General features: G+C 32.4%; 8 protein-coding genes and 1 long non-coding RNA gene across 12 annotated transcripts in view; 7 read left to right on the top strand and 2 right to left on the bottom strand.

The window, feature by feature from the left end:
- Positions 1 to 20,356, top strand: part of LOC144837032 (uncharacterized) — a 21,786-nt gene extending 1,430 nt beyond the window's left edge. Inside the window, exon 2 of the mRNA XM_078692013.1 lies at positions 18,716 to 20,356. Coding sequence (XP_078548139.1) covers positions 18,716 to 19,232 — 517 coding nt within the window. The 3' untranslated portion in view covers positions 19,233 to 20,356. The remainder of the gene's footprint in view (positions 1 to 18,715) is intronic.
- An 8,932-nt stretch (positions 20,357 to 29,288) lies between these two features.
- Positions 29,289 to 46,901, top strand: LOC144837037 (uncharacterized). Of its 2 annotated transcripts, none has more exons than XR_013611429.1 (3): positions 29,289 to 29,382; positions 33,475 to 33,794; positions 46,061 to 46,901. It is a non-coding gene; the product is annotated as an uncharacterized LOC144837037 (long non-coding RNA). The 2 variants fall into 2 exon arrangements; XR_013611430.1 differs by having other exon boundaries at positions 29,338 to 29,382; positions 33,478 to 33,794.
- Positions 46,902 to 55,494: 8,593 nt separating this feature from the next.
- LOC144837016 (A disintegrin and metalloproteinase with thrombospondin motifs 16-like) lies at positions 55,495 to 67,680 on the top strand. Of its 2 annotated transcripts, XM_078691988.1 has the most exons (27): positions 55,495 to 55,565; positions 56,066 to 56,129; positions 56,465 to 56,748; positions 57,016 to 57,208; positions 57,458 to 57,666; positions 57,903 to 57,986; positions 58,169 to 58,323; positions 58,507 to 58,650; positions 58,777 to 58,908; positions 59,301 to 59,466; positions 59,589 to 59,687; positions 59,955 to 60,106; positions 60,325 to 60,503; positions 60,798 to 60,940; positions 61,052 to 61,178; positions 61,309 to 61,386; positions 61,765 to 62,067; positions 62,362 to 62,544; positions 62,815 to 63,000; positions 63,208 to 63,378; positions 63,895 to 64,033; positions 64,372 to 64,585; positions 64,927 to 65,092; positions 65,562 to 65,711; positions 65,915 to 66,091; positions 66,430 to 66,611; positions 66,959 to 67,680. In XM_078691988.1, the coding sequence occupies exons 2-27, from the start codon at positions 56,075 to 56,077 to the stop codon at positions 67,109 to 67,111; spliced, it is 4,224 nt and encodes a 1,407-aa protein (XP_078548114.1). In that variant the 5' UTR covers positions 55,495 to 55,565; positions 56,066 to 56,074; the 3' UTR covers positions 67,112 to 67,680. The 2 variants fall into 2 exon arrangements, with proteins under 2 accessions (XP_078548114.1, XP_078548115.1); XM_078691989.1 differs by lacking the exons at positions 62,362 to 62,544; positions 62,815 to 63,000.
- LOC144837026 (uncharacterized) lies at positions 65,261 to 79,682 on the bottom strand. The gene is made up of 2 exons (XM_078692005.1): positions 77,372 to 79,682; positions 65,261 to 65,271 (listed from the first exon to the last, which is right to left on the bottom strand). Exon 1 carries the CDS (start codon positions 79,560 to 79,562, stop codon positions 78,168 to 78,170), a length of 1,395 nt encoding a protein of 464 aa, XP_078548131.1. The 5' UTR covers positions 79,563 to 79,682; the 3' UTR covers positions 65,261 to 65,271; positions 77,372 to 78,167.
- Positions 68,150 to 77,628, top strand: LOC144837020 (fibroblast growth factor receptor-like). 2 transcript variants are annotated; one of them, XM_078691993.1, is made up of 13 exons: positions 68,150 to 68,329; positions 69,927 to 70,065; positions 70,948 to 71,226; positions 71,448 to 71,667; positions 72,106 to 72,230; positions 72,602 to 72,742; positions 73,217 to 73,432; positions 73,681 to 73,862; positions 74,616 to 74,708; positions 75,114 to 75,325; positions 75,649 to 75,789; positions 76,372 to 76,531; positions 76,834 to 77,628. In XM_078691993.1, the coding sequence occupies exons 2-13, from the start codon at positions 69,939 to 69,941 to the stop codon at positions 76,948 to 76,950; spliced, it is 2,013 nt and encodes a 670-aa protein (XP_078548119.1). In that variant the 5' UTR covers positions 68,150 to 68,329; positions 69,927 to 69,938; the 3' UTR covers positions 76,951 to 77,628. The 2 variants fall into 2 exon arrangements, with proteins under 2 accessions (XP_078548119.1, XP_078548120.1); XM_078691994.1 differs by having other exon boundaries at positions 68,150 to 68,520.
- A 75-nt stretch (positions 79,683 to 79,757) lies between the features above and the next one.
- LOC144837034 (tRNA-splicing endonuclease subunit Sen15-like) lies at positions 79,758 to 82,475 on the top strand. Its single transcript, XM_078692016.1, has 4 exons — positions 79,758 to 79,890; positions 80,460 to 80,541; positions 81,146 to 81,281; positions 81,505 to 82,475. Exons 1-4 carry the CDS (start codon positions 79,816 to 79,818, stop codon positions 81,722 to 81,724), a joined length of 513 nt encoding a protein of 170 aa, XP_078548142.1. The 5' UTR covers positions 79,758 to 79,815; the 3' UTR covers positions 81,725 to 82,475.
- A 149-nt stretch (positions 82,476 to 82,624) lies between these two features.
- LOC144837035 (uncharacterized) lies at positions 82,625 to 95,966 on the top strand. Its single transcript, XM_078692017.1, has 6 exons — positions 82,625 to 82,825; positions 89,284 to 89,393; positions 92,075 to 92,177; positions 92,777 to 92,839; positions 93,663 to 93,884; positions 94,427 to 95,966. The coding sequence occupies exons 1-5, from the start codon at positions 82,789 to 82,791 to the stop codon at positions 93,857 to 93,859; spliced, it is 510 nt and encodes a 169-aa protein (XP_078548143.1). The 5' UTR covers positions 82,625 to 82,788; the 3' UTR covers positions 93,860 to 93,884; positions 94,427 to 95,966.
- A 3,813-nt stretch (positions 95,967 to 99,779) lies between these two features.
- LOC144837031 (allatostatin-A receptor-like) lies at positions 99,780 to 128,532 on the top strand. The gene is made up of 3 exons (XM_078692012.1): positions 99,780 to 100,083; positions 105,239 to 105,951; positions 124,517 to 128,532. The coding sequence occupies exons 2-3, from the start codon at positions 105,542 to 105,544 to the stop codon at positions 125,235 to 125,237; spliced, it is 1,131 nt and encodes a 376-aa protein (XP_078548138.1). The 5' UTR covers positions 99,780 to 100,083; positions 105,239 to 105,541; the 3' UTR covers positions 125,238 to 128,532.
- A 10,161-nt stretch (positions 128,533 to 138,693) lies between these two features.
- Positions 138,694 to 142,838, bottom strand: LOC144837841 (G-protein coupled receptor 54-like). The gene is made up of 2 exons (XM_078693119.1): positions 142,408 to 142,838; positions 138,694 to 139,676 (listed from the first exon to the last, which is right to left on the bottom strand). Exons 1-2 carry the CDS (start codon positions 142,812 to 142,814, stop codon positions 138,950 to 138,952), a joined length of 1,134 nt encoding a protein of 377 aa, XP_078549245.1. The 5' UTR covers positions 142,815 to 142,838; the 3' UTR covers positions 138,694 to 138,949.
- Between the last annotated feature and the right edge of the window lie 1,341 nt (positions 142,839 to 144,179).

Below are 144,179 nucleotides of genomic sequence, written 5' to 3'. Positions count from 1 at the left end.
GATATCATTAATCCCATATCTCAATCACTGTCTTGTTTTTCCTTCATAACATCCGTATAACTATTTATCACTAGTTTTATTTACTGGTCTGAGAAGAGATGCGTGGGTTATGCGTGAATATAGGCCTATGAAAAATGGATAGATGGATGATGAATTGAGGAAAATGGATTGTTGAATGGATAGATTCATGTATCTATAGCAGTGATGTATCGATGGTTTTAGTTGGATGGGTTTATAAGTGGTATAAATTGGGGAATGGAGTGGTGAATAGATTCATTAATTACATTGTGATCATTGATTGGTTGCACCAAGTGATGATTGAATGATGGCAGATATGGTTCGATGAGAAGTAAAGATTGATTGTGGATCCATGCATGCATTCACGTTGGGTGAATGAAAGGGTAAAAAGCATGTGACCGTGTTTTTTCAGAGGCCTGGTGGTATAGTAACACATTATGTAGCATAAACATATGGATTTATGAAGATAAACTGACATATAATAGATTAACATATACTTTTATGAAATCTAAACTTGTTATACTTATACCTGTACTTATACACTTTTTATTGTTTTATAGATTAAGTAAAACATTATTGGGAATCAAATTTGTAAACGGTACCATAATCCATCAATCAAAAAGTATATTATGTAAGTGGAAAAAACACAATTATGAATAAAGTGTATTACCCCTTCTTTGGGATACTCATATTAAGGGGACTCTTTATTGTGCTGAAGGTGTCCACTTTATATGGGTTATAGTGTATGATTGATTAATTTTAAATTAATTACCATATTTCATAGTTTCGTCATATGTATTGTTGTTGAACAAACAACAATAAAAAAAGATTACAGTAACATAACACATTGTATCAATGCATATACAAAATTACGCTATTAATCAGTATTCATGTACACATATCGATTATCCATAACAACGATACAAAAATAACACTAATATATCCACTTATTAGCAATAACATATCGTTTTTATACATATATGTATTTATACATGCATGTGTGATTTCCATATAGCCAGCTTGTCCAGGAGTCCAATTAATGCATTGATGAAGCTAAGCTGTGTTTATGAGTTTTTAGTGGTATAGGTTGTAGATTACGTCAGATGAGGTACTTGAAGTTTAATTAAACGATCCAGTGTAGAATACTGTGTTCACCCTGCTATCGGTTTAGCAGCTGTAACATTATTAAAGCCACACTAATGCGTATTAATCCCTGATAGATTAGATTCTACATTGTTATTGTTCGTATTTTATCATGGCAAATGGATATTATGTATTAAATTCGCACAAACATTATATATATCATGATAATCATGAATGTTCATTAGATAATGTGCTCTTTTAGTTAAGCATCTACATTGGGTCTGTATCATAGGCAAATTCCGTGATACAGCTTACCATGTGTTTAACCTGTATCATAATACCTAACCATCCATACACGCACCACATGTGATACACATGAAATGCTGTATCATGGAATTAAAGTAAAAATAGGTAATATAACTTGAATTTTACGTTTCTAGTATTTTTATTCAACTTCGTAGTTTTATTTTCATGCTATAGCAAAAATTATCCACCGTATATCCACCATCTTTTTTCACCTTCTAGGGAGTCACCAGACATGTTATTACATTAGGTTAAATTACCTAACTACTGAAAAAAAGTCTTCCTGATTTTTATAGCAGAATTTTGCCAAATTTTGTATTTTACCATTTTAATGGAAATTCATGTTTTTTTCGTCTTGATTTCTATTACAAATATTTGATTTATGTACAATTAACCAGATATTATATTTAAAATTCATGTACCTTAGCTTTAAGGTCTATAGGCTACCTTCCAGACATTATGTAAATCGCCACAATAACGGAAGTACACTGTAGTGGTAATATTGAATGTACGCACGAAATAAAATATCCAATATCACTTCTATTAATAATTTAAGATTTATGGGTAATTTATGGTACGCATATGGTACCGTGTGGTATTTTAGATTGATGTGGTTTGGTATGTATTATGTGTTGACATATGAAAATGTATGCCAGAATCTACGATTTAGTAACTAATCAAGGAATGCGAATACGAAGACACGCATTGATGGTAATGCTATATACGTCTCTCTGTCCCAGCGCAGAAACTTGATACTCTTATAATAATAGGCCTCTTAAGCCTTTTTTTTGTAAAAGAAGGGGCTCATTACATGACGCTTGTTTTGCTTCACAGTCATCTATATAAGTGGGGTTATTATCAATGTCGTTGCAAAGATTTCTATCAAATAACAAACATAGACACACGTAGCTACCCTTTTTATTCCAGGAATTTATTTTTATTTCAATAATGTCCTTTCTCTAACATAAAATATTGTTTTCTTTTAATTGTTGTAGTAATGATTGATTTATCAAAATATTTTTACTGTATTGTGTGTTTATCGTGTCAATTCGCATTGTGTAAAAATATGTCTAACCGATGCTTCGCTATAATTGCGAAAAATAAACAGAAATGTAATTTATAACTTTCATCACAATGTTAGCATTAGTTATGACTCACTAAAACATGATAAAGGGAGTTGTATTTTATTACACTTATTACTGACATCGTATGAAAATGACTAGAATGTAGTGATTTATATTGTTATAGTTTGTCTGTTATCAACATTTATAATCAATTGATGATCGATATCCAGAAAATGCAGTCGCGTGCTCAAGTTAGTGTTTACCGACCAACCGACCGACTAGCCGACTGAGCTGTAGAGTCGCGTTGCACGCGACTAAAAACAACATCTTAATGTAGGTTATGAAAGTATAAACTTTAAAAATAATCCACACTAAAATACAGATGATTGTCCACTGTGTGTATAATAAAGGTTTTAATATTAATGATTGTTACAGAATACTCAGACATAACAATTGTTTTGAAACTTTCTTGAGCTAATACATCACTGTTAGGCATATGGCATTTTGTTTAAGGTACTTTCATTACAATTAAACTGTAAATCATTGTGTGAAGTTTAATGTAATACCCACTGTCACGGTAGACTGATAATAATCTAGTTTTATCCTTTGTTCTCTATTTGAAATCAAAAACACATTAATTGGGATTATGTTTGAAGTCGATACCTTGATGGAACTAATATCTACATCAACTTATAAGTTATCAATATTTTCTGTGGTTATTCTGCAGTAAACTCTATCTCATTGTAATTGCTATTTAGACGCGGTTATGATTGTACTATCAGAACGTGAATATCAGGTATATATAACTAAATTGAACAATCGGTGGGTAATTGCCCGGTCAGATGGTTGGTCGGTCAGCCAGTCGTTTACGAAGCCATTAGTATGATTAGGCCTATAATTTAGAAATAATGTAAAAGAGAGAGAGAGAGAGTAGTAGTTACAGCAACAAGCTGTGTTTTATGTTTTGTTTTTTTTCTTGAATATTGATGCAGTATAATAGTATAATTCATTTAATTTGTTCATCTTGCTTCCAAACATAACTATACTAAGTTGTTGTACTAAGTTACAATATACTAAGAACACAGTTATACACAATTTGTTATAATACTATTAACCCATCAACGCATAGTCATAAATTTCCTTAACAAAGCATATTATAGCATGTAATTATTAAGTTATTGTTACTCTATGATTATAATTAATCATTCCTAAGGAAAAATATTTTGTAAACATTTTTTTTCCAAACATTAACTTACTTGCAATTTCATTAGTGCTGGATGTAAACTATTTTTATCATGTTAGAACGATACAATTTTAGAATAATGAAAGTGTTGCTGAATGAAAAACAACAACATTAAAACTGTCATTTAAAAATATGTATTACATCCGTAAACTAACCAAAGCAACTTGTTTGAATGCATAGCACGTAGTATTACTGACACGGCGGTTTAGTGCATGCCTTTCAGTTATAGTCCCATGGGTTCAATTCGTCTAAATGTCACAATTATTTCCAATTTTTTATAGATATGAATTCGTTTTTTCAGCCTTGAAATAAATTAAAGGATAAGAACCTGATATTTAAAATCTGGTTTATTAATAGCAATTATAATTTACTACTCAACAAGCTGCTGGAAGATGATACAATAATTCAATAACAAGCAGACGACATGTCTTTCAGTTTAAATACAATTGGAAATTAGGAAAACCACCTTTGTCATCGCTATTCTGTTCAGTATTCTTTACTGTTTTCCTTTTTTTCTTCTGTTCTCCCTTTCTGTTCTCCTCATTGATCTTGTCTTCATTATGTTGTCCTTCTAATTCATCTCATCTTTATCATTATTGTCTTTTCCTAATTCTTCGTTCTCTCTTCAGCATCATCTGTTGTCATTTTCATTCTTCTTTTTTGCTTCTTCATCATCTTTTGTCATTCTCTTCATTTATGATATTGTCATTTCCTTCATTCTTCTTTGCTTCCTCATCATATTATTTGATATTCTCCTCATTCATTCTAATTGTCATTTTCTTCATTCTTCTTTGCTTCCTCATCTCTCTTTCACCTCCATCATCTCGTTATTTCCTCATTTATTTATTTAAGTTCTTAAATATATCTATTGTACTTCAAAATTCTCTATCTGTATCTTGGTCATCATTATCATGATCACTGTCATTATCATTGTCACTATCAACATGTTTACACTTCTTTTCTAAAACTTTCACTATCCTCGCCATAATTGTTTCCATTTTCAAGATATTCTTTAATACCACCATTTTCTTCTTCCTCATTAGTCTCTTTTGCAGGTAAATCAATTCATTACCATTCTTGCTGTATTTATCACCATCTTTCCTATCAAAACCAAGGATCATTGTTTTCGTCATCCTCCATTACCTGATAATCATATCTCCTTACATGCATTCTCACTTAACTTACTTACTCTTGGTTCCCACTAGAGACTTAACACAAGAACGTAATATAACGTGATTTGGACCAATCACAAGCGATGGATTATTCTTTCATTATATATATTATTTATATATTTAGTCAACTCGCTGCGTTGCGTCTACGTCGTTCGTTGCGTTGCGTCTCTAGTGGGAACTAAGTACACAATACTATGATTATTGTCATTTTAGATAGTTGAACAACATTGTCGTTATTTTTATCTGAATTTTAAACAAACAAACATAACAATCATGAAAGACTTTGATATATAAATATGAGCGTTTGCATATGGGAAAAAGTTATTTAACCTTTTGGAAAATAGACCACTGTTCTCTTGATAATTACAAATGCTAATTACTTCAATAGTAATGCAATTACATTTAGCATAAATCCAATACTTATATATGTTTATATTTGTACGGAGTCAGTCATATTCAGTCAGTTCATGTTTTAAAATGTGTTATTTAATCGTTGAAGTTGTTATTATTATTATTCTATCTATATGTACCAATGCTATAACTATTGTTATTAATGAATGTCCATTAATTACCGGTATATCATTATTGCATTTATATTCAGTTTTATTCAATTTGTGTTAACATTATTAATATTTCTGTTGGAAAGGATATGTGAACAAGAATAATTATTCTTATCGCTTAAACTTGGATGAAACCCAACTAAAACAGTCAATTAAAGCTTATAACTATTACTGTATTTGACTATAAAACTAATTTAATGAGTATGTAAGTAAGATTATCACCGGCATTCGTCTGACCGTTTTCCGTTGCCATTGGTGATTGTTTAACGTTTGGATTTCGGAAAATGGAAAGAACCTGTAACAATTTTAAAAGTATAATATATACTGTTAAAGATGTATTGTCTCCCTAAAAGAATGTTTTTCAATTTTTTGGAATATGCCATTTTAATGTCACATAATATTTATTCACTTTATTCACAAAAACTGGATCGAAATAAAAAAAAAAAAAGCAAAAAATACTTAAATTGTCTGTCAGACAATGTCTTTTGGTTAAAATTAAACGTTTCTTTTGTCGTTTTTTAGTGAAATCCATAATTTTTTTTTTTAATAAGTGAATAATTCTATTAAAACTGCAAAATTTCCTATATAAAGTCTGATTTTATTAATCTTCATTTTTCATGTTTCTGGGGGAAATACTTCTTTAAATTAAACAAGACTAGTTAAGTTGATGGAGTACAAATTCAATGGAATCCATTGATAACCTGGCGATTTAGAAGAATTGCTTTACCCGAACTAGCCTATTCTTATAAACAATTGGCAGGCGAAGCTCTTTTCCTCGCAACCAAACCGCCAAATAATTGAGTTATAATTTAATATAAATTGATTGATAAATTGTGCCAATTTGTTTTGTTGTAAGTTGTAAGAAATTACACGTCAAATTGTAAATATTTATATATATTAGACCAACCCAATACAAAGTTATAATCAAGGCCAAATAAATTAATCTAAATTTGCGATGATCAGCAATTATGATTAAACTAAAGATGTTCCCACATTCAGTGTAAAAACACATTTATGAATGACCTTAAATCAAACCAGCCATGGTGGAAACATTCATTATCCATATTTCCTAGTTTGGCTATGGTAGTAAAGTTGACTACACTTTCGCCGGATTTTGACTAAGTTGTAGAAAGTAGAAACATTTGTACAGTAGCAATACAATTTTATTTTAATTTGTCAAACGAGTAAAGGCCTACTTTATTCCTGCGGTTGAACCGTCAGTTACTGTTTAAGCTGAAGTAAGTAAGTAGCTAGTTCACATAAATGTTTATTTTTCCAAAATTGGTCGTGCAAACTTTTAATAAAAACTATACGTTTGCATTTTTAGGAATTCAGAAATTACGTATGTTACCAACATTCCAGAAGCTAAACGTTCAAAGGTCAATGTGAAGTGAACAAGCTGAAATTCTCAGTTTATTGCTTCTGGGTGAAGATTTTATTAGATTATATAAAATTAAACTAAATTAGCCTGTCAATGTACAAACGAGCAAAACAAAAAATACAAATAGTTGGTATTAAGTCAACTATTCAAAACAAATCATATTTAATTATTTGCATAATAATCCACATGATACAGGTATTGGACGTCACATTGGGTTCAGCGTTAAGGCAACTTTAATCTACTTAAAGTTTCTGTAAGGTAATTAAATGATAAAGTGTAGCATTTAGTATCTAGAAACATGCACTGACATCCAGTGGGTTTACCAAGACCTTAAAATGTGGGGTTAACTAACATGATTTAGTTTTAGGCCGGTTGCCAATGTAATCTCACTATCTCATCCGCTCGAAATTAATTCAGATACACGTTTGTATTATGTTATGAATGCCATAAGCTTGTAAAAACAAATTATTTTTGACAAATTATTGCTTTTTAAAATGGTACAGGCCTATATCAAGAGTCCCAAAGTAATGGCCACTATATTGTTGGAAACAAAATACTTTAACTATTCTCGTCCAATAATTTCCTGGAAATGTCTTTTCTTTTCTCTTCTTTATATATATTTGTACAGTCTGTTTTTGTATTAAAATTAGTACTTTACTCTTTACGTTAAGATTGTAGGAAATATTGTATTGAATAAAGAATGATGGAACGTCTTCAGTTGTCTAACCCTGATTCCTGAAAACCTAATTCCTGAAAATCCGAATTCCACCACACGAGTGTTAGTTGGAATCTCTATATGAAAGTTCGCATGTTCTCTGCTTGAGCAAAATATGTGAGGTCTCGCTCCATACTGTTTTAAATTACATTATTATAAAATAATAATTTAATAAAAGACGTATTGATAATATATTAATCACATAATAAATTGAAACTGAGAAAAAGAAACATTGTAGGGGAAAATTATAATCGATCTATTAGGTAAAAACTAATAAATTCAACTTAAAAAGATATTTAATTGACTATAAAGATACAAATTGAAATTCAGTATTTTAAAGAACTTAAAAATATATTGTAATTCTGAATTCAATACAGTAGTTTGATTTGATAATAATTTAAAAATGTAGTATAGGCCTACATATTTTCGAATTAATGATGGCCTACATATGAATTTAATAACAACTTTACTAACCCTCTGAATTTGTTTCTACCTAGAAAGTGCAGTGATGATATCTGTGACGGCCAATATGTATGTGTCTAACTAGAAATAAAAGCAACACCAAATTCATGTCCAAGAGTTTCTTTTTAATTCAAAATTGTATGTCAGTCAATTGACATACACGTTTTTTTCAATTTAAAAAAAATTATGCTGTATGTTTTAGTAACGTGAATTTACAAAAGTGTAATGTTTATGTAAATGGTGATCAGGCTTGTATGTATTAGGTATATAATAATAAGAGAGATGTGTGTACAATCAATACAAACTCACTTTAATGACGTCATCAGAATCATTATTCTCTCAATTATTAGTGAATTCACACTGAGATGCAACAACTTGTAAAATGTTACTGCGCATGTCGATACGATTATTTTAGATTTATAATCTCTTGTTAATTGGCCATGTTTTTATAATATTACCATTTAGCTTTCAAAGCATGAGTTTGTGGTAAACGTTACTTTATTGTATTATACTAATGCATGTTTTCAATAACTGAAAATAACATGATTTGTTGTTCAATGATCATGTATAAAAAATTCAAATCGACTCTATTAATCTCCTCAAGGGACTTAACTCTACTAAGTATCTCCATTTTCATCTTGTAATTAGGGAGGAACTTCCCAATTAATGTGAAGGAATTATTATACAAATACGACAAAATATAAACAAATCAATATATTATTTTTATTTAATATAGTGATTAGTAGGCCTATGTAACTTAACTCCATAAAACCAACACATAATATCAAGTTGAATAGTTTTGATTCGAATCTTGGTTCGGAAAACTTTTGCAGACATAGCGTTTGCGCATCATAAAGAACATTAAAGGAGAACTCTCATTTGATACCCGTTATTAAAGGGACACTCTATTGTGGTTACGCCCGTTGTACGTTTTAATTATATAGGTGATAAGTATTCTTTTTGATGAATAAATTAAATAAGAATAATGCGAAAATAAGAGTGACGTAGGAATCAATCATAACATAAATAGGAACCTCAAAGCATGTTGTTATTATTTGATTTGTGAATTTATATATCTGTTGTCGGAAGAAAATCGATGAAATAAGATTTGAAATGATCATTTCACAGAGGATATCTAATCCCACTGGGACACGTCAAAACGCACATAATCATTAAGAAACATCATTACATTAAACACAACTCAAACGGAACATCACCGCTTCCTTAATACACTTTGTGATGAGCGTTCCACTACAAAACATACAAATAGGCTTACATTAAGAACATTCTTAAAATGATTTAATAAAACTGTTATATATAATAATATTATGACAATTTGCCTTTAGCTTTTATAATAAACAATCTATCTATAACAGTCAGCGATGATCTTTCTCCCTTCGTCAATCTACAGTCGGTTAATAACAAAGTTTCTCATGTGTTTTAAATACATCAATTTGCTAATAAAGCCTAATGTTCCTAATGATTAGATCCAATGATATTATATATTACTGTTACATTAATATTTAATGTTATTCAATCCGATTAAATGTTGTAATTGTTTAATCTTGAATAATAGTAGACATATTGATTTGATTTAACATCATTTAATTTATAAGAAAAATATGTCAAATATGTAGAAACATATTTCATGTTTGTGATTTATTAAAGTATTCTCCAGGTTATGATTCAAACATTTTTTAAACAAAATATGCGGAATGAGAATACCATTTACAGGTGTTTAACTTCAAGTGTTGTTCGTATGAAATAGAAAAACCACGGTTTAGCGTTGACGGGTCACATCCTCTGGATATGCGCACATCAGGTGGTTTTTAACATTAAATTTTGTGAAAGGATTTATTTCCCAAAATATTCCGATTAAGGTTTATTGCACCTGTTACGTTTACCTATAAAAACTATTCCATTTTGGCCATTGAACTTTCACATTGTACTTATGCTTGTGGTTATTAAGTAAGTTTTGTTTTATTAGCTGAAACATAGATTGGAAAGTGTTTGTACTAACATAAATGACGATCAAAAAGTCATCACATTTAAATTAGCAAGCTATTCAATACACTATGTAAGTACTCCTATAGGCTTCTATCGATCAATGTCAACAGGGCGCTGTATGCTGCTGGCGACAAGATAACTTTAAAGTAGCTTGCCAATGTTCACTCCTTTACATCTCGTATTAAAGCACGTGTAAACAGTATCACGTACATAGCATAAAATTATATCATCGGTAGATCATGTAGGTTCGACGTCTGAGAATTGCGTGGTGTGATAAAATCAGGTCATTAATTCATAGCACAGTCGCTTTAAGGTGATGATAAGTAATAAAGAGGCAGGCGATACAAGTGTTTCAATATCGTCGTCAATTCAAGAAGTTTAAAACTGCATTAAGACAAAACATAATGTGATAGTAACTAATCTATCGGTAATAGCCAATTGACTCGCAATAGACAATTTACCGTTCAGTGTGTTTCGTGTATCTAAGGCCTATGTATGATAGCTTACTTACTTTATATACCAAAGTATTAGACAAGTTACAGACGCGTTTGTGCCGAACGCATCCGTTCCTTCCTATGACGCAATCACATACCGGTAACACTTTTCACTGAATGATTATTTTAAACAGTAGACCTAAGCAAAAATAATAATTACAAAATAGCTAATGCTTAAGTTTTTTTAGAAACAGTTATCAAAGTTATATAATTATAAATATAGGTTTGATGGAAGTACTACCCCTGGGAAATCATTAGGAAGTCATTTTGGGAGTCATTTCCACATTTTTATACCAGCAAACATGTGAAATGTGATTTTAATGGATAAATTCTTATTACGTTCGCTTAATGGTAATCAGAGACTGAGGTTTATCCAAATATAAATTGAATATGAATTAGTAGAGAAAAATTCATTGTCGATTGTCGTTATTTTAATATAGAGGACAGATGAATAAATAATTTATTTTTTATATGTTTTTAAGTCTGGTAGATATCCATCCATAATCATAGTTATAATAAGGTCAAGATAAATATTGTTTGATGCTCTAGATAATAAAAAGAACGTAATACTTAAGCTTGGTTCCCACTTGGAGGCAAACGCAAATACGTAAGCGCGCCGCAAGTAATTTGACTGATCGCGATGTATCATCCAAACCAGGGAAGTGTGAAATGATGTGAAAGTAAAGATTTTAAATTTCACTTTTCCCTGATTCAAACTGCAGTCATTTGTGATTAGTCAACTTGCGTTGTGCCTACGTCGTTGCGTTGCGTCCACGTAGTTATCAAGTGTTAAGGAAACCCTGTGGTCATCAATAAAGAAATATCTTATCTCAGTTAAAACATAAATAACATTTAATTCATCCTTTATAAATAGTAAGACTTATTTGCAAATATGTCACTTCCCTCATCAAATTTAATTTAATAAAAATATTATCTTATATGATGGACCAAACCTAAAGCCTTATAGTACTTTCTCAAACAACGTTTCTAAACGTTACTAAATATCTTGTATGTTGTATTATCTTTGTCATGTTGTGTTGACGAAAATAAACTTGAACTTGAACTTGAATGTTGAAAAAGTATTGTAATCAAATTAAAATATCGAGGGGACACGCTTCCTAAATAAAGCGCAAGGTGCGGAAGTGCACATTATGACAAACAAAAAGACTGCAGGATATAAGACGAAAAGAAATTAAAGTTAAAAACAGAAAACAAGATTAAAGGGAGCTTCGGGTTTGATATGTATATATTTTATTATATTAACTTTTACAACTACATTAATAATAACTCAAGCAGTGAGCGTTGACAAATAATACGCCTCTTTAAAAAGTGGTGCTACTTTTTCCTAATGTTACTGATTTTCAATACATTTTAATCATTAACTATTTTGAGTAAAAATTTTATTTTCCACTATAAAATAATTGAATGTTCTTTCGATTTATATACTTTTTCCTCAAGGCCTCAACTTTCCGATACACGTTAGTGAATTTCCTATTTTTTAAACACACACAAAAAGTCCTGTACCCACCAGCAATGGGACTTTTACCACTCTCGTTTTGCTTCAACGCTGCAGGAAATAGTAGGTATAATACATGTTTTAGTAAAAGTTTATTTACAATAAACACTCTTTAGAAACGATATACCCAAAGCTATACCTTTTTAAAAAATGCCTCAAAATTACATTAATGAGATTCAATTATGGTGGATTTCCTACAATTTAACACCAGAAAACATACATAATAGCACCACTTTTTTTTAAGGGACGTACGGTATTTCACCGCTGTCGTAAAATAAGTTTGGATATAATAAAATGGTGTTGTACGTTTTATATTTTATAGTATACACTAGTAATTTAAACTAGGAGCTACCCTTTAAGAAAGAGATAATGTAAAAACGTAAGAAATAGTTTATCATTCTAATTACGTTAACAAAACTGATATTTATGCCGATATTAATATTGTAAAACCATAAAACATATAGGTTGATTACAATAGATGTAGATATTTAAGATGAATAAGTGCTATTATAAAATTTCATAATAATGTTTTTAGGATCTTAAAACCGATTAATATCTCAATTGTGTTCAAAACAATTAGGTATAGCGATTAAAAAAGATGTTATGACATATAGAAACAGGGTTGGTAATCAGGAATATTACAACACTAGCTAAATTCGATTTTAATATAAGTTTAAATTAGGTATTGCTTTTATATTTTTTAATCAATTGAAAATGATATATAATTGTCCATTAAAATAATATGAGTAATCATCATCATCTGACTGTGTATGTACTGTATGTATACCATGCATGGTAGTGCATATTTTGCGCGCACAGCACGTAATAACGCATATCATTTAGTTCTTTTGTTCTTCATAATTTAGTATGTATGGGCTACAGTAGATTTTTAAGGTGACGCATTCTGCCCCTTTAAGCACCTAAGGCCAATTTACACAGACGAGCGGTAATAATAGGGCCCTGAATAGTATGTCATGAATATGGGAGGGTTATTATACTGTACGGTATTAGTATTATAGAAAGCTAAAATATGTTTCACAGAATGATCGATTTAATCGAGAAGTGTGCTTCAAATATGGACAGATTTCATAAATGTCTAAGAAAACTCCACTAGTTAATTACAGCGAGTCAGATTGTTATGTTTACACTATTCTACTTGCTGCATTAATTAAATTAACACTACTGTGTAACGAACACTTTAATTTGCAACTCTAATCGTTGTACAAAATATTTATGCTAATATTGAATTATAATTGAAGAAAATGTTCTGAACTCTTTACTTGTAAATTCAAAGCGAGTACAATTACATTTTGATAACATTACGAATTATTATCTTCTTTTTTATCAATGATTCGCAACAACAAAAAACTTTATTCTTTAAAATTGTATTTATTCATGCCATATGAGCAGTCGTGAATTCAATTCATATTTATTTGTTAGTGGTTTAAAGTAATAAGGTTGTAACTTATTGTGGGTTTTATAGGCACTGTGAAGGTTAAATGGAAGTTGTCAATTTTTGACCACAAATTTAAGGTGTAAATTTTGTGATCATAGATTCTCGTATGATGAAAGTTGCGTTATTTGTCCAAGAAATTATTGTTTTTTTGTTTAGATTTTGTAAAAATTGAATGGTCTTCCCTCACCTTGGAACAATCATTTTCTAAATTGTCATTATTTTTTGTTTGTTTTTCAAATGACAATGCTGTGGGTATCAGTATTTATATAAACTTAAATTCAATGCATATAAAAAAAACATGGAGTATCAAAAATGTTTTTGTTATGCCGAAATAGAATATATCAAATCAAATCAATATTATCGTCTTTGATTTAGAACAGACTGTATAACCAAACAGTACATTTGAAGATACCTTTATGATAACTAAATAAATCACTACTACGATTTAAACTGAAACATGTTAATCAAGATACATATAGCTAATAAATCAAGTTACTCGGTAATCTAATGGTAGTAGTATCCAAATGAAATCCAATAGCATAAAATGCTCGAACACCGAATGGTCAACTGAGGTTAATACAATTTAAACCCGAACTCGTTTTAATTTAGAAACAATTATATTCAACAAGGCCATATACATGGCTGCAATCGCGTGCTCAAGTTAGTGTTTACCGACCAACTGACCGACCAACCGACCGACATAGTGAGCTGTAGAGTTGTTACATCTATAGGTATACTAAGTGCAATGGACTTTTTAAATTTTGTTTTCTTATAACAACCTCATAAGTTAGCATAAACATTATTTAATGCATTGTTTGTTTACTTTCTTTCATTCAGCTTATTTTCTTAGTTTGCATAACCGTTAAGTAAATGAAAGAACTATAGTGTATGAGACAAGCTTTATCAATGATGTTAACAAAAATAACAGTTCTCTTCTATAAATATTTTATTTTCACTTGTGAATGATATATCCAGCTGAGTTAATTACGACGTATTCACATTCATTACTTACAACCATAAAAAAACGTCACAATTTCCGCTGATACAGTGAAACCCATGTACAAATAATGTATACATATAAAAGGCTCTATTTGTTCAATTTTAAAATATTTTTTTGTTCCTCTTTGGTGGATGCGTCCCACACTTATTCTTTCCATTTATATATAAACTACATATAATATCTATAATAAATATATATAACATTCTCATTAATATATTTTTATCTATTTTTCTATACAAATAATAATTATAATTTTCTTATGTTATATGTCCATAACTATAATGTTTTAGTTATATATATATACATATTTTCTTTTGAAATTTCTTCTTATATAGACATTTTTATACACATTATATTTTGTAAACTGTAAACTTATCTAATAGTTTGTGGAAATATCCATCAACCTTAACTTGTTTTAAGTGGGAAGCAGGTTTTATGATTTAATGTTACAAATAATACAAATTATGATTTCACACGAAGAAATTGGATCGCAAAGTAAGAAACACGATATTCCTCCTAAAATGCCTCCAACGCAAACTACACAATAAGTCAATGTTAGAAATAGCTTGAAACAAAATAACAAACATAACGTGCAGAATCGATTTTCAAAATTAGTTCTTATCGATTACCTTTAATTGAATCCTGAATTTCAATCAAAACTCTAATGGCCAACCAATTAGAAATTATATAAATGTTCACCTCAATTGATGATGACAAAATGTAAATTGTAATTGATTAATGTTTTTAAATTTGCAATGTCATTTACATAATTATCAATTATTGCAAATTAATTAACTTAATTGAAACAATAATTATATTGTGTTTAAAAACCTAAAAATCTACATGTTGTAAAGTCAAATTAATAATGGCAAATGAGTATTAACATTATCTTTATAGCATATAAATCAGTAACTAATTAAGAAATTATAAATTGTGTTTGTAATTGTATAAGAAATATATATTTTTAAATTGATTTATTAATATCTAATTTCCTTTTTTGATCAAAAATAATATGACAGACATACATGCAAATAAATAATAACTATTTCAATCCAATTGAACTTACCACACAGTGTTAAAGCACTAGTTGTCTGAGAATTATCGGTGCTCCTACTTTGTCCAGTATCATAGGAAAATTCTGTAATACAGTGTCATATATGTATCACATGTGACGTCTGTAGCATAGGCCATAAGCCTAACATAAACATAACCTTAAAAAATGTCATGATACATGCAGTACATATATTGGACACAATACGGCGCCATTATTCTCGCATATGTTATCATATTCAATGTCCTTAATATGTATTGTATAGAGTTTTTTTATACAGCCGCCTGTTTTTATCAATTACAAAATCAAGATTAAATGTATAAATATACAATAGAAGGCATATATGCACATACTAATAGAGTCAGGAAATAGTGAATACTATGTGTAATGGTTATGAAAACCAGTAAAATGTCAAAATGATTGTCACCAAATGACCATTTTGTATCGTCATCCTATGTTTAATTCAGGGGAACATGACATCGACCCTAAGGGGAAATCCCTACACCTCTATTAAAGGGACAATTTCTATTAGGGAGCACTTCTTAGTGACTAACAAGATGCATAATATATATAACGGCAAATCCCTATTCAGAGGATACCTCTAATAAGGGGACATGATTTTGACCCCGAAGGTGTCCCCTTACTGGGGCTTCTACTGTGTATATATAGAAAGTATTATTACCATCTAATTAATCATATTTAAAATCATCGTTATTGTCATTTTCGTGACATTATCAATGATGTCATCATCGTATTGTTTTTTGTTTTATCATTGTCTTTATCTTAATCATTGTAACTTGTCATCATTCGGCGTCTTTTGTCGTCGTCGTCATCATCATCATAAAAATGTAATCATTGTCATTATTCTAATGTGTCATTACGTCATGTGTATCGTCATAATTGTCATCACTAAATTCATTCACCATCATCCTCTTCTTCAATCACGTCATCATCAGTTTCATCATCGTCATTGTCACCGTATTGTCACAGGTAGAATACATTATTTAGTATCGGATTTTTTGTTACGGTATTTTTTTCTTTGGAATAATACGGTGTTTTATAATTAACATTATTAGAATTGATAGTAATTATTCTGTCAATTATTAAATGAATTTCTAATTGTATCCTTCGGTCTTTTACATAATCAGATAAACATTAAATATACATTTGAACAGTACCGTAATTTCATTAAAACTATAAACGGAAGTAGTGAACAAACCATTCTTCTGAGTACGAGACCAGCGACACGGCGTTAATGAGGGATTAGATTAAAATCATGCATTTTAGATTGCAAAACAAAATGCTATTATTTCATTAATTAACGTCAGTACAAGTTGTAATGACGTATACGCCACTGTAGCCCTCTACGTCACATGATCAATTGTGGGTCTTTATAAAACTAAATAACAAGGAGGCAGATGTTTCGAGTTTCATGGAAACATCAATCCATTTTATGTCCATGTCTATATTTAGTGTATATCTAGGAAAAGACTATGATGCATGAATGTCACATTCGAATACTCATCATTAGAGGAACACTGTAATATGTGACTATAACCTGACTATAGTATACAATTATTTATAGATACTGACCAATCACAAACGGCAGGCGGATGATCCATCGCGTCTTGATTGGTAAAAATAATTGCGTTTCGTACTAGTGGGAACCAACCTTTATGACAACACAAACTCCTCTCCTAAACTCCATAAAGAAATTTCAGTTTAGTCACATGGTGGTGGAACTAAACTAAAATTTCCAAATCCTTTAAATAAGCAGATTTTAGACATTGAGTATTTGTATTTATTTGATTATTTACATTTTTGTTTTAAATTATCATAATTTGTATGCTGATACTAGTATCGGTAATATAATCAATCGAAAGCACTCGACAACAATTTAATAATACTGCTAGGTATCATTTGTTTAGGTAAAACGCGTTGTTTCATAGATAATTTAATCAGTTCAGTTATTTAGCAAGCGCCCTAGATGAATTCAACGATTTATCATCTCCATGTAGTTAAACCATGAATCGACGCTAGGTCTTCAAAGAATAACCGCGCTTAAAGTCCACCGCTCAAAATCTCATCACTTTATCAGGCCTGTAACAAGCCATCATGCCGCGAACAGACGTTATTATGAACGACTTCTGACTTATACTGATTTTAAATAATATATATTGATTGAGTCGCGTTGTGAAATTTAATGCTTAAATGTGTCAAATATAGATCACTGCGGAGTCTTTCTACCTAATAACCCCTGCGTCATTACAAGTGTTCTTCCGCCAGAAACATCAAACGTTGATGCAGAATGATCAATTAGTGGACTGTTAACTAACACACAATTTAAGCTTCACTTTTATAGATACTTACTACATATAAACTGAATATTCTGTAAACAAACCAAATTTAATGAAGGCAATAAAATCATGTTGTATAATTTGTATTTTAAATCGATATTCGTAATGATGTTTTTTTTCTCAATTACAAGTAGGCATAATCAATTTAATGGTAGTATTTTACGTACTATACAAAATACTTCATACGTCAAAACCAGTAGGAAAGTATCTCAAAATTCTATTTAGGATAAGTAGAAATGTCGATTCATATAAGTAGAATTGTCGTAGTATGCTTGTCGATATAGAGTAAATACATTCATTCATCTGTTACAGCAGTGATTACATTTTGGTTTTTATTTCTTCTCACTCACGCATTATGATATCATACCCACGAGTTGGTTCATCTTGACCCTGCCAGGTACAACTATTGCCAAATCTCTTTTTGTATTTCGGTTTAAAATTTTGAATCTTATTAGTTGAATGTTAATCTAATGGTAGGCCTACACTGTTGTCAAGCCCGTAATCAGGAAGGTTCTTTTTCCTAAAGAGAATTGGTAGCGTAAGAAGCAGTATTGGATAATATGGAGACCAAACCTACTGAAGGAAAGGTTGTTTAGACCTAATCTGTAAGAAGAGCAAATTTGGCTTTAGCTAGTTAGAACTGCCAAATTATTTACTCCACTTTCGCCGATGGTCTCTAGTTAGAAAAAAACGGCACTTCTTCAGTGACCAATGATGATGGGTATGAAGTACATGTATAAGCTTATAACATCAACCCACTGTTATACTAGTACTTTATCTGATTTAACAAGATATACATTTTTCTAAATTGTCCATTTTCTTTTTTATTTCAGATTACTTTCAATTAAACCTAGCATGGTAGAAGTGCATACAATGAATGTTATAGCAATAATACTTATATTATTTGGGCTAGTTATATCAGTTTCACGTTCAGAAGGTACATATGAACTACTCGATGATGAAAACAATGAAATGCAGGCAATGAATGGAAGAGAGTTTGTACCTTTAACTGATAGATTGAGTTCTATGGAACTTTTGCTCCAAGGCTTAGAAGAGGCACGCCAGATTAGAGGATGGAGGCAGGCGGGCGGGCGAGATATGTCTGGGGGTAGATGTAGAGGAAGTCAATGTCTATCCGGTTGGAAGAGGTCATCGCCAACTAATATCGAACAAGACAAGCGAGCATGGGGAGGGAAGGGATGTCGAGGCGGAATGTCGTGCAGTGCTGGATGGAAAAGGGGCTACGGATCATGGAAACAAAAGAACAACAAATGTAAAGGTCGATCATGTAGTGGTGGCTGGAAAAGATCAGTTTCGTCAAATGATATTCCTACGAACGACTACCCCTGAAAGTATAATCATTAATTTATTTCAAACTAAAATACACCAGAACGCTTTTGGTTGATTTCAACGACATCATTTTAATTGAATACCTAATCATTCCGTCAAAAGAGCTCAATTCGATGTAAATATACATACATAAATACATTTTACAAGTATTTAATTTATTTTGTTAACATTTTCCGAAGTTGAATGTAGATTTGCTATTTAAAAAAAACAAACTGCTTTAGATAGAGTACGCATGAAAGATATGGTTATCTTGGTGTTACATCAAGATACTTTTATCAAGACTTCTTTCAAGACAAATTTCAGTATAAATAATCGTTGAAAGTCTCAATAGTGCGTTATCCTAATCCATGTATCATTCAAAATGAGCATGGCTATTTTAAAGGGGAACGGAATTTAAAACCACTAATGGATATACTACTGTAAAAATTTTGTAACAGTTATTTTTATCAGTGAAATAAAAAAGCTCTATACGTGTGTAGCTTATAATTGTGAGTATGAATTTGATGTACATTTACAATCAGAATTTAAAATGTTGTGTTTAAATTTAATGCAGAAGAAATCCGTCGATACTTAGTGTAAATCAATAAACATTGGATTCATCAAACTTTATAAAGTGATGAAAAAATTCTGACCAGCTTAGGACTATTTCTTACAAGCGATACGTATGGTATAATTTAACGATAACACCTGGCAATGTTAGGATATGGTTGTGTATAATCATTTCTAACAGGCCTACCAACCGATTAGTAATTGTTACCGTAATTGTGACGTAATATTTAGACCAAAGATAACAGGAACTGTAAGTTCAACTTACAACTAGGCCTTGCATTGAAAATAATGATAAATTAATGATAATAAATACAAATATTGAATCTTTTTCGTGATTATTAAAGATTATTTATTTCTTTTTACGTTGTCTTTAAGTATTTAATTTACCGAAGTTAATTTTACTTTGAAGATATTAAACACTTTACTATCAATTTCTTTATACTGAGGAGTATTAATGGAAACCGACGAAGTAAGTATTTCAAGGTGGATACTTAAACAACCCTCGATTAATCTTTAGAAGTAGGCCTCTTTCTGAATAACAGTGGTACATCTTTAGGGTTGTTTCACGTGAAGCTGTCTCTACAGGTGTCCCCGAAACGGGATCAAAAGAGAGGTTTTACGATAGTTCGATAAAGTTAGATGTGATCCAGACTTGTCCATGATTGTTAGCAATCATATTTCATACTTGTTATGATTTTCAAGGTCACGTGTTGAAAAACGAAGATGTACGGCACATTATGCATTATTTATTGATAAACATAATTAATGAAATGTTCTTCTTAAAATAATATGACATCAGATCAAAAGTAATGTGTCGTACAGTTTATCAATTATGTAGCCAAACGTTAGATCTGCATTTATTAATATAGAGACGTCATTAAGTGTGTGTAATTTTCAATAACGATGCATCAATTAAATGTCGGCAATCTAACAACGAAATATTCATGAAGTTTTATTAATGATTCTCAAAAGTGATACATGTGCACACATAAGGATGCCTTAGATCATTCTATGTGTTATTGTTCAAAGCTGTTTAACAGGTTAACTGTTAGGTTGCCACAACTTAATTAAGATTTATCTACTGTGTTGTCTCGCAAAGTAGCAAAGTTATTGAGATGTTATTAATATCAAAGACCTACTGCCACGGATAAATACTGATAGATAAAACAAAATAAAAATGTGATAAAGAAGATTAAGACAATAGGTCTAACTTTAAAATAAATACCAGAAATAAAAAAAGATCTGTTTGCTTACATTCAGAAATGGTAGATGGTATAACATCCACATTATCTCAGTCATAGCTCAGATAACTTAACGTGTGAAGATTAAGACAATAGGTCTTACTTCAGAATAAATACCAGAAAAGAAAAAGATCTGCTTTTTTTATATTCAGAAATGGTAGATGGTGTAACATCCACACTACCTCAGTCATAGCTCAGATAACTTAACGTGTGAACAGGGTTTTAGATTCTACCAACCGACATGTGTTCAGTACAACATAAAACAAACATGAGATCCTTAATAAGTACGATTATTATAGTAGGTCATATCAAGTTAGCAAAAAAGGTCTTACTTCAAAATAAATACCAGAAATGAAAAAGATCTTTTTTTTAACATTTAGAAATGGTAGATGGTGTAACATCCACGTTACCTCAGTCGTAGCTCAGATAACTTAACGTGTGAACAGGGTTTTAGATTCTACCAACCTGAACTGTGTTCAGTACAACATAAGACAAACATGAGATCCTTAATAAGTACGATTATTATAGTAGGTCATATCAAGTTAGCAAAAAAGGTCTAACTTTAAAATAAATACCAGAAATAAAAAAAGATCTGTTTGCTTACATTCAGAAATGGTAGATGGTATAACATCCACATTACCTCAGTCATAGCTCAGATAAATTAACGTGTGAAGATTAAGACAATAGGTCTTACTTCAAAATAAATACCAGAAATGAAAAAGATCTGTTTTTTTTAAATTCAGAAATGGTAGATGGTGTAACATCCACATTATCTCAGTCATAGCTCAGATAACTTAACGTGTGAAGATTAAGACAATAGGTCTTACTTCAGAATAAATACCAGAAAAGAAAAAGATCTGCTTTTTTTATATTCAGAAATGGTAGATGGTGTAACATCCACACTACCTCAGTCATAGCTCAGATAACTTAACGTGTGAACAGGGTTTTAGATTCTACCAACCGACATGTGTTCAGTACAACATAAAACAAACATGAGATCCTTAATAAGTACGATTATTATAGTAGGTCATATCAAGTTAGCAAAAAAGGTCTTACTTCAAAATAAATACCAGAAATGAAAAAGATCTTTTTTTTTACATTTAGAAATGGTAGATGGTGTAACATCCACGTTACCTCAGTCGTAGCTCAGATAACTTAACGTGTGAACAGGGTTTTAGATTCTACCAACCTGAACTGTGTTCAGTACAACATAAGACAAACATGAGATCCTTAATAAGTACGATTATTATAGTAGGTCATATCAAGTCAGCAAAAAAGTAAATATCATTCAATAATTTTACAACAATAACTTTAAAGCAACCTTTAAATAAGTATATTATTTATGTTCATTAATTTTAGTTGAAAAAAGTAAGACAATATACAAGAGGATATACTTAAGTCCATTCTTTAGTAAAACGTTATATCAATATACGCCAGAACTTTATTGACTTTATAATGTTATTACTTGATATTTAAATGTATTTCCTCCGTGACAATTGGGAATCCGATAATTACCCATGTAAGGAGTTTGACCAATATCATCAAATAAAATGAACATTTTTCATTACAAACATACAGCTATCGCAGGGGTTTCTAGGCAACCGTTACGACATACCTAAATTAAACTCTAATAAAAACGGGTACCACTCAGTGCTATTATTTTGAAAATATCGATCCTGGTGGTTAAAAAAAATAATTATTCGATGAGTCGACAACAATCTTGTTCAACATAATGTAAAAGGTAATTGCAGGTGAGTTAACACAAATTAGACTAAAAGTTTGAGACATGCTTATATATTCTTTCAGTCATTTCTTGGAAAAACTTTAACAAAGCACTTTTACGAAAACGTCCAAAATTTTCCTGATTTATTTAGACCATGCCTATTAATTTCAGGAAATCGGTATATTGGTAAAGTCATTAAAATCTCGAGTTATCTTTATTACCAATATGAAATATGAAATAGCCCGCCCTCAGTTGTTTCCTCTCTGTATTTTGCTCAGTTTGTGAGCGCTTAATTTATTACTCGTCCTTTAGATGAGACGAAAATTGATGCCGGATCACATATTATTGTTATATTTATTTACATTACGGTCGTTGGCTGGACCTAAGCACTAAATCTGTGTCGAAAGGGAGTAAAGCACAATAGTCCCTGCATGTGCACTTGAATTAACGTGATTGGCCTAACTTGTTCCTAGTTCGTTGCAAAATGCTCTATACTAATAATTAGTATTACTATTTAGTGCGTGAGTTTTGCTTAAGATGTTTCAAATGTAAACAGTAATAGATATATAAGTATATGTTGGAATCCACTACGGTGGGCTAAATATTGTGTATAACTGCATAAGGATACACAAGTATGAACTTGAAGTAGCCGTCCGTCGTGATGGAAAGCATTATGATTACTACAGACTATAATGATCATATATGCTAAATATATCCAGACAAATACAGTACTAGAACAAGTTCAATCAGTGTCAATCAGTGATGGACACGAAGCGGATAGCTATAAAGCGGTACATTATTCTGTTCAAAGCAAGTGATTTAGGTAATAACAACACATTCTAACTGGCCAACAATCTAAATGTCAAATTAATGAATTATTAAAAAGGTTAATGTATATTTTTTAACGACATGCCAAGATTTTGCCTAAAACTATGAAGGAAGCATTCATGATAAAACTATGGAGGAAGCAATTATGTTAAAACTATGGAGGAAGTATCCATGTAAAAACTATGGAGGAAGCATTTATGTTAAAACTATGGAGGAAGCCTCCATGTTAAAACTATGGAGGAATCCTTCATGTTAAAACTATGGAGGAAGTATCCATGTAAAAACTATGGAGGAAGTCTCCATGTCAAAACTATGGAGGAAGCATTTATGTTAAAACTATGGTGGAAGCCTTCATGTTAAAACTATGGAGGAAGCCTCCATGTTAAAACTATGGAGGAAGCCTCCATGTTAAAACTATGGAGGAAGCATTTATGTTAAAACTATGGAGGAAGCATTCATGATAAAACTATGGACGAAGCCTTCATGTTAAAACTATGGTGGAAGCCTTCATGTAAAAAACTATGGAGGAAGCCTCCGTGTTAAAACTATGGTCGAAGCCTTCATGTAAAAACTATGGAGGAAGTCTCCATGTTAAGACTATGGAGGAAGCCTTCATGTTAAAACTATGGAGGAAGCATCCATGTTAAAGCTATAGAGGAAGCCTCCATGTTGAAACTATGGTGGAAGCCTTCATGTTAAAACTATGGAGGAAGCCTTCATGTAAAAAACTATGGAGGAAGCCTTCATGTTATAGCTATGGAGGAAGCCTTCATGTTAAAACTATAGAGGAAGCCTCCATGTTAAAACTATGGTGGAAGCATTCATGTTAAAACTATGGAGGAAGCCTTCATGTTAAAACTATGGAGAAAGCCTTCATGTAAAAAACTATGGAGGAATCCTTCATGTTAAAACTATGGAAGAAGCATCCACGTTAAAACTATGGAGGAAGCCTCCATGTTAAAACTATGGAGGCAGCCAAATAAAAAAAAATATTTTAGACTCATAATCATCGACAGAAGCCGTTGGCCTCTTTTGCCACTCCTTAGCACAATCAAGCTTTTTGTTATCATAGTATTTGTATTCGTGCCGAAATAAATAAAATAATTAAGTTCAAATTAAGCGTAGGAATCTACAACCTACGTCAAATTGTTCGTAGAATTGTTTTGCCAAATAATACAAGATTTCAACAGTACACAGATAGTAAATGATAGCAGCAGATAGTTCAAGTACAGGACTGGATAAGTGATCGATAAAGATTCTTACGAAATCCTATTACGACAGGAAGAAATAGGTAGCATAAGATGAAAACAACAACGGTATATTGGATGCAAAGACATAATTGAAACAAATAAAATCAGACAGGTGATATAATTAATTGCTATGAGACCATTTTCTGGAGGGTCATAATTGAGTTATATTATTATATTTTTTCAATTAGTTGGAGTGATTTCGATAATTTAGATTCACTATTACGTATTTTTAACTCATTTACAATCTTATTTTTAAACACAAACACATTGGTACAAAATATCACACAGCAACTAATGTTTAGATTCAATATTGGAAAAGGTTAGTAAATTTAACTAATTTTTAGCAATTATGAATGATTCCAAGCTAGTGATCTGTGGAGGTCGTGGGTTCGAGACCACTCGAGAATTGATGTCATCAATGTGTTTAGTATAAAGCATAAAATTACGTCAGAGATATGGCAAATATCTGACCAATTACGATCCCTTTTTATTCAAATATCTTTTTATAGTCCAGGAGTATTAGACAAAAAAAGGGCCAAAGGTAGAAATAAATATGCTAAAGCTGAATTTTTCAGGATAGGTCCCCAATGTTATCTGGAACAACATACTAAAAGTCCCCGGGTTTCCCCGTTGTGCTTCAACCCGATTGGGCCATTTTTCAAAATGGCGGCCGTCTTAACATTATTTACCATATTTTGACAACCAGTAGGTGTAAGTAAACAATTTTGGTGTCAAAATACTCAGAAGACCAATATTTATATTCACTGTAATAGAGAAGTTTTTAAAAAAATGACCGGAAATGCCTGTTTTGACCTTTTACCATAAATTTAGATTATCTCAATATCTCATCAACGACTGGCCGTAGAGAGTTCAAAATTGTCCCAAATTATTCAGAATGCCCAACTTTCTATTCACTCTAATGAAAAAAAAATACTAAATTAATTTAGAAACCTTCTATTTTGACCTTTGAACTATTGACCTAAGCATATTTTAATTTTATAGACATCTTGGTGATCGATAGGAGTACATAAGCGAAATTGGTGTCAAAATACTCAGAAGACCCATATTTATATTCACTATAATGGAAAAGTTTTTAAAAAAATGACCGGAACTGCATGTTTTGAACTTTGACCCTAAATTTGGATTATCTCAATATCTCATCAACGACTGGCCGTAGAGACTTTAAAGTTGTCCCAAATTATTCAGAATGCCCAACTTTCTATTTACTTTAATGAAAGAAAAATACCAAAAACCTTTAGAAACCTTCTATTTTAACCTTTGAACTATTGACCTAGGCATATTTATTTTTATAGACATCTTGGTGATCGATAGGATACGAAATTGGTTTCAAAATTTATAACTTTTGACCCTAAATTTGGGATATATCAATACCGCATCATCTTCTGGCCGTAGAGACTTCAAAATTGTACTAAATTAAGCAGTGTGCCCAACTCTCTATTCAATGTAGTTAAAGAAAAATACTAAAGCCTTTAGAACCCACCTATTTTGCCATTTGAACTATTGATCTGGCCAATACAGTATTTTATATCATAATTATATAGAAATCTTGGTGATCGATAGGAATACATAAGCGAAAATATTCCAAAACACCCATGTTTTTTTACCTTTGACTTTAATCACTACATTATAATTTAATAATTTAAGTCCCAAATAGCATGATGAACATATCATACCATTCATCATGCCATGAGATGTCAAATTTATTCGAAACAGCCCAGAAAAAATGTCCGATGGACGAATAATAATATTCATCAATATAGATATGAGGCCATAATTTCAGGTATCAAAGGGTCACAATGTGTCATTTGACAAATCACCTAAATAATAAAATACAATATGAAACTCTTACAAATCTATCAAGATGGATTATAAAGAAATTGTCACTGTAAAGTTGTTATGGTCTTCAACAGATTTTCATGCCCTTATTTTATTAACCATCATATAGTCCTGAAGTATTTTCGATTTTTGGAGAATTTTGATTAGAAAAAAAACAGAGAAAAATGTTCACATCTTAAAGACAAATGCAATAATTCTTTTAAATTGCATCATATCAGATAAGAATCGGAGGTATGACTAGAGCCTAAAATGAGACTTAGACTGAGACCTTGATAAATGGTTGGGTGGGTGACTATGTACAGTGTGCAGTTTTAGACAATTTAAAAAATGTTATAAGATGAATTATGTACTCCAGACCTATTACACAAAGAATGTAATAGTGCAGCTCAATTGAAAAAAAAAACAATTTTACCAATAAGTGTGTGTCAAATCAACCAGTAGTGGTCTCTGCTATATATTAAATGGCACTGCCGAAGAGGAAACATTTCAGAATTGGTGTAGCTGCAAAGTTTAAACATGGACATTAGCCATATAGAGAAGGCGTGGCATTTTTTTGGAGGACTAATTTCTAACCTTAATATTTAAAGAATAAATAAATAATAAAATTTGTTTGGTTACTAATGAAAAAAAGAAGTGAAAACAGGCTAAAGCCCAAACAGACAGTAAAATGTATCATATATATATATAGTTTAAAATTGGGGCTTGGTTTGTCTGTTTAGCATCTGAGCAATTTGGAATGAATTTTACCTCTCATGGCAATGGCCATACTGATGAATTGTTAGATTCTGTTTATCTTTATGTCAACTTAAATTTAACTTTTCGCATCTAAGCCCTCCCTCTGGAGAGCACGGGCTATTGTCGGTTTATACAGGTAAGCTAGGCACGAATTAGACTAATTCTCATTAAAATGTAATGATTAAGGTCAATGGTCAAAACACTTTCAATCGCATTTAGTACATTATTTCTATAAGAGTAAACAGAAACATTGGTGTTTTGGAGTATTTTGACACCAAATTCCCTTATGTTTTCCTATCGATCACCAAGATTTCTATACAATTTTGGTATAAAATATGACCAGATCAAGGGTTCAAAGGTCAAAATAGAAGGTTTCTAAAGGAATTTGGTATTTTTCTTTCATTAAAGTGAATAGAAAGTTGGGCATTCTGAATAATTTGGGACAACTTTGAAGTCTCTATGTCCAGTCGTTGATGAGATATTGAGATAATCCAAATTTATGGTCAAAGGTCAAAACAGGCATTTCCGACCATTTTTTGTTAAACTTTTTCATTACAGTGAATATAAATGTGGGTCTTCTGAGTATTTTGACACCAATTTCGCTTGTGTGCTCCTATTGATCACCAAGATGTCTATAACATTAAAATATGTCTAGGTCAATAGTTCAAAGGTCAAAATAGAAGGTTTCTAAAGGAATTTGGTATTTTTCTTTCATTAAAGTGAATAGAAAGTTGGGCATTCTGAATAATTTGGGACATCTTTGAAGTCTCTACGGCCAGTCGTTGATGAGATATTGAGATAATCCAAATTTAGGGTCAAAGGTCAAAACAGGCATTTCCGACCATTTTTTGTTAAACTTTTCCATTACAGTGAATATAAATATGGGTCTTCTGAGTATTTTGACACCAAGATTGTTTACTTACACCTACTGGTTGTCAACATATGGTAAATAATTTTAAGATGGCCGCCATTTTGAAAAATGGCCCAATCGAGTTGAAGCACAACGGGGAAACCCGGGGACTTTTAGTATGTTGTTTTAGACAACATTAGGGACCTATCCTGAAAAATTCAGCTTTAGCATATTTATTTCTACCTCAAAGTCTAATACTCCTGGACTATTAGTTGGCTTAAAGTTATATAGTTTCTAAATTCTAGACCTGGGGTTTTCGCTGACGTTATCGTTATATCATGGAGGAAATATACCCCATATATATCCTCCATTTATTTATTTATTCAATTTCCAGGTATACAAACAGAAAGAAACCAACATTAACAAACTAAGTGTGGATGGAGTACCCTGAGGATTACCAACAGTGCAAGCACTATCAAAGTGGCTCTCCAATACTCCAAACCACATACATAAATCACATATAAATTGAAAACACACATTAACTTTAAAATATATAAAATACAGATCAAAAGATTATAAATAAGAAAACTACAGTATAACATAAATAGAAAAAATTCAAAATAAAAAAGGCACATATAAATTGAGCTATCAACAATTATAAGAAATAATTGTAATTACACAAAGATAATGTACAATTTAAAGTTCAGTTATTAGTTGAATGAAGAGAATTTTTAAATTGGCTGAAGCTAAATAATAAAATAGCATCTTTCATTCAATAATGAGTAATAACATAATAAAGGCCGATAACTGTGATATTATGATTAAACAATTTACCAGTTTCAATTATATGAATCAATATGAAAGGTTTAGGCCAAAAATCTCGAACAACAACTAAATTATGAACTAAATAAATATAGTTATATCATTCATCATTAGACTTTTTTGTTTGTTTTACTGAAATACCTTTTTTGCATACCTGTCTGTCACGATGAATAATGAATATTGATGAACACACGGAAAAATGCTCAGTGGAACGTGAAAGAACAGCTCCCATGGATGAACGAAGTAAACAACACTGGACAACAGGACGGACCTGTGCGACGAGTAAGAGAGTATGGTAAGTAGTTTTTATATCGATATTTTGCATTATAATCTGTTTTCAAAAACTATAAACATGATTAGGTCTATGCTGTGAAATGTTACCCTTCGACTGTTACGTTGACCTGGAGTGTAAAATGTTTATTTGGGGCTAGAGGCAGGCGATGAATACCGCATAGCCGGAACGGAACTTAAGATAGTTCGGATGATCCATAGCGTCGTGATTAATCAAATTACTTGCGTCGCGCTCACATAGTTGCGTTGCGTCCAAGTGGGAACCAAACCTTAAGATCTTCTTACCCTAAATTAGGCTTAGTTTTCGGGCAAATTTTGCTTAAATTGCTGTAGTTTTAGACTGAAGAGAAGCCCATCCCTCTTTTACGGTAGGTGGCAGCAAACATATTTCTGTGTGTTGATGTAAACGCAACGCTACCGTTACCACCCTGCTAATAACATACCTCAAAACCACGATGAAGTTTTATGCGCAACAAGTTACATCGGTAACGGTAGTGAGCCCTCTATAGTAATAAATAACTTTTCTTACTCGACGCGTAGAGAAATAGGTATATAGCGTCAAATAATTGATTTGTTAAGTAGATTCAAGGTAACAACATGCAAAGATGAAGTGTGGTATGATGAAGTTATTAAATCAGATAATAATAACAAGACAACTTCTGGAATTCATAGTATAAAAGCGAAAACTTGAAATATACTATAGAGGGCGTTGTTAATAAAAATGGTGAAATCAGATCACGATCTCCATCGGCATTAAACCCGCGGACGTGTGTGCATACGTTTAAAGGACTCTAATGATTTTGTTTGAGCAAGCGAAGTGATCAAAATTGGCTTAATTATTTTCTTAAACAGAAATAAAATAGGCCTACGGTAAAAATGTGCCCACGGTGTGCATTCGTACCGTCTGCACTTTTCTTGACAGTGTCCACTGAAAATAATTATGTATATTGGAAATTAATGTATTATATTAGTCTTTTAGTTCCAGCACGTGACTAGACCTTAGGTGGTCCCTGGTCTTGAGATCTGCTTTGGCGCTCATCATCACATTGGAAAAGCTGGCGCCAAAATGTCATCTTCATTAGTTAATTTTGCACTGATTTGCGCACTATTTTCACGTATAACATTGTATAGACGAAATTATAGTTATTAGCTTAACAGGTCGGTAATTATTCGTCTGACCCCATACCGTTTAAATTGCTACAGTAACGTACAATTATTATAGATAAAAAGATAATTAATTGGTATAACTCAACAATTACTGTCTATTTATCTACATTGTTGTTATACAATTAAATAATGATAATAATGGTTTATGGACCATACGGTATACAATCATGTACAATCCATTCAATGTGTATATTGATATTACTAAATCAAAAGAAATCTTATTATATTTGGTTTTTTTTTAATGTATTTTAAATGCAGGCTATGTACAGTATTACTCTGTTTTTATATTATATTTTAAATTTACTTTGATTGTGAAATACATTTTGAATTGAATTGAATGCTTCAGTTCTATCATAATAACCGAAAAAAAGAAATTTTTTTCACAATCTTTTACAATTTATGAAAAATTAGTGTGGGAAGTATAAGATGTAAACAACGAGATTGCCACAATGGCAAGTCATAAACGTGTTGTATTGTATTTACCTCAGGTGTGGTAGAACGTCCTCTTCAACTCGACTCATTGCGGGATGATAATAAAAATAATAATGATCAATTTATTTATAGATCATTCTGGTGCAAAATATTAAATTCCTATTTCTTCGTTGATTTCGGTCAGAGAATAGTGATTTAATGTTTTTGCCATTAATTGTATGTGTTATTTTAGTATCCTCTTTAATTCTATACTTGTGGGATATTACAATTTTAATTACATACAGTAGAATGATAATTTCGTCAAATATTCATTCTTTAGCAAAATATTTATTATATATATAATAGGCCTATGTATACATATAATATGTCATTGTTTCATCATTGGTTAATTAATAATAATAATAATAATAATATACTATAATGTTCTGTATTCAATTTCAATTATTGAAATTTATATTAATATCCTTACAAATGGTCATTATTATTTATAAACATTTTTAAATGCCGCTTCTACAAAACGGTTTCCGTTCTCGCTTATATTTATATATGGCATGTTGTCATCGGCATACTATACACGTTTTGTCGTCATTTATGTGTCAAAAGAAAGATATAAGACCATTGCAAATAATCACTTGCATAATAATAGAATCTGCGTCGTAAACTTCCTAAATTGTTATGTTGGTTCCCGGTGGTAGTTATAACCTTAAATCACATGTCAATCAACAGAACATTAAAATTCCAATTAAAGCATTGACTAATTACTCTAAGTAGAGCGCTAACGTTGTAATGTGTTGTAACCATTGTCAAAAGGTTTCTAGATGTCGCCTAATAAAAGCATGGAGGAAATATACATTCCTCCATGATAAAAGTGATCGTCATTTTGTGAAATGTATGTATAAACAATTTAGACGATTAAGGATACCTATGTTTTTGTTTTTGTCAAATTTCTGTGATACAGCATCATATTTGTATCACATGTGACTCCTGTATTAGTCCATAATTCTAACCTAAACACATTCTTTATGCAGGACCATTGCCATCAATTATATTTGAAACTGTAATTATAAACGATGACTAAATAATTGATTCAATCCTGTTATGGGCGACTTTGGTCGCTGTTGGAAGAAGATGAAATAAAAATAAAATAAAAAAATAGAAAAAAAATAAACATGAATTGAATTGACTTGAAACAATTAATACAGGCGCCGCATGTGAAACATATGTGACGCTGTATTGCATATTATACCTATGATACTGGTCGTATACAATATATAGAGATCCGGTATAAAGAGAATCGGGGGAATAATGAATGTCTCATAACATAGCGCTGATGATTAGGGTTTGTTGTACTGAATGCCTAAAATCAAGACGGAAATATGTGAGGATAATAAAAATAATGCTTAATTGATTTGAGCACATTTGATAGGACATTGAACGTTTCTTTGTTAAAGTGAATGTCCTTAAAGAAAATTGAAACTGAATGTTGATAAACCAGAAGCCGCTAATTATATCCTATAATGAAAATAAAACAGGAAATAATGTCCTTAAGATGACGTCACGATATTTTGTTCACATGCTCTAGAGTTAATCGTTCGGAGTTAAGCTTAAACCGAACCATTATCCGAGTTACAACCGACGTAACTGATCGTGTGATAATAATTTCCTTAAGATGACGTCACGATATTTGGTTCACATGCTCTAGAGTTAATCGTTCGGAGTTAAGCTGAAACCGAACCATTATTCGAGTTACAACCGACGTAACTGATCGTGTGATCAGTTAACTCGCTATACCTCCGTGTCGATAATTATCGAACATTATTTCTCCGATGTACCTCCGATACCTCCGATAGGTTTCAGAACAACATCTTATGACAAATTAACTCTGATAGGTAACATGATGTAACAAGAGTGTTAGACAAGCGAAATGCTTTCTCACTGGGTTACAAGATGACCGAATAAATAAATAATAATAATAATAAACCGCAATGTATAACTCCGATAGATCCAAATTTAATATAGAAAACGTGGTGTAGAGGAGAGTAAATAAAACATTTATTTATATTTATACGGTAAGCCTCAAACTTCACTGTGCTACAAGGCAATAAACGCCCTTCCGTAGTGTTTCTTCATAGGCCTACACTTCATACTGTAAATTCTAACCAAATCAAACCGATGTTCAATTACAACGTGTTCAATATTAATGACAATTGATTGTATCGTTTCATTCGAATTTTCAATTACATCGTTTCTTACCGTACGTTTTTAACTACGCTTACAACGAAAAAGTTGTTTTATATAACAACCCAAAGGAGTTTAGATCAAAGAAATCTTTGAAATTTAAATGTTAAATACTTCGTTAATATTTTTCCGTTTCCGTTTTCAATTGATATGCTGTATATTTATTGCATATTATTCAGTGAATGATTGAATTAGCTTGTGTGGAACCTGATTAGCGTACAGATTCAATTTTCTCCTAATAAGATATAATTTCTTGAAGTAGGCTGAAGAGTTTTTCATCATCAACGGCAAGAGTTCCTCAGATTTTAGAGAAGCTAGTCTGTTTCTCTACCATGAACTCGTAAATATGATGCAAAAATTAGTAATTCGTCAAATCAGCATAAGAGTGCTCCTCGGGAAACGTCAGTAATGAGTATTACCGGCAAAACAACCGACATGCGGAGGACGAGATCTAATCATATAAGGTTCGCTCGCCATCGCAGTTGGTTACAAATACTCGCAACACAATCAGTGGCAACAGACAGTTTGAACACTGACGAGGCGAAGACACAGATCCATCACTTCTAAATATCTACTGCAGTGAGTATTAACAATTGCTTTTATATTGTTGATTTTATTTGGAAAAGTTAATTAGTAACAATACATAACATAAATCCGATTTCTTATTATTTCTTTTATTCTCACAATATTTTATAGTGTTTTGTTTTGCTACAGGCCTAGTCGTTGTTTTATTTATTACACCTGATATTTGAATCACATTTATTTGAGGCATGTTTCCGTCGATGTGTATGTATCTTAAGTTATTGCTTTTTTTGTCTTGTGTGAGTTGATCTCACGTTTATTTAAATTCTCAGTGATAAATATATTGCATACATATAAGTACATTTGTGACAATTAAAGTAAGTGTTCAACGTAGTTAAAATACAGGAATATTTACATAATAAGATACTTGAATCTTAAGTTATTGTTTACACAATGTAAGCCAACTTTTACCTGTAAAATAGTTTAACACTAGAATAGTCATTTTCGAATGACGAATGACACGCCATATAGTTTAAGCCATGTCTAAATACTGTATTAAATTTAATTTATTATCCAATACGTTGACCACCACCCGAGGTATACAAATATAATATAAATAATATAAACCGTTATGGCAAGCCATATATCTGTCTGTAATAATATATTTTATAACATTACCGTACTGTATCACTATAAAATATGTTTTTAAAGACATTTACCATTTAATTATTGCTTTCCAATTAAGTTTTTGTTTCGATTTTATTTGAAAACGTTTTTTTTTTTGTAAACATTGACTTTTAGTCAGTTGTTACCTGAAACGTTTTGCAGGAATGAACTATTTTTTATTTTAATTTAACGATAACTATTATAATTGATCTTATCACAGATCAACGTTTATAGTTGGTAACTTTCTAGGAATGTTAACGACGTAAGCTCGTATAATATTGTTTGTGTGTTTATAATATTACAAACTAATCATATTTATCAATTCTATAAAATAGAAGAGGATTTAAATGAAATTTTAACTTAGCGATAACTATCAAATTGAGCTTTTCTTAGATCAATGTTAGTAACTTTATACGAAATCAGATACGTGAACTCTTGTAATATTTATATATCTATAATAATTATTACAAAGATAATCATTTATAATAAGTTCAAGAGCATTTCAATGAAATTGAAATTAAATGCACCTCTCGTGTCTTTAAAAGCAACATTACATACGGCTTAGATTTTTAATAGAATTCATAATATTAATAAATGTTAATCCAATAGTCTAGAACTTAAGAGGCATGCTGTGCTTCATAATATGCCGGTAGTAATCATAATAATAGTTTACTTCGAGTACTCACTTATTTATTTATTAAATTACTTACCGAACATCCATCAAGGAGCCATATTCGGGACCCAACAGGTGTCCCCTTAAGAGTGTTCCCATAATATATGGAAGGAGTTTTTCAAAGGAGAGGTTCTTCTGTATTATTTACACCAACTCATCCCCAACGTATTCATCGACGTCATCGACACAACACAACCATAAAAGTCTATTATAATAACATGTATTCATTCATGTTTTCATTGCGCGTGTCTTAACCAATAACCAAATAATCAGTACCATAGTCATTGTTATTACGAAAATCAACTCCAGCCTATTATCTTCAGCAATCATCACTTCTCCTCATGAGGGTTCGGCACGACATATCTCCGCCACAAACGTATGCTATGTAAACCATTATTATGTTTTACATACTAATAATAATACAGTAATCGTCCTCAACACTATTAACATCATCACCAAGACCACCGTTCATTATCATCATTTATCATTTTATTCATCGCCATAACATTTTCATCATCACGTCATCGACTCTATGCAACGAGTAAGGGCACTTGATTGACTTACAGAAGGACTCGGACACGACTCCCAGTCCACAGTGAGTACCTGTTTTTCCAAAGAGGAAAGAGTGGCATGGAAAACCACTGGCCACAAATAATGCCTACAACATACATAAAACTCATAACAGCCCATTCTCCTCGTTTAGAAAGAATACGGAACTCGCCTTTCCTTTTTTATACATAAAATAGTCTGTTTAGACTGATAACGCCGGGGAGAATCTTTATCATGACAACAATCTTAACTATCATCATCTGTATCATAATTGCCATCTTCCGTAGATTTTCAAGAGAGCGTTTTTGTAAGAAGACTTTTCGAAAATTCCGTTATATTTATAAAAGTTGTATAAATGCCATTTAAAGCCTACTACAGAATGTTAGGCTTAACGTAAAGTTCCCGTAGCCTACTTAACGAACGCACTCGAGATGCGCACAGGTAGTTATTGTTAGTCAGTTATACGCATGCTTGATCTTTTTGGCGATTATAGACGCAGTTCTTTATATTATTATGACTTTATAAACTGTATTATGCGTTATTAGAGCCTAATGTTTGTTATGCATTTTATGGATATGAGTTTTCACTCTGTAAAAATCATCTTAGTGGATATAGGAGTTAAATAGGCTTAACGCAGTGATAACTGCATTGTAGGTCGGCTTGTTTAGATGTTTACAAGATTTAAAGATGAAAGAAATCTGTGGTAATAGCAATAAAACGTATCCTAGAACGAACAATTTTAATCAATACTAGAAAATAAGTGAGAACTTTAACGATTCTGGGCTTAAATTATGTGATAGGTAGGTGGCAAAGCAAGTAGGAAAAACAATGAAATGCTGGTAAATCTCACCTACACAACTCTATAAAATGTGCACCTAATTCTTGTTTATCTGCATAAGTTCATCATGGTATTATTCTCATGAGTAAATAAAACACTATGGCAATAATTGCTAAAGTAAATGGTAGAAACACGTGTTTATTATTAACAAATAACAATAGAAACATTCCACAAATTAGGATTAGCTATTGCAGTTTCTGCAAGGAGGTGTTAAAATGCAATTTAGCAGTGACAAAAATGTGAAAAGTTAGTTATGTGTTTGAGGTAATCGAATATTTGGAGAGAAATGTTCGTTATTCTTAAGTTACGTTGTGAGTTATGACGCCACTCTAAAGGCCCATTTTATGCTATAAAGTTGTAGAATGAAAAGTTTTTATATTTCTTTTGTTTTATGTATGAAAAATGCACATTTGTCTGTTTATCGTCGATCGTTATCATCCTAGTGTAAATGGGCCTTAAAGGCACTGTAGATGTGGGCGGGGAGGGGAAGGGGGTGTGCTTATTTCATTACGCTCATTCTGCTTCACCACTGTCGGAAAATAAATTGGTTTATTACCAATGCTGTTGCAAAGGTTTATAATGTCAACCCCGGCTTTAATTAATATTTTGTTTAAATTGAGTCTTTTAAATCAAATCTTCCACACGTTACGTCATCGCTTACATACTTTCCGGAATCATGTCCTATAAATTATGGCTTCACTTGGATCTATATACATCGGCATGATTTGTATTCCTACTCAATTAATCATTGTGTCTAATAATTAATCTGTAATGGTGTTACGGATTGTTTTTGGCCTAATGAATTTGACATTAGCGTGCTCTTATGTTACCTCGTAAATGTGCGTATAATTGTCACTGTAGTTTGGCGGTTCCTCAGAGCGACGCAACGTAACACAATCTACGCAACGTAAGAAAATGCTCTTCTAATAATTGTGTTTTCCCTGCTTGCGTTGCGTAGATTGTGTTACGTTGCGTCGCTAGTGGGAACCACGCTTTATGATTACGCAATACAGCACTTTGCGGCAATAGGTCGATGCGTTGCGTTCTAGTGGGAACCACGTTTTTACTCACGAGTCCTACGTCTCGTGAATTTCCTCATACGCATTCTCAGTCCTGTAACCCAACATATGACAATGCTTGCCCAGTACCATAGGCAGGTTACGAAAAACAGCTTATAGTGTGTACCACATGTACTTCCTGTATCATGAAAGGTTACGTTAAGATTAAGAGGTAAGGTTTATGAAACAGAGGCTTCACATGCGACACACATGGTACTGTATCGTGTTATTTGTCTATGATACCGGACATATTTAGTACGCTACGCACAACATAATCCTCGTTAAAAACATTGTTTTCTTTAGAGCGGTAACACCGTAATTCTTATAATTTACAATTACATTTACTGTTAATGTTAGGGTGTTGAAATGAAAGTCTGTCTAATGAGTTTATAATAACGTTATAGTGTATAATTATAAAAATATAATACCTCATTACATTCAAAGGTGGTGGGTAGTCATGTGATGTGCAGGCGACACACACGGAGTCACGTGTTACGCGTTTTCATTTTCCCTACATGCGTTTTTTCAAGATGTTGTGTTTTAGTCTGAAATACAGAAGACAACCTTGGAACCAAAACCGCATAATAATGTACAGTTTTATTGCTAACAACATAAATTAATAACTCTTCATTAATTTTTCAGAGCAATCTAACGTGTATTCTCAATGGGACAACATTTTGTTTCAACCATAAACTGTAAATGTGGGGGAATACCTTTTGACTCGCAGATTTACCGGACTGAATTGCGCACAACGACGACTTTATTCTTCCCTAAAACGTGGTTCCCACTAAAGACGCAACGCAAAGATTTAGACGCAACGCAAGTGAGGTTATCAATTAAGCTTGGTTCCCACTAACATGCACGCAAGGACGTAACGCAATGCAAATTGATTTGACCAATCTCAAGCGATGGATTATTCGAACAATCGCGTGTGATTGGTCAACTTGCTTGCAATGCGTCTGCTTCCTTGTGTTGCCTCCTAGTGGGAACCAAGCTGAATGCTTGGTTCCCACTAGCGACGCAACGTAACGCAATCTACGCAACGTAAGCAAATGCCCTTCCAATAATTGTGTTTGCCCCCACCTGCGTGAAATCAAACCTGTTCAAATCAAATGTTTGCAGCACTATTGCGTCGTCGATTCCCACTTGTGATTACGCAATACAGCACTTTGCGTCAATACGTCGCTGCGTTGCGTTCTAGTGGGAACCACGCTTTACTCATCACATACGTTGCGCTTACGTCCTTGCGTTTCGTCTCTAGTGGGAACTAAAACAGTAGTGTCCTTTTGTTTCGTACAGCTGACATAGCAAACGTAACCCCATTGTCCGAACGATGTACATTAAAGCGTGGTTCCCACTAGACCGCAACGCGTAATCACAAGTGGGAACCGACGACGCAATAGTGCTGCAAACATCGTAGGTTTGATTTCACGCAGGCGGGGGCAAACACAATGAGTGGAAGGGTATTTTCTTACGTTGCGTAGATTGCGTTACGTTGCGTTCTTGTGAAAACCACGCTTAAAGTACAGGCAGTTGTGCAAACACTGGAAACGCGTTACCAAGTCAATTGACCCCTATTTTATAATTATGATTATCAGCTACAGTAGTCTAGATCAAATTCTATTTTCAATTATTTATTTACGTAACATAAACCAAGATATTTCTAACTCGTAAACACTTATTTTGAAAAGTCAATGAAATTAGGTTTCGCACGTAGGCAGACGCGGTCCGGTCAGGTAGGACTTTTGATCTTTATGAAGATGCGCCTTGTGAACGCATTCTTTATATGGCAAGCAAACACAACTACCTCTTTCATCAGAGTTGAAAATCCGTCCCCGAAAACTTACCATAAACACATTATGTAATATTTAATAAATGTATCTATAACACATTTTGTTCTTTAAAAACAGACTAATTTAGAGTCCCATACACTTTCGGGGGACGCAGTTGGCAACAACTATACGGTAACCAACCACATCATAACAGAAGTTGCGTAAATTTTCTAACGTACCCAAATTAATTACAGGGACAACCATAGCTATAATTTCAATTTATAACATCTTTTATTTGTTAGATAATTGCTATTAAAATATTTATTTTAGATCGACGGGTATTAAATATATTAAATTATGCTTTTACAATTTTTAATTTGTATTAGTAGAAACAACACATATTGCGCAAAATCTTGTTAATGTTAATTTACTGGCTTTTAAACCTAATAAGTAATAATGTCAATAGCAGTGAGCCCGTCGTATACATATGATTTATTTACTCAAATATATCGTATTAGTGTTGTAACGGCCCTTCAAACACCTACTTAACGAAGCTAGCAACATTGTCTATTTTAGTAATAATTTCGCTAATAATTAACGCATTCTAATTAACGCGTTTGTAATGTTTACGGCTTAATTGAACTGCTTTTGATGATCTCCGACTGTGAAACACGTCATAAATTGTGTTACGTTCGCATGACGCGTTTAGGTCGATAGTCTTTTTTTTTTTTCATCGTCACATTTTCTGTAGAAGACATCATTATTGTTGGTATAGTATGTCTTATCTGTGTATTACAATAGCTTAGTTGAATAGTCGTATAATGATATTAGTATTTCAATCAGATTTAGTTTGTATCCACTCAATATAAGCAACTTATCATGGGCTTGTTTAAAAAGTAGGTCTATCAACATTTACTTTAAAGTTTATACGCGTGTATTTTGTTGGAAAATATTTATTTGCGCTAATAATAATTATTACGGAAAAACGAATAAGGCAAATGGGTTACCATTATCGTTTAGGACCAAGTTTAAATAGGCCCTAAAATTAGCATAGGTGGTCAAATATGCTATTCTATTGGCACACTCGCTTAGCACCTAAAAAGAACGTTCGAGTTCAAGGGGTGCTAAGAAATCAAAATACAAAAGATAGGTCAGTATGTTAGGTTCAACATTTATCTATAGTAGTATTCTAACCCTTAACCAAACCTTATATGATACAGGCACCACATGTGATATAAATGAAATGCTGTATTACCAAATATTCATATGATACTTCGGAGATAGATAGTAGGCCTATGTGGAGATACAGCACTGGGAATCGGATTATTTTGTATGCCCTCGCCTCTACCATTCTCTACTTCAAAATCCTGCATGATCCGCCACTGATTCAAACCGTAGAATACACTCCCAAATGACCAGTAGGGCTACCGCTTAGTGCCATCTTTTCAGATAAGGTATACGATACCCTCTAAGTATATGCACCATCATTTAAGGTCCTACATGCTACACTCCTATTAAATGGCCACTTTCGTTTAATGGCTTTAAAATGTAGCCTGACCTTATCTTGAGAATTCTACACTGTTTTGTCTGTCATAAAATATAAAATGGAAAGAAAAAATATATAAAATTTAGTGAAAACCACAAAAGAAAGATTTAGATGAATTAAGATAACCTAATAGTATTATAATAAGATGAATCAAAACGATGATGATGATGATACAACTGTACGAAGCATAATTTCTGACAATCAAGAATGACATATTTAAGGACATTAATGAACAAGATCGATTACTTTTAGATTATCTTAACCACGGTGTACTTTTAATGCATAAATTAAATTAATATGTAATAAATAATATCTTGAAACAATGGGTACAGTGTTAACAGTTACTGTCGTTATAGATAAATAAAATATTTCCCACTGCCGTGTTTCGCAATTCTGTTATGAAAATGTATACATTACACATAGATATAATACACATTAACGATAATGATTTCAGGGTGTTAATCGGAAAAGTATTAGATAATCTTAGTATGAATCCAATAATTATTTATGAAACTCAAATACCGTCTACTAGGAGTGGAGTTGAGTTACCTGGGGTGACAGGACGCTACAACCACAATGCTCTCCTCGGCCAAACAGTAGTTTTTTTCACGCTGCTGCTCTAGCCCGCTACGTCACAATGGATAAATCATTCAGATATAAAGCAAGCAGCAGTTATAGTACTAGTCACTGACATTTTTGCGAAAAAGGATTCTCGACTATAATGTATAGGTACCAGCTGGACCCAAAAAACGTATGGGAAAAGAGTCGACAGTTGAACGACAAATCCCAAAGCATTTCTGGTATTTATGAGTCCCATGATATTACTGTAATTCGCTGTCAGATAATCATTGAATTATTATCAAAACAGTCCATTGAAGTTTTTGTTTGTAATAGAATACTTCACACTTGAAGTATCTAGGGAAGTTGTAGGTAGCCTACTGCCCATTATTAGAACATTATTTATTTTTTAACAGAAAAACCTTCACCAGAAAAGTGAAGGCGCTATAAAACTAGTAATTTATTATTGTAATGATAAGAGGTAATATTCAATTAGAATTTATGAAAATAATTGATAACACAAGGTACTATTATTATCAATCATAGGCATGTGTAACTAGACTAATAGATTCTAAAGTTAATTAATGTTTCTTTTTTCAATAAATGATTTTTTTTTGTATGTGATATGTAATCCACTGCATACGAATCTTAGTGAAGAGCTTTGATCTTCTTCCAATAGCGCTCTATATTATAAGTAATTCATTATGTGATAAGAAATAATTTTCAAATTACGATCAATCATGTATAGGAATAATGCAATGTTTCTTATGTAGCACTAACGTTAATTAATGTTCATTGTTTCTATGAATTAGGGTTAGGTTCCAGTGGACAACATTGTTTAGACTCTGTTGATAAATTAATAATGACGGCTCATTTTCCTTAACTGATCGTAATAAAGTACAGTTAACCATAAGTTAAGCATCTCATTTCGAAGGAGAACTTGGTGATGGGTAACTTTGAAATGTTGAAGAACACTAATCATGATTTGTGTACGAACGGCTTCACTACAATTATGTACAAGCAACAAATGCAATCCATTTGCAATTAACATCAATAGTGAAGTTATTTAAATGTTACATTTATGTGCGCTTAAACAGAGAAAGAAGAAGGGACACATACTAATACTGAAGTACCATTTCATCTCCGCATTGTCAGATTAGGGAGCTTTCGATTTGCGACGACCGAGGACCGACGACCAACCAGGTCAATCGGTGTTTGTCGACCGTCGCATGGAAATAAAAAAAACATCAAACCTGTGTCGAGGTGAAGACACACGTCTCAATATTCCCCAATGCGCACAATTAACTAAAATGACGTAGTCGTCATAAATCGAAAGCTCGTCGTCTTTTACTTGATGTCGACAATTTATAGACATATTGCGTTTTAAATTTGATAATTATCAAAAGTAGAGCCCTCGTTGAATTCAAGTGTGCTGTAAGTTATCTACTTTTAATCTAAAATTAAATTCAAACAGTAAATCAGTCTCGATATACTATATTTTAACAAAATTTTGATTAATTCGCTAGTAAGAATTGTTATTTTCAATATTATAAGTTATTAGTTATAATAGCAGGGATGCTAATTGAACACAGGATCATAGGTGAAATTAAGTGAAATCTGTGAAAATATAGATAAGAGGTTACATTTTTATTTTCAATATTTTAAAGTTAATTTATCTGAATACAGACAATTTATTAATTTATTATAAAATAACAAGCGCATTGGCCATTTGTAACAAAATATTGAATGAGAAATTAAGACGTAAATACGGTTTTAAAAGGATTATTGATTATAAAATCGTGAACCTTAGTGAAAATACAAATTAGATATGGATCCGAATGGGATTTATAAAAAGAGGTGTACATAGAGTGACCGGATTGAATATAGCCTACCATATGTTTCTCTAAATATAAACTTGTCGATATAGTAGAAAACATTTTCTGCAGAATTTGTTGGAGTTTTTCCCCTATTTAATATGCTTATACGGTGTGGTGTAAGATCTGTTTTGATCTTGTTCTTATATAACTTCTTGGAATGACATAGTCCCTGGCACTATTTGGTTGGTGATGTATGATTCCATCAAATCAATTCAGTTGTCCTATCTTTAGATACGTCTGCCAGCTTGCGACATGACGATTCCTAATTCTAAACCATTTTCCTTTGTCATGGACAGGATGGTTGTGTATTTTTTCAATCTCCTTTTTAACTGTCATGCTCTATGTAGACCTTGGTCTTCCTCATGATTCTTAATTTTCTGTTAAATTCATCTAGAGAAAAATTTTTATTTTAAATGACGTTAAGATAATGTTTAATTTGTTTATATTATTGAAAAAACATTGAACTTTTGCAACCGTTTTTGTTATTACTGTAATGATTATAAATAATATTCAGCCAATTATCACTTTATTTACGACGTCAATGGAAACATTTAAAATGAACTTTTCTCATTTTTAAATTTTTTTTCTGTTCTATTTTCAGCCCATATTTCCGTTACGGTAAAAGTGCAAACTATTAGAGTATTATCATATATTACCGATTTTAAACAAACACGTGCGTATTATAGTCACGTGTTCTATTTTAACCAATTACAACTGAAATCTACAACACAATAAAATAAGATAGAGGATTAATGTATATGAAACATTAGCGCAAACGGAATAATGGATTTCCATTAAAGACTTGTGATGTTGGCTAAATGTGTAGACAACCCGTGTTAGAATTGATTTAGGCTCATATGGGTTCTTGGCAATCACTTTTACATCCTAAAAAATTCATACGTTTGACTGTGATTAGAACTTAGTACAGGTATTGGCGGCATGTCTGTGGGATATTCAATCTCTTTACTAAACCCGGTAATACCTGCTGGTAATCGGTCATACGTTACAATGGCACGTTCGTGGTGTGACGGTGATGATGTAGAGGAAATTACAAACTAATTACATTCATCAATCATAATTCTTTTTAAAAAAATTGATTGTGTAAGTTGCTTGTAGAAAGATTGTGGTTCACACCTCAGTAGGTGTTAGTAAAGAGAAGAAAAAATATCGTGTTAATAGTACTATATTTTGAGTTAATAATTAACATGTTGGGGTATGAAATACTTTCTAGAACAAAAACAAATATTTCAGGAGATTTTTCAAGTAATTATGTTTATGTCTATTTATATAAATCAAAGTTTGATATACTGGTTTTGAGTAATAATTGATGTAGTGAATACTGCTTACCATTAATTTATAATGTTATTTTCCATGTGATCATGATTTACTATAATTAGTGTGGATTTGATTTGATAGTGTGCTCATAATACCAAAGCAGAAGGAAGTAAAGGACATTTTGAGCTAAAATAACACTTTTTTTTATTATTATACCTAGAATAGTCTCATAATTACCTATAAAAAAGTCACATAAGCCCATATAAACACATTTCACCAGAACGGCTAGTACAAGAACACGTTTTGCTTGATTACTCAAAACTGGTTTTGGTGGGGCAATATTGGCCTACACTGCAGAGAGTAGGTTGCAATCTTATGCCGGCATATCATGAATTGGCTTTTAAAAAATGTCTAGATAATCATGAGTCATGATGATATGGATATGATGATGTCATATTACTACCATATTTGGGTATATCACTACCATATTTGGGTATATCACTACCATATTTGGGCACACACATGTTTTCGTAAAACTAGTTGATGATAGTGTAGTTATGCACTTCTCGGTATTAGCCTAAGCCTAACAATTCATCTACCTTAAAGTATTTTAACACTTTGTGAGGTATGTTATTATTATTTATTTTAGGTGTTTTATATGTAAATTGATATTGCTTTTATTCGTGTCATTTAACGACATCAGTTTACGAATAAATCTCTAAAATTTGATTTTAATATTTCTTTAAACCGATACTATTAACGTGTTCTGTGGTTCTTCAATCACTTAAATCGAACCTTGGCGCTTTAATTGATTTATAGGGTAGGTCTACATTTCAGAGGCATACTTCATTCCATATTTCCAATTGTCGATCCTAAATAAAGATTATTAAACGTTAATTGTGGGTTAAAATATCACATTTGTTTAAGTCGCTACTGAAAAGAAGTTCTGACAATTTAATCTTCATCCAGACATGTAATACTTTTTATGTATAATTAATATTTTCTGCGTTGTAACCTTTTACGGGTTGTTATCGTGAATAATTACCAAAAAAGTGATACTTATACCTAAAAGAGCAGCTCCCTCTCTAGTTGTTTTTTTAAGTGCGCCACCAGTAGCCGTGTTGATGTCTAATTCAAGTATAGTTATGACACGTCATGTGTGCCAAAATGTTTTTCCTTTTGCGAAAATTAAGTCGAATCACCGTCTAGAACCTATCTCTATGCTAAGAGACACCGGAGTCATATATTTGAATTCTTGGACACAAAATGACTTCTAATCCATTCAATGTCGTAACTCTTCAAATACAGTATTATGGCTGTGAGACATGTTATGGGACGCCCTCTCCAAATGGTTTCAGAAAAAACAGCCGGTTATAAATCTTAGATAATTGTATGTCTCTTCATGTTGTTTTGTGTTTTTAGATCCACATAGATTATATTAGTATCTATTACATTTAAGCCTAATTATATGTTTTGAATATATTACTATCGTTTTTTTTCTTTTTGTTCAGATGACGACTAATAGGAATGTAATCTTACTGATGGTATCATTAGGCGCCTTACTCCCTGTAATATGCGTTCATGCAATGCTGGACGAACGAGAATTTGATTTACATGAGCTTAAAGATAGTTCCTGGTATAACGCTTTACGGACAGAGCTTACGGAGCGGGCACTCGACTTGATATTTGAATCGGAACTCGCCGCTGAAGCCGCCGAAACGGACGGAGAAATCGCCAAACAACTTAGCCAGAAGAGATCCGGATCACGGGCTCACCGAAGAAACATTCCCCCGTATGGTAGTGTGAGATCACGACCACCAAGAACATTCAACCTGGACATTTAAGTTTAATTCGGCCATTTTGTTTGGTTAACTAGATGAAGGGTTGGACTTGTACCTAGTCAGTGGTTTATGATAGTTTAAGATAATTGATATTTTTGCCGTAGTTGATCATCATCACTTTTCTAATACAGTTTTATTTGAATCCAATTTAACAAATATTCATAATAATAATAATTATACAAAGATATTACATAATAATATACAAAAGAGGCTGAACTGTAATAACTTATATGGCGTTATGGTTCTATTGCAGTAGAATTGATGTGAGATTGTTATCAATTACATTTTAAATGTCATACAAAACATTCAATCCATTATATCAAAAGTATTATTATATTTACAACTAAGTATAAAAGCTTTTAGAATATATCGAACAGATTGAACTACAATTAACAGTAGTAAACCTTATCATTGTATACAGTTGATAATAGTCTGGTAAATATATGAAATAACCTATCCTATAAAGTACCTTGAATTCGCCTTAATAAAGTGGCATACATTTTATGAACAATATTATTAATTTGTAAATTTATATTTCGCTTGTGTTTTACGTACCAATCGAACATTTATTGTGTTTTGTCGTTTTGGGTATGGTGGTTAGCAAAGACCTTGCAATGTGACAGGATCAAACAAGAGACTTAGCATGGATCAGGCATAGACCTAAACAAACTGCAATCCCTACGATTACGGTTGTCGTATTCTAGAAGTACAGTGTTGTTTCGTAGATTTGAAATGTAAATAAATAGTAATGTTACATAAAGATTTAATTGATGTTGCTTTTTAAATGATGTAATAAATCTTCATCATTCTTAAATATTGTTGTAAATTTGAATTTTTACATTCGTTGATTATGTTATCACTAGGTACATATTTATTATCAATACCATAAAGACATATAAGCCATTTAATGCAATCATGTAAGAAAATGATCAAACAATGTACAAATAAATTAAGCTCGCAAACAAATTTTTCCTGCATAAACTTAAAGAAATGCAAAGAGCAATAATTCGACAAAAGATAACTTTTGCTACTAACTTTTTACTAAAGCTTTTGTGACGTCACCAAAATATTGGGTTTATATGGTCGGTTATAAAAAAAAAGTAAGGACGATAAGTTTAAAATCAGGTTAGATGGGACAATAGGTCGCAAAAGGCAAAACGACTAATAACTATAGGAAAGAATTGCTGATTACCGTTGACAGGTTTAATTAATGCTATAGTTTGATTATTGTATTTTCTACTATCATTAATTAATTACTATGAACTACATAGTATTCGTGTATTTGATGAATTTCCGTTTATTTCTTTGGAAACATTACGAAATAAAAAGCATAAATAGGAATAATCTAAGCTGATTCATGCTATCGATTTACCTCACCACATAATTTATTAAAAAGAACAGAAATTTTGTTTTTAACTCTATCGGGTTTGAACTACACATAAAATCTGCGAACGTCATCAACAGTTTTGGAGAAAATACGTCTGTTGTCATAAAAATCAAAATTCCAGATTTCTTCATTATCTTCCATCTGAATGGCATAGTTCATCAATTCTATCTATATATAAATTATACATAATTTAATTTAAAAGTTAATCCTGGGGCTAAGAATCTCCTTATAAATAATTCTTTATTAATTTCTTTCATCGGAAAATCTTTTGAATAATATTGTGTTTATTGTTTTAAGACATTTACATTACAGGTTTTATTTCCGCATTGACTCATCACTTTATTAAAAACAGTACAATAAACTTTACAAAAACCGATATATTCTTAAAATAATTATAAGACAATACTCCTGTCATGCTCAATGTTATGTAAGATAGATAAAGTAGGCTAAGCTATACTTCAATTTCAATACGAGGTTGCCTTACATTTAATTTTATATTCAAAACAGAAATTATCTAACTGCTTGTACTGTAGTAATATTTTCTGTATATTAAGATGTTTTCTATTTTTAATAGGCCTACATATAGATGTGTTGCTTTTGTTAATTTGTATGAACTTTTACAGATTGAGAATGCCAGAGTCATTGGTCATCCAGGCACTAAAACCCACAAGTCCAAGTACGGCTTAACTCTTATTTTTAGAACACTGCTGTTGTTTGTTTTATATTTCAGCCTAATCCTTAAACCACCTTAAAAAATAATGTACTTCTAAAATCACAAGGTTGTTTTAGTAAACACAATGAACAACGGATTTCTTATAAATTCGTTAAAACCTAATATATATCTGCGGTATATCATAACCTTTTACTTAATCTATTACTTAAGTCATATTTCTGTATATTAAACTTTCCTTTGGAAAGTAAAACCCACAGTAAGGTTATGATAACCTTTGATTCGTTTATTACTAGGATTTATGGGTTGTTTTTAAAGATCGAAATCCGGGCACGTAGGCCTAGATACGTACATTGTTATTAATGTTGTTTAAACATCAAAACTTAACCACAAGCACTTGTCAGTTGTATATCCTACTTTTCCATTCATTAAACGAATTGGCTACAACAGCGTATTATTAGGCAGTATAGTATTTATAAAACGTATACTTCTTTGTAAACGAATTGAAATCAACACTCAAAATGACTTTCATAAATGAGAATTATAAAAAACACTCTGATATGTTAATTTATTAATAACGTTTAATAATGAATAGAAAAGTTGAAAAATTTGTCTAGAAAGATTTTGAACTCAAGTATCATACGTATGATATGTCTGTTTGTCAAAATATATATCTCTTTTTACTGATATCAGGTCAAACACAGTTTGAACCTAAATCAGTGACAGAGGCAATGGCAAACACACACATACACGTCATTTAGGTAAGACGGAGTCAATTTTATTTGGTACAAAAACCATGTGTAGAAAGCAGTCAGAAATGAAAATTACCTGTAATAATAAAAACATAACTGCTAAATCTTCAATCACATACCTTGGAATTGATCTTGACCAGAATCTGACTGGTACAGCTACAGGTATGAAAGTAATCAATAAAATGCATTGTATACTTAAATTTCTTAATAGAAATAAAAAATATACTACTAAATATGCTCTTAAATTAATTGCATCTTCTCTGACACAATGTCATTATGACTATGGGTGCTGTGTATGGTACTCATGTGCAAATAAATATATTAAAAATAGGCTACAGACGTCTCAAAACAAAATTATTAGGTGCATTTCGAACCTAGGACCACGATCTCATATAGGTATACATGAGTTTGTAAACTTAAATTGGTTGCCAGTTGACCTAAGAGTACAAGAGAGGAAACTATGTATTATGTATAAAATAATTAATAAAAGTGCTCCAACTTACCTGGATACAATTACCCTGACGAGACAACGTCACAATCATAATACAAGATTTGCTAGAGACAGCATTTCGATTCAAATTCCAGTCATAGGAACTCACAACAGGTCAACTTTCTTAATAACAAGTATTCAGTTATGGAATTCACTCCCCTATTTTGTTCAAAGCTCCTCTTCATTACAATTATTTAAACAGAGATCAAAAGGTTATTTTTGTGAAATTCTTAGATTAAGAGAAATTTAATTTGCTATATGTTTGTGTATTATGTTAAAGTTATTGTGGTTTCCTTGTTTATTCTGTTATATTTGTTTAGGACCACAATGGAAATAAGTTTGCCGTCTCGGTACTTTTTTGTGTTTTTATCCTATTGATTTTATATCAGAATAAAGAAATAAAAAAAATATACCTTAAATAAAGTGAAACAGATGAAACACAAACTCCATTATATACTATACTTGTGGATTAGGATTAAAATCTTCTTGATATCTGTTCAACCTGCGGTACTAACTTGACAGTCGTAGACAAAAAGTCTCCAGATAAATAAAATATTCTGAAAAATCCAAATTTGCTAGGCCTATTTATGCTTATCACTTAACATTTGAATTCTAATTATCATCCAGGCCATTTTAATGGCATAGTTCATCAATTTATATCGTGCATAAAATCGAAATAAGTTAATCCCGAGGAAAAACAAATTCTTTAATCCTTACAATTAATATTTATCGGTCTTTTCAAATTAAAACCTTTACCGTTGTTGACAGTAATATGGTAACCTAAAGCCTAGTTTCCTGTCGTCATCAGAAGTAGTTATTTTGCCTTAAAAAGTGCGTTTTGACAGGAACTTTGATTGTTCGTGAAGTCGCCGTTCGTCGTTTTTGTTACATGGAAATTATGATTATTTTAGAAATGGAGATTTGAAATATTCCTGTACTTATTATTAACAATAACATATTTTGGAAAATGTCATTTCTACACACATTAAGTAGCAAGCATTCTTCATTTATAGAATAGAAAACAACCTATGGAACAGAGGATTTTGAGATTTGAGGGATTTGTGACTAAGGACCACAAAATGAAATGATGCGCTTAGCTTATCGTTTGCATTGTATTTTGTTAAACAAGGTAAATGGCACCCTACGAGTTGTGATTTAACTTTTTCAAAAGGGAAAGGTTACTAAAAGTACGATGTGTTACAAAAATCCTACTTGTGTAGGGCCAAAAGATACTAGGAAAAAATTCTGTTTCGACACTATCGTGGTCACAGGTGCATAAAGGGACATGTTTTCTAAGACCCGGAATGTTTTCAGAATATCTTACTGGTCGTGACCGTTTATTTGAATCATTATTTCCACGAAAAAAAGAGGGTTCCGTCTAGTAAAGCATTTTGTTAACCTGTCAGAGGTGTTTATTTACCGGTATTGTTATTCACTTTGTCATTAATCCCTTCGTCACGCATTATCGAATCCGTTAGTCACACTTTTGAATACAACGTATAGAGGGAAATCCATAGAACCAAGGATGTATAATACACAACTCACGCCCCTACAGAACCGTCGTAACAATATATAATAAAGTGAGTCATATTCAGATGTAACTGTTGACTGGCCATGGTGACTTTTGTTTGTGGTTGTTTGTATTCGACCACGGTGTATAGGTTTTACCTTATATGGAATTGTGAATCCCAGATATCCTATATCACCCACTTACACTCATCACTTGTTGTGTATCAATTGTTTATCTGTTTCAAAGGTGAACTAATTGATCTAGATAGAATTAGGTAACTATATTGTATAATATACAGATCGACTGTATACGCACTATTTAGGCCCAACAAGCGTTGTTTTATAGATTAATTTTAATCAATATACATGTTGTTATCCTACCTAATATAATTCAACAAATTTATTTTATACATCAGCAGTTATGTATAATATATTTATACTCAAGTCACTTTGATAAACGTATGTATATTCTAGTAATATAAGTCACTTTTAGGCTACATAAGCAATTAATATATTCTGTTGAATTAATCCTTTTAAAAGTAGTACATTTATGGAGTGAATATTATTTAAAAATTTGGCAGTGAAAGTGGGTCACCGTATTGCAATTGCCATAATTTATATTAAAAATTAGTATTTATTGCGAATACACTATCTGAAATAAGAAGATTAAAAAGGTTTAACCTGTAAAATATTTCAATAATTAGTAATTTAAAAATTATTATTGATCTGTCTACATCGTGGGGATTTGGTGCTATACTATTGTTATTATAATAATTATGAATAGTTCAGTTATGCCTATACTTGTTTTACAATATTTCTGATAATGGCCTGATCTTGGACCTTTTTTTAAGGCTAAAGCTCTATATACACTATCAAATTATATGTTTAAAAAAAGTGATTTGCCAATGGACATGATGATGTCATATCACTACCATATTTGGGCAAAACGGTTAGTAGCCTTTATGATTTTGTTAATTTGTGAGTTTAAAAAATTAAAACTTTACATTCATAAAAACTTTAAACTTCACAAACAAGGTAGGTCTATCGAATTTGAAATGAGAGCATACATTTGCACTGCTAATCTCAGCCGTGTTTTTTAAGACACTCCTCCCACAACAAACCCCCATATTTGACAAATCCAAGACATGGCTAACTGACCAGTAACACGCCTACACAACATGTCTTCATAATTTTACTTTCAGTTTTAACTATAATTTAATCTAATTTTTCAATTTGACCACACACTTAAGCTATACACTGTCCAGACTGTCTATTTTAAGAATAACTCCATTTATAATAAAGATACGGTAGGCATACCTTTCAAAGTGCATGTTATATTACAGTACAATTTTATCTTTGTCTTTTTCAAGGCTGTTTTTTACACGCGACACGCGGTTTTAGATTTCGAAATAACCATCACACTGTTTATTTAATTCTTTAACAATAATTAAGGATTTCCATAAAACTGTAGGTGTAGGTGCTGCATTACTACTGTAGTCTTGTCCAAAGGTCTCGTTTGGATAGTTGAGTAGGCCAACAAATGATTATGTTTTCTAGACTTAATAAATAATAAATGAGGCTTATAGCCGCATTATGCAAAATAAAAAGCAAAAAATTAAGAGTAAAAAGAGGTAAAAGGCGAGTTTTCAAAGCAGTTTTAAAATAAGCGATCGAAGTAGTCTGACAGATAGAGATTGGTAAACCGTTCCAAAGGGCGACAGAGGCCCAAGAAAAGGAACGAAAATCTAGCTTCCAGTGAATATATATTTTAACTATTCATATTTCTTATTGCATTATGTAGAGATATGACACCACCTCCTGTCTTCTCCAAATCATAGAGGAATGTTCCTTTCACTTAGCTATTCCTGCTGCCAACTTCTTTTAAACCGTTTCAATTATATGTTTTATCCATGCTAAATATGGAAGCTCTTGATGTAATCAATAAAACTTTGTTGAATAAATGACCTCACTAGTCAAATACTTACATAACTTTTTTTTAAGAGGTAACGATTCCCAGGTAACAATACAAATGCAAAATACTCGTCCATGAGTTCGTCATCGTTATTGTCATTTAAACAATACGCTTAAAATAGAACATGATTTGTAATGAGTTGTGAGACAGAACATCTTCTTTCTCGGCAACTAGGCCTACAAACACAGAAACTTAAAGTTTTATTTGCAGCAAACAAAATATGCATTGCATGTAATATCGGATTTTTTTAGCATTAAATAATAGATCCGAATCATAAGCTTAACAATTATATTTTCATACTGTAAATAAAGATGGTACCATATAAATATGTATTTTGTAACATACAGTTGGCAATGCACGATGCAGATACAATATGCATTTTGTTTATAACGAACAAAATAACAATCTAGTTATACCAAATAAGGTAATTCAATGTACCTGATTCGTGGATTACCTCATTCATCAGCAGTAAAACACAGTCCCATCTCAGGTTTAAAATATTCAAAGACTAAATAATGGTTCCTAGATCGCATGTCGTCAATGATGTAATTTCAAAAACTTTAAAATAGAATGCTTAATCATTGTGGCTATATTAATCTGCTAGTCATTTATTCAAATTTACTCAGCCAATTTAAATATACTTTGCCCCATTGCCTATGCTCAATTGTTTCAGAAAAGCAAACCCAGTGATCTTTGTTCTAGTGCAGCGATAAATAATTCAGGGTAGCGGTAAAGGACGGTAGCATTTGTTTGAGGTGACATCATCATGACACATGTTGCTGTTGGGTCTTGGTGCTAGACGGTACAGTGAGTTAATAGGCCTATCCAAAACAAGAGGAACGGCGGTTATGCCAGCAGGTGGAACCTGACGTTATGTGGATATTTTTTTGATAACATATTTAGGAAAAATGTCTATTCATTCATTCATTCACTTCTTGGCAGTCATGTTTTTATTTATTTATTGCGGTATATTGTAATACATTAACATTTCCAAAGCCATAACTCTAACCTTACATAAACTTGTTTAATAATCTAAAAAGTTACAATCACATGTTCACTGAACAAAAAAGCTGCTCTACAAAGTCTTAAACACATATTTTGGATTGGAAACATGACCGACCATTAACCATGAATGAATTACCGTTGAATTCCTCTATGCTTTAACTTATAGGCGCGCCTACCTTGTTTTATAGATAGAAATAAAGAAATAAAGGTTCAACAACATCTAGTTTTACCACCGTATTGTGCATGATGTATTAACTAACCATGTGCAAAACAGTTAGTAATATATGCCTATAAAATAAATAATGTGCTTTCTTGGTAAATATATTAATATTTTTAACAATTAAAAACAAATATCTCGCCGAATTTCAGTGGAAGGAATACAGGTAGTACGTGGTTGAATAAATAAAATTAAAATACAACCGGATTTCGTTTACTATTTTAAAACCACACGGTCGTGTTTATTGCCCTTTTAGCTTCAATAGCATTATTATTATTAATATTTGTTTTTGCCCTACATCCTTATATAGAGATCCACATGTAGGCCTATATAATGACACCTGTAATAATGGGATTTGTGACTAATAAGTTTGTAGTTGAATGACATTATATAAAAGTTGTTTTACCTACCGTGTCATCAGTTTTACGACATCGTATAGAAAATAGATTCTCAGAAAGTAGTTTTACAAATTATGAATCATTATTTTCGTTATATTGAAAAGTATTAAATCTTTCCAAAAATGGTGCTGTTTTAACAACTTTTTCTGTTGCAAGGGTTATTAAAAGTTTAAAACTATTCTCAAAAGTAATATTAAAAGCATAAAAGCGAATAGAAATATTATTTCTAAATGATTGGATTACATTTGCCCCAGTTAAAGCTACAAACAATTAAGTAAATATTTCGAATATATAGGCCTAGTTATTGTAAAGTGAAATATTGGTGGGTAGAAAATCGTAGGAAGAATTTGGGTGTTTTCTTTGTTTTTAATGTAATTGTTATCAATATAATAGGCCTCCTACGTAACAATATAGAAATATCTTTAATTCAATATCGATACAGTCAGATAATTTCAGACAGGTAAGCTAATCAGCCGGAACCCTGTCAACTCACCTGTCGGCACCGCCTCAATGAACAACTTCAATTGATTTTTGTTTCTTTTGTTATTATCACTATGAAACGTCAGTGCCTTTGAAACCTAACAGTATATAAACTCTGTCATACCCTTACTCTGGCATTTAAATCGAAGAGAACACGTGAAGAACAAAAAATTGTGATCTTATAATTGTGCAAATAGTCTATTTTACAAATTAAACTACCAATATGGTTGGTTTAATAAGAGGTTCAGTCTTCACTCTACTTGTAGCGTATTTTACTTTAGCAAACTCAAAAGCAGTAAGTACCAGCAACTCTCTTTACGTTCTCATTTTTTTTCTTTTCGTTATTCTTTGTTTAACTTGTTTATATTTATGAGGTTTAAATAGTATATATTTGTGTTAATGCAATACTTTTAACTCATTTTCCAAATAAAATAAAATCAAATCATATAGATTATTTAAATTCAAATTGTTACGGGATCTTTTAATTAATATGTAATACTTATTTTAATTTTGCCTCTAAAATAAGCGTTACACTGTTTCTGTAATAAATCGATATTGGATTTTCAATACAGTCAGCATGGCATTGAACTTCGAAACAACTATTTGTTTTTGAGTCAACTTTAGTTATTGTACGTCATCAGACATGCCTTGTAGACATTATAAATCTATATTAGGTTACAGTAAAAATCAATGGTTAATAGAGAATAACAATTATTGAATTTTTATGACGGCCAAATATTTATCAACTATTAATAACCAAATAAATTTGTATTTTTTTTTCTTTTTTTACCAAAGATAAATGATATGTTGACGGAAGATAGTATGAAAAGATATTTTAGTGTTTCTTCACTTGACGAAGGTAAGTTATTGGGTATTTGACATAACCTGGCAATAATACTATATTTATTTTGCATTAAGGACGTTTCAACTGGTCATTTTTATTTCCGCATGATCTTAGATTAATATAGATCCCATGCATGGTTACATGGGCTACCCACATTACTAGAAATTTAATACATTAGAAAATGGTTCGATGAAAGTGTAATTTTTGTGAATTTCATTATTTTTATGTACATTTGGACTGTATTTGATTTCAATTGTCATTTCGATTTAAATTATTTTCGAATAATTTTGAATAAATTGAATTGAATTGAAATATATTAATATCAATATTATTACAACGTTTTATTTTAGTACCAGAATATGAAATTATCGGAACATCGCATGGACGCCGCAGACGATCAATAGATGGCAGTGAATACCCTGACCAACACGAGGTCAAGTTTACAGCTTTTGGCGAGGATTACCATATTAAACTGTGGAAGAATAAAGCCCTTATTCCACCTGGTACCTTTGCCGAGTATGCGTACGCAAACGGCACAGTTGTAAAAAAGCCCTTGGTAAATCATTGTCACTACCTCGGAGAGGTGCATTCACACGATGGTTCAAGAGCAGCAATTAGCACATGTAAAGGATTGGTAGGTAGCATTTATAATTAATATAGTTGATCCATTGCTCGTTATATACATTAAAGCTTGATTAAGAACCTATGTATTTTCTTTATAATTGGCTACCTCCAATCAAACCTCAAGCTCATTTTCTTTTGGCAATAATCAAACATAGGCCTACGCTAAAATAAAAACAGTAGGCCTTTGTATGTACTTCCCTTGCATGTTATTAGTAGACTAAAAGTCATAAAGTACGAAACAGCAAAATAATTAAACACTTCGTTTTGTTTTAATCAGTCTGGAATGTTCAGCCATGGAGATTCCGATGTGTATATACAACCTTTACAAGAAGATCATGCAGAAAAACTTCGACAGAGGAGAGACATTGAAAACCCTCATGTAATCTACAGAAGATCAGCAGGAGATATACCAAACGGCGAAACAGAAGAAACTAGAGAAATGAAAAAGCATGTTTGTGGCAACGATAAAAGTAAGAATATTTTTTAAGGAGAATTGAATGAAAAAACATTAAAATTAAGTATATTTAAACCTTTAAATACTGGAAATTGTCATCTGCTTTCTTCCACAAAAAAAGTTGAAGATTGAGAATATAGGCAAGTTAAGATGTCAATACATTCTCAACCATACTTTATTTTCTTTTGTAAACAAATGGTGTACCGCTGACCTAAATTTACTAGTGTTGCATATTATTATAATAACAATGTTTCATCAATATTAGAATACTACCACGACGAGAATAATCAGAATGAGATGGCAGAATCAGCGAGAGAGTTTGATGGCAGTGACGGCGAAAAGAAAGCAACGCGAACAAAAAGACAGACATCAGCCTCCGGCCGTCATTTAGAACTGCTCGTAGTTACAGATTGGCAAATGAGGTTATATCATGGTGCCGAATTAGAAGACTACACATTGACACTTATGAATATCGTGAGTACATGTAGCTGGCTTGTTTAAAATTAAAACCACATGAAACAGCTAAATCGCTATTAAATTCTGAAAAACCTTGAAAGTTATGTCCAAGCCAAAACGTATAGAGCCGATAGAACAGCCGATGTTCAGTTTGTCTGACAGTTTGGCTGTTGCAGACATAAATAAATATCATTACCGTGTAATGAGTAAGTACTCAATATTCATATAATAAATAAATAATTATGTTTTTGCAGGTTGCCGGTCGATATGCAGATCCGTCAGTTGGAACAAGAGTCAATATTTACATTACACGTTTTATTTTATTTGATGCACCTACAGTAAGTACGATTTGTTTTCCCAGAATGTTCAATAATAAATGTGTCTTTATTTATTATAAATTATTACATTGGCATATAATATATTATAAAGAATTTAACAATCTGGGACAATAATGTAATAATGGCTAACCAACAAGATAATTTCTAAACACTAACATTACAACAACAAAATTATATTTTAGATTCAGGTGGAAACCCCAAATGGCGGAACGGCGTTTCTAGACGTTACACAACAAGCAGAATATACCTTGCCGAAATTCTGCGATTTCCAAAGGCTAATTAACCCAGCGTCGGATAGTGACCCAACTCATTGGGATAACGCTCTGCTTATCAGCAGGTAAATGCTCTATACATTGTTTTTACCAGTATCTTTATCTTATATCTTCATGGTGTCGTCTTCACTAAGATCGCCTTCATCTTTTTTTTGATAAATGAAATGTAATAATTTTTACAGAATGTAGGCCTAATTGAAACTGTTACTTTTTCTTTTTTATGATTATACGTTTTGCGCTATTTATAGATTTAACCTGGATCTGTATGGTAACAACAACCTTCTTGGAATAGCAAGATTATGGGGGGCCTGTACAGAATACAATCAATGTTCTCTGAATGAAGAATCTGGAATGGCCTCCGGACTGACGATCACCCACGAAATAGGACATAAGTAAGTAGTTGGATGGTTCTTGCAAAATTCGTCTTGATTCCCAGGCCTACACGGCGTTGTCTTCTAAAAGAATAGGTCTACAGATATTTCTTATATAACTGGGTTTAAATTTATTTTTCTCTACAGTCTTGGGGTAAATCATGATGATGGAAACCAATGTCAAGATAATGTTAACATCATGGGATCTTCTAGAACCGCTGGACCTGGTTCATATATCTGGTCAACTTGCAGCAAAGATCAGCTAAATAATTTTTTCGGGTAGGTTTTTTTCAATAATTCCTTAATATACCAATATTTTATGTGCTTTTCTTTGTTGGTCATCCAGAGGTTATGTGATGTGTATTTGTTATTATTAATTTATTAATTATCAAAACATTAACATTTATACATGGTTCAACAATCATTACAATTCCGTGATGCAGTAATTTGCCTCATTACAGAGGAGAAGAGATAAGGAGTTCCATATTTGTTAAACAGGTTCTCTGACTTTCTGCAGTAAAGAAAAACCTATTTACACTGCCTGTCTACATTGATCTTCCTTAAACATACTTTGTAACAAGTATACAATATTGATATGTAAAAACGTTTGTACATTTTTAATGCAGCTGCAAAATATATTATCCTGAATGTCATGGTTTTTATTTTTAAAGTTCCTCAAATGGTGCTTGCACAAGAGATGTACCGAGTAGCAATTTGAATGTAGCTCAACCAATCACCAATGATCTACCAGGACTACGATACCCTGCGGACAGGCAGTGTGAACTGGTATTTGGTTCCGCATATAAGGAATGTGAAAGCAACCCCTATCCACAAAATGTAAGTATGTCTACAATTGTGTATCTGTAAATGTGTATGGCGTTTTTTAAGCAACATTCACACTTGTCACTGAATGGAAGAGGAAAAATATTTATTATTATGTTCTATCTTCTCAATTTTAGGATGAATGTGCATATCTGTGGTGTACTTTACCAGGTTCATTTAACTGTTTTAGTAGTGGATCTGCCAAAATGGACGGAACATCTTGCGGCTACGAACAAGTAAGTATTATAGCCATTATAGCCACATCGAATCAAAATAAGATGCATCTTTGTTGAATGTTAACGTATGTCGGTTTTTTGCCGATGTAACTGCGCTTATTGGCGCCCTGGTATATCATTCTAGCGCTGTCGCTGTAGGCCTATTTAATAAAAGCAAGTCTTACAATAGATACCACAATTTCAAATAACATTTGAAATTATTTTAAGCATTTTTTCTTTGTCGAAGTTATTCATCCCTATAATTAAAATGAATGTGTTTATTCTCAGATTTGTAAGCAAGGAAGCTGTGAGTATGGTGCGGATGTTGCACCAACTCCAGTCGACGGAGGTTGGAGTCCATTTCAACCCACTTACGGAGATTGCAGTCGTCCGTGTGGAGGCGGTGTTCAATACAAATATAGATTCTGTAATAATCCAGCGTAAGTCACATTTTAAATGTTAATATAATTTTGTTTTCCATTCTTTATTATACATAATTGATAATGTTAACATAAAAAAAAACAAGAAACAAATATATATGTTTATAATTACAAGAATTGGGCTAAATCGCTCATTTTTCTATATTTTTATTGTGTAGACCTATTGATTTTTATTTCTATCACCATTTTAATTATTCATAACGATATTTCTAACATAGAGCTGCCTATGGAGGTGAAGAATGCCAAGGCGATAGTTACATGTCAAGAATATGCAATTCAGAACCATGCGAAACCGCCACTCAAGAGGACTTCAGAAATGAACAGTGCGCTTCGACAAACAATGTGTTATACAATAACCAATTTCTAGAGTGGACAGGATTCACAATTGGCACAACAGGTACGGTTTATTTTATTATTATTATTATGTCATGCAAAGTCTGAGATACTAGTAGGTCGAAGCCACGGTATCATGTTTTTATGACGATACACATTCTGCTGTGCCGCTGTGGCTGCTGACGGGAAGAGGCACATATCGTAGCATCATCATCGTATCATCATAAAAAATCATCAACGTCATCGTCGCCCTCGTCATCGTCGCCGTCGTCATCGTTTTCATCATCATCATTATCGTCACATTCAATGAGAGCATTAAATTAGTAAATCGATAACAATACACTATTTATTTTGACAGGTGACGATTTATGCAACTTTCTATGTTCTTCCACCTCGGGTCCCAACGTAGTACTAAGTCGTGGTGACTATTTTATTGACGGTACCAGGTGTGATGTCGATCAGCCTAATAGTAACAAATATTGTGTCATGGGCAAATGTGTTGTAAGTAGGCTTACAATCGTTTTGTGTAAATTTACTTGGTACAAAATTAAAGAATATAATATGGATGATTTTGTTTTGAATATTTTATTAGAGTTTGTTTTTACTCATTAGGAATTTGGCTGTGATGGCGAACCATATTCAAATGCTATATACGATAAGTGCGGTGTCTGTCGAGGAACAGGAGTAATCTGTAGCGGACATTCAGGCACATTCACAAGGACATCTCCGCCTATTTCAAGTAAGAGTTTTCTCGTATCTTTACTGTTGAAATTTAAACAAAATGTTGAATTCCTCCTTATTTCCAAAGCAATATTACGGATCTTTTAAACTAACAAATTATTAAAATTATTTTTGTTCTTCTTCTGCAGCATACTTCAAGATATTAACTATTGCGGTCGGGGCCACGTCTGTAAAGATCACCAATCTCAAAAACAACGGTCATATTGGTAAGTTATGAAATGATTAGTATCATTTTATACATTTATTGTCCTAATTCCGGGGCGCCATATTCAAGCTGTCACGTTACATACAACTTTACGCAATAAATAAAAAGTATTCACATTTTTGGAAATAATCACAACGTTTTTTTTTTGTTGTAAGTAATACCATAATAGGTCTACTGTATTCTTGTTTACCGGTATTTTGTTTAGATACAGTAGTAACAAGTATTCAAAGTTTTGAAATAAATCAGAATAACAACGTTATTTTTGTTATAAGTAATAACATATATGTCTACTGTTTTCTTGTTTACCAGTACTTTTTTAGTACAGCAGTAAAAAGTATTCATCACTTTATGTTAAATATGTAATATATTCTTATTTCAGCTCTTAAAATAAACAACCAATACATCATTGGCGGTGATGGCGCTCTTCCGGCACAAAAGGAGTACAAACACGATTCCCAATCCTTCTATTACGATAGAAGCAATGGAGAATCTATCACTATTCCCGGACCGACAACCAGTATTGTTGAGATCGATGTGTACATGTTTAGTTACTCTGATACCCAGGTGAACTGGGAGTATTACCTACCAAATGGTGTAAGCCCAATAGATCCAGAGCCAGAAGGTCCAACGTATCAATGGACCGCGAATGAGTATACAGAATGTTCTGCAACATGTGGACAAGGTATGGAACTAGTTTATGGCATCAGTTGTGAATTGTTTGCAATAACACGCAAATGTCCCTCTTAATCTTGACCCATATCGATTTGTTCTTTCTGACTATCTTTAAGTCATGTGCCCTCTGATCGCTTTACTCAAGTGCCATCTACAGATCAACTGTGCAATCATTGTGTAGATATATCAGTGGATCTCATAATTAATTAAACTAAAAAAAAAAAAAATTCAAAATAGCGTATTGCTCTAATACTGACATATATGTGTCATGATTTGACATGTTATGTCTTTTCTTTATGTGTAGGTCAAAGAACAAGAATTGTAGCCTGTACTCAAAACAATGGTGTGAAAGTTGACGATTCATTTTGTAATGGGCAATCACGACCAAGTGAACTCATAGTAAACTGTTACATCGCTGCCTGTGTACCAACGTATCAATGGTTTACCAGTAACCAATTTACAGAATGCTCAGTAACCTGTGGAGTGGGTATGTAACTTTTCATTAGTAGTAGTAATTTTCAGATACTGCGGTACGACTGTAATTTTCCAGGTATCATGGGCTAATTCCGTAATACAATGTACATCACATTATCACAAGTGTGTCACTGTATTATATAATTCGCATGATACTGGACAATACCAGATGTAGAGATACAGACAGGTATTATTAAACACAATTGTTGTAGCTGTTTGGATATCTTTAACGGAACGATTCTCTTTCCTATACCTTATCATAAATACATTTTTAATCGTGTAGGCCAAAGAACAAAACAAATAGTATGTGTTCGAAACGATTACGAGCCGGTTCAAGATTCCTATTGCAATGGCCAATCACCTCCAATTCCAGTCACCGAAAGTTGCAACCTTGGTGATTGTGTCCAGCCAACTTACTTTTGGGTTACCAAAAACAAATTTACAGAATGCTCAGCAACATGTGGACAAGGTATGCACTTTTAATAAACTAGTAAACATGTTTTTCAGTAACATGAATTAAATACATTTGTGTGGTAGATCATTTTCAGATAACCACACCATTTGAGTACAAGTGTGGTCATCTTTGCCTCCCAATGTGTCCAGAAGGTGTTTGGAAGTAACGACACTCTCTTTTAAATTACTCACTAACAACATGTTTAATATGTTTTATTTCTAGGAACAAGAACAAGAGTAGTAGTATGTACACGCCATGACGGTTCAGAAGTTGACGATTCTTTCTGCAATGGACAATCACGTCCAACAGTCACTGAAAACTGTAACATCGCTGACTGCCCACAATGGTTTACCAAAAACCAGTTCACAGAATGCTCAGTAACTTGTGGACAAGGTAGGTTAAATTGCATCCTTCAGCTCTGTCTACACTATCAAACTAGTTTGACGAAAAAGTGTGATGTGCCCAAATATGGTAGTGATACACCCAAATATAGTAGTGATATGACATCATCATCATTTCCATATATAGGCAAATCACATTTTTGTGTCACATAAAGTTTTATAGTATAGACAGAGCTTTATTGAAGGATTGAAGGAATAACGTCATTCGGTAGACGGATATTGGCAAGTTACAACGACCGGGGCGGTTTAATCCAACTAATAGCCCGTGTGGTCAAAGACAATTACAAGAGAAAATAGAAAGAGCAGCTTTCTATTCATATACACACATACTACTAGCCCTATAGCAAATGTATAGAGGTTACATTTCGAGACGTTTACCTCTTTTAAATATAGATATTATTATTGTGTACAGTTCACAATGCATAATTGTTCTACATAGTAATAGTATAACTGAAAATATTTGTCAAATTCGGGAAATATGATACATTTACAATTACTTTATTTGCAGGTACAAGATCCAAAATAATCGTGTGTTTGGGAAGCGGCAACGTTGAAGTTCATGAAACAAATTGTAATTCTCAACCACGTCCTACAGAAATTACCGAAGTCTGCAATGAAGCCGATTGTTCAAATAATTATCCTGGAACGTAAGTAATATAATTATGTTTTGTGCCGAATAATTTCCTTTTAGATTAACACTCTGACGTTTGAACACACGGAACAAAGAGACACAACTCCCACATGGACGCAGCGCGACAACGTTGATGTTACACGTGTCGTGACTGATCAAGTTACTTGCGATGCGCTTATGTACATTACGTGGAAGTTGTGTCTTTTTAAAAGCACACTGTGTTTATAAGGTGCAGAAGTAACAATTAAATATTGTATTTGTCAGAACGCACAGTGGGTGAGAATTCAAATCGATCGATACCGTTCCCTCTGGTACAATAACCATTCCATAAACCAACATTCTATACTTTTATAGATTTTACGCTGGAAACTATGGCAGTTGTAGCAAAACGTGTGGTGGTGGAGTCCAAACTAGAGGATTATTTTGCGTGCAACAAATTGGTTTTACCTACAGTTTGGTGGATGAAAGTAACTGTGATCCGAATACCAAACCCATGCAACAGAGAAATTGTAATGAAGACCCGTGTACTAGTGACCAAGGCGTGTGGGTGATTGGTGAATGGTCCACGGTAAGTCTTATTTATAGCTTGCAGTACATCTACCAGTAGCTTTGTGAAGACGTAGTCTTATATAAGAGTTTGTGCTGAGAACTATTCCAAAAGTCTCAGTCACAGAACAGAATATTATTATATACATTGCATTGGTTAAGATTGTTTTCCACTTGGACGCAACGCAAGGACCTAGACAAACGCAAGCGAGTTGACCGACAGCAAGCGACAGATGGAATACTCCATCGCTTGCGATTGTTGCGCTACGTCGCGCTACGTCGTTGTGTTGCGTCTCTAGTGGGAACCACGGATTACAACGTATGATTCGTGGTGTATAAAACGTATTTTCATTTATTTTATAGTGTTCAAAGTCTTGTGGAGGAGGAGTTCGTTCTCGCACCGTTGATTGCAAACAATCCATTACCAGCAACATATATTTTATAGAATCCGAATGTCCATCGGGTAAACCTTCCACTCAAGAGCAATGTAATATCGAGTCCTGTCCTACTCTCGCACCGTCTAACCCAGGTAAGGAAACTGTTTTATGCATGTGAATATGTAATATAGTAGTCCCTAAGCACTACTGGTCGGTAGATAAAAAATGTCACAGACAAAATACATATGTACAATAGCCTTTACCGTACGGTAATATTTTTCTGAAAGTTAACGTTATACGGTGCCTTCTTGATTTAAAAAAGCACAGAAAACTTAGGCATACTTAGTGCAAATAAGACCGATTGTTTATACACATCTGTTTGCAACAGATATAGGTCTTGTTTACGACTTGAATAATATATAATGTTCTAGAGTACAACGGCTTCCTTGACGTACACATCGTACACAAAAATACAGAAAGGCAAATTCCAATCAGGTTCAATATTTTGAACAATGTTGCGCTTACAAACGAACAGATTTGTTTGATGAAAGCTTGCTTATTTAATGTTCTCAATAGACATTGTTATTTACATATTTTTTTCATTTTTTATTTGTGATTAAGGTGGAATGTGTAACGTAGTATTGACCAATCAAAATGCTAGAATAGTGGTGGGTAACACGAATGGTGAATACTGTAACACGACGATTGTTGCACCAGTTGATCAGCGAATTGTTCTCACATTTGTAAAAGTTGATGTTGATTGTGCAAACGGTAGGTTTTGATTTATTTCATAGTAAACAGTTTTGTTTGTTTTTCAGTTTCTGAAATGTTCTCTTTAACATGATTACTTTTTAGGTAATTATGCATGTAAACTACATTATTATTTAGTATATCATTATCGTGTATAAATCCATAACCGTAGACACTTCTACATACAAACCAACTGATAACTAAATATGTGGTATATTCTATAGGTGGTGATTTCATTGTTAAAGACGGTAGAAGCGGTTACAGAGTGTGTTCGGTACAAACGAACAGTGACTGGCCTCGTTCGAATACCAACGTCATGGAAATATCTGCCAAAACTCTGACAAACGCACACGGGTATGAGATATCATTCAGATTCGAAACTGTGAACTATCAAAATGATGGTAAGTTTAATATGTTTCATTTTATAAGATCTCCTGTTTAGGGACTACGATTGTAATAAAAGTCACTACCGTATTCATATGAATTTAGTAATATCTTTTCAATCGTTTTGATTGTCTTTAATAATAATACAGGAATATATATATATATATATTATTTTAGATCTGATAACTATTCAGAAACCAAATTTTAGGCATACCTTAATACTTAGTATTAGTGTTGTAGGCCTACATTCGCGGGCCCAACAAACCCAATGAGTCAAGACAAACAACAAGACATCTGATAAAAGGTTTCAAATTTAATATTAATTAAACTAATTATTTTATCTTATTTATCAAAGGTTGCGATACTGTTTATACCTCAGACGTTGGATCGTTATCCAGTCCAAACTATCCATCTAACTACCCAGCAAATACGGACTGCTTTAACTACATTGTAGCGCCCCCTGGAAAACGCATTAGTATTTCATTTACGGCATTTGATATAGAATATCACCCAAGATGCGGATACGATAGTGTCAGGGTAAGCACATTTTAACTGGTTACTTCGATAAATAAATCCTTACAAATTTGGGAAATTTGGATTAGGCCCTATATGGACCCACATCAGCCACACTATTGCCTACAATTGGCCACAGGAGCTGCATGCATCTTTACCAGCGGGTGGTGGTATCCCCTACTCCTGCATGCACTGGGATATTTTAAGTGCACAAGAGCCAGTGCACTGGACCTCCAGTATTAGTCAATCTGAGATGACGTTTTACCACCAGAACTATGATTGAGTAGTGCTTGAACCTGTGCCGATTTTATGGCGTCCTTGCCTTAACCGTTAGATTAAAAAATAATTATTGTTTATGAATTTTATTACAGATCAATGATTTTGAAGCTTACTACACCGTTTATTACTGCAGTGACCGTAATCCGTTCACGTGGGTGTCTACAACCAATAAGGTGCAAGTTCAATTTCATAGTGACCCAGCTTTAGAAAAATCTGGATTCTTAGCCACCTATACATTTGTATAGGTCATGCAAAGAGAGATTTACAGTATTTAAAAATATTTGCATATTCAGAATTTGACATTAGTATGAAAACATGTTTGATGATAGTAAATCAAAACAAAGCTATACTATATTAATGTAGAACATTTGAAGTTATAGAACTGAACGTAAGTTTTTACTGGACATTCACAGTCCCCATACATTTAACGTTTTTTAAACGTTTGCAACTGTAATTTTGGCGGCGATCGCCTTCCATACAATCTGGAATTTAATGCGCTAATAGCCTATACAATACAATACAACTATATCTATAGACTTTAAGCATCTACCTCAACTTTTTTTACAGTGAAGAGTAAGATTCACAATGACAGATTAATTAATGCACCTTAATATTAAGCAATATTAACGTACCGTCTAATTATTTAATATTTTAATATTCTTTGTATTTATTTGAAAATGTTGACTCGTATGCCCGAGCATATTTGTGTTTTTGTATAAATATATATGTAAATTATTTAAGTTAATTTTTATAACAATTCTATTGAAAGGCTGGTCCTCGATTAGAATAAACTTCTTTAACATATTTTAGCCTACCTTGTGTTGTGTTAGTACTATGATTATTGATGAAGATTACGACGACGGTGACGACGACGATGATGATGATGATGACGATGATGATGACGATGATGATGACGATGATGATGATGACGAATAATGTGATATAATTAAGATGACTAATAGTCGTTATGCATTGATATGACGATGATAATTTAATGATTATGATAATAATCATGATGATAAAGATTTATGGTACAGTAGTAAACCCATAAACTACACTTTCTCTGCGACAGGATCGTGTACACGTGGCATTTGAATCCTGTAATATATACTGAATATTACTTGTGCAAGGCAATCAAGAGATCAAAAGGTTTATCTGGCTGCGACATCGTCATGTCCACACCCAACATGACACCACGCGCCGCGGAGGAATATGTACATAGCATTTGGTATTTGTCCCAGCCAGAAATAAGATCAAAGGACTATTCCAAGTTTCTATCTGGACATGTCGAGATAAGTGTCCTCTTTTTAGATTGCCTTCCTTAGTGGCAGCCCATTGTATCTAGATTACACAAGGAGTGACATGGTACTCCAAGCTAATTAAATGCGGTATGCTTTTATTTACAAATGTCTTGAGAGGGCGGAAAAACATCTTAATACAGCCGGTTTAATCGAATAACGGTGGTAAGCATTCTATCTGTCACCCTCATTGTGTCAACTCGTGATATTATTTCTCATCAATCCACATAAGTTTAATAATAATCGGTTCGAACGTTATTCAAGTAAAGGACTAGATCAAACAATCAATGCAGTTTTAGTAAAGTAAGAATTGATTGAACGTTAGCTTTCCAGACCTGACTGTCCTATACGATAAGGTGAGGTATCAAATCCTATAAAATAATATTATGCCTAGACCTAGGTCACATATTTTCTTAAAAATTATAGAGAATAATGGTTTTTTAGCATTTTAGGGAAGCCATGTCGTGAATACTTTCATTGGTTTGGTTCAGGTGGACAATGTGAAGCCAGTTTATTAGTCGGGAAAAACGACCGGTGCCTGATTTTTTCGCCCGCCAGTTAGGGGCCTATTTTGACCGACTGTTTAACTTATTATGGTACACCATCGTCTTTATTGAGTATTTAGGCCGCTATTAGTGTTATTCACTGTCTTAATTACCATAGTATTCATAAATACTACTGTATTCATGAATACTACTGTAAAGTTTACGCCGCCCTAAATATTCACGATTTTACTATTCCAACTATTTCTTGATCTTTTATTTTTGCGATTTTCTTGTTCTATAATTTGTCGACAAAATGATTGAACTCTTGGCCAATGGTTATAAATGTTTGTTCAATTTTGTTAGGGTTTATTTTGTATCCCATTCCATTATCATTTTGTATTTCTATATGTTTTTATTTTGACTTATAAACAAAATAATGTTGGTATTTTGCAAATCATAGAGATTAGGATGAAGGCTAATTTATATGCATACTAACCAAATGAGATGCGGATTGAATGAAATGTAAATGTCCTAAACTAATATGATAAATGTTTAATGAAAATCAAAGTGGCCACGTAGGTAGTTTTTAATTATGTATATTTAAAGTCATAGGGCTATATTTAGAGATCATGTCTAAATTATTGTACTGCAGTTATTGTAGTAATATTGTACATGGTTTTTTAGTAAGTTTGTTTCAGTGTATTTTTAAGATTTTCTATAGACAATGCAGTGAGTGACATTAATAATAATAATGCCGTCCCTTTTTTTTGAAGACTACTGTATTTAAGAAAATCAGACTTTCCATTGTTATAGAAAAATCTGCTAGAGTGTATAATGGTATGATCATTTAAATTATCTAGTCTTCATTACAAAATGATGGAGATCTTGAGGTGATCTGATGCCGGTGTCTTTATTTATATACTTATATCTTTATACTTGTTGTTATAGTGTAGCTTGTATTGAACGCGAATCCGAAATACAGGCACAATTGAATTGAATTGAATTAGGTTTATGCGAAATTCACTTTAACATGATTAGCCAAAAAACTTTTATTTCATAAACAGAGTAAACAAAGTTACTGCAGCAACTGCAGTACAATAATCTTGACATGGTCCCTTATAACTTGATTTAATCCGAATTCTTATACTCATCAACTATATACTACATCTTTATGGTGTAGTTTGTGAACGTGATGAAGAAAATGGCCGACACGTACGATTTTGTGAGTAAATTGTACCACAATGACGTATTTATTAAGATAATTTGTTTAATTTCAGGAACTAAATGTAATGGAAAACACTCTACGAAGATTCTTGTTTATGATAGTTATCTCGTCGGTTTCTTGTACATTAACAACGACGACGACTCGCTATAAGGATGTACAACCTGTCTGCAATTATTCAGATCCAATTAACGGTAAATCAAAATTGTTGCGTTATAAATGCCAAATACGCGGCATATTTAACCGGTGTAAAATGAGACTCATATTACAATGTTACTGTATAAATACATATATATAATTATATATAATATATAATACTATAACGCTTGGTTATCATAAATCGTGTGCCCAAAAGGCTCTCAAATAGCTTTTTAAATAGATTTACATTAGATTCTCTGGGTTCATGTGTCCCATGGTTTCCGCTCATTTTCCACTATAAATCCGAAAAAATCCACTTTTTAAAATATAATACTTTTCAGAGTTTCATAATTTACTATCATTATTTCTTTCATTGTTTCATATTTATGTACTTGATGAAGTCGATTCTTAGATTTGTTAATGTAGAATAGTCAATAGCAAAAACTAATGACTTCAAAGAACATTTGATGATTTCACTACTTAAGTGTGATTAGTAATGTACCGTTTACATTTAATCTTCGTAGAATTTTCATTAAATAGTTGTAAGAATGAGAACATTCTACATTTATGTTGTGGATACTATCGATACTTATTGTAATTTATGTAATGATAACCTGTAGCAACTCACGTCTTCTACAATTAGCAATAATATAACTATGTTACGACTGTTTTCACGGATGTACAGAATAATGCGTTAAGGTAATTTGCATAGAATTTCAACAACAATGTAATAAAACGCTTACACTTATGTTCATATGGTATATATACACTAGCTTTGCCATTAAATTGAATGGATTATTATTTAATTATTTAATTTATTATATGTAGAACTTTAAATGTTCATATTGAAAACCTGCAGCACCTAACTAAATTTCTTTCTTAAATCTTCTTTCTAATTTTTTTTCTCATTTTCGTTCTCATTTCTTTCTAACGTATAGAAACGTCCATTGCCTTTATTGGGCAACCATTTTCGAACTTGCATGTGGTGGACGTCGGCACTGAAGACCAGTTTTTATCGTGTTGCGCTGTAAATTTTGACCGAATCGAATGGTACTACAACACTAAATTAATCAATGGAGCTCCTTTCACTCTATGGGAAAACAGTCAGGTCCTCTCCATTCAATCTATCGCCGAATTAAGTGGAAATTACACATGCGTTGTAATTAGTGAGGCCGAAAAACTGGAGCATGTTGTGAAGTTACTTGTAGAACCGAAATGTAAGTAATTTATTGATATGAACCTAATGTCCTATCTTTTCCACAGTAAATTTCGAAATTGAGTAGTCTTTGGTTCCGCCTATAGTTTGGCTGTGAAATTAGGTTTAGAGATTGACGGTATTCTGTAGATAATACTAATACTCTTTACTATTTTCATCATCCTTTATTGGTTATTATTGACAGTTTCAATAAAGCTAATTGATATGCTATTTTTCGTACAGCTTATGGAAAGCCTGTGCGCTTGCATAATGAACTTTGTACCAAGCAAAAGGCTAACACTGGCGATAATGTGACGTTCCACTGCGTCTTTTTGGTGTCGGACGACAATCTATGCACAGAATTTATATGGACCAAAAATGGTTCATATCTGCAAATATTCAATTCTTCTTCGGCCATCGGTTATTCAACTTATGTCGTGGATCATGATGCCTGTACAGAAGGGTTCGTTATTGTTTATATTATTATGATAATACGCTAGCAAATGCAACATTTCACGTATATGGACTAAATAGCAAGCGTTTGATTCTCTTTCGTGTGCGTCAACCCACATTATATATTTACCTTACACACCTGTTACACGAGTGGTACCGGTATCATGTCTAACGCAATAAACGTCACAAAAGAAAAACCTGCATCCCATGTTGGATACTGTATACCCTCTACTGACACTTTAAAGTATAATCATTTAGAGGTTTAATATTTAAGAGTTTGATGTTTACTGTCGCCAGACCTAATACAATACCGTCGATACTCGACTGTCATTTTGTTAAATGCTATACTTTGTCTTTAATTTTTTCATTAGAATCCAGAATATCTTGTTCATTCTAAACATTTACTTTAACTTTATTTCATTGCTTAATATTTATATGTATTCTACAGGAAGAACCACACGCGTGGCACTTACCTCTATATATACAATGTATCGGAAGAATCATTTGGAGAATACATCTTATTCGTAAGTCGTGAGGAAGTCCAGAGTTTTACACTTTATTTGTCTCAGCCAAGTACGTATCACCTTTGTATACGGTTAATTACAGTTAATTAATTATTTCTTGAAAGGTTTTTCAGATATTTTTGATAATTTACTACTGCGCTTGGTAGGTTATAAAAATGGTAGATGGGTGGGATGTTTTTGCTACTCTGGCGCAATTGTTCATCAGGGAAGAATTTCACTCTTCCCTGTTCATCATACCACTTGGCCTCGGAGCTGATTGCTAGGGTTAAATTCGGGTCCACTGAAACACCAGGTACTGATGACCAACTAACCATTAGTGAGGAAGCTGGCGCAATACATAACAGTATTGTTATAATATTTTCTACACACATACTTTCTAATATAACTACTTTACGTAAATTATAATTTTTATTATTTCAGAAAAAAATAGATTGGAGAATACTATTATTGCTAAATCATCAGATATTTACATATTTGTTGTAATTTGTTTCGGATTAACAGCGGTCATTTTAGCTTCACTTCTGACTTTCTTCTGTCTGAAAAAGATTTCAAGACAAAGCGGTAAGCCTAGCAATATTGTTAACAATAATTCATTTAACAGTCGACGTAGTGTATAATGGCGGTGTAGTAATAACAAAACTTCACTGAATAAATATTCTTAATCACTGGTTATTTGAGTGTGGGTCTTTTCTCTGTAAGCATACTATTTGAGTATGGTTTTCTTTGACCCAGTACCAGTTGATTGCGGGTCTTTCCTCTGTAAGCAAACTATTTGAGTATGGTTTTCTTTGACCCAGTACCAGTTGATTGCGGGTCTTTCCTCTGTAAGCATACTATTTGAGTATGGTTTTCTTTGATCCAGTACCAGTTGATTGCGGGTCTTTTCTCTGTAAGCATACTATTTGATGAGTAATGGTTTTCTTTGGCTCAGTACCAGTTTAGTGCGGGCCATTTCTCTGTAAGTATACCATTTTTGTTGCAATACCATGTATCACAAAATGATATCTTTCTCTTACTCTACTCTTTTATCAATAGCTTTTTTAGAGTCCATACAAACAAAAAGGTTGGAACCAGAATGCTTGAAATTAGATCCAATATTCGAGGATCTTGAAATCTTGTTTGAAGAACAAGTGGCCTGGAGTCAAAGAAAGGCAATTGGAAAAGGTCGATTCGGGAATGTGTTTGAATGCCCGGTCTTTGGCGTCATTAGGAAGAACGAATACGTGAACGTTGCCATCAAAGTTCCTAAAGGTAGTAGGTTATATTATATAATGCCTTACCCATTTAGGCCTACAATTATATTGATTATTGTCAGTAAACTATAGTATACCGTACGAGAGTGAAAATGTAATTGTTTTTGTTTTTTAGAGCAAACATAATATATATGCAAATGACAATAAATGGAAGATATTTTCACTAATGAATAAATGAAATCTGAAATAAATTAAATTTCAATTATACGTTGATTTCTTATTATTCATTTGTTTTATGCATACTAGATCATGCGTCATCGGCTGAGAAGGACGACTTGAAGAACGAAATTGAAATCTTAATGCAACTTAGAAATCACTTCAATATTGTAAACATTGTTGCATGTCACACTAAAAAAGACCCTATCATGTTGATCACTGAGCTTCTACCATACGGCTGTCTACTGCAGTTTTTAAGAACCAGTTTGCAAGTATGTTATGTCTTCTGATAACATTCAGGTTTTATATAGTTTTGATCAATGATTAATGGAACCATGCCTGCCTGATTTTTAAGATAAAATTAAGATTAGACTAAAATTAGTCGCTATTACAAACAAAATGGAAACATTCAAGTAGTAAAGGCCCATGTACACTAGGACGATAACGATCGACGATAAATAAACAAATATGCATTGTTCATACAAAAAACAAAAGAAATATGAACAGTTTTTATTCTAGAACTCTTTAGGAACCATCTATGCTTCCTATCATGAAAATGATATTTTCACGCGTCCAATCAAATGACGTCATGATTAGTAACAGCAATAATATCGTGACAATACAACGTTTTTTTTGTTTTATTGATCATGACGTCATTTGATTTGATTTAAAAAAATATTATTTTCATCAAAGACAGCATAATGAGTATTCTATAATTCTAGAACGAAAACCTTTCTAAATTCTTTTGTTTTATGTAAGAAAAATGCATGCTTATCTATTTATCGTCGATCGTTGTCGTCCTAGTGTAAATGGGCGTATTCAGAGACTTATCGCACCGTGTTGGTGCGGCACATCTCGCTTATTATACTCCTTAGTGGACAATTATGATTCCTCATTCACTCGTTTCAATTTATTCACCTTTCTGCTAATCTTTTTTAGATTGAGCGATATAATTATTTTTGCCTACATCCTCATTAGTTTCTCCTTATTCAATTTCTTTGGATTTATCTTATTTACTGTTACAGATGCAGGAAAAGGGAGAGTTCTCCGACCCGATTTATAATATTGATAAACCTAGAATTCTTTACGATGTTAGTAGACAGATTGCAAATGGAATGGTAAGTACCGGCCATACTACAAGGAGGTTAAAAATAATTTTTCTTGGCAACTGATTATGTATTTATTTATTCTTTTTATTTAAGGAACATTGTTTTTTATTTATTGTATTGTCATTATTACATAACAGTATCTTTTTGTATCAATTATTTCAATTTAGTTATGCTTCACAAAAAAGTTAACCATTATGAAATGTGAATATACGTAATAAAATATAAAATGAAGAAAATTCTGTGATAACAGACTACAAATGGTATGGTACTACAAGCATGTTAAAATACAATTTTTAGTCCGAAGGAATTATGCATTTTCCAATTGCTGTGAAGTTGTAGCTTGGTACTAAATGTGCTTGCTGTCCAATGTGAAATTCATGATTCAATTTATGCTATTTGTATATATATGTTTAGACTTACGTAGCAGACAATAAAGTAGTCCATGGAGATCTTGCAGCCAGAAACATCCTAGTTGGTGAGGATATGAATGTCAAAATCGCAGATTTCGGTTTGGCAAAAGATGTTTACGAAACTGGTTACATGCGTTTAGACGATGGAGAAATACCTGTGAAATGGTATAGCATTGAGACTATTTTGAAGAACATTGTTTCAACGAAAAGCGATATGTAAGTAATTGAACTTCCTCTTCCTATTACAACCAACACCCAACACATCCTTATTATTATTCTTAACATTCTCAGATATAACATTTTCTGGCAATTGTTATCGTAAATTTTATAGCAAACATTAATTGGGGCCATGTCTAACCGAATTCCCGATTAACATTTCATCTAAATAGATTGAAATTATATGTCGCAAACTAACAGTATATTTGTGTTTCAATATGCAATAGACCTATTTAACCTACAGCAAATAAAATAAATGATTTATAATACAAATATTTCTTTTAATCTGAACTTTTTAAACTGTTTTTTGTTGGTTTTTTCAGTTGGTCTTATGGAGTACTTCTATATGAAATTTTCTCCAGTGGTAGTTCGCCATATCCCGGTGTCATTGCACATACTTTACCAGAGATGTTAAAGAATGGGTATCGAATGGCTAGGCCGTCTTGCGAGTGTCCAGAAGCAGCGTAAGTAATATAAAAAACAAAAGTTTGATTATCGTCTACCGTACGTTACTAAACAAAACCTGATTTAAGAAATGGACACAAAGTAGTAAGTCTAAACTATTATTTTCTCCTGTGGAGTATTTTTTTATGTATTTAAAAATCACTAAAACATACTCAGTTTTTTCTAGATTGTCTTCTGTAGGTTTCCATACGTGTTTGATCCAAAAAAAATGGGGTAATAATGTTCAGCGCTTAGAGGTTTCATAACATTAGGCGCTACATAAATCCAGGATATTATTATTATTATAATTCAAAACATTTTAAAACAACTTTTAAAAACATAGATAACTTTGTGCGCAGTTTCTAAACAAGTTCTTCTTTTTGGTTCCATGTACACGATTATACGCATATAATATCTTATTTTTTATTCAGTATCTTATAAAAGTTCCGCGATACAGGTTCGTCACAAGCATTGTCTAGCATTAGAATGTCACAGAATGACATTTACTCAGTAAACTAGTAGAATCAGTGAATTGCTGAACTTGATTGGTCCATTTTATTTGTTTTATGTAATAATTATTAAATGATATTCTGTTGTGGTAGATACAAACTGATGTTAACCTGTTGGGAAGAAGTTCCATCAAACCGACCGTCATTTAAGGATCTTTACAAAACAATTGATTTAATTCTTAAAGACTTGACGTCAGAGGAAAATCCATATATAGATCTTGATGAAGACATGGACGATGAATATTCAACAATGGTAATATAACACAATATTTGCGATTTGCGGCGACCACCGATTATCTGACCCGCGCGCATTGATGTGTAGTCGGTCGTCGGTGAAACCTCCAAAACTGTGTCGAGGAATACTATAGTGAGGTATCACATCCCAACTGACCCGCATACGCACAATAAATTAACATAACCCAACTTTGTTATAGCTCTTCGCAAATTGAAAGCACCCTGTTAGCGCTGGCTAGCCCTGTTAGACCGTAACTACTACACATCGAACTTGGATGTTAAATGAAACTGATAATGCATTTACTTTTTCGTTTTGTTTAGATTATAATTCAAAATCCACCGACAAAAAAACATTCGCTGTGCTGTCCAGTTGAAGAAGAAATACAACCATGCCTAAGCCCGGTTTATGAAACATTTATATCAGATGTAACTGCTTGAGCAGTCCATGTTAATGGCATCGATTAAATATGTAATTTCAAAGTGTTGACGCTCTTTTACCAAATCCTTCAGTGTTCACTAAATGAGAATTGTCATTTTACTGTACACATTTTGAATTATTCATCTCTCAATTATTCAAATTAGAGGAGTGAACGATTGTTCAAAAAACGTTTTTCAACAACTTTCTAAAGACCGTTTAAGAATACACAAATTATTTATTCAAAACACAACTTTGCAGTAATGATGCACATTTATTTGCTGTTGTGGTTAGTATAGTATTGTTTTACCTAACGAGTTACAAGATGTAATTATTTGTTATACTTAATGATCCTGAAAGCACCTTTTTAGTTACTGTATAATAATTATATTCATATGTAATTAGTAGTACAGTACTACATTATTCGGCACAGAATTAATGTACTGTGTCAATAGCGTTAGTAAACTCCATTTGTTATGATCAAAAGGAAGACAATTTCTGATTATTACTATGGCAATTCTAATTATTAATACAATATAACCATTGTTAAAGATGAATAAATTAGAAATAATCAATCAATATCACTCGTAAGCATTTTGGGGCTTCCTTTAAATGCCAGTAGTAAAGTAAATGTTTTACTTTTTATGCATTTTTTTTGGTAATGATTTTCAAAATAAATTCAAATCAAATGATAATATAAATTTATGATATTCTGGTTTATTGCAAAAATAGTTTCCGAACAGAATTGATATATTTCACATCGGTCAACATGCATGCTTTCATTTATGTATTGTCAGAAATACAACGTAACATTATTAACACTAAATGGCAATAAGAAGTTAAACAAAGATTTCTCTAGTCAAGTTTAACCTCCTTTACTGAAAACAAACAGATAGTATACATTTGAACAAACAGGTTGTTTTCTTAAAATTTATGGTATAACAAGTTACAGTTTAAATTGCATTATGAATAATTATACTAACGCTGGACATCAGATAAATACACTTTCATACTTTATAATCATTAATCAAAATATTTTCAATTTGTTTTATGAATACTTTTCTGGAACTTTGGATATCAACTGAAATAGAATCGTTCCATGGTTATTTATAGTCAGCACCAACCATTATGTTACGGACAAACACTCATTTTTACTCATCAAACCTAGAGACTATAACGGAATAATGTCTAGTGCATAACGATCTGTTCCTTATAACAAGCCTAGCTAAACGGGATTGTGTCATGAAACTTCAATTGCATCCAATGGACATTTGTTGCTAGACGTGGTCAGCCATGGCTCAATGCATTTAGTATGATACACGTGCTTACATGGCAATACTTTTAATCTCTCTCCGATGACGTAATCATCCATGCATACAAGACAACACAAGCCTTCGTGTTCAGAACCAGCTTCCAAAGATGTCAGAGAACGTATTGCTTTAGAAGTAGCCACTTTGGGCTTTACAGTCTCGTCTAGCCTTAATAGAAGTTCATAATCCTCAGGGCTAAGTTCTCGAAACTGTAGTTGCATCATTAATTCCAACATACGACTGCTATCTTTTCGGATCTTGTCTTCCAGTTCTTTTGCATCAGCAATACTCTTCTGAACAGTGGCAAGGTCCCTGTTCAGTTGGTCGTCCAAACTTTTCTTTATGATAGCCTGTGTTTCTAGTTGAAATAGTTTCTCCAAATCATCAGCTGTCAAATCTCTGTATTGTAAATCAATCAGTTCTTTAGTTTGTTTATCAACTGCATTTGAAATGTTCCCTTCGTGCAGAGCATACTCTGCAAATTCTATCTTCTTTTGTTCTGCGGGTTTAAATGGAGTTACCCTCCTCGGTTCTTTCCTCTTTTCCTCCTTCACCTGCTTCACCTTCTTAACTCTGCATGGCTCTTTTCTCCTCTGCTTCTCTTGGTCAAATTTTAACCGTACTGGATGATAGGCTGTGGTAGTAGTGTATTCAACACATTTAATACCTTTTAATCTTACTCCCATCTTTTTCAAAGCCTTTTCTGTGTTAACATTTTTCGCAGAAGTGTTTTCAGAAATGTTTGTTTTTCTAGTAGTTTTCCTGGTTAAAAGACGTTGCTTTATGTTGTATTTTTTACCATTGGTGACGGCCATTCGTATACATTTATCGTGATTAAAATGTTCATCTCTTATCTGCACATGTACTTTTTGAAGTTTAGTCTTTTTTGTAGACCTCCGTCCAGTGCATCTTAAATTATCAGGTCCATCAAAATGTTCTAAATAGTGATCGATAGCAGAGTGATCTAGATCTGGACGATCTACTTTTTCTGTATTGCTTCTTAAGCTTACCTTTGTGTTGGTGAAAATTCCATCCACTACAAAACAGTACAGGTGATCTGCAGGCCTAAATTTCTTCTTTTTAATTTTGCTTTCCATTTTCTGTGATAACTTATTTGTAGGCCGATCAGACGTATTCAATATATCCGCACCGTTGTTGTAAGTAAGCGTTTTAACCAGCACTGGAGACCTGTTATTGCAATATTCTTCTTGTGATTGTGACCGTGTCCCTAAAATATCGATGACTTTCCTGTTTGTGTCCCTATCACTATCCTGAGTAGTGTGATTAGAATCGACGGCTTGGGGTTCCATTTGGCAGGCCACCATTATTGTATAATGTATATGTGTACCACTCACCTAAAAAGGGAGCTGCTTGTCACAACTCGTCGTTTAATACCAGTTGTATTAATTTAGTATTTATATAGGGTCATATTGCACAACGACAAGTAAGCTCAGAAATACAATGTTTTTATGACGTTTTTGTTATTATTAAAGTAATGATGTCATAATAGACGCTCTTGATTGGATAACAATAATTACACGCCTCCAAAAGCATGAACTATGACACGATAATGGCAACATGACAACACACAAGTCGCCGGTTATTGATGATGTTAAAATAAACCGAAATAACTGGTTATTTGACCATCCAATTGTAAGTTAAACAATAACTATGTAATAAAGAATTATACATCATTAAAATAATTTGTATTTTGTAATGTAACAGCAAGTTAATTACCTGTCCAAGCTAGGCCTAACTAATACAAGCCGGGCCTAGCTAGCTTAGCTAGCTCTTCAGTCAGTAGGCCTCCTTCCAAGCCCAGCAGTCTCAGGCCGAAGTTAGCCTAGGTATGCCTAATCCGCTTTTCGGATTTCTATATAGGCCTAGTAGGTCTAGCTAGGCCAGGGTAGGTAGGCCACTGCTTTTCTACACCCAGTTGACGTGGTGTATCCTCTACCTTGCCAAGTAGCCGAGATTCAGGTTTTAATAATTAATCCTATGGAAATGCATGCAGCATAGCCTAAGAATAACATAGCCATCACTCAGTCATAGTGTCCAACTTTTCTAGCTCAACCAAAATTGTAAATAATTTGGAGGATGCCATAGTCTTTAATCATATTACTGAATGTTGCTGTAATGACACTAGCCTAGGCCTATGTTCCAATCCTTTAAATTTCAAAAATTTGATTTTGAAACAACAGAGATTTTATACGTTTTTTCAGTGGTCAGAAATTCAGTCCTTTGGCATGGAAGACTTGAGACAACAACGTATTTCAATGACTGTCTATCTGGATCTTTGTGAAGGTAAGGCTTTTTGTAGTGTTTAAAACTTAACAATATATTCAATTGGTACGATTAGTACAGTATTAGATCATTTTTTAATAGCAAATTTTTAATCAAAACCATAGCGTTATCAGTCAAGATATTTGATAAGATGTTTATTTCATCAGCAGAAATTGAATGAATACCTAATTGCGATAATAAAATTATTTCTCCCCACCATATTCAATATTACCACATGCAGAATCACCCTAGGTATTGTATGGCTGTATAATACTTTTACAATGTTTCAGGAACTTAGGAATGAATCATGGAGTAAGGGACAATATCAACATTATTCTACTGCAGCAAATACATTTTTTGTTTACACTTTAACCCATTTATACAATTATTTAGACTTTTTGATCGTATACAGTGAATGCAAGTACATTAAAACAAAATAAATAAAATCATCCGAATCGCAGTAATAAAACGGAGTTGCTGCAGTAACAAAATGTACGTACTGCAGTAATGAAATGTAGATTTACTGTAGTACTGAACTGCAGTAACAAAATCTAGTTACTGCAGTAGAATAGTTTTAACATAATCCTGAAGTACTCTCATTTTTTTTCTCATTGTAAATATTTAGCCAAAGACTGGTTGACTATGAAAGTACACAAATGCAGCCAGTTACAACTTGTATACTTAAGTGGAAAAAGTCAAAGGAAAGCACCAGTTGAGTATATTTTACCACTGACGGCGGACTCGGAACTGAGTCAAGAAAAGTATGTTATTATCGGGCCCCTGAGCTCAAATTGTAAACAATTTGTTACGTTTGATTTCTACTAGCTATAAAAACATATCAAATATATATCATATATACAAAACAGGCATTAATATACCTACTAAAGGCTAACCCCCAGAGCGATATTGGGATTTAGTTTGTTTAGTTCATACTATATACTATCATACTACAATTATTTAACCAAATTTTAAATTTTTTTTTAGAATTCAAGAATTTCTAGAACACATTCCTGTTGATAATGACGTCGACCAGCATAATGAGCAACGGTCACTTACTCTGGCAATAAGTGACTCTGATTCAACAACAGTCTATTACAGGGTGACCAATGGCATTGCTTTACCGAATGATATGATTATTTCCAGCCAAGTTTCCGAGAGACAACCGCCAACAGAGGGCGATATATTTGCACCAGAAGAGTTATGACAAACATTTAAAATGACTATTCGTTTTTGTTTGCATTGTGATTTGTGCAATGTAATTGTAATCTGCTGAATTTTATCAAACCAAAATGTGACACTTGGATCTCCTGGATAATTTTACTAAGTTTACAATGCTTACCAGGTTGAAACACCGGTTTTTGTCAAATCAGATTATGGTAGCCCCTGCATCTAGTATCTGCCTCAGACATATTGGCTTATGCATCTCCTCTGGTCAAGGTGGGCACTGGATGAGAGAAGCCTTTGGTCAATGATAGGACCAGCCAAAGGTGCTTTAAAACAGTCCTGGCTTAGTTTCATCCATCATTCAGATGAATGTAGGACTAATTGACATTGTCGTTCATTTATTCAATCATAATAAATGTTACGCAAAAAACAGTTTCACACGTTTGTACAAAGTAACATTTATGTGTGAATCAGGGATAAGATTAAAAACACTATGCAACTCCTTGCAACTGTACAGTACATTTTTATTTAAGCTTGTATTTCCATGGATTGTCAAAAACGAATTTCAAGACTGTCCCAATATAAATGAGCCAATCTATTCACAGGACAAACCTAAACAACAAAGTATTAAGCTGTGTTTACACTATGTGACAAAGAAAGTGATCTGCCCATATATGGACACGATTATGTCATATTATTACCATAATATTTGGGCATATCATTACCATATTTGGGCATATCACAACTCAAATAAAGTTTGATTGTGTAGACAGAGCTTTACAACAACAAAATTGTTATAACATTTATACTGGCTCTCTTTCTTTTCGTTCTGCTTCACCGCTGTAAAGAATCAAATGGGTTATAAATATTATCAATATTGTTTCAAATGTTTACAATACAATAATAATGCCCGGAGATCCCCTTTAAGTTCAAGTACGTTTTAAATATTGCGCCCTCTATTTCTATTACTTGGAAAGTTAAAGTTCCATCATACAAACATGAGTATCCAGCTGAGTGGTATCCACGGTGTTGTATTTTGACATAGAACAACAATAATTTAATTCTAGCGTGTAAAAAATGTAATTAACTGTTCACCACAGTAACATGGGGTGTGTTGAGACCAAACAGTTCGATCATACAGGTTAGTTGTGTTTAATTCTTTACAAAATGTTCGTCTTCTGCTAGGCCTAACCTACTCATGTTCTCTGACTTACTGTCAGTACTTACTCAACTCGGCGGTACGGTATTAGGGCTAGGCTGGAATTATCTGTATGGCTAATAATAAGCCTAATAAATACGTAACCCTGAATCCCGATAACAAACATCGATCAACACAGGACACTATATTCAAATAATTAATTTAAATAATAATAAAAACATTATTAACTTTAAGATTCTTTAATAAATGTTTATGTAATAATTGTCACATTGTTTGTGTCTTAAAAATTGACAATAAATGAATTGAACAGTTTTTTACAATCAATTATATTTTATTATAAATATTTTTATAACTTATATTTTTAATGAAGAGTCTACTTGATACAATGCAAGGCCCCTCCAGTGTTAAGTTATGATTATCAAATTCAGTATTTTTGTTCTAATAGATTTTTTTTTAATTGGAATGTTAATTTTTTATTTATCAAAAGCTTAATTTGGTGAGACTTGCATGCCATACTAACTTACATGCAAACATTTATACAATATTTGAAAAACAACAACGTCCAAATTGAATACGCCATATACCTCACCTGTCATGTCAAAATGTCATTCTGGTCAATGTTACCCGTTGAATTGTTTCACGCCAAAATTGATAGAGCAGGGATGGCCAGATACATGGCTTAATGACCCTAATTAAAGGTATATTAGTTAGTACCCAGGGGGAAGGTTGGTTTCTGAGACTAACCCCAGCCACAGTTCATCAGTTTTTCTTGAAAAACGTTTCATTTGATAGCAGTGCATGAAATAAAATAATGAATTACATCTTCCGCGAAACTAATTAAAAAACTAATCCAGTAGAAAATATAATTGAATAGTGGTAATAAAATTCATATACTGTAGATCTATAGATTTCATCATCATACAATGTCAACAATATCATAATTTAATTGAATCTATTAGCCATAAATACATTAATTGTACTTCCCAGTAAAATTAAACCAATAAATGGAGTATCATATGAATTAATAAAATCATCGGTTATGGTAATCCAATTCAATTACTTTATTCCATCAAGCACTCTGGCTTGAAATAGTCTTTCTTGTCACGTATATAAAACATTAAATATGATAAAATGGTGAAAATACAAACAGTACGACACCAAGGGGTAAAATACAAAAGCAACAAATACAAAAAATACATAAAAAGTGTAAAACATGGCAGTAGTAAAAAATATCATAAAAATGTAGAAAACAGTGTCATATAAAAATTATATGTACTGTATGTGTGTACACCTGACAACATTTGCATTTAAAAGCCTCATAATAGCAGGTGGAAAAAAGAATTTCGTAATCTATTAGTTTTCATCATAGGGAAGCAAATTCTACAATCTCTGTTAAAGACAACATATTTGTTGAGTGGATGCCATACTGTGACATAGGGGGTTGAAAACAAAAGCATTATACGTATTTACCAATACACAATGGCATTTATACCAGGGAAGAGTGAATCTTGTTTATACCATGGCAGGATTTAACATAAAAAAGTCCTTTCAAAAGGAAGAAAATATGGTACTGTGCAGGTTTTGTGGTAGGGATGAGAAAAACCACTTTAGGTTTTAATATTAGAGCTGAGGTTTAAAAATGTTGAGAATATAAGAACCTAGGTGCCTTAAAATTACATTCAATACTGTACACTCAGGATCTTTGTGGTATACTGTTAGGTACTTTATTCTATAATGCATATGACTATTAGGCCTAGTAGAGAGAGTATAGTTGAGATACTATTGTACTGTACCCCAATTAAAAGAAAAACGCATAAATTGAACTAAGGGAAATATATGTTTTTAAACTATGACCATCCCCTATGATTACAGTATTCAGTGGACACATATTAAGAGGACACTTTGTTGAGTTACCATTCTACTCTATTACATACAAACCTCTCTCTGATTTATATGATTTCTCATTGACACCTCTGTATTTTTATCTACAAATTATTATACTGTACAGTCTTTTGGGGAGAGAATGAGAATGTCAGCTAGCAAAAATGAAATGATAGAATGTATTTATGGTATCATCATATGAATCATCCAGGCTCCATAACAAAATGATGGAGTGTTTTTTTGTGTCTGCCTTTTTTATTTAAACTTATTTATGCAATTGATTTTGTAATTATGGACGTCCGTTTTTCAAAATAAAAGTAGAATCATGGAGCTATTCTAATTTTATAGCTCCATGGTAGAATGAATGAATTACTTGCATAATAATTAACATTTTAAAATCATTAAATTTGTTTATTGTTTTACCAGAATAGCTCTAAACATACAGAACATGTGACTTGAATAGAGTAATTTTATTTCATACTGTACATTGCAATACCTGAGCTTAATAATGAACTCCAAATCTCAGTTGAAAACTAAAATTCTAATTTTAGAAACTACTAGATTAATTTGTTAAATGCGTGATCAATAACATGCTTTGTTAATTTGTTTTCTTTAATTCTAAACCATTATTTTCAATACTATTTCTAAAGAGAACTAACTGTCGTGTTGCCTAGCAATACACGTTCTCACTGCATGCATAAAGGGGTAAATTAAACCATCAGTTAAATGCATCATTCTTTTACCTGTACATAACGATAATTATAGATTTGTGTATTGTTTAGGGGAAAGGTGTTTGGAATAGACATACAATAATACGAATTAGTTATAGATTTGTGTATTGTTTAGGGGAAAGATGTTAGGAATAGACATACAATATTATGCATTAGTTATAGATTTGTGTATTGTTTAGGAGAAAGATGTTTGGAATAGACATACAATAATATGCATTAGTTATATAGATTTATGTATTGTTTAGGGGAAAGATGATTTAACTTCAAATTATATTTTATTAGGAATAGACATCCGCATTAATTATAGATTTGTGTATTGTTTCAGGAAAGGTGTGGAGAGGGGTAGTCCATAACTTACAGTAACTGTACATTCGTGTCGATGGGGTTTAATAGACACACAATAATAACCATTAGTTGTAGATTTGTGAATTGTTTAGGGGAAAGGTGTGGAGATGGGTAGTACACCTCCTTACAGTACTGTACCTTCATGTCTATGGGGAGGTGTTTGGAATACAGTTGACATACAATGTCATTGTAGATTTATTGTACAGTGTATGAGAAATGGTGAACAGTAGTCCACAACTTATAGTACATGTTGATGATGAATGGTTCAGAACAGCCATGCAGTACTATACGCACTTAACTGTAGATTTTTTGTGTGCTATGAGGAAATTTAATTTTTTTTAAATATTAATATTAGCTGAGCATGTACAGTACAGTGCTGTATGTTCTAATCTATACTATTAACAGTATCAGTTCAATCTAAAAAAAATCGTCTACGTCAATATTTGTTTAAAGCAGTGAACACTAACAAAAATCAACAGTGCAAAAGAATTGGATTGTTTACCACTGCCATGGTTACATTATACATGGATCTACACCATATCATTATCAAGGATCTTGCACAGTATTTAGTTTCTCATCAATTGTTTTGTTTATAGATGATTAATCACAAATGTAAACTGTGTTGAATAAAATGAGTTGCTTCATTGCATGCTGACTTTAGTAATAATGTCTCAATAGAATTGCCAACTACTAGAAAATGATCAGGTTATTAAACCGGCCACTTCAATTTCCTGAAATAGAGAATAGTTATCAATACTTTAATCACGAAGTTTATTAATCTTGTGACAATGTAATAATGTATTGTAATAATAGAGGGAAATGTTGAATCTTGACATCACTGGAGATTAACATTTATAGATTTAAAGAAATAAAGATCTTTGTTTTTGTATGTGCATGGAGTACGTATTCTTTACTCCATGGTACAGTATGTGGCTAGAGTTAAAAATTACTAGAGTAAAATGTAGTCTTCAATTCAAGTCACATTATTTTGTCATCATTATTGTACAGTATATTTTGTTTTCCAGTATGCGCTCTAAATTTGAAACATCTTGCTTATTTTGTTTTACAATCTGTCACATGGTGTAATCTCCATCTATATCTCTATAATAGGCCTATAGTACATACTGTAAAATCTAACATGTCATTTTTTAAGTTATTTATTCTGGTAATTGACTTTTGATCTCTGCTTACTCCCACACTCCACTCCCTGAGCCTGAAATGTCTTTCTCATGGCCAATTTTGTGTAAATGTTTATATACACATATGTGGGTGTTGAGCCCAGATACTTAAATGAAGTTTTGCTAGTTGATTTGAAAGGGTACAGTATTTAGTTTAATATAAGAATGACATTAATTAGAGTTAAAGATGTATTGTCCCCCTGAAAAAATAATTCTTTAAACATTTTTTGTTGAACATTCCATTTTAATGTAACATAATAGTTATCCACTTTTACTAAAATTGGAGCGAAAAAAAATGTATTTACCTGAAAAAATGTAATTTCTTTAAAGCAAAAAATGGTCAAATTTGCTGCCAGCCAATGGATTTTTGGTTGAATTTAACAATTTATTTTGTCATTTTACAAGTGAAAACATTTTTTTTTTTCGTTTTTTTTTCTATGGAAGTGATTAACTTTATTCAAACTACAAAATAACATATTCAAAGTCTTATTTAATTAATCTTCATTTTTCATGTTTTTGGGGGACAATACATCTTTAAAGCCCCCTTCCCTACATTTTTTAGATCTAATTTAAGATCACAAACTATATTTAATGTAAAAATAATACTATATGGTCCTATTGCGATAACTTTTTTCGTCTTTAAACGGTTAAAAATGTGAAAAATAAGTCGATTCTAATAATTATAGCGGCCCGCTATAAATCCCAAAATGCATTGCGCGCGGATTGATATTTTTGTTTTTCACCTGTAATTCGCCCACTTTTCGATCGATCGTGAGGCCAAAACAAATGGAAGACTCCTAACTTTTCAGCGAAAATACAGGGTTTTCCCCAATTTGTATCAACGGAGTCTGGCAAAAATAGAAAGACAATTAATGCAGCAACTATACAACGTCAGGCTAGGTATATAGCTAGCGTACGATGTTCGTACGTTACCGATGTTTACCAGCTAGGCCTACAAAACTAAGCCTAGCTAGGCTAGGCCTAAGACCGTCCACGAGAGGTCGATCACCGCGAGCTACTTAGGTAGTGCATTGTTTCTCACTTTTTATCATAATTTACCATAAAACGTACATTTAAGACAAGGAATGACATGGTTTAATGTTTCTAAAGTGATATATATGTATTATTTTCCAAAAAACGTCCAAAATTGCAGGGAAGGGGTCTTTAATATCCATCCTGCATTGATGATTTTCTCACATTTGAATGTGTACGAATTATAATAATAAATAAATAAATAAAAAGATTGTAGAATTCCTCTCATGGATACAGTGTAAACAAATTGCAATTAGTGTTTTTCTGCTTTTACTTTCAAATAAAAAGCACAGTGAGGTCTTTAGGCATAATGAAATTCAATATTTTATATTTTAATTAATAGTAAATCTATTGGTATTATCTATTCTTAAGAACGTGCGTGGATGAATGTAGGAATTCTGCATGAAATTCACGAACATCATTATTGATTTACTTTTATGAGTAAGTTTACAGTGTGAAATTGAAAAGTGATGATTAAGAATTAGGGCGGACAATACACAACAGGTGTACAGTAATACCCCTTTTTATGTTACATAACAAAATACCGAGCTGTTAAAGGTGCCAGGGCCTAAAAATTGAAAAATGAAGTGCGGAACTTAAATCTGTCCTACACAGACATTCCAACCCTTCAGATTTCTCTAGGAGTCTCCCGAATTTTTATCCAATCTCTCGACCTTTTGAAATTGTGGTTTAGGATTAAAACATTTCAAACCCACATTTGTTGTCTAAATTCCATTTTTTAAAAGGTTAATTCTGTATTTATTACATAATTACATCCGATTACTATAGTTGATAGAATGCATGACGCATCTTTGCAGTGATAAACATTGAAATGCTGATTGTGAAAGTTATTTTGTGATGATTTTAAAACACATACAAAAATCCAATAAACACGTCAAAATTGTTTTAAAAAACGTGTCAAATCCATTAAAAACGTGTCACATTTGTAAACCTCCCAAAATTGTTAAATTAAAGTTGGATGTCTTCCTACTGTATCTGAAGAACCAGAAGCAATGAGAGTACTGTAGCTTCTTGGAAAAAGGGTCAAAGAAGATGGCACAGACAGGTCTCAAACTTGGGCATTCTTTATTATGCCAGTAAAGCTCTGTCTACACTATCAAACTTTATGTGACAAAAAATGTGATGTCATCACACTTTTTTTGTGAAACTTGATAGACAGACAGGGCTTTGATTCCCTATACTATCTCTTTCTAAGTTTTACTATAGTAGCCCCGTTAAAATCATGTTTTTGTTTTTTCACCTTATTTTTTAGTTAAGCCTGTCAATTTTGTAGTAGCGGACACAAATGAAAGAACTGAAGCAAGCGCTAGACGAAGAAAAAAGGTCGAAGAACAGCACCAGAGGAGTCACTCTGCAGCTAAGGTTGGTATCATTAAATATAATAAAACATAGGAAACTTATTACATTGAATTCTGTACACCCTCTATAAAAAAAAGAATATCTTGTTTTATATTTCTGCAGGGTTACGCATTGACAATAATTATTGGGAAAATCATGTGAAAATAAATTAAAGTTAATTTAATTTGATTTTTTTAAATGACAAAGAGCTGCGAAATTAAAGAGTTTTAATACATGTTGTTGGTTAGAAATATCGATTATTCTCTTTTTAATTACGGCTCAAGTTGTTAATAAGCATTTGTATAGCAAAAAATGACATACTTACACTGATAGCACTGTGTGTAGACAGTTACTGTAGGTATTAGGTAGGGACAAAAAAACTTCAAAATTATGACTTCGGATTTGAGAATGGAAACCCGAGAAAACAAATAATCTTCATATTCCTAAATATACAGTAAGATATACAATGTTTTATAATTGCACATAGAGTATCAACATGACCAGAATTTTACTAAAAAGATTTTAAATCCTATCTCAAAACCCACTTTGGGTAGGAATTCTGGCCTCTGTGAAAAAGTGGTCAGGTTGAAACTTTACAAACTTTACTGGTGGCTGCGGCCCTACAGTAGTATCATTAAATAATTGAGAAAGTGAGCATGAATCTCAATCAAATTCAAGCTTTCAGTTCAGTTCTAAACAGGAGTCTATAATGTCATAGTCTAGACAGCTTCAAACATGGTACTAATTAGCCTCTGAACTTATGCTTGCTATTCAAATCAGTTTATAATGTTGCTATGGATATGCAATTAGAAATTGTCATTTACATTGGATAGGAAAAAATATAAAGCCCTTTTTCTGTAGACAAATAAGACAATAATTTTAACAAACCATACAGAGTCATTCTTCATACAATCTAATATAATACCATATATCATTTTCTGAAACAAATTAATATTTTTCTATTCATTGAATGGAGAGAATATTTCATTTGGTTCTATACTGGGATCAGAGTATTTATATCAGTAAATCTTTCTTTCAATTCGGGACAGGGATGAGACGGTAATTTTACTGGCCATCAAACCGTACTATAATCTAATTTATAATCAAATATATAGTACTTACTTTGTTTGTACAATTTTTAAGTTATACTGAAAATGTTGGTTTACTTCATTCACTTTATTGATTTTCAGGAAAATTGGAAAAATACTAATCTCTATTTGAAGTCCTTGCACAATGCTATATCTGCTTTATACTGCTAAAGAAAAATTGCCAGGGTCATTATCACTATAATTGCAGAGGTTTATATTTTATAATAAACAATAGAAATATTATACCTGGATACCTTCAGATATATTTGCCTGAAGAATAACCACTAATATGTTTAATTTTTGTTTATTAAACAGCAGAAAAATTGTGTAGAGTAATTGGTTATTTTGAGTTTTTCAGCGATAAATGATTTGTTATTTAACATCAACTTTAATTAAAAATTTTAAATATTAGAAACATGTAATTAATCAATAAATTAGGTAAGTCAAGGCGATGGTATCTATTACTACATTGACTGAAGTGTTATGAGCCGCCTTGCATAAGAATCGGCATGTTGGATAAAACGATCAAACACAATAGACGTGAAATAATGGTCAGATCGTCCTTGGTTAATTGTTAGGCAGAGAAAGGTTCTAATTCCTTGACTATTATGCAGTTATATTGATTGAATCAAGTTATCAACTGTAATAACATTAAAGGAGGTGTTTCTTTAAAGATAAGATGAATAGGATATTACAATTAGCAATTATGTGGTGTTTATTATTTATCAGTCAATTTCAGGAACGCATTTTGTCTCTATAAAGAAAGAAAGGAATTGTTGCACATCAATGACGTCAAACATTAACAAGGACTACTTTTCGTTTTAAGTGGATTTCTAAGGCTCTGTGTTCTACTGTACACTATCAAACTACTTTGACAAAAAATGTGTGTGATATGATATGGTAGTGATATGACACCATATATGGGTACATCATATTTTTGTTGTCACATAAACTTTGATAGTGTAGACAGATTGTGTGAAGTCCACCAATTTACTTGATAATGTTTCCAATATAAAGTTTAAATATAATTATTTGAAAAATCTGTTACATATTTTCCCTAGCATTATGACTATTATTACATAATTATGAATTTATTGGGCTTGGTGGGAGGCTATTTATTTGTAACCATGGTTTCCATTTTTATAGCTTTTGCTATATAGATTATTTTATTGTATTTTTGTTTATTTTAATTTATTTTGTATTTATTCTATTGAATAGATTTCTATGTATGCTTTGTATATGATGTATAGTATAATACATTTTCATGCTGCTGCTCTAGCCTGCTATGTCACAAGAGATGACTCATTTATAAGCTAAAGCAAGCAGCAGTTATAGTATCTTAAAGGCAGACAGTTTTGCGACTTTGTAAACTCGACTATAATTTATAGATCCCAGCTGCTGGACCCAAAAAAAGTCTATGAGGGCTCACGGTTGAACGATTTTGGATTCTCGCCCTTTGATTGGTTGACGCGAATCAACAGACTGGGAAGAATTTCTCACTTGTACTTAATAATTATTCATAAATATATCTGAAGAAAGAACAATGATTAATTTTTAAATGTCGAGCAGTGTTTTTTGTAAGAAATATTTCTTGTTTACTTTTTTGTTTTTTTTCAGTCAATTTCAAACGTTGCACTTCAAAATTCAGAAAAGCTGTCTACTGCCACCGACAGGTCAAGAAAAAGCTTTATGTCTGATCTTTTGGCACTAAATGAAATAAGTAAGTTGGTTTGTACTGGTGGAAAGTTAATGTTTATTTAATTTCTGACAATTTTAGATTAAAACAAAATTAAAATATGATTCAAAACAAAATTATTATATGAAATACCTCTGAGCTTTGTAAAAGTGTATATAATTATAGATTAATTTTTTTAACACTCAGCGTGTGATCTGTAAGTATAATTGTAGGTGTACTGGAAACGGGTTACTTGCAACAATATTCTGATGGTATATCAACACAACATTTTTCAAATGTCAATTTTTTTTTCGTTGACAAATATATCTTTGAACTGATGGTATTCTTCTGGAATAACCATAATTTTTTCATTTACTTTCTGATAAACTTATTAATATACAGTTACTGCTTTGAGAGAGAGATCAAAATGTGACCAAAATCTAATGGTACCCAGATATATGTAATTTTTTATTTATTTTTTGCTTTATTTTATTTTTACTTATTTTTTTTTTTTTTATATTGCCATCGTTACAAAACAATATTAATAGTTTCCACTCGTATAATTATTTAGGAATTTCTTTTGTGGTTTAAAAATAATATCATTTCATAAATCGTAATATATACATAATTTGTTTGTATTCTAGATAAGCAAAACCAGCCTAGTACATCACATACTCCGTCACCTGACAGCTGCAACAGCCCAACAGGTGAGACTATAGAGGGCAGGAGACTACTTCTAGCTAATTGCAACATTACAATTTCTTCCATTTATATTACTTGTTATTTTTCGTAATAACACACTCGCACATAATTATGGTTAAAGTTTAACTTTGAACAACTTTTCTAATAAATCCATATGTTTTATGTTTTATTGTTCATTAAGATTTGTGTCAGTGGAAAATGTGCTTGAAATAGGTGTTTATTTTTCCCAAATGTCCTTTAAAATCAGCTAATGAGCACAATAGTTTTTTTTTAATGTAGGGTGCACAGCACACAAACCCAGTTTAAATAACCTTTACATTAAATTATCATGTTTGAATAATATTCAATATTGTTATTACCACTTATAAAAAATTGTAAACAAGATGTTTTTAGTTATTATGATTTGTGTGTTTAAGTTTTTCTAAAAGATTTTGTTCTAACTATAAATTACAGAGAAAAACATTAGTAGTATTTTGTCATAAATGTATCTGATCTACAGTTTGCCTAAAATATAATACTTCACCAGTGATAGATACTACCACATGTCAACAATTTATAATAACAACTTGTGTACAAATTGCGAGCTAATAGAAAAAAGCAATCAATTGAAACTGTGGTGCAATTTCAGATTTTTATGAAATAAACTTCTATATAGAGTATAGTAATTAAATATATTTTTCCATTTGGACCCACTTAAAGAATAGTGAATTTAATGAAAACATTTAGATTTTTACAAAATGCAGTTATAGTGCCTTAGTTTTTGAAATAATAAGAAATCATACATATCAATTTAAAAAAATTATTTTTTTATATTTTTTTTCTCAAAAGGTAATTCCAAACTCAACTCGCCAGATAACTTGCCGAATAAGCTCCCCAAAGACAATTCTAAAATGCAGCGTTCAAAAATGGTTGCATTTGAGGAACCTAATAAAGATGTGACGGACAGTGTAACACAGGATGAGAATTCAAATGATCGGCAAACAAACTTACAGAGTAATGGTAACACAAACGCAGTCAAGTCTTGACAAATCATCACCTAAAGTTGTACAGGTACTATTCACCAGTTGTTTATAACATGCTTGGCTACTAGGAAAATCTGAATCATATAAAAAAAAATTGTTTGAAGGTTTGCATAGCGATTTTAAGCAATACAATGATATAAATTTTGCAGTACACCACACATAAATAGTTCTGAAAAGAATTGTTTTGATCAAGCTTTTGGTTATCCTCACATTCTCAATTCTGAGGATGATCAAAGCCTATTGATAAAAAACAAAAAGCTCAACATTTTTTTTACAGAGCAATACGTCGTGTACTGCAAACTTTATATATAAAAAAATAAATCCCAAGGCAAATTACTTACTTACTGACAATGCTGTTGGTATCACTGGTTGGATCTCAATGAAGATACAAAAAAAAAAGCAAAAAGCTAAAACAAAATGATAAAGTAAAACAGCCAGAACAAATTTCAGAACATGTTAGATAAGAAAAAAATAGATATATCTAGATAACTAGATACCATACCTAGGGATTGATTATAGCCTCAAATGATTTATTGTATGTTTTCAAAAGATATTTCTCATTTAAAAAAGGTTTTCCGGCAAAAGAGCAAATCAATTTCCAACATTTTGAATGGCAGTGAGTAAAAATGGACGATTTTATGAAACACGGATATCAGTATTTTCGAAACTTTTGTGCAGCAAAAAAATTCTCCGATGAATAGCAAGGAAAACAATTGTCCGGTTTCCTTCTGGTACCAACTATCATGCAACTAAAAGGAGTCTTTTTTTTAATCAATAGTACTGTACTTAAAACTACTTCGACTTAGCTATTTATGGGTAGATTATTGTTTTTCTCATTTTTGAAGAATAAAAATCGTATTCAGAAGCGTTATATTGAACAAAGATTGAAATGTCACTAGCGATTTGATTCAATCCAATACAGTCATGCGATTACACTACAGATCATATCGATTCGACTTGTTGAACGCTTTTTGTTTTTCTCGTTTTTGAAGAATAAAAATCGTATTCTAAATCGTATTCTAAAGCGTTCAAACAAAGATGGAAATGTCATTAGTAGCGATTTGATTAAATCCAATACTGTGATGTGATTACAGATCATATCGATTGTGAAATGTACATTGGAAGCCAGTTGTCAACAAATAACAACAATGTCATTTCTAAACGGAGGATGCTTGCATAACTAACACTGTACAGTAGAGCTACTGCTTTGCAACAATTCTACTGTAATCAGCGGACACTTTATTAGGTGCCAATGGTGCCGTGGCTTGGTTCTACTGGTAACTGTATATTCTTATTTTACATTACAGGTTTTAGAACCAGAACACACTAAATAGTTACAATACTGTGGTAATTATTTAACTTTGTATGCACCGCACGATGTATGCAAAAACAAAACAAAACAATTCAAAAATTGCAACTATGAAGTTTGCTCCTAAATGGAAGAAGAAATAATCTGCATAATTGATTATCAATGTAATAAACATTTCATGGTTTTTTATTCTTGTTGATCTGGATATATGAACTGAGGTTGTGGGTTCGAGTTGCACCTGATACAGTTACTTGGCTCCCGCGGACACATTTCTATTTCGCAATAGTTGTAACATTTTCATCTATTTTTGTGTTGTTCAGTTTTTCAGACAAACCATTGCGGTTTAATGGTTCTGTGTGAAGCAATTAAAGATTTACCTCTGTAAAACATTATAAGCTACATCTTCAGCGTAATGTGCAATTTAACATTAGAATACTGTAAACCACTCTAGAAATATGTTTTTCAGTATTCGTTAATTTTCATTTAGGCCTACTACACCATTAATCAAACTCGACACATCATAGCTAAATCACATTCGAAAATATTAAAACATTTCAACAACAATATAGTCGAGTCCTGTAGAATTCATGTTTTTAAATTGTAGTGCTTCAATAGTAGCTGTCCATAAATAATATAATCAGGATATATATATCCATAAGCTTGTTTATATAAAAGTTGTTGAACTGATTGTATGACACAACACCTCTTTAGTTATGTATGGTAGATTTTATGTTTTAGTTAGAAAGATAGTTACCATATTTATTCAAATAAACGCTCCGGGGAGTTTGTTATTGTTCAGGAGTGCTTTTAAAGGTGGATTTTTTTTTGGGGGGGGGGGGGCGTGTTTTTTTTTGGTTGGGGAGGGGGAGCATGTTTTTTTTTTGGTTGGGGAGGGGGTAATATGGTAACATCAAATAAAATAGCCCATAGATATGAAAAATTTCAACACAATATCGAGATAAAATACAGTAAAAATTGTATCAAAATGCTTGGTAAATTGTAAGTCATGTCAAATAATGAATTATAGAAGTGTGTTATAATACAATATTGTGTATATAATGCATGTGGCGGTGCGTTTATTCGGAGAAATCAATATAAGGCCCCGGGGCGTTTAATTGAGGGAGTTGGGGCTGTTTATTCAAAATGATGTTCTTCTGGAGGCGTTTATTCAAAGTGTGGCGTTTATTCGAATAATACGGTCTCTTTTTGTGGTCACGTATCTTTTCACATTTAACATCATATATTCCCTAATTTGACTGTGAACAGTTTCAGTATTCATTGCACTGTACACTACATATGGCATTAATAGTATATGTCCATTATCACAGGCTTTATGTTTTATGGTACAGTCGTCACATATGATACACTGTTTGTGACACTTTATCTTAGAATTTTCCTGTTATACTGTACACATTATGATGTATGTTTAATTATTTCGACTATTAACGAAACGTATTATTATCGTAAAAAACCATGTCTCTCGTAGCTGCTTTTTCTGAAGAACATAATAATGTTACGAGTGTAATAATAGTCATAAAATGTGATCCCGCTAAAGTAGACATTGACACTTTTAAGAAAGGGGTTCCAGACCAGAGACGCGATTGGCGCCGTAGGTTACATGGAGAGTAAACTAAAGGATCTCATCTGTCATAGAGTCACAAAATATGAATGAATAAACCCTGATTAGTTTGTTATTAACTAAAAAAGGTAATTAGAAAAAATTGAACTGAATGAGAGAAGACTGTATGATTGCGCTCTGTTGAAATGAACATCTGGTTTTCACATGTTGACTCTCTGAACCGTAAAACATGTTGTTTACCGTATTACACTATAGAAATTCTCTTTTGGGACACCTCTATTCAGGGGACACCCCAATTTAAGGGACATTTCATTTAGAAATATTGTTATGGCTTAGTAGCAAACTGTTCTATTAAATCATATCGGGCGTATATTTTATTTTCTGAATTATTAATATTTTTATGACATAAAGTTAAATAACATTAAACGCCTATTTGTAGCAACAGCTGACGATTGCTGGTCACACTTAGGAATTCAGTGGTGTATACGAAAAGGATCACTAACCATAAATGGTTAAATGTATTCGGTTGTAAATCAGCCATAGTGCCTTCTCCATTACTGCTTTTCTTTCCTTTTATAAATATATATGTTGTATTTTAAAAGTGTGCTTATGTTGATTGCTATACAATTTTATAATAAAATAAAAACTTAAATTAGCCTGTTTTGTGACTGATTTATTTGTAATGCTAATAATATGTGCTACTGTCAGAGGCCATGAAGGAACCTTGTGTTCATAACAGGGGCGGACCCAGGAGTGTTGCCCTAGTGCCCGGGTGGTAGTTGTCTACAGTGACAGTTGTCCGGGTGGTAGTTGTCTACAGAGATAGTTATCCGGGTGTTAGTTGTCTACAGAGAGACAGTTGTCCGGGTGGTAGTTGTCCACAGAGACAGTTGTCCTGGTGGTAGTTGTCCACAGAGACAGTTGTCCGGGTGGTAGTTGTCCACAGAGACAGTTGTCCGGGTGGTAGTTGTCCACAGAAACAGTTGCCCGGGTGGTAGTTGTCCACAGAGACAGTTGTCCGGGTGGTAGTTGTCCACAGAGACAGTTGTCCGGGTGGTAGTTGTCCACAGAAACAGTTGCCCGGGTGGTAGTTGTCCACAGAGACAGTTGTCCGGGTGGTAGTTGTCAACAGAGACAGTTGTCCGGGTGGTAGTTGTCCACAGAGACAGTTGTCCGGGTGGTAGTTGTCCACAGAAACAGTTGTCCTGGTGGTAGTTGTCAACAGAGACAGTTGTCCGGGTGGTAGTTGTCCACAGAGACAGTTGTCCGGGTGGTAGTTGTCAACAGAGACAGTTGTCCGGGTGGTAGTTGTCCACAGAGACAGTTGTCCGGGTGGTAGTTGTCCACAGAGACAGTTGTCCGGGTGGTAGTTGTCCAGAGACAGGTACAGTATCCGGATCATGGACACTTACAGTCGAAAAAGCATGCCGGCCGTTGTTTAAGTTACCCAAGGGATTCCCAAGTCCCAACCCAAAAATGCACGTGCGTAAGCCATATTTTTCATGAAAAAAAAACAATTTTATAGAATATATTTTCAAACAATTACTAATATATATTAGTGTACCCTAGCTTTCCCACATTGTTAGAAATGTACATACATTTTTCTTTACCCAAAAATTTGCCTTTATTGCGCGATACGATGGACATTTTGCATTCAATCGTGATGTCGCTTTGCGTGGAAAAAAAATAAGCACTGATTGTGAATCTGGCACACATCATGGTATGATATGCGTGTTTCAAAAAGTTTGGATAAAAAAATATCAATGGTTACAATGACCTGCTCCAGACAACTTCAATCGGTATATGGATGGGTTAATAACGTTTTCTTGTAAATTAACGGACTGCAGTCGGAAATTATAATAGTCAATGCATGGTACTAGCAAGTGAAATATTGTGATAATGTTGCTGAAAACAGTTTGATGATGGTTAACCATTACCTTGGTGCAATACTAAGATACATCTATTGAAAATAACAAGGTTAATTCACGCTGCCACCGTGTGATATGAGATGGATCTGCGCGGAAGAAACACTTTGCACTCAGCTTTGACCTTATCAAAATGCTGTTAATCAAAAATTTACACAGCGAGGGAAGAATAATTATTTCTGTGTAACACCTTATTCATTGACATTCAAATTTCCTCTTATATGTTACTTGCTATAATTACCCACGGTGAGTAATTGTTTTGAAAACGATAGGATACATTTAACTGGGATGCTTTTCCGTGTGAGAAAGAAGTAATGATATAATTTGCTCTTATGCGCTACGATATCTCCAAATTAATGTATTATTACTATTACAGTATTCGCGTCCATATAATTATTGTCCTAAATATTAGTCCTATTTTAATTAGTATTTACAGCCTCGTCACCGAACGTTGTGTTCTTCGCCTGGGCTTCTTTCCCGGAAAAAAAATACACAATATCTCTCTTATGTTAATGTAATTGCTTTTTTATGTTTGATTAATTTGCCGTTAGTTTCAAATTGGAGGGGTTTTCTGTATGCCTCCACTTTCCTGTATTCCAATGTCGTTAGTATTGCACATCTAATTGACAACTGTTACAGTATGTACAATTTACAATCATAAACCGATAGCATGTTCAGATTTAAGACTGTCATTGCCATCATAAACTAGATTGATTACCCGATGATAGGTCTTTTAATATATCATTTATAGGCATAACCCTTTTTTCTCCTTTCGATATGTAGGCCAATGCTAAACTAACATAGTAATGCTGTATTAACAAAATGTGAGAGAGCGGACGGAATGGAACGAGAGAAGAGATAAATCGTAACAATTTAATTTTTTTAGGTGATAAACAAAAGCAACCATATTTATCTGTGGTATGGGTTGTCTGTGTGTGTTTTTTTTTTTTTTTTGCTGGACAGACTTGATCGAAGCGCAAAAATCCGTGTTAGCGCCCCTTATCGGCACAATCATTAAACCAATCAGTGATACTTAATAAGTAAACCAATAAAGCAAGTGCAGCATACCATAACATAACACGCCTCCTATATTTTAGCTTTTAATGACCGACTCCCATGTGGAGAGAACAGATGCCATTGAAAGACCGAAGATGCCACGGCGCAACATAACAAATACACGTTTATATCGAGATCAATAACGGAAGATTTTTGTTGACAAGTGTGAACGGAAATCAACGTATGGTGCAGGATTTTTACATTGAAAAATAAACTCGATAGAAAAGCTTCGTATAATCGATTTTCGGATGCTCTATTATGAAGTCACTGTTTTATGAACAGACGTGATTACTTCTATCAAAGTAAATAATTTAAAGAACAAACTATGGACTAAATTTAGATGCGTGCGGTAGGAAAGGTAAGATTCATTTTAATTAGCTACTTGACGTTGCATGTTTTAGATCAACCCAACTAACAAGGGCCCTGATTTAATACGCAAATACGGTGAATGGTTTGCGCACTTAAGTGGATGTCTAAGTGTTTGTAACAGGATGTGTAAGACATGTTACGTAACAATGTATTCACTTAAGTTTAGAGAAAAAATAACATTGCAAAATGCGTAATTAAGTCTTTCTAAATAAAAAATCAAGATTACAATTTTGGTTTATTTTTTCTATTATAATTATACGGTACCGAATGTAAAATAGCTATATGCTTCAACTAATTACATTTACCGGATTTTACGGTAGTTGTATAAAGTATAATAGGCCTAGATAATATCTCACGAACTTGTTTTTGAGATAGGACTATATAAACAAAATACAAAAAAATCGAAGATGATAAATATGCCTAATTTATGGTGAAATGGGAAAATCGATTCGACATCTTCAGAAGTTAAGAAAGCGCCATCAGTTTTAACTTGCTATATCTAACTAAAATGTCATAAACCAATCACATGCTTTTTGCTTAAAGATAGTTATAGAAGTGCCTAGGCCTAAGTGAAAAACTAACGCTTTATGTATCAAAATGTAGGTCTGTACTGGTCATGTTTATGGTAAGTCATTTTGCTTGCAAGATGTATTGCCCCCAAACATAAAAACACAAAAAACATACTTTTTTTCAGGTAAATATTTTATTTTCGATCCAATTTTTGGTCAAAGTTAATAGTAACTATTATGTGACATTACATGTAATATTAAACGCAAAAAAATAAATAAACATAATGACTAAAAAGAGATTTTTTGGTAATTTGTAGATTTAGGGTCTAATTAATTTGTATGTATATTCACGAAGTTCTTCTTACATGGTATAACATTTGTTTTGATAATCTTTGTTTCTTGGAAATGAACACAGTTTTTGCCAATCTACTTCAATTCCAGTTTACAATATTCGGTAATTCATTTTGAAGATAGGTGTCCGAACGTGTAGCCGAACTTATCGAGTAGACAGACTAATCATCGAGTAGCCGAACTTATGGAGTAGCCAAACGATCAGTCATTATCGTACCGTACCGGTATATCAATGTTTTATACAATCGAAAGTTATCATATAAAGATAGTAATAGAGATATTATGGGCATCGCCTAAATGCTTGTAGGCTATCAAACAGAATAGAAGAACCGATGTTTTTAAATGTAGGTCTACCGTCTGCTTTTCTATTTACGTCTATGTTTTGCGTGAAGTCATCTGATTATCATGAAGTTCGAACTAAGCATCTTACAAAAAATGACTTTCATCACAGTCATAAATCACGTTTATAGTTATCTAGGAGGGTGATTTTAAAATCTGCATATGGATTAGAGCGATTAGCAGTTAAGTCAGCTTTGTAACAATGTTATTGTAAGTAAAATCGGAAGTCAGACATCAGTACTATCCAAAGAGCAATTAAAGTCAGTCATTTAGAAAGAAGAGTTATTAGAATATGTTTCATGTTGTTTTGTGTCATGCCACATTTATTTTATAAATTCCGCAATAAATTTCACATTTAAATCGTAAAAGCTATTTCCACCTGTGTGTTTTCAGCCATCAATCTAAAAACTGTGTTATATTTTTATTCATATAAACGTCCAACTAACATCAACTCATAATTCTGTTGAGCTGTCGTTTTATTAAAATCTTCTTTATTTTGAAATTTCTTCGCTCCACATAGTTATATATAGTTACTTTATTTACATTCTGCCCTACATTATAAATTCCGTGATACAGCGGCACAAGTCAAATGTGACGCCAAGCCCGTAACCAGGATTTGTACAAGGGTGGTTCGGTTTTCCACAAAAAAAAAGGCAATACCTTGTACCATAGGCCTAACCTAACTTGAAACTAACCACTGGTCCAACATTGGTCATACACGTGACACTTAATTATGGAATTTGCCTAATATAGGAAAAAATACCATGTGGAGATACAGTACAGTTATTACATCATTTTCCTAAATAATTCCATTATTTGTATGTCATTATCTTGTTTAAAAAAGCATAAATTCAGGTTGAAAAAATGCTTTGTCTTGTAGTAGGATAACTGTAATGCAGTCTTAGAATTAAGACTCTTGTAATATACTTACACACTCCCTACAGTTCTTCAACCGATTTACTAGAGTTCGGATATAGTTCAAGAAAATGTAATTTGCTGATCTGTAACTAAAGCTCTGTCTACACTATCTTTATGTGACAAAAAAGTGTGATGTGCCCAAATATGGTAGTGATATGACATCATCATGTCCTTATATGGACACATCACATTTGTTTGTTACATAACGTAGACAGAGGTTAATTATATATGATATAATAACAATATTGTATTGCTAAATTGCAGGACAAAGTACCTAAGTAAGATTACACTTCCATTTTGGAACTGTTTTTTAGTTTAGTTGTATTTTTTATTTTTATTTACTTTGTTGTGCAAGTGCTTATATGCCCCTCTGGATGTTCCTTCTCACGTTCTCCTATGGATTTAAATGTATACTGATTATTTTCTTGGATGAGAAAGAAGAAAAATAAAAGAAAACAATGGAAAAAAGAATTATAAAATAATGTTAGGAAATTCACCAAAATTTATCTTAGACTAGAACATTACGATGAAGCTCCAATTTTAAAGAGGGCTTATATATATATTTCCTCCATGCCCCAAGTCTGTAGTTATTTCGAGGCTTTTCAAGTAGTATACGTATGAAACGCCATATGTGCCAAAATATTTATCTTTTTACTAATATTAAGTCAAAACTCCGTCTGGAACCCAGACTATCGAAAAGTAAGTTAGGGTTATTATCAATGTTTTTGCTAATATAAACAATAATCATGTTAAACCCGGAGCTACCCTTTAAAGGCCAATTTAAGCAGACGAGCGGTAGATAGAAATAGAATCTATGTCATTTACACAGAAAGCGGAGCAGGATAGAAACAGATTCGATTTTATGAAAATACCGCGAGGTAATCGTGGATTCTGGCCAGTCAGTCCCTACCACTCCAGCAGTGACTGTAACATGCAGTAGCCTCGAGGCCTACAAGTTAGCACCTACTTTCCACCACTCCGCTCGCGAATTCCGCGCGCTGTGTAAATGCGGTTTTCCGCTTACAATTAATTACCGCTTAACCGTTACGGCTCGTCTGTGTAAATTGGCCTTAAGGATGGTGATAATGAATGAATATCTCTCAACAGACAAAATGGAGGAATAACGTCTACATGTTGTACACATCTCTATTAGCACCTCCTTGAAACTGACGTGAATGCATCCTTTAATAACACGATTGTTAAACTATTCAAGTGATGCTGGTTGAAAGGGTATTTATATATATATTATCGGATTAGTTTTATCGGTACTAGACTCAATAACGTCATTCAGAATTTCGTTTAGGCTCTACTGTTATTTTTAATCTAAATGTTTAATAAATGTCGGAAGAAATTTTGAAACCCCGCTCGTCCACAGAATATTGAATAAATATAAACAATTAGAAATATTTTTTTTAAATAAAATAATTAAAAAATTTGTTACAGTACCCGATTCTCTAGTTGTCACTAGATACGTCCTAACTGACTATCGTCAGTCATTGATATACAAGTCTATGTGCATTAGATTTGTTTTTTCTATGTCAGTATATGTTACTGTATAACATGAATATGAGTATGTATTTATATTATTATTATTATAGGCCTGCCTTTGAATTTTTTAAAGTTTTAAATTTTATATGAACCGTAACTCACTAAAAATGATTTTTGTGTTTTTAAAGCCAATATGCTTTCTACTCGATCGTTTAAATTTACCATGGGTTTAAACATTATAAATTAGAATCAATCAATAACATTTTACAAGCCTATGTGTTGGCTGCCACAGCAGAACATCTGAAAAATTTGTCTTTATTGCGAATAGTGGATAATAAGCGCTTAACAATGAAATAGAGATATTAACTATATACAAAATAGATATTATTTCAAATTTTAAACAATTTAATATAGTATATAACCAATATGAGGTGATACATTACAATAATGCACGTGTAATCCGTATATAGTGCATTTTATTATTCGTTGATTTGCGTCATTTCCACGGAATTGATATTTTTAAATATTAAACCATAATTGAAACGAGAATTAATCTTTTAATTTAAAAGAAAATTGAAAACAACAATAAGATGCAATGTGTGGGAGTTGAAAAATATTATTTTTATTTTTTCTTACATAATAGGAATAGATTGAAAGATAATACTTGCAAATTGCTGCTCTAACTGCTTTTGTGTTTAGAGTGTGAAGTATGAGGCGCGGAAGGTCCAGAGAGGACATATAGAATATAAGGCTATAGTCATAGGTTATGGACGGCGATTCGATTTAATATTGGTAAAAAGATTTGAGCACAAATGGCGTTTCATATGTATAATACTTGAGCTGCAATCACCTTGTTGACAACTGAAGACTGGTGGACTAAAAAATGAAAATAACAAAAAATCTAACAAAGGTTATAGATTATTGTGTAGTACCATTCACTTCACATACATCATTTTTCTTTCATTTATTTACCCAAAATAAGCCTATTTCTAACCAGTGGCGAACAAAAACAACCGTGTATAAAATGTATCGTAGGGCCTATCTGTAATAAAAGAAATGAATAAATACGGGTTAAAAATAGTAAACATTGGATAACTACAATAATAATAATAATTCATAAACATTTTTCCTACGAGTTTTTGCCATCACGTCTTCTCTACTTCAATTCTACCCATCTAGTTTGCGCTTGCGCATAAGGGGACATTTTTAAAAGCATATATTTTAGATTTATATTTGAATGGCAATTCATTTACAGTAAATTAGTCGTATTGAACTGTGAGTGAATGAGTGTATAAACGCAATCGCTGCATCTCGAGGGAATCGACCAATCGTTTACATTTTAGTAAACAAAAAGTGATATTAAAGCGTACCGTATTGTATATTGAGGTTATACATACTATATCATTAAAACGTGGTGATAAGAACAGGTAGAATAATTGCTTGATAATACACAGTACTGTTACTTACTTCACCATAATTAATAAGGCCTAGACGGATTTTGAGATTTCTAATACTTTACCGTACTTTATGTCTTCCCAGATCTAGTGACAATCGAACGTCAGAATTCGCTTGCTGTGGAGTAATGAAGTGTTTGAATCAGTAATTTACATCAACTTCTCATCGACGTGTTCATGTTTTTCTAGTCCGACTATACTATGATGCCTAACCCTGAAAGTATTGGCTTCTAGTGGCAATCGCGGAAGATCCTCAGATACGAACAAGTGCGACCTATCCACAATTGCATTAGCATATTATACGTACTATTTACAACATAAAAACAAAACAGAGATCATATTCCACCATTGACAACGTAATATACGTTGAGTTTACGCAATCGACGTCATGGCAGAAACGGAGGATATTAGTAGTTTCGACTTAGATTTTAACTTCACTTCAATGGAAATAGAAGAAGAACCGCCACCATACGTTCTGGTCTTCTTCGAGGTGATGTTAATAGTCTTTGGTATACCAGGAAATATGTTAGTTTTGTATGTTGTTTTAAGGAACGGTGCAATGAAAACTGTTACAAATCTATATTTAGTGAACCTGTCTATCGCGGACTTGGTGTTCCTCGTTTTGGTTGTGCCAAGTCATATAATGCTGTTATTAAGTCACCCGATGCACAAGTACATATGTAAGGCGTACCAATATGTTCTACGCGTTACATTGGCGTCAAGTATTCTCACCCTGGTGTCAATGGCTGCTGATCGATACTACGGAGTTATGTACCCCATGAAGTGCCGAATACACAGGTGAGTTTTAAAAATCCGTCTATATTTACCTCTTTGGTCTTTCGGTATGTTTCATTTTTTAAACAATCTCTTTGGTCTGATGATAGTAATTGGTAGTGATAACTGTACTGTAGTGATAACTGTACAGCATTGATAACTGTACAGTACTCCAGTTGGTGTTACTGATAGTGAAGATAATGTCTGTGATGAAGATGAAGACGTCGTGGTGGTGGCAGTTGCTCTCGTGCTGCCGATGATATTTCAGTTATTAGGCTAATCATAGTGATGAAAAAAAATGTTCTTCAGTTCTGTGACTAGGGTTAGCGGACTCTGGACAAACACGTCACAAACACAATACAAACTCGACCGCACTTCCATAATAAAATTGATTTTGAATCATGATTGTCCCTTTAAATGTCATCCTTCAAGATGATCGTTATATCCACACAGGTGGCCGTATAGGCATTGTTGCTATTAAAGATTGTCCCATAAAGTATCCACTTTTTAAATTATTCTGTGAATCGTCGTTCTTGTCGCAAAGCTCTGTGCCCATATACGGATATGATGATGTCATATAACTACCATATTTAAGCACATCACTACCATTTTTGGGTACATCACACTTTTTTGTCAAACTAGTTTGATAGTGTAGACAGAGCTTTAGACTAAATTGTGATGATTATAATACATTTGAACCTGGATGCATTGCCGTTGTCCAAAAAATGGTCCTAAAATGTCACAACTCTGTACATAGATATCACAATTATTATCCAATAAAATATTAATAATTACGTCTTTGTTATAATTGTGGATAACACAAAACGAAATGTGAGATACACCTGCTCGTTCTTCCAGTGCTTGTTGTTCTACGTCATGAATTTGATTATTTCGCTAAAGGATTAATGCGAACAGAACGCACGCAACTTCAGTGTTCTCCTGCGATAGTACATATCATAGTGGCCTACAACTGTACACCATGCTGGTTTTAGAGACATACCGTTTATAATAAACGGCGGAATGTTTTACAGGACGGCGCGCGACGTTCATAACATTAACTATTACGTATGATGTTTGGTTTAGAATTAAACTTGAAGTTATGACCTTGCAATTGATTAGACCTATTTTTTTGGGATAAATTTCAATGAATATTGTCAATACCAATTTCTTTGTTTTATTTCGTACGAAACAAGATAGCAGGATGACCCATAAAGGTGAAATATACATTTAGTACGTTAAATTATCTTTCAAAGGGAAGGGTTTTACCGTATTCTAAAAAGCAATTTTTTTTTTCTTTTCGACATCTGTGACGCCCAATTAATAGGACACCTTCTCGTGTATCAATTCAGTGGACATATTTGTTGTTCGGTCTCGTGTCCCCTAAATAAGGGCTCTACTGTGTACAATGTTAGTTAAAGCTTGTAGACTTCATTATAAAACGTCTTTACTTCAGTAAGAAGTAAGTAAGTATGGTAAGTAAAAGTAAGCAAGTAACTTAGTAAGTAAGTACGGTAAGTAAAACTAAGTATGTAAGTAAGCTTTGAAAATTGAATGATTGTACTCAGCTCTCTTTTATGTAAATTTATTTAGGGCTATTTTTATTTTAAAATCTGTCGATACGTTTTATTGAACGTCATTAATATCACCACTATTGCAATTCATTCAGTCTTTCACTCTTTATTAGAATTCTAAACTAAATTCCAATAAAATAGACACACCTGGCAGTGGATCGCTTCAGTGGTGAAACACGTTCCTGGTCGAATAAAATAGTCTTGTTATTATATAAAAAACAGATAAATACTCAAAATCAATAATAATAATTTGACGTCCAACAATGATATTACCTTGAAATCAGTCATAACAAAATTAGAAAAGACACGTAGGTAAAATTGGATGAAAATGAATATAATCAGGTAATGCATAAATGAATGTTAAATTGAATATTATTGTAATTGTTTTAAAATTATGGAAATGTCACCATGCGAAACCAACAATTATTTTCGAATTGAATAAATGTAAATTTAACGTAATTATAAAAAGTTTCGTTCACACGCTTCAGTGTGAATGTAACTTAAAATTTGGAATACTAACCATACGCGCGCACAACGTCACGCATGTGAATTGTATATTGTCGGGCTTCCTTTCTATTGCAGTCACGGGCATATGGTTTAGGAGGTATAATCATTATACGGTTTTATTATACGGGTCGAAACCTTTGTTTCAAAAATTAATTTGCATTTAAATTTACAGTCTACTGTAGTTTGCCGACAATAATATTTCATGTTATTTAATTCCACCAATTTTTTGGGCTATTCTACTTTTTCCCGTCGTATGCTAAGTCTGTTTTCCACTAAGCGAATTTTATAAGCGTCAATTAATGCGCATGCGTATTCATATTTCTATCTTTTGTTTTTTAATTTGAAAGAAATAAATTACGCAAACCAATATAATATGATCTTATAGGAATGTTCGATTAATTCACCAGTGGAAACAAGGCTTTAGGACAGGAATAACAGGAAGACAGCACCTGCTTTGGGCTGTTACCGTATACAAGTTGATAATGGTTATACGATGTATACGGCCGTCGAAAAAACAGCATTGCATAGTTAGGAATGAGGATTTAAATTCATCGAAAATGATATTTTATTTTATCGGCAGTTAGTGTTGCTTAACGATTTGTCGCACCGCTCGTCTAGGCTGCTACAAAACACACAAGCTTTAAGAAACGTAACATAGCAAAATTAATTGGGCAACCTATTGTAAAGGGAGACATAAATAATAATTGCTTTTTCCTTGTACTTCGTTTTTACTCCTCTTCTTCCTCCCCTACTGGAAGGGTTTTGGCATTTACTTGCCGATATTCTTAACATTGATAAAAGTAGAACAGATACAGATTAAACATCTTTCGAAAAAAAAAACATGTGTAGGCTTACTAAGTTTCTTTTCATTAAAGTCAGTGATATGAAAAGCATTTATTTATCATAATTCATCGCGCTGACGATTGTTCAGTACTCTGTAGCCGGTAGTTATTCTTAAAAAATGCAGGTGTAAACCAGAATATACACGCAATGGATACATTATTTTATTGACTAGATGTTTGTAATGCCGAGACTATCAAAGCAAACACAATCCTCCTCATTGTGATACAACTTGGTGATTATCGATCCTTAATTCTGTGGAAATGGGCGAGGAGAGTATTATTCACTAAGTCCCCCGTTAGGGTTAAATCTACTTCAGCAACTGCTTTAGAACACTTGCAAGACAAGTACAACGATTATTAGAGGGTTCACAAGTGACCCATATTAGTTATATATGCCTGTCATGCCAACCTCAAACTTACAGTCAATAGAAAAAAATATATAATATTAATACCGCAGACAGGGAATTTAGTCACTGAATCTGAAGATCATGGTTATCAGAAATAGCTGATACTTCTTCAGCAGTTTTCCCAGTTATGACCATAACTTAAAAAGATACAATAATATAGCTATTTATTTTTCAGTTATCAAAACTGAACAAGATATATTTCCTTTTAAGGTAATATCTCACCTGAAGAAGAAATCCTATCATTTTCCAGTTATCATCACAACTGAAGATGAAATATCAGTTAATTCTTTTCCAGTTATCATCACAATTAAAGAGGAATTATCAGTTATTTGTTTTCCAGTTATCATCATGACTGAATAAGAAATATTAGTTATTCTTTTCCAGTTACTATCACAATTGAAGATTAAATATCATTTATTTCTTTTCCATTTACCATCACAACTAAAGAGGAAATGTCAGTTTTTTCTTTTCCAATTATCCTCACAACTGAAGATGAAATATCAGTTATTTCTTTTCCAGTTACCATCACAGCTAAAGATGAAATATCAGTTACCATCACAACTAAAGAGGAAATATCAGTTATTTCTTTTCCAGTTACCATCACAGCTAAAGATGACATATCAGTTACCATAACAACTAAACAGGAAATATCAGTTATATCTTTTCCACTTACCATCACAGCTAAAGATGAAATATCAGTTACCATCACAACTAAATAGGAAATATCAGTTACTTCTTTTCCGGTTATCATCACAGCTAAAGATGAAATATCAGTTACCATCACAACTAAAGAGGAAATAGTAGTTATTTGTTTTCCAGTTTTCATCACAACTGAAAAAGAAAAATCATTTATTTTTTCCAGTTACCATAACAACTGAAGATGGAATATCAGTTATTTCTTTTCTTACCATCACAGTTAAATATCAGTTATTTCGGTTTGCGCAGACCAGTATTAGTACTGGGCATAATACAAATAATACTATATTGTACACATGTCTCAATATAATGTCATTATTAACAAGAAACACAACTGTTAATACAGGATTGTCTCTGGCAATGTACGCTTTTGATAATTATCATTTCAAATATTGTTATATAAGACCTACATATTATACAAATTAGAAATGCAAACGAGACAATTATAAACTACCATAACGCTGAATTAATGAAATTTTAACTGCTTTTTGGTTTAGCGACGAGTGAATACGGTGCAATATAGAGTACTAAACGTACCACCAAGGGCTATTAATTTATTGTTAAATCTATAATTCGTTTTAACGTTTACTTTAACTGCTAGTGTACACTGTCTCATAATACATATTGTATGAAATGTTTATTCCATTTAAACTACATTTAAAAGCAGTATTGATGCATTAAGAACTACATTTGTTTTCCATGTTGAAAGCTATTAAATAAAGGCCTCTAAATCCACATAGCTTTAATGAGCGCTGATGGTAATGCATGCATTCCATCAATGTTTGGAAATAACATTTGCGAGACTTCACGTGCACAAAGTGAGCTGCTTATTGGGAAATTCAAAATAAAATACCACTAAATAAATCTTATTCATATGAGCTTTAATGTGGTCTTTGAATGAACTCGTTTTTATAAGGATATTCATTTAGATAAGTCTGTATATCCATATAGACTAATGCACGTAGTTATGTCAGCATCTCATATATCCATGTATTTGGTTTTCCTCGGTCACGTGTGCCTGTTCTTGAGGCCTATTCAGTGATAAGTTTATCCATTTGTTGTCGGTCATTACCTATGTCTCTTCTAATTCCTAGATATCTTAGTCAACTTACTTCTATACAACATACTTCTGAAAATATCTATATATAATATTTTTGACTATTATAATATTTGACTATTTGACTTTATTTGAAGAACCACTTTTTACCATTCATTCGTTGTGGGTAGGAATTTTAAAAGTAAACGTATCCGTATAAAGCTGACGTAGGCATATTTAATATGTTTAACTGATAGCTTAAAATCTGTTAATGTATTTGTACACATGTTGCATCTTTATCGTACTACTTGTAGTGCTAATAATCTGTATCGATATGATCCATTCGAGGCAGACGATCGGCTCTTAGCTAAACAACTTGTGTAGTTTCATGGTTATACAATGTTTCGGCCTGTGTCGTTTTTAGTCGCGTGCAAACGCGACTCTACAGCTCACAATGTCGGTCGGTTGGTTGGTCGGTCGGTCGGTCGGTTGGTTGGTCGGTAAACACTAACTCAAAATTGGACACGCGACTGCAGCAATTTATATGGCCTTGTTTTTAGAATGAGTGCCACCCATGTCTGTTCTTTTACAAAAATTTCACATTGAAATACGTGGTACTCTTATAAACGAAATGCCTATAGAGCTACACTCTTCCCTGCTATATAGAGCTATCCGTTGGTTTACTATAGGATACACTTAACCTAATCTGTTTGGCATAAGTGTTTGTCTGTTAAATATTAATTCGATCAGATATAGTATGTTCTCATTGTATATAACAAAACGTGGTATACATCCACATAGAACATAAAAATTATATTAACAATAAAATATAACGTGTTTAACTTAGTACGGTCGATTAAAACATGTTAAATCTGTTAATCGCTGTACAGTTAATTCCCAGTAACTAAACTGCATACAATTGCCTTCATCCAATCATTGTCATCGGCCTATAATTAACCGGTAATACGATATTTCTATTAGTTTAATAAGAATAATCAACAAACTTTATTTAGTGTTTTAATTTTAGAACAAGAATTAGAGCTTAACGAAGTGCTAAATTATGTTTATTTTACATGCCTAACTAATACAGTTGCTCTATTAAAAAGGTGACATTCTTTCACGAATGAAATTATGCTAAAGTTCGCAAAGCCTCGGAGAATTAGATTGTATTTTCTGTCGGGATATACTAAAGATATGAATCATGAACCATGGAAATATGAATACGATCATCTTAAAAGGTTCTACACTGTAAAACTTGTTTGACAAAAAAAGTGTGATGTGCCCAAATATAGGAGTTGAATGACATCATCATGTCAATTTATGGGCACATCACATTAGTTTGTCACATAAAATTTGATAGTGTAGACAGAGCTTTAGGAATTTGATTACTGATTGGTTATAATTATTACTCTGTGAGGTAGTATAATGTGAAACAGGCTAAATCCGCATTAGTTAAGAAAACTAGAAATTTTGTTTTAGAAAGTACAAGTATTTTTTTTTTTGTAGATTTGCTTTTTCACCTCCATTTTTGTGTTATTAGGAAGCAGAGATCTCAGAAAAGATGGATGGTAACAGAAGTGCAGGGTCCACACATCGACACTTTAGAGATTTTTTTTCTAAGGAGTTCCTTTCCTTCTCTCCTTTTTTTCCCCGGTGTTATTCATTATTATTAGTCACGATGTTTTCATCTATTTCTTCTTCGTCAAGCCTGTATATTTTATTAGCCTATTAATAATGTTTATAAGTTGACGTTAATGAATGTTGTTAATGTAGTAATTATAAACATTTATCAATATGTTCGGATTCAACAAGGGAGTCTTAGCCAAATACACAGTAACCCTCAAGCATGCTCGCGGTAAACAAGCCTATCAGTAACATTATTTAAAATCCCCTTAAGTAATTAAATATTGATTATACTTTTTTTCGATGAGAACTTCGTCTTCAGATAAAGGAACTTACTGAATATGATTTTTTTTTAGCACATAACAGATTTATATTGTGAAAATTAGCAACTTACTTGTTTAAATTACATTAACTATCGGCATCTTTGTTATCCATAAAATAAGGCCCAGTGGAACTGTCCAGCTATGAACATATTAAATCATACATCTAATTATACAGCTGTGGTACAGTCCTAGACTCAACACGATCTTTTTAAGAGCAGTTCGACGTCTTGATGAAATTTTAGAAGTTGCATGCTTCAACATTATCATGCGACACAATAGTACAAGGCTTAATGATTTGCCATGTTAAGTGGTTTTTATATACACAGTTATTGCTAACTTTTGTACATAACTAAGCTCATTGATAGTTTGCCGCTGTAGCAGAACTTTTTTTTCCTTGTAGGTAGGTCAAGGTTTTCCCGCCTGGTATATGCACGGGTTGCCCTCTGGGCCCATCTGCCTTATGTCACGCACAGGTTAATAACAGGTAGTTGGGCCGGCGAAAGATCAGCTTGACACAAAATTTCCAACGGCGATATTAATTCGTAATATATTTGATGGTTTATTATATTATAATGACTTTGTCGTCTTCACAGTTGGATTTCACACATAGCTTGAAGTGGCGTTCGACAAGCCCCTCTTTCAGTTCAGGGTTAACTGAGAGAGTTCGTCCAGCAGTGAATTCGATCGGACCTGGTGCAACTAAAAACACACCGCCATCCACCTTTTCATTTCCATCACGACATAATGTTGGCATGGATTTCACAAATAAAGCTCGTGAGAAACATTGTGATAGTTAAGGACAAGCCTGTGAGTTCAGAGTTAACTGGGAGAGTTCGTTGGCAAGTGCTAAGTAAAAACACCACTTCCATCGACACACATTTCATTCACAAATGATATTTTAAAGTTTTGCCGCTAAGTGCGAAGATCATTTTAAAATAAATAAATCGGCATCGAAGATCATTTATACTCATTCTCCGGTGTATTCTCCATCATTATGTATTATGAATAATTTTAGCTATATAAAACTAGCCATGAAACATGCCTACAACAAATCCATCCCGCACCTGGGACGTACGTACGGGTGGTCGCCTCTCAGTAGGCCTATCAGTGGAGACCAATTATCGTGTTATTATAACTAAGCGTTACTAGGCCTACAATGTTTCCCCTCAGAAAAAATAATGTAAATGCTGCTCACTTATTGGCCCAGTAATATTTCTCATCGTTCAGTTATCACTATGTCTTGAATCGATCCACAATTACGAACACACGTTATTGCAAGTAAGTATGCGTTATGAAATTATATATTATATGTTCATATCAACCCTTGTTAATGTTTCCAACCTCTGATGAATATTTAATGGGTTTGCAAAAACTTTTTCTAAGTTTGTAACGTAGAGGGCGTGTATACAAACAGTAAAATCTTTACTTCGAAACTACTTTATGAAAAATAGCAAACAAGCCTCGTCACGTCAAACGACAGTGATAAATTAAATATAAATTACATTAATACAGTGTGAACTTCGGAAGTGCCGCTTCTACAACCTCTCTCTTTTTATGGTGTGGTGCGTTATTTGTTGTTAATTAGGATTCGTCGTCCATTTCAGCTTGCGTTGGCTGACCGCGGTGACCAATGATGGCCATCGAGGGCTTATCATAACTCGTGTATGACACGTATGGATTGGATAATTCGTATATTTTTGTCCGCCAGCTTAGTTAAATATTGTTTTAAAAAACAACACTAAACATAGCTTATAGTATTTTCATTCAATGCGGCGTTTTGTCTACCAAGCAGTATAAATGTGCTCCTATACAGTGATTTAATATTTATTGGTAGATTACATTTTCAAGTATGTAAAATCCCATCGGGACGGTAAGCTTAAACTATCAACGCCATGTCATACTAATGGCGTAACAGAGGCGAATGGCGTTGTTGTGGATAAAAGCGAAGTGACGTATTTTACCCCGGTACACTATCATAAACAAGCGTCCATGTTTCAATTTACGATATATCAAATCAAAACATTTCAATGTTAGTCATAATAAATTGTTGTTACTCTAGTTTGTTTTTTTGTTGGCGATAACATATTTTCTTTGGCTTTCCTACATATTCCAGCATCCTACTGTACTATACGATAAAAGCTAGCTATTAACAAATGATTGCTTGTATATGAATGTTATAATAAATTGCCATGCACTTTATTTCTCATCGATAATCCATTATCTTTCTATCTTCACTTCTGATGATGATGATTAAAAAAGAACGAGTTCAGAAAAAAGAATTGATCAGCTGTTTGCTAAGCCCATAGCAGATATGACTTATGCGCGGAAAACATTTATATAACCCTGTTTTTAATATAACGAAAAGTATATCTATTCTATTGAGCAAAAACAATTTTTCTGTAGTGAGTAAACAAAATGTTATTGAACATTTGATTGTTCCTTGATTGGTTTTCTTGTCTATTTAATACAATATCTGGCGAAATTGTTTTCCAATAATTTTTTAATAACCATTATATAACATTGATAATTCGTTTTATCATCATAATATAATCGACATAATTGTTATTCATAAGATATACTTTTTTACCTTATACATTCTCATAAACCAGATAATTGTCTTGGTCTTAACGATTAGATTGTTTTTTTAATACTCAAAAACACGAAGGCAAAAATATTATTTAATACGTCATAATGTATTATATGTTTATTAATATGGCGAATCTGTCACGCGATATATTTTTTATGACTTGATTATGATTGTATATCTTTAAATTGGCAAAATATTTGCCAAGCATTACTTGGTTGTAGGGTTCTTTGTACGATGACGATCACAATTTCCAAGTTATCTGCTTTTTTTTGACAAGCTAAACCAACTGATCATGCCTATCGATTTTTTAGAAAATCGATATATTGGTGGCATCAAACAAGCTTATAAAATCTCGAGCTATCTGTATGGTGAATAGTGACCGAAATATTAAATAGCACGCCCTCTGTTAATCAGAAACTGAGTGAAGTACTTGGCAAAATTCATAAAAGAAAACAGAAACAAATTATTGATGCCATGGTGCGCCAATAATAAATAATGTATACTGTATGTGACTGTGACGTCTAAGTGAGAGATTACCACCCAGAATCAACATGGTCAATCATTAAGTAGGCCTTACATATAAGTCTTTGCTTCTCCTTTTCACATACGCTTGCTTTTGTATCTTACGTCACACTGATTCGCGGATTCCGGTGCAGTGCTCGGATAAAACATTGTGACAATTCCATAGTGTTTTAGGAATAAACCTGTCCACACATTCCGTACAAAACGTGCCTGTGTTCGAAATACGTAACGTAACCCAGTGATTTTTGTTGGTAATTGGAACGATTTTGGACTTTAAACGATTTCGATTTTCAGATATACTGTACATTAAATGAATTACTCTTGCCTTTTAATTCTGTCTATGAACTTTCTTGGCGTGACCTACTTCTAATTTGCAACATAGGGCCATGCACTATTAAATATTATAACATTATAAAATATCATATACATTACATTTTTTTTTAAAGTAAAATTAAATTCGTCTTATGGAATGCTAGGACTGTCTCGGAGGGCACATTTTGTTGAGTTGTTTAGTAATTGTTGATTGTCGGCTGTTCTCCGACCGTTGCTCGAAATACTACTCTATCTGCTAAATATTATTGTTGCCATATCCACGAGGAAAATTGTCGAATTTAACAATACAAAATGTAAGCCATGCTAGAAATCTGAACTTATATAAAATATTGTTGCACTATGTGCAGGATGTACGATGGTCTGAAATTGTTTCGGATCTGATGTGTAGCATCATTTGTTTACGCTTGTACTTTATGACGGAAGTAATGCTTTCTAATGCTTTCTTAACACAAATGTCATTTACTTAAGAAGTACACTATACACTGTAAAAATAGTTTTTAGATCTTAAACATATATTTTGTACCCACCCCACACATTTAGCTTTTAAACATGTTTAACGTGTTTAAAAACTAAACGTGCTTATAGCTACATGTCAACACGTCACTGATGTGTTGAGTTGGATACAGATTACATGTATATAATGTATTTAGAACCTAAACATGTTCATATCTAAACATCTTTAAGGCTAAATATGTGGAAAAGCGGGTACAAAGATCCACACTATTTTTTACAGTGTACCCACCAATTGTTCGTTTAAAGGCCCCCGTTCCAACTCCAAAATTGGACTATCGCATTAGAATACCCTGGCGATCCATAGTGGATTATAAACTAATTCGTATTTATTGTACTGTATATTATTGTATCTTTGTAAATGTAGGGCGTTATGTCAAATAAAAGCTTAGGTACGTCACACATCTCCGAACTCAACTTTATCATGTGCATTTCTTTATTTATTATCTTCAATTCTGTATAATAATCTAAAGTGGGTCGCTTTAAAGAAAGTGGATAGTCGGGTAGTTAAGTTTAGTAATGTAATGCCACGTCATTGTCCGTCGTAGGCCTACCTATTAAAAAAAAATACAGTAATATTAAAAGTTACTTCAGGTAATTCATTTTTATTTTACCTTACATGTGGGCCTACATTTTAGATATACCAAATAAATATGATTACATCGTGTATAAATTTAAGTTCGTTATTTATATTCTGTTTACCCTATTGGAATGAATGAGGCAAACAACAGGTTTAACAAATATACAAATGCTATGAAAAACTAGATATGAAGTTTTAAAAAGATCGCGGCATTCTAGCTATCGTCCTTCTTAGGCCTATCCGTTTTCATGTAACACAAATAGCCTATTCTCTTATTGGTATTACCACGTGTCATTTTTCATATTGTGAAATAGCAAAATCGCTAATGAAATCGTAACATAACGTCGGTGTCAGTCCCAAGAAAGTGAAACTAAATCGCCTTCCTTAAAATCAATCCCACTTACGTCGGCTTAACTTTACCGAAAATAAATATGAATTGTACGTCCTACATCTGTTATATTTCTCATTTTAATACAGAAATTCTATTCACCGTGACAATGAAAGGCGGTTGCGAACGAAGCGATGACCGCTGCTAATAGAGAATCAGGGCCGAACTCTTTCCCCTACCCCCTAATTCTAACTCATTTTAGTGATTCTTTTGTGTAGGCCTAAATATCTGTAGGCCTACTATTATTTTGAAAGGTTTAAACATGACGGAGCGTATTCCTAGATGTAGCTACGGTCCTAGGCTACCGCAGTTATGTTCCCTCAAATATTTGGAACTATATAAATATTGTTATTTAGAATTTGTAAATTACAAGACCGTAGCCACGAGCATTAAAATGAGGCGGTTGTGAGCGAAGCGATGACCATTGTTAATAGAGAATCAGAGTCGAATTTCACCCTTCTTTAAAATTTGTGTTCTGTCAAAGAGGTCGGTCCTGGTGGCTTCGGCCCTATAGACTAATGTATGTTCTCTGCAAACATTTCGAGCTACACGTACGAGTATGTAGCAGTATGGAGATAACAAATTGGAATTACAAATTCGAGCTTAGGATGATTTGCGTCATGCTTCAAACGAATTAGTTATTTTTAAATGCATGATTGTTGTATATAAAAATGAACGTTGCATTCAATGACCATCCGAGTTCTCCTTCTTCCGCAATGCGATTTACTCAGATAGTTAGTGAAGACAGAAGAGTTTCGAACAATTATCTGTTAAGGAAAACAATGTATTATTCATGAGATTTGAAATATTTATTCAGAATAACCAACCTGATGACAGAGTGATTCTTTTTTCTTGCTTGGTTGATTATAGGATCATTTTCTGGTTGATTATAGGATCATTTTCCGGTCGATTATAGGATCATTTTCCGGTCGATTATAGGATCATTTTCCCCTCGGTTTTAGCCCAGTGGGTGAAAAATAAAAAGCGGAGGTTGAAAATATCGCATCACGATTCTCCGTAGCCTATCTTTAGACTGTAATATCTATATGGAAATAAACACGGTATAAAGATATTCTTTTGAGTATTTTAAATCTTGGATTATGTAGTTTCAGTATTTGTTAAAATCTCAATTTTGAAATTTGCAACTTTTGTCTGATTTCGCTTGAGTGTGCATGCCACGTGTAGTTAGTTTTTTTTTCAGTGTAGTCTGTTTCATTATAAGCATAACCTATGTTCATCACTTGTTACAACTAGGAATAATATTGTAGTAAATGTCGGATATGACACTGAATAAACCATTGGTGTTAATTCACAATATAAACCTTTACAATATTTAACACTCACTGTCGAATACAAAGTCATGTACGACCTGTGTCATCATACTAACTAAGGATTTAACTAGTCGCGCCCACCTGTTCAATGCGTTGAAAATAATTGCGGCTGCAAATCATCAATACAATATAATATTAATTCTATAAATACATGGGTTGACTAAGAAAGTGATTAGGAACATCGAAGGTCAATAATATACGAACGTGCATTTACTCCTGCCGACTGTATACGAATTCACCATGCCTTTCAATGTAATTTAGTATTTTAGGTCTGATGTTTTATCTTATGACATTTTTTGTTTTCTTTTGTGATATTTTCTCACCTTTTTTATTATTCTAATTTCAATATTAATGTTTTTATGAAACAGAAATTACTCTTTTGCATGTTGTCCCTTTTCTGTTATTTTATTTGTTATATTATTTTATTTTTCTGGGTTTTTTTATTTGTGTCTTCCCCCCCCCCCCCTTATTGCAAGATTTATAAGAGAGATAGTAGAGAAATAAAAATGAAATGTATATCATCATTAAAATAATACAAATATAACATCTGCTGTTATTATTTATTGATTAAGTATATATATAATACTATAATTTATTTAATTTATTAATAAAATTATTATATTTAATTCAATTCAACGTGACATTTATTTACTTCAAAAAAGACAAATATTAATCATAATAATATTAATAATATGATAAATTTAAATAATGTTGGCTATTGAATGAAATGTATATTCTACTAAACAGAAGAAGAAAGCATAATATTTGTTGTCAAAATATATTCCCATTATTAATTTGCTCTGAAAGAGTCCGTAATATAATGTGTAGATGAGAATATTAATTGACTATGACAGCTTACGTAGAATAATAAGTTAAAATACCAAGGTCAAGTACAGTACTTTTCATTAGTTTCGATGTTTCTTGATTTAACATTTAATTGCGTTGCATGGTAATAGCTACCATTCTATTATTACGTGTCTTTGACAAATTACCTCACAGATATAGCATTTAATGTTCCTTTTAGATAAACCGTTGAAATTAATATTCGTTTTTTCTAATAAGCTTTCCGCATCATAAACAACAAAATGAGTGTCAACACAAATACATTTTACCTTAATGTTGAACAGCTTTAGGTATGTAATGGATTGCGTCTTAAATAAGTTCGCAGTTCGAATCAAACTTGAGTGTCAACAACATTAATGTTGATTCCTCACTATAGTTGAACTCTATAGAATAGCTTTAGGTATGTAACGGATAGTTTGTTTATTACATCTTAATCTAAATGAGTTCGCAGTTCGAATCCCTTCGGATACAAGTTTATCGTGTTAACGGCGAGACACCGACGTGGAGCATTAATGTCAAATAAGGTCATTTTTCACATTTGTACACCTTTATTAGAAAGTTTTCAGATAAATCAAATTTTGAAAAGAATAAACACTCTTAGTCCTCATTAGAATAAAGCCTAGTCTACAAAAGATCATAATTATCCAAACCATTATTTTGAAACTCTGGATTTTGCCGCTGTTGAGAGAACTCAACTCCACAATTTCAAACCATGTTTTGACATGAATAATAATAAATTAACTTAATTCGATCGCGTATTGACGTGTTGCGCACACACGGGCCATCTAGCTGTTTTAATTGTTTGTGGCTTAGTCCAGGACTATAGTTAGTCCAGGTTTCATGAATACCGTATCAAAGATAGTTAGTTAAGGACTAAAGATAGTCCAGAACTAATGCCTAGTCCTGGACTAGTTAGAGTCCAGGACTAAAGATAGTCCTCTTTCATGAATACGTAGCAAGCGCAAGCGTACCCTCTAGTTATTTTCAATCCAATAATATGGCCTTACTGTATATATTCTAATAGGGCCTTATCATATAAAAGTCTAGACAAATCTTGGAGTTTGGTAACTACTGTACTAATAATAATTGTCTTTATGATAGATGACGTCACCTACTGTATGCCACATGACTTATAGCCTCTATTTCAATTGTTATGCGTGTCGTGTGCATAGATGAAGTGGATGTACACTGGTTTAATACCCTTTAGGAATACTTCATAGTGTTCATGATACTATATCCGTTGAGACATATAACTGTGTTAAAAAAACATGTTATTATTTCAGTACTGTCACATTTTGTTATGTATGCCATATATAACGACAATCTTAATTTGCATATCCATAGAATATATACAGTATAAAAATAGATTGCAAAATTTTAAATGTATAATAAAAGATTGTAACATTGTGTAGGTTTATTTTTTATTGGTTTTTAACATATAAATTAATATATTTACATTAACTAAAATGTGTATATAACAATTACAAAGTCAATTTGAATTGCAAGTTAGGATAATAAAATACAACTTTATATATAGAAAATCAAATCACCATAATTTGTTTTTTAATGTCTCGTAAATATTAATTATCATTATAACATTGCGTGTTTGATTTTGTTTATTTATTATAACTTTCCATATAATTTACATATAAAAAAACATGGGCATGGTAGCACGGATAGCAATCTAAAAATAAATTTACATCCCCACAAAGTGATTCCTTCCACACAAAAGCAATTAACGCCTAATTTAAATAATTTTATATTTTATAGAAAAGCTCAAAATAAAGAGAATATTATATCTAAAGCTTTATCATTATAAGCTGTATCACCTTTTCATTACTTTATTAATCATGAATAATAAATATAGACATTAAGCAAGAATAGCGTAAGTTAAAACTGTGATCTCCCCAAGTTTGATATTTTCGGTCTAAGGTCTAAGCTATGTATTTTTCCAGATGGGGACACCAGCCTGACATACTAAACCCAAGAACTGGTCCAACAAATCCTTTAATAAATCGCAAGTAAGTGAAGTGAAATCCCCTATTTTGTTAGATGTCATTTCATCCCTTGCATGATGTATGTTAGATGGCCGTGGCAATTTTTAAAATTGTCGAAATCCAAATTCAATTAAAATGGTTTGCGTTGTGGAATATGCTAAACAAATCATTGTATGTACAATTAGCAGGTGTAACTGTAGCTGCATACTGTATTTACCCCGTTTTTCACAAGATGTGCAACAACATTATAACTCTAAACCTATCTTTATAAAGAGATACAAACGAAATTAGTGTATATAACTTATAACGTTTGTTTCTTTCCTTCACTTGAAAAGATAACGTTTCTGTAAAATTGCTTTGCTGTAACGTTTCAACGCTTATTCAAAGATACACACGAAGTAAGTGATAGATTTACTCATTTTGATTCAATGTAAACCTTTCGGACATGTTGGCCTACAGTGGATTTTTTATATAAAAATATTCAAGAGTGAATGTGAATGTTCCTCGTATTTTTCTGATATATGAAAAGGTTCAAAAAAGAGAGATATATATATACTACAGTAGATTGAATAGTAAATTAGCCGAGGATTAAATTATTTAAAATGACGCCTACCAAGTAAACAAACTTGCGGAACAAGTGAGTTCCTCTTTGATCCACTTCTTTGATATCTTCTATTCTAGTCTTACCGGAAGATGTAGAAAAATTCAAAAAATAATTTTACTAAACTTGAACTGATCTTTACGCCTTTGAAAAAGTGTTTCCAACTTTGTTGTTTTACGAGCTTGAGCTTATTAAACTAGAAAAAACTGTAGATATTGGTAGTGACAAAGATATGTATATGCAAGGGCATCAAACGGGCCTAACAATCTGATAGAGCAGATGAAACAAAGTACACAGTCTCTATAAATAGACCAGCATAACTTTGGTTGTTTTATTCATTGTATACTGTACATTATAACTTGTTAACAATATTATAGTATTTTTGTAGGTCATACAGTACATTAACATTAAACCCATCAATCCAATTAACCTTATAAATATAAGACATAATGCTATATATTTATTTTATTATTAAATTAGCTTTAGGTGCTTGCATGCTTTCACAGTGACTGTCGCATGAATTGTGTCACGCTGTCACTTTGGCAACGCCCAATGTCTAATAGACGCCTTTATTATATTAACAATTATATTTATATATTAGTACTGTATTCTCATATCGTGTTCAATTAGGCATATCTTGTAAGATTGTGTAGGCAATATTATACATTACATTAGCAACCCAAATTAAACTCATCCATCTAAATTGACCTCAATGGCATTCAACGCGTACACCAATATTTTATTATTATCAAATTAATTTCACAACGTGTTTGCATGCTTTATGTTTATTGTTCAATATTAAAACTTGCACATCATTTGTCCAATTTCAGACGTTTATTTGGCATTTTCAAGATGTTTTCATTTTCAACATCCACATGTACAAAAATACAAGATATTTTATCACTTTTATTCTTTACAAACATTGTAAAAATAACACATTTGGAAATGTTCAATGCCAAGTGCTACATTAAGTTAAAATTAGATAACGAAACAAAAGAACAACAAAATCTTTGTTTATACAGTATAAAAATAGGCAAACTATTAAAACTATTTCAAAGCAAATTTATAACATTATTATTTTTCTAACACGCCATGGACATCGAATATCGTTTAAATAACCATTGTACCATTATAATACATAATATATAAAATATACAATATTAATGTTTAGAAATATTTACGCGAAAAGTTCAGATGTAAAAATGCGAAATAATCAATGGACGATCATCAATGGAGAATATACAGTTTACTTCCAATGATACTATCACTCAATTGGTTCATGCTCCAATATTGTTTGATTGGGTGGGGGGTCTTTTTTCTTCATCTTCTTTTTTATTTTTCTTCTTTTTTCTTTTTCTTCCTTTTTCTTTTTCCTTTTCTTCTTCTTTTTCTTCTTTTCTTCTTAATTTACTTCTTTTTATTCTTCTTTTATTGTGTAAATAAATTTAATCGTGATAAATGTTATCAAACGATATTTTAGAACCGTAATCTGTGCAGGATACATTAGTATCTTCAGTTTCGTTTTTCCTGAGTGCCTCTATAAAATGTTATCTAATATTAAACACTTTTTAGTGGGGCTCACACTTCGTTAAGTGCCGTAGATCTAAGACTGTTTAATGAGGGAGAGAACATAACATAATGTAGGCCTAATATTTTATCCATTCTCTCAGAATCTTGTTTGTATGTTTTTCCCGAAATGTCACTGGGGTGCGCCGAGCTCCAGATTCGCCACGAATCACTCTTTTTTTCAAATATTTTATTTTTATCGTGTAAACGCGAATTTGCATATCATTTGTTGATTTACTGAAAGCACATGTATCATTGATATTAATAAACTGTATTACTACTAATCTCTTTGTATATTAATCGAATGTGTCTCTTTTTCTTTTCAGAACGTTGAGGTCTTCGGTGGTGATTTTAGCATGTATTTGGTTAATTGCCTGTACCACACAGGTCCCAGTCATAATCTATAATACATCTATTGAATTACCTGATGGTTCGTGGACAATGTGTATTGAAATGTGGCCTCATGCTGAAGCAAAAGCTTACTACAATATCTCGTACACGTTAACTTTCTACGTTGCTCCTCTTGTAGTTATCGGCGTCTGTTACGGACGAATGGCAAAATTGTTGTGGCATAGTTTTAGTCCTCAGTACGGTGACACTGAAGTTGTCGCCACGCAAATGTTCATGCGTAGAAAGATAGCAGTGATGATTCTCATTGTTGTCATTTGTTTCGCGGCCTGCTGGTTCACATATCACTTTCACGACGTGTTAGTCGCGTTGAATTACCTTCCTTATCTATCGTTTAATCAGATACGTATTATATCACGCGCCGGGCGTTTTCTGGGTGCCATGAATAGCGCGCTTAACCCATTTCTGTACGCGTTTCTCAGCGAGAATTTCAGACGCTGTTTCTACCGAGCTTTCCCCTGCGTGTCAAAATTGAGCCTTGGATCCTCGAGTTTTGTTCAGAGAGATCCCGATGAGAAAACAATGTATTCACGAAGGAGCGTTGTTGGACGATATAATACTACAAGTAGAGCAACGCGGTTGACGAGCATACGAAGCGTTCGTCATGAATCTGGTAGCCCAAAGCCACAGCAGATTTAAGTGAAATAATACACGCAAATGCTGCAGAAACACGTGTATAATTAAGATAAAAAGATGGGTTTTGGTTTTTGTGGTATCAGTACAAAATGTAATCCATTATTATACACATTAGTTATATGTAAATTCACTGTAAAATACCATTCATTTTACGTATAAGTTTGTAGTATTCACATTTTTAAAACAGGACAGATTTTAATTATAAAGACGTCTTGAACCTATAGATTAGACCCAAAACTTCCCTAGCTATACGAAAAATGTGGCTTATTTAAACATGGTAGAGCAAATTATTAAGCAAATGATTCCATCTTATTACGGTTAAACAAAGCAATCATGATATAAAGGCCTACAAAAAAGTGTAAGCTTTTTAAGAATTATTCATATTTTACGCCTACAGACTCGAGACATGACGTTGACCCGACACAAACAATAGGGTAAATAGTGTATAATAGAACCTGTTGAAGTGTCCCCCTTATGAGTGCCCACTAAATTGGGATTATATTGCCGTAGTGTTATGACAATTATTTTTATTTTACCTCATTCGTTAAACGATTAGGGTTTAAATTAATAGGGTTTTCCGAAGAAATCTAACTTTCTACTGTATCTAAACTATTATGCGTCAAATTTGGTTGACTATCGCTACGACACGGCTAACTGACCCGACTACTGACATAGACGTTTTTAAATATATGGTTTAGGCATATATGTATAATAATATATATAGTATTGATGACAGAGAAATATGACTGTGACCAAACTAGTACGGGACAAATGTTACTCTGTTCATGAATTCTTGAAGTGAAAGATGTGACGACTCGGTGCATTTGACATTTGGTTGTTATAAAGCTCTGTTAAAAGACTGCTTTTGGAATAAACATGTAAATTTGTGCATTACTTACATTAAATTCTATCGTCGGACTCTGAAATCATTTGTATATACCGTATTTGTAAATAAAGAAAAGATCAAAGTTCCAAACTATAGGGCCATCCTGCTGAACATTGGGAGGATAATGGTGTGTACACAGAATGTTGACTAATTTAACATAGTATCCTCTGTTATGCTAAAAGTTCGATCGTACAATACAAATGATGTACAAATGTAGGAATGTAATAAAAGCTGTGGTTTACTTCACCCAAAGGAATTATAACACAACATAAAACTAGTTTAGAAATATGCCAAACTAGTTCAGAATAGGCATATATCAGTAACATAAGATAATTAACAATACCGTTAATTTTATCGCTGCAACTAGCGTCGACGATTCACTATTACACCAATGGTTGAGTTCCGGTAAATAAACTCTTACTCAACTCTTACTGATTGTTCTACTTTACAGAACACTAATTCAATTCAGTTCAACTTTTATTTCAGACAAACTGTATGATACATAATACAAACAAAATAAATCAAATACATTGGATTTTGTAAAAGCCATCAACAAACGATGAAGAAGAGAGTACCAATAATTATCTGTTGATAGTACCTCTCTCCATTTACATTCTGGAATCCATCGATATATTCATATATACAATTCGTAATTTTTTATGTTTGCTTTTTATTATTCTGGCAAGAAAAGGGTAAATTGACAGCCACAAATATTCGTAGAGTATGGAAAATCGTTTTCCACAAACACAATTTCTCGCACTGATGTATCTGGGCTATCTTAACAACACGCAGGATTGCCACCTTTACGCTTGGTTCCTACTATGATGACAATGCAAGTACGTTCGTAAGCGCAACGCAAGTAATTTGACCAATTACAACATGGTGGATCATCCAAACTCTCGCTTGTCATTGGTCAACTAGTAGGAACCAAGCTTCCAGAAGGTTAATTGAATGAATCCGCTTATGGTTATCATTGGCAAATTTCTAAGTATAGGGGTGGGGTAGAGTGAGAATAGTAAATATTTTATTTATCCTCAGTTCTGTGATACAAGCCACTTGGTGTGAATATGTGAAATCATTGTGAGTTTTTATTTGGAATGTTAAAACTTGAATCACACTTTTGAGACATTTATGGGCTGAAATTACTCTTTTAAGAGTATTAAAAAATTTAAATTCAAATTAAACATTCTTTTAGTATACTTATGTCACACCAATATTAATGGAATTAAGGATAAGACGACGCATTTAAATCTTATCCATGCTACCTAAGACATTTTTTATCAAATGTTAGCCTTAAAATATTTTAATATTTAATTCGTACCTTACAGGTAATCGAACTTACTGTAATTATATGATGATTATTGTATGATTAATCAATTTGTTTTTGAATGATAAAATCATTTATTCCATCCGTAATTTATTTTGACTAATTTCAGCCTGGATAGAGTTCTTATATAAGAAAACAATTATTACTCCAGACATTTAGGTGTTTATTTATTCTTTGTTTTTAAAATATGTTTTATGCCGTAACCAAAACGAACGTCGAATTGATATCACATAATATTATATAATTTCCAATCTATATTACTCTTAATCAAATATTTTTGAGTACACGTTTGAGAATACCAAATTGAATTGACAAAGTCACGTGTTTTATTATTTAATCAAACTATAACCATTGTTACGATGACTTCCAGTCCTGGTTTATGTGCAAACCGTTACGAGGAGACGTCATCTAATAGTTAAGTTATGGAATTCAAACAGACTATATGTCTACACTTTTTTTTGTTGAGGTATTCTATAAGTAAACTAATGTAATTTCTGTTTAAAGCTTTGTTCCCACTAGAAGAATACGCAACGTATCAATAAATTCTGCTCCCTCTCTTACGACAAGTTGAATCAACAGTTTTGCGACGTACCGTACGCAACGCAAAAAAATGGTGTTCGGTTTTCGCCACTTGTGACGTCACGCGCAAGGTGATGTTCTTACGGTACATTGCGTCGATACTTCGTGTCTGCTGTCCGTGTCCTTAATTGCGTCATAGTGGGGACCAAAGTTACAGGATCATGTCAAAACTATTCTATTGTAGGTACTGCGGTAATTACATAATGTACGTGTATTTTTAACGTGTGTTTTTAATTGGTTTCAATATGGAAGTTTATGTACTCATTAGTTTGATTATCCGAAACAGCTTGCTAAATGATTGTATAAATAGGTTAAAAGTAAACACAATTTAGTAACTTCGGTAGAATAATTTTGACATGGTTCCTAAAATAGACCAAATGAAATTTAGCTGTAATTGTTGATATTGTACATGTGTAGATACTACGGTTTTCTTGTATTGTGAATACTATTGACTTTGTTGCTATCATTATTGTTATATTTTGTGAAACAAGTGAAATAAAAACATTGGCTATACTTCTAGATCATTATGTGTATTCTTATTCATTCATACCAATATCTTTTTTACATAAAATATGCAATACACATCTTAAACCATTAAAGTAGTTTTAAATATTGTGCAAAGCATCAAATCGCTTAACAACAAAAATGGAAATGGAAAAAGAAACATGAGTTAAAATGGTGAGAAGCCTGACGGATAGTTGATAAACCGTTCCAAAATGACGACAGCAGAAGCTCAGGAAAACAACAAAAACCACTTACTTAAAATCATTTGTTAACGGATGGATGGAATGAAGGAGTGGATAATCGACTTGTGTGAAGAAATAGCTTTGGCTGGATGAATAAGGTATGTCTCCAACAGGGCGTAATCAATCTACCCTGCCATGCGTTTTAACTAGAGAAAGTGTAATTTCTATTATACGAAACATGTTTTTAAATTTATTTCTTAAATGGTATTCATACGTTATTGTTTCGACATATTCTAAATTTGTTTAGCATAGACTTATTTTAGTAGGCAGTAAAATCTTTCATTTAACACAAAACATATAAATTAAGCTCCGTCCACCCTATAAAACTTTATGTGACAAAAAATGTGATGTGCCCATATATGGACATGATGATGTCATATCACTGCCATATTGGTCATATCACTACCATATTTGGGCACACCACACTTTTTTTGTCAAACTAGTTTGATAGTGTAGACAGAGCTTTAAAATTAGTTTTATTATACGTGGAAAATAGGCTGCTTCAAAGATAAACTGCATATTATAAACTACACTACACCATTTAAATCTCTCCAAAACCTTTTTTTTAAAATATTAATATTATGCATTATAAAGGTCTACTTTTATACATTTTAAATCCAGTATAATCTGTGATCAGAAAATCGATTTGCCGTCACAGGCGAACCAGATGGCGTATTAATATATTTATCGCCATCCCTTCCTTGCAAGACGATTTTCAAACGCCGGTTGATCTTTCTTTTTGTATTTTAATGTAAAAGCTTAACGTCATAAACACACACATATCTTCAGCTGTCATACATTTCTTATGAGGTAAGGTGTGATTGAAGTTCATTTTCTTGTAAATTGTCTACGTTTCTGTTTTGCTTTTTTTTTGCACAAACTTTAGTCCTACTTGTAGGCCTTGAGTCATCGGCATTTCTCAGCCGTTGTATGCTATTACCATAATAGTGTCGGTAGCATTACAGGAACGCTTAACTGACTCCATCATTAATTCAAAGCCGGACGTTTAGAATACTAATATAAATAACAGAGACCGTCCATTATTTTGAATGAGATTGTTATTGAAGAAATTTAAACAACACACCAGAGACCATTCCTTAAGGTGTATTTTAATAAGTCTCATCCTTTCGCAAACAGAAAGATGAGCTTCTAATATCACTTCAAATTATCGATATAATTACAGGATAATCTTTTAAATACTTTATTAAAAACTACTATCAGGGGCATACATAGGCCTATATTCAAAGTCGTAAATAACGATCGTTGTTTTTTGTTTGTTTTGTTTTTTTGTTTTTTGTTTTTTTTGGTAAGTTTAGTTTGGTCTGGATAAAAGATAGGTACGAGCTCAATATGAAATACACAAATATCTGTTGATAAAATGTGTATATACATACATGTGTTTTCTATCACTATGGGTATGTAAGTCAATAATAATGAAAATAAACCCATAAATAGAAATAACAATTGCGTTCATATTACTATAACAAAACCGTACCTTACCCAAACATACCACAACGAATGTTCATTTTCTATCAGAAAATAGGAAAGTACAGCAGAAATACAATAAAGTGTGTCATGTGTTCTGTTTTTCTATGAACATCACACCGTTAGGAGTGGAATTATACAATACAATGTCTAAAAGTGTTTTATAGATTATATATATTTTATCAAAATCACAATTATCGCATCATTTGATACATCGCATGTATGCAATTTAAATACATGTCTTGTGATTCGTACTATCCAAGTACCAACAGCAACAAAAACGTTTGATAATATACAAAGTATATTATTCTCACTGGTGGCGCTGTTCTTTGATATAGAGGGCGCTTTGCATAGAGACAGCATATATTCACATATGAGCAGGACATTTCACTCGTCTGCTCTGAGGCTTAGAAACAGTACAGTAACAGAAAGCTATCTTCAAGCCTAAACACGGTGTACCGATGAATGATTCGTAAAAGTACCAATATTAACACAAACTTGTCATTATCTCCAAAGTTTGTATGTAGAAGTATTTACTGGTGGCGCTCTTTTTCTATATAGAGGGCGTTTGTCCCATAGAGACAGCAGATGGCTCTGATAGATGATAGCTAGCGTTACAGAAGAAAAGTAAAACGGTGTACCGTACTTTGAGGCTAATTTATACCTCCATGTATCGTAGCAGAATTTTTTTAAAGATATTTTGTAGATAAAATGAAACAATAGACAATTTTATCTGATATAGAAAGCTTTGCTCTAATGTTAGTATAGGCCTAATAAAACAAATAAAAAACCACTTAAACATTTTTTTCTAACAAGCAAAACTAGGAGTCTATATTATTCATAAGAAAGGAAGAAAACAATAACATATAGGTAATAGGGTAGTATTAATTTGTTCTATTATAAATGTCATTTTACTTCATTTTCTGTTTATTTATTGAAAGCGAATAATGTAACTATGAATAGAATATTATATTTGTAACTTCTAAGTAGTGATAGTGTATATATAGCAAATATGTAATTTGTTTGAAGGTCATAGAAGTCATATCATATCTGTGAACTACCGGCAACACATAGTTCGCGGTATTATTGAAGTTTTCCGAATGATGAACATGTGTAGCAATGTCAACAAATTACTGAGTAATATTAAAGACCTTGAAGATATTTTGAAGATTAGAAACGTATTGTTTATTATATATATATATTTTTTCTATTTATTTGATTCCCGCTAGGGTTTAAAATATCTATGCTGTTCAACGGGGAAAGATGTTTTCTGGAGGCCTATCACTAGTATAATGCCAAGCTGTGTTTCTGTCTCTATTCCACAAATTCATAGGATAAAATACACCATCAAAATTACTAAAAAGTTATATAATTTGTGGTTCTATAAAAATGTGATTAAACTTATAGTTAGAGATATAACTATCAAGTATGAAAAAAAAACAACGTACGTACCTTTCCAGTATGCACATCTCTTATTATAACAATGTCTGGTGAACTTAACTTTGAGAGGAAGTGAATTTCATAATTGTATGGTAGAAATTATGTAGGATTGACATCTGTTAGAGTGTGTTATATTAAATCCTTAATCTCTGGGATTCAATGTTGAAAGATCATCCTCAATCTCTTTAATGAAGTAACTTCGTCACTTCTTTTAAAACGTCACATACCGCGCAATTGATGGAATACGAATCTCAATTAATCAACTTTGCAGTCAAATATGTAAGCTTAACACAACACACTTGACATTTGATGCTAAAAGTACTCCTTAGTAAAATACCTTTGCGTGTATCATATACTTAGAAAACCGGAAGTTATTTCTATAGGCCTACTTTAGACTAATTCACTGCCCAATACTTTTGAGTCATAAAGCCAGAAAGTAACGGTCTGACTCGGTTAATATGCATAATTTACATGCACTCGATATATTTGTCATTTACTTAGGCCAAGTATACTACCAATTTAAATCCTGTTTCTATAGGCTTTTGTTTAAATTGAGTTTCTTTAAAGTGGAAGTGATCATTATGGATAACCAATAACCTTAAACGATTTCGGAAGATTCGTATTTTCTGGACTTGTATTTATATAGAGGGCAGTTGAAAGGGCGTGATAAGACGAAGATATCGAAGTCTCATGCAGTGTCTTGATAAATCCCTTTTTAACTTTGTACATTTATATTAACTCTTCAGCATAGCACAATGTTTTTTTTTCAGTAACAGTTACTTCAAGATGTAGCGTACTGCTCACACCTTTCGTTTCTAACGTAGTTTAAATCTATTAATCTAAAGGCAAATTACTGAAAAATGACAATGCTGTGGGTATCAGTTGCTGGATCTCAATGGAGATACAAAAAAAAAAGCGACAAGCTAAATAAAAACGATAAAGTAAAACAGCCAGAAATGTTAGCAGAGCTTTCGGGCAACACTAGCCCTTCATCAGTGCAAGTGAAGGAATTTGGATAAAGTCATAGCATAAGAACTGGCAATAATTTAAATCTATTTATACATAGTTTAAAGCCGTTTTACATAGCTGAACAAAATTTGCAAGCCAACATGTGAGAGGTTATTAGTATAATCCTCATCCTATACAACAAATATCTTTCATATAAAATAGGTGTTGGAAATACTTTAATTGATACATATAAATTCGAACAAACATAATATTACATAAGGGTCACTTTAATGAGGATGCGGACACACATTTTAAACCAGTACAAATTTACTGTGAAATTACATAATTTGTGATAATACTTTATTACTTTGCATATATGCATGGTTAATATGCTATTGAATTTACCATTAGCCTATACGACATAGCTCAGCATCGCTACTAAATTACAACTTCATCGAGAGAAACATCCACCAATAGGAAAACATTATTACTTTGATATAATTAATCTGACGTAAGTTTTGATTGTTTGAACTGGAATTTTTAATGAAAATGTTGATCAACATTGTCAACGAATAAAATGTTATAGATTATTTAAATACACACGACTCGCTCCAATTCTGTACAGAGGGCGGCAAATATTGCAAAGGTTATATATATTGCTTGTATGTTATTGTAAAAGTGATGTGCGATGTATACTAGGTGTATACAAGACTTTTGCTCACTGAATGAAATTAGAAAAGTGATTTAGAATAAATTACAAAAGGGATAAGATTAAACCAGGGAAGAAAGTCTTTGCGAAATTTAAAATTGCGCATATAACATACATACACATAAATACAATGTAACCTAAATCTCAGCGAGCTAGGCATAAGTGAGGCCTAGCCAGAGAAAAATAAAATTGTAATGTCACTCTTCTCTGAATGTACCCACTAGATGACATTTCAAAAGTGATAAGATTGTACCAACTAGATTAGAAATTGCAAAATTGATATTCAAACTGGTTTCAACAGATGAAATTACAAAATAGTACGAAGACCGCGCTGATGAAGTTAGTTACAAAAATGATATATCATAAATTGTATTCTAATTTTTTTTTTTAAGTATTACAATATCAATATTATAGCTGTACAATATCAATATTATATCGGTACAATAATATCTGTTTATCTATTTCTTTAAAGAATCAATTTAACAGGCTTACTATATGCCTATTAAATATATTTAATAGGCATACAGACGAATTAATAACACCGAATTAACCGCGTAACTCTGGGTAGACAAGTTACAATTTAATAGCAGTTATTCGTGATGAAATGATGGCAGGATGGAATTAAATTGATTACGTTAGAGACCTAGAAACGTAGACACTTGAATACAGTAAGTGTCACTCGTTTAATTTTAATTTGTTTCATACAAAGCTCATCCCACTAAAATTATTTAACTTTTCAATCGATTTACTTTTACTAAAGGTCTCAATAAAGTCACCAGCTGCGTAAATCACTTTATTAAATCTTCTTAATGGTATACAACCTAAACATATATTTTATACATTAAACAAAAAGCACATGACAATTTCAGTTCAGCATGGAAAAGTGTTTTATAAATTAAGTTGGCGTTGGTGCAATCAAGTTTTTTGTTATTTATTAATAAAATAAATTAATAAAAATGCTATGATCAGGTGGCGGGTTTTCTTCTGGCTGGGATTCGAACCAACAACTTACCTAAACAACTACCTACAGTACGACGTCGAATGGTCTGGACAATTTTAGTTACATAATTTGAATCTCTGAATAAATTATTTAGCAATTTTGGTAAGTTTTCGTAACAGATAGCTGAGACTGAAACAGAAAATACCTAATGACAATGTCATGCGTTACAATTTATTTACTTTTATTTACATTTTCTCGGATAATTAATAATTTTTAGAACGTTGTTAGAACGTTGTTTAAAAGCATTGCATTTTCTAGTACTTGGACAGGTGTTTGGTCTATTGATAGAGGGCGCCAAAAACCTGTTTGTTGTACTTTTCAAAATACTGTACAGGTAAAAAACAAATATTGTTGTTTTTTGTTACTTTTTGTCTTTTGGACGTTAATAAATGTGGAAAAAAAAACAATCTCTTCTATTGGTCATTAATGATAAATAAAAGTTTACGAAGTTAAAAGATTGTGTGTCAAATGTATGCACACAAATATTTATGCAGAACTTGACATTTTGTTACAAAATCTCGTTAGAATTGAAGTGGGTATGCAACAACTTTAGCTCAATAAGACGTAAGCCGGTACGAATTGATTACGTCACGTAACGAATTTACGATATTCGTTGATAGTTTCTGTAAGTAAGGATAAACATGATTGGTGTGATTAAAGTGCACCATTAAGGTGAGTGAGGTTAAAACTAATTAGGCCTATTGTACAAGTAGGCAATAAAGCTAGGCTATGTAATGAATGTCGCTGCAGTATGTAATTTATTGGTATTTGTTGAATATTGTATCAACCAATAATACATGCGCGTAAAGGCCAATTTACAAAGACGAGCAGTATAATACAAATATAGAATCTATGTTATTCCTTAAGACCATTTATACAAAGCGCGGAGCGGACGGGCGATTTCCGCTGATGAAATACATACTCTACGTGGGACAAGCTACGTGGTTTTCTGCTTAGCGTTACCTCTCGTCTGTGTAAATTGGTCTTTACGCGCACACAATTTCATCTGAGTGCAAAACTCAAAACCAATACTATAATTATGTTTGGTTGTAGGACTGTGTTAGCTTAGGCCTATAGCATGATGTAATATTGGTTTGTGGTGACAGAACGAGGCTTGAGCTCAGACCCTGGAATTGGTACATTTATTGAACCAATATAAACAGTTTCCTAGCGAATGTTCTTATAACTCATAAATTAAGTTCTTCAACAAGTTTATGAATTATGTATGTTCAATAATTCCTAATGGTCTGGTTATTGTTGGCTAGTTACTGTATAACACTATTGAAAGCACATTTTCTAATCAAAATGATGATTATATAGTAAAGCGGTTCTAAATCTCTGAAGAAACGTGACTTGGTAACGTATTAACGTACCCTGTCCTATAGCCTATAGTGTACTTCAGCTCTTTCGTCATTAGAGTTGCCGCGATGTATACAGTTTCTCCAGTAATGTTACAGATGGTAGCCTGGCATCATTTTAGACGTTTAAAATTTTTTTCGTAGCGTATTGATTTTACAAATTGATTGAAAACACGGTTTATTGAAATAGTGTGCTTTTTGCAGCTTTAAAAAAACAATAAAACGGACACAATTCTGCAATAGTCAATATTCAATTTGCTTTGCTCTTTTTAGTTATTCAAGATACTGTGGCTAATATTGCATATACGGTTTTTAAATCTTTTCTCCCATCTACGAACAAATTATGTAATATGCTACTTTTAAATTGTAAAATGATAGGTTCGGACTACTTAGAGTAATCTATACAAGGATTTAACAACCTTTTTAGTTTAGCCTATTATTGTTATATTAGGGTAACTGTTATACAACGTGATTAATTAATGAAAACGTTGAACTATTGTGACTTGGTTGTTGATAATAAACATGGTTTCCGATCAACTTTTAAAGCAGTTGAAGACGTTTAATGTATCCGTTGTCTATGGTGTTGCATGCCTGGCCTTAGCAGAACACTTTATGATTGTGATTTTAGCCGCAATTACCTTTCAAAAATCGAATGATGAAAGATCGTGTTTACCAATTAACAGACGTTCACAAATTCATCTACTGTATTTATGTCGTAAAAAGAAAAATCAAATTGGTTAAAACTGCTTGAAGGTAGTATTCATTTTAGGTCTATAAGCCATTTAAATTGTTTACTGTTTTAAATTTATGTATATATATTTTCTGGGTCTATCGTATGCCCGTGCATCTTTCAACCGTATCCAACCATTTTCATTTCAGATTTATGAACTTTCTATAGAGGATTTGTAACTTTAAGGTTAAGAGCTATAAAAATCGATAGGAAACGTGACTCGATGCTTGTTGTTTATGAACAGAATACATTCGTAGTGTGATGGGTTATATGTGACGTCAATATTGTTTTGATTTATGTGTGTGGTGTATAACATCAAATGGTGAGTGATAGTAACTAACAGCCAGTAATGTTTTTTTGACACATTAGTTTGAACACTGGTTTAACTAAAAATGTCTGCTTTCTTATGACGAGTGTGCACCTGTGCAGCTGTCAGCGATGGAAAATTCCAAAGTCATGTACTCAATAAATTAGTGCCCACGAGAGAACAATCCAGTCAGTGCATAGCAATGATTGTCATAACTACATATGACGTTACGTCATTATACGAATAATTAAAGATGTATTGTCCTCTGAAAATAATTTAAACATTTTGTTGTTGTTGAATATGCCATTTTAATGTCACATAACAGTTATCCACTTTGACCAAAAATTGGGTCTAAAAAATATTTATTTACCTGAAAAAATGGTAATTTAAAGATGTATTGTCCCCCAAAAACATAAAAAATAAAGATTAATTAAATCAGACTTTGAATATGTTATTACGTAGTTTTAATAAAGTTAATCACTTTCGTAGAAAAAAAACCGGAAAAAATAATGTTTTCACTTATAAAATGACAAAATAAATGGTTAAATTCAACCAAAAACCCATTGGCTGGCAGCCAATTTGACCATTTGTTTCTTTAAATTACAGTTTTTTCAGGTAAATACATTTTTTTTCGATCCAATTTTTGATCAAAGTGATAACTATTATGTTACATTAAAATGGCATATTCAACAACAAATTTGTTAAGAATTATTTTTTCAGGGGGACAATACATCTTTAAAGTAAAAAATGGTCAAATTGACTTCCAGCCAATGGATTTTTGATTGAATTTAACCGATTTATTATGTTATTTTATAAGTGACAACATTATTTGTTGGGGTTTTTTTTCTCGGAAGTGATTAGGCCTTACTTTATTAAAACTGCAAATTGACCTATTTAAAGTCTGATTTATTAATCTTTATTTTTCATGTTTTTTAGGTACAATACATCTTTAATGTACCTATGTGTGATGACGAGCTCGGAGAAAAAAAAACCCAAGTTATTAAAGATAGAATACACTGAAGATGAGCATGCTTAATTTTCACTTCTGACAGGATGTACAGTCGAGCAATTATTTAGATAAATTTCTCCATGATGGGCGAATTTCGCGCAAATTTCTCATTGTATGCGGGCGACGATTGTACGTATATGGTCCGTGGGAGATCGTTATACAATGAGAAGTGTTCTGGACATTCGGCTTGCCATACATCACCAAAACTATGCTTGTACGCACGACTTCCACGAGAAAAGCGAGTTAACCTCTAGGCCTAATAGGTTTTTGTCGAAAATGGGCACTGATTACATCACTTAAACAAACTGATCATGTTTTTTTACATTACAATTTACTCATGCATCAAAGGTTGATTAACAAAATAATTAAACATTGTGCAAAAACACGTCTACTTTAAATATAATTAATATAGACCTATATATATATATTAAACGATTACTTGTAATGTGGAAAACTCTGTTAATAGGCATATTCAACTATATAATATCGACATAATAGTTATTATAAATGTTCTAAATAATTATAGATCTTTTATATAATAATTTTAATGTGAAAATAATAAATAATATTATTCACTTATACAATTATTATAGGCATATATTAGACGATTAGGGCCTACTTGTAATGTGGACAATTCTGTTAAATAGGCCTATTCAACTATATAATATCGACATAATAATTATTAAAAATGTTCTAAATAATTATAGATCTTTTATATAATAATTTTAATGTAGTTTTAATATTATTTACTTAAACAATTATAGACATATATTATAAATATTCTAAATAAATATTCTAATATACAATAATATAATTCATTTTTACATAATAGATTCTGTGATGGCGAACTTTCCAGTAATGTTCTTTAAAGTAGGATTCGATTTTCCAATGCTAACTTGTCAGAACTTCTTAAGGTCCATTAGCCTACGTGATGCAAGTGCCAATGATTTATGTATGCGAAATAAATATATCTTCTACTTCATAATTTAATATTTTTACACAATAGATGCCATGATGACGATCTTCAAACTAGGATTCGATTTTCCAACCTTCTTCAGCTGCTCCATTTAGCCTACATCTGATGAGTGTCAATTTTCCCGTGTACGTGAGGTGAGTACCAACTATTTACTGTACTGTATGTGGAATAGTTTATCGAATGAACCTGAGTCATTACACTACATTAAATATGTTTTACACAATAGATTCTCTGATGGCCAACTTTCCACTGACGTTCTTCAAACTAGCATTCGATTTTCCAACCTTTGTCAATGCTAAATTGCCAGAACTTCTTGAGCTCCGTGTGCGTGAGGTGAGTGTTAATGATTTCTGTACTCGAGATAGTTTATCGTCTGGGTCAGGAGCGAACTGGACATTGCGATTGTGTTCGCTGTCAAATAGCGTATAGAAGGCACATTTGAATGATCTTCTAAAGTTAATACTAACAAATGCGTAAACAAAAGGATCGATGCAACTGTTACAAACTGCTAACATTCGTGCAAAAATATTCAGGTAGGAAACCGTTTGTGAAACTGGTAGAGGATGAAAGTTTTCTAGAAGTGTCAATACATGGAATGGCAGCCAGCAGACGGCAAAGCATAGTACGACTAGCATTATCATTGTAGATATTTTTCTACGCTGTGTAACATATTTTGGGTGGTTGATACGATATGTGCTACCTTCGGTTGTCGTGTGCCAGAGTTTGCAGCCTATAACTGTATAACATACACTGTTTATAACTACTGGTATAATGTAGAATAATACGAACAAACAACAGTAGAAAATACGTCTTTCGGTAAGTGATGGCCATAGTTCGACGCACTGTCCAAACAGTGAGCTAGTGTAAAAGATGCATGCTGTCTGCGACGCACAACCCATTATCCAGATCATCATTATCATAAATCCCGTACCTTTTAATGTCCTAGAATGAATAGAAATTAAACCAAAGTTTAATCATAAAAAACGTCATAAAATCGGTATTTGTTACGATTTGTTTATTGTACAAATAGCGGACAATGGTTTAAATACATATATCAACAGAAATTACAAAAGTTAAACACAACATTTCTACGCAGATATATTTTCAAATTAAGTTTTTTTTTATTGTAAATGAGAAAAATCTTATTCATAAAAAATAGACAACCTTAGGGCATAGGTCTAATAATGGTATTGTGAATCTTCAATTCATTATAATGTTCGCAGCATATTTCCAAAATAGAATAATATATTTATTGTAAACTTTAATAAGCAACTGATATTCATAGAAATATTCGAGCATGAATACAATAATTTATTATGCTAAATCATTATAATCTATAGGTTCCTTTTTTTGTTCATCTAATTTCAAAACATATACAAAAAGACAAGATAACAGAAAAGAAGAAATTTTTAAAAAAAAGTGATTATTGTTGATAATTAAAATTGCAAAATTATAACACATACCCATAAATTAAATATTTTCAGTTCTCAAATAATCTTTTGTATTTTTGGTAAGTGTAAAGTAAATGATTAAAAACTTTACTATAGGTTCTGAAAATAATATAATTGTGTTTACCAATATTATTATTTAAAACAGTAGGCCTACATTCCTAATAAGGAGAATCTCCTAATAAAGGAACATCTTCACGTGAAACTGTATATTTAACACTGGGTCCTAAATGTTTCCACATAGGCTGTAGATCGTTTTTATTATTTTGATTTATCTTCGAAATAAAGATGTACGGGTACACCTAATACTTTAGGAACAGAAACAAATCAGTATACGGTAATCAATTAAGAACAGGTTTGTTATATAATTATACAATTATGCAACGTATCTAATGATTAATTACCAAATTGAATTGATTACGTAGGCTTTTCGATACATATGTGCCAAAATGTTTCTAATATTAAGTCATAAATCCGTCTGGAATCCAAACTAATTACGAGTATTTACCGTAATTACCAGAATTCAAGTAGGCTAATCATTATATAGGAATATTTGGTAATACAGCATCTCATTTTTATCACATACGGTGCCTGTATCATGAAGGTTAGGTTATGGTATATGATACTTCTAGGAGATGTGAAACACATATTGTGAAATATTCCTGTGATACTGGAGAAATCTAGATATATATTATTATTATACCGAGAATCGGGTGCCGTAACGGTAATGAATCTTAAATGAGACTTTACAAGATTTTACTTGGTTCAAGTTGAAATTTAATTTAGAGCTTATCAAGTTGTTTGGAATTGCATGAGCTTGTTAATTGTACGTTGATTTATACGTTTATCTCTCGACGACCTGGACAAGTAAAGTTTAATTAGCAATGGCATTGTCGCGTATGTATGTTACGTCAGGGCTTTACCAGAAGCGGGTTAGTTTAGGCACTACATGAACTATGCTCATGGGGAGAATATTTGAGTGAAAATTTATTAGAGGACATTGTAATTTGCTTGCGAGTATGACATCAATCTTTTGCCTTTATGTTGTTCACATCATCGTATAAATGTTATGTCCATTACATGCCTTACGATATTGATTCTCACTCGTAATGTTGGTGGTATTATACATGATAAATGTTATTGTTGTTATAGTGACCTCCGTTCCTTAGAGATGTTTGGTTCGAATTATTATTGTATTGTTGGAAAGTTTGGTGGGGGTGGGGGTGAGGGTGATGGTTATGGGAGATTAACCGAATACGATATACCAATTATTTATTACAAATTGATACAATACATACCATTAATTTTATTTGCATAAATTGCGTGGGAAATTAATTTTTCAAATTTATTACTATTATTTTTATTGTTTCTTTCAAAATGAATTAGGCATACGGAACATGACATTTTCTGATTAATTAAAAAGAGATGGAGACTTTGTTAATTTTGTTTGTAGGTTAGGCCCTAGGGCTACTTAGCCACCCAAAGAGAGATGGAGGGATATTCATATATCTATCTCTTGTCTGGGCCAGTTTCCATATTATACTTTCTCACGTATTATCATATATTAGTTGTGCCATCCTCTTACTTACATACGATCGAAAGTCTAGCATTAGTTTACCGGGTTAAAGAGAGATGGGGATTTTGTTTGTAGGCCCTAATTCTACTTAGCACCCAAAGAGAGATGGAAGGATCTCTTGTCTGGGCCAGTTTCAATATTATTATTCCTTACGTGTTTTTACATACTATGAATTTTGTATATTCAAATTACAGTATATGAATTACATACCAGATAGTTGGATGATTTTATTTGTCCATGAATGAATGAATGATTGGGCATGATAACTAAATGGAGGTGGTTTATGTACAGTAATAAAAGAACGTACAAATAATACAAATGCAATACTACTGTACTGTATTAACGTGATAAAAACAAACAAATGTTAAATAATATGTATGAGTAGTTGGAGGTACCATGATAACAAGCGAATATTAACACACACAAATACTGTAAGAGAAAAATAGATAAAAATGTAAGCCAGAAAACGGTGAATTTAGTTTATAATAAATCATCAAGAATGCAAGCGTTCTTCGTCAATAAGTGACACCACAGAAAGACATTTCCGCACAAATATTGATATTAATGGTACGACGTTTAGAGTACGCGCGCGTCAAATTAGTGTCACCAATAATTTGTTTATTGATAAATGTTAAAATAAATGACTTACCTGTAAGCCCGCGATTTTACAGGATAGACAACAGCATACACTCTATCAACAGCAAGCATGGTTAACGTTAACACAGTAACAGCATAGTTAGTTTGATACAGAAAAGTTTGCAATTTGCACAAGATTGTTCCGTATTGAAAATCAGCCTCAACATACCAAGCGATTGATATCGGAGTAGCAAACGTGATGAATAAAACATCAGTTATCGCGAGATTAAACACGTATATATTGGTAACGGTTTTCATTTGTCCGTTTCGAATGATCACGTAAATGACGAGTGCGTTGGCAGGAATGCCGATGACGAAAACGACTGTTGCCAAAAATATAGGAAAAGCCCGGTGTATGGCGTTTAGCGAGACATCGGTGTAATTGCTTGGGTACTCGTCATGAGAATAGAATTCGTCCATATTGTTGTGTCTCGGTTGCAGCAATAATTTAGTATTCCGTTGCGTGTCTTGTGTAGCTTTAAACGAGCAATGGAGATTATATGTTATCTCAAGGGGATTATTATTCGTATGTATTCTTAGACACTGAATCGGTCATAATGTGGCCAGGTTGTTACTGCTAGGTTAATTCTTGGACAACGTACGGTCAGTTATACAGTGATGTGCTACAGGTAGAATGGCACAAAACAATGATCTTGATAACCTGAGACCAACACATGTCTTCTTTGCCGTTTGAATACCCATTATAGTGAAAAACAGAGTCATTCATCTCAATTCCAAATCACTCGTAGCAAGAAATTTCATCATTCCGCCCTATAAATAGTCGTTAATAAAAATGCAGTTAGTAACATGATGAAGCTATCTTTCCAAACTAAAATAATAACCACTGCTTATATCAAATCATCAGTCGCATGAAAAAAGGAAACAGAATAATACCTCTTCGTGACAACAAATATATTGTTGAGAAATTTGTTATTTCGATTATAAAAGTTTATGCATAGGTCAAATTTTGTTCAATACATGTACGTATTTTTTTTCATGGCATTAGTTTGTAATGCATTCCTGGCACTCCATACGCAGAAACCTCTTAAAAGGCTCTTCTTGATTCTTTATATTCATAGTTATATAAACTATTATATAATTACTTTTGTAAATTATCATTTTGCATGGTTTTATTTCTGTTTTTGGTTGAATACTTCTAATGTTGCATCGAAACCATAATGAATACTAGGCCTATTTCTCAATTTAAATTCCTTGCATAACTTCCGAAGAAACATTGTTTGGCTTATAACTTCCAAAGAAACATTCTTCTCATTAGGGCGTAAGGAAGCCTCACATTATTTTGACATTTGAATGCTTTTAATAGATCCGAGGCTTCACCACAAACTGATTAGCTTGATTAAAAATAAGCAATACCACCACTAAATAATGTGTCTAATAAAACTCATAGTTATAAGCATAGAAGTAGGTTGAATTTAGATAATCTGTTTTAAAATTATCTAACTTCAAAGTATTAAAGATGTATTGTTCCCCTGAAAAAGTTTTTTTTTCTACGGAAGTGATTAACTTTGTTAAAAATATAAAATGGTCTATTTAAAGTCTGATTTTATTAATCTTCATTTTTCATGTTTTTTGAGGACAATACATCTTTAAGTTGAAATACAAATACAAAACTCAAGAAATAAACAATCCCGATCAATCACCCAGATCACTCAGTTGCACTGAATAAATTCTCGCTTATTTTGTTTTTATTTTCCTCCATTCTGACGTCACCGACGATTTACCTTAAAATGTATTTTTTAGTGAGTGTTGACTTTTAAATACATA

Source organism: Antedon bifida, chromosome 3 (genome assembly GCF_963402885.1).
Source record: "Antedon bifida chromosome 3, ecAntBifi1.1, whole genome shotgun sequence".
Classification (NCBI taxonomy): Eukaryota; Metazoa; Echinodermata; class Crinoidea; order Comatulida; family Antedonidae; genus Antedon; species Antedon bifida.
The sequence above is the reverse complement of the archived record's forward strand: the minus strand, read 5'-3'. Positions and strand labels throughout refer to the sequence as shown.

Bases quoted from the DNA above. Each gene is read 5' to 3' on its own strand.
- LOC144837034 (XM_078692016.1), top strand. From the start codon at position 79,816: ATGACAACACACAAGTCGCCGGTTATTGATGATGTTAAAATAAACCGA. The intron at 79,891-80,459 runs GTAAGTTAAACA...ACGTTTTTTCAG, and splicing joins GGTTATTTGACCATCCAATT to TGGTCAGAAATTCAGTCCTT. The intron at 80,542-81,145 runs GTAAGGCTTTTT...GTAAATATTTAG, and splicing joins CTATCTGGATCTTTGTGAAG to CCAAAGACTGGTTGACTATG.
- LOC144837020 (XM_078691993.1), top strand. From the start codon at position 69,939: ATGGAAAACACTCTACGAAGATTCTTGTTTATGATAGTTATCTCGTCG. The intron at 73,433-73,680 runs GTAGTAGGTTAT...TATGCATACTAG, and splicing joins TGCCATCAAAGTTCCTAAAG to ATCATGCGTCATCGGCTGAG. The intron at 75,790-76,371 runs GTAAGTAATATA...CTGTTGTGGTAG, and splicing joins TGCGAGTGTCCAGAAGCAGC to ATACAAACTGATGTTAACCT.
- LOC144837035 (XM_078692017.1), top strand. From the start codon at position 82,789: ATGGGGTGTGTTGAGACCAAACAGTTCGATCATACAG. The intron at 82,826-89,283 runs GTTAGTTGTGTT...CTTATTTTTTAG, and splicing joins CAAACAGTTCGATCATACAG to TTAAGCCTGTCAATTTTGTA. The intron at 92,178-92,776 runs GTAAGTTGGTTT...TTTGTATTCTAG, and splicing joins TTTGGCACTAAATGAAATAA to ATAAGCAAAACCAGCCTAGT.
- LOC144837841 (XM_078693119.1), bottom strand. From the start codon at position 142,814: ATGGACGAATTCTATTCTCATGACGAGTACCCAAGCAATTACACCGAT. The intron at 139,677-142,407 runs GTAAGTCATTTA...TATTCATTCTAG, and splicing joins GTAAAATCGCGGGCTTACAG to GACATTAAAAGGTACGGGAT.
- LOC144837016 (XM_078691988.1), top strand. From the start codon at position 56,075: ATGTTGACGGAAGATAGTATGAAAAGATATTTTAGTGTTTCTTCACTT. The intron at 60,504-60,797 runs GTACGGTTTATT...TTATTTTGACAG, and splicing joins ATTCACAATTGGCACAACAG to GTGACGATTTATGCAACTTT. The intron at 61,387-61,764 runs GTAAGTTATGAA...TTCTTATTTCAG, and splicing joins CAAAAACAACGGTCATATTG to CTCTTAAAATAAACAACCAA.
- LOC144837026 (XM_078692005.1), bottom strand. From the start codon at position 79,562: ATGGTGGCCTGCCAAATGGAACCCCAAGCCGTCGATTCTAATCACACT.
- LOC144837031 (XM_078692012.1), top strand. From the start codon at position 105,542: ATGGCAGAAACGGAGGATATTAGTAGTTTCGACTTAGATTTTAACTTC. The intron at 105,952-124,516 runs GTGAGTTTTAAA...TTTTCTTTTCAG, and splicing joins ATGAAGTGCCGAATACACAG to AACGTTGAGGTCTTCGGTGG.